The following is a 139253-nucleotide window of genomic DNA, read 5'->3' on the forward strand; positions in this document are numbered from 1 at the left end:
TTTGTTTCCCAGGTATTCCTCATCAATTTGTGTTTAGCTCATGCTATAGTATTCTAATTACAGTGTTGTACAACACCTGAACTTAAATTCATAGAATCACAGAACTGTTTGGGTGGGAAGGGACCTTAAAGCCCATCCAGTGCCCCCCCCTGCCCCGGGCAGGGCCCCCTTCCCCCAGCCCAGGGGGCTCCCAGCCCCGTCCAACCTGGCCTTGAACCCTTCCAGGGAGGGGGCACCCACAGCTGCTCTGGGCACCCTGGGCCAGCGCCTCGCCCCCCGCCCAGGGAAGGATTTCTGCCTTATATCCAATCTAAATCTCCCCTCTTTCAGTTTAAAACCATCCCCCCTCGTCCCATCCCCACCCCCTGACCCAGAGTGTCCCCCCTCCTTTCCTGTCCCCCCCTTCAAGCCCTGGGAGGCCACTCGAAGGTCTCCCCGGAGCCTTCCCTTCCCCAGGCTGAACCCCCCCAGCTCTCTCAGCCTTTCTTCACAGCAGAGCTGCTCCAGCCCTCGGACCATTCCCGTGTCCCTCCTCTGGCCCCGCTCCAACAGGTCCGTGTCTGGCCCGTGCTGGGGACCCCCGAGCTGGCTGCAGGGCTCCGGGGGGGCTCCCCAGAGCGGAGCAGAGGGGGAGAATTCCCCCCCCTCGAGGGGCTGGCCACGCTGCTTGGGGTGCAGCCTAGGAGACACTTGGCTTTCTGGGCTGTGAGCACACGTTGCTGGCTCATACTCAGTTTCATGCACAAATACCTCCAAGTCCCTCTCTGCGGGGCTGCTCTCAATCCACTCATCACCCAGGCTGTGCTGATAGTGGAGTTTGCCCCGACCCATGGGCAGGACCTTGCACTTGGCTTTGCTGAACTTCATGAGATTTGCATGTTCCCACCTCTCCAGCCTGTCCAGGTCCCTCTGGATGGCATCCCTTCCCTCCAGTGTGTCACCACACCACACAGCTCGGTGTCATCAGTGAACTTGCCGAGGGTGCACTCGATTCACCTCTCTATGTCATTAATAAAAATATTGTACAATATCAGTCCCAGTATGGACTCTGGAGTGACACCACTCATTACTGACCTCCATTTTGTCACGGAGCTGTTGACTGCAACTCTTTGGATGCAGCTATCCAGCCAATTCCTTATCCACCTTATAGTTTATTCACCAAACCCACATCTCTCCAGTTACAAAGATGTCATGGAGGACTGTGTCAAAGGCCACACAGAAGTCAAGATAAATGATCCTTTGTCAGACATTAGACTTGTCAAGACATTTATGAAGTTACTTCTGTAAAATATCATCTTAGCCAAGTATGATTGATTGTGCACAAAAACTCATTAATACTTTGGCTGTCATTCTTTAATCTATGCTCTCCCCTTGCATCTACTTTTATCCACTTTGGGTTTTTAAACTATCAAGAACACAAGGAAACTTCCAATGCAGTCTTTATACTTCTAAATCTGGCCAACAGAACAGGAGGAAATAGCAGAAAATGGAAGCTAGACAGACCAACTAAGTGATGGGAGAGGTGTTTTGGTTTTCTTTATCAGGAATAATAAAACCCTGGAACAATTAAAACCAGTTAATTTTCTCCTGCATCACAAACAAAAGCAGCAAAGCTATGCTGAATAGCAAAACTGAGGCAACTGTGAGCTACCAGTAGGCTGTGGCTGTTTGAGAGGTCAGTGGGATCACAGGAGGCATGGGATGATGCATTTCCAGCACAGATAAGAAAGGACAAAATGCCACTATACAATATATTCAACAGGTCTAATAAACTACTTGCAAGAAAAGGAAATTCAAGCTAACAAATGCAAAGAAGGGCTGCTAGGGCAGATGACTGGGGAAAGAGCAAATTGGTCTCAAGAGACTTCAGCTATCAAAACACAAGTTGAAAATGACAGGCTTGCTATTAACTTTGAACAGGTATAGCAACAAGGAAGAAGAAAAGTTATTTAAGCTAACAGGCAATATTAGTACAAAAAGAAGTAAACATAAATTAATCATAAAGAAAGGTAAACTGCAAATACAAATGCCTAGCCTACAATAGAAGAAGGGTTCTTTTGAGTGTTTGAAACAAAATAGAAGAATTTAATTTTAAAAACATCTCAAAGGGTAGAAGCAACCCACAGCTGCAGGCTCAACTCAGAATTCCCTACTGGAGTTCCTCTGAGATCATTGTTCCTTTATTTGAACTTCTAAACTAAAACATTTTTTTTCTTCAGATCTGTACTGTGTACCAGTTATGCACAACAAGTAATATAGTAGCCCCTTACATACTTAAAATATTTAAAAGAACTAACATGAGCTAATTCTGTTCCTACTCATTAGCTAGACAGAAAGATTGCTAAAATAAATGCATGTAAGCTTTGTAAATATTACTAAAGCTTTGAGTCCTGAAAAAAAAAAAAAAAAAAACAAACAAAGCAAACAAACAAAACACTTTCCTTTCAGGCAAGGCATGTGTTCCATATCACTGTCCATAGTACAAGGGCTAGATGTTTATTTCATAAATGCACTTTAGGTGCTACCAATCACCACTAAACGAACTCTCAACCCAGCTGTGATGCCTGCAGCCTGACTTGCTACTCATATTTTGGCACATTAAGGAAGGATCCCTAAGGGTAACTGACCCATCAATAAAACTGTGAGGTCCAAACTACGGTCTCAGAACAAACACGATGTGAACACTCCAAAAAGGCCCAGCTTGTTCGATTCTGGGCTCTGACTCATGTTTGGGCTTCAACATGCAGGCCCTCAGTAGGAAGGCTCCTTCCCAGCAGCACCAAGCTACCCTCCTTGTTGTTAATACAGCAGCACTCAAGGGTGCTGCTGAAATACCTTATGAAGAGACTCCCTTCTCCATTCCAGCCATTTATGGCCCATCTCTGAAGAAAACTGCTAATCCAGCCCTTAAAGGGTGCAGTGGGATCTTGACCTGAGTGTTTCTGAAGTGACCACAGTGTAAGGAAGGAGCACAAGCAGCAACCCCTCTTCAGGCTCTGGCCCCGCTCTTCGAGGCAGATGAGGCCAGACCCACGCCAGGGCCGGCTGACGAGGCGTCAGCCCCTTTAACACACACACAGATGCACACTAGCTTTCTTTGCGCTTTTATCCAAACTACAAGTACATCACAGAGATCTGTGCCCACCCTGGAGCGTTCTTTACACATGGCTAAAAAAAAAACCAGACAGGCAGAGGGGCAGGGGCGAAGTCTTTCAAGTAGAGTTCATGCTGACAGGTCACTGTTATCAAATCTCTCCTGGTCATAAACCTCTGCTACCACCTTTCTTCCTGCAAACCAGCGCCCATTCAGAGCCTGAATGGCTTTGTGAGTCTCTGAGGCCATGGAGAACTCCACAAAGATCTTGACAATGATCTCAGCATCCTCCTCTTCTCCTTGCTTCTCCTGGTAGATGATGACCCTGTTTACAGCTCCAAATTTGCCACATTCTTCTGTCACTTCTCCCTCTAGGTCATCATCAATGTCCTTTGGATCCACCATGTTGCGAAGCACCATCACAGTGGACTGCAGAGAGAATGGACAAGTGAATTAACACACCTAAGAGACATTGAGATTAAATTTGCAAAGCCACATCAGACTATGCAGCATGCCTCAGCACCATCAGATATTCCAGTGCTATGCTATTACAAGCATATTCCATGAAATCAATAATGTCCCAGGTTCTCAGTGATAAATTAGTAAATTTTCTTCCCATGCATCCAAAGCATGAACAATTCTCTTTCACTGCCAGCTACACTGTGGCTGGCCTCAGCCAGGAAAGCTCTGTGCCATCTCCTGGGCTTTTCTTAGACACATCTTTGAGGCACAAGTGACCTAGAGACCTCTATAATTTTTCTTGTGCTGTTGCTATCCAGTTATTTTTTTGCTTTGTTACCTTCAGCACCACCGTGTACATTTTTTTCAAACTCTTCCTCATTCCTAAATAAAGTAGAAGGACAAACCAGGTCTTTTATGCCTCTGACAACTAATGGTTGACCAGGTACTTTCATTACAGGGGTAACAACATACGAGTCGGTCAGAGCACCTGCAACATACCCCTCTCATGTATCCCCCCATCAAGCCCTTTTGTGACAGAGCACCTCAAGAGAATAGCTGAGGTTGGAAGGGACCACTGGAGGTCACCCAGTTTGAACTCCCCTGCTCAAGCAAGACCTCCTAGAGTTGCCCAGGACCATGTCCAGCTGACGTCGGAATATCTCCAAGGACAGAGACTCCACAACATCTCTGGACATCCTCTGGTTTTGTGCATTACACCCAGCTCTACCACATCCCTTCCTCCCAGCTCTGACCTTGCCCAACATCATAGGCTAGTAGACACAGCATTTCAGGCTCAGTAGAATTTTAAAATACTCGTTCCAGTTCTTACTTATGTGTCTGTAAAACTGCCTTTAAGGGTCTACTAAAAGAACAGCAAAAATGGAAGAGTGCTTCTAGGCTGAAAATGCTAAGCAGCTTTGACAAAGGTGTAGTATAAGACTCTTTTTTGACACTGCTAAACTTTTTTCAAGCAAGTATGCCAAATTAATTGGATTCTTTGGGAAAGGTACCTGTGACCAAGGAAAACTGGCCACTACGTCAAAGATGTATTTAAAATTTCCTAAGCTCAAAGATGTATTTAAAATTATATATGTATGCTTTGAAAGTACACTCACTAGCTGACTCATTCGTGTCCTCCCTTATGAAATGCATGTCAGCCTTATCCCTATTTAGCAAACAGAAGAAACATTATCGATTCAGTGTTAAAGCTCAGAAAATCTGCGTGTCAAACAGGAAACTCAATCATGCACAGGAACAAACCTCTGGTCGTGCCCAAATAAGCAGCCTGATAAGATTATCAATACAGCCCCTTCCAAGGCATACCCCCCCACGCCAAATCTATGAATCTGTTGTTCTGTTTAATGTTCTATCATTCATTCTTGTCCTCTTTCTCATTGTAACTTCCATGAAATTTTGTTTTATAAACAGCTCAGAGTTTCATCCTACAATAAAAGGTTGTGGGAAAAAGGTGGACTCAGTAGTTTGAAAGAGATTGCCCCTGACCATGTGCCAGTCTCACTTCTTTAATTATAAGCCAAAAGGCCATCATGGTTTGCTTAAATGATGCTCAGTAAATACACAGTTTGATCAGAGACACCTCACAGCCAAGCCTCTTCTGGCCTAGTGACTGGTCTGAACCCTCAGAGAAACTCTAAGAACATCCTAAAAGCAGAGTAAGAACTATCACCAGCAGCACACAAGCAGGTAGCCTTTGTAGTCCCACATAAGCTCTGTGGGATACCTACCATGTGTGCTGCAGGAAGTCTGTACCACATACAAAACTGCATCTGCTCACAACTGGAACCAGCTCAGGGCAGTCACACTGCACTCACCTCCTGTTTACGAAGCAATTTCTGCATCACCATATGACGGGCACTGCTGCCAGATATGCTCATGTGTTCCTGTTCACTCAGCATCTCTGGTCTCTCTGACTCCTGGAATACCTCCTCTTCCTCCTTCTCCTTTTTGACCTCCATCAGGCCCAATGCTGGGGGACTAGCCAGGATAGGATTCACAACTCCCACTTGTGGAATAGTGACAGGAATGGGAGGTCGGGCAGGGGTTACACCTGTAGGATTACAAACTCTGTAGCATAAAGAACTGATGTTCTGCAACATCTGGGTACACAGCAGCTAGTGATAAAGAGGATCGCAGAATAGTTTTATTTGCTAGATGGTTTTATTTGCTCTGCACCACAACAACGAGGGAGACATAAGCAGCAACTTAGTCAGCATACAGGACATCAGCACTCAATACATGCACCATATACTTGCCCAGAAGGGAGATAAAATGCAGGATTTTGCATGGAGTAACAATTATCCAGATTTTCACTCAGAGCGCCATGCATTCCTGCTGTGAAGTTCATGTCCCTGTCGTATCTATTATATACCAAAATAAATACCTGCTATGCTGCACAAATAAGAAAATAAAAGTTCTTGACAAAGCAGGGCAGGGAGGATTTCAGCTTCAAATTCTCCTTAGTTATGGCCCCAGCTATAGAGAACCGTGCTTTGTAATAGGCAGACAAGTGACAAAACGAAGAGTACACATACCTGTAATGACCCCAGGTGCTTGTGCTGCCATGACAGCCTGCGGCAATGCCCCTAACGGCTGGGCCAGAGTCAGTGCTGGAGACACCAGTCCGGGGGTTGCCAAAGTGCCGAGAACTGCAGCTCCTGCCACTGCTTCCTGCAAGACAAAAAAAACAACAAAAAACCTCAAAGTGTCAGTTCTGCATCGAGAAGTCATACTATGGGTGCATTCAGCTGAGGCTCATCTTTTTTCACACCTAAGAAATACAGATACACAGATTCTGAGAATGATAGCTCTCCAGCGCTAGTGTAAAAGGAAAAGAAGTATGCCACCCAGCCCACCAAGGAAATGTAGAAACTCCACAACACCAAGTCTTGGAAGAAAAACTTCTCTTGCAACTCAAATTTCACCCATCCTCTCAAGCTGCTAGGTAAGTTACTGAATGCAAGACACCAAGGGATTCAGTACATGGTTTGAAAGATGCAAGCAAATCCAGAGCAAGAGGAATCTCTACTTGTTCCCATCTTCTACACAGAAAGCTTTTTACTGATGCCAAGGAATGTGATCCATTTAAAAACACTGATGGTAGCTGCCATCCCACTCCCTCTGATGACATCACTGGGGCTTTGAGGCCATGTGACAAACCAGATAAGGGAACTCTTACGGCTTTATTTTTTCCTAAGTGATCTGACGGAAGGTTAATCCTGCATGGATGAACAAGGAGCTCCTGAACAAGCTCAGACATGAAAAGGAAGCCTACAGAGGGTGAAATCAAGGACAGATAGCCTGGAAGGAATACAGAGAAACTGTCTGGGCAGCCAGGGATCAGGTTGGGAAGGCCAAAGCCATGATAGAATTAAATCTGGCCAGGGACATCAAGGGCAACAAGAAAAACTTCTACAGGTACATCAGTGATAGAAGGAGCACTAGGGAAAAGGTGGGCTCTCTCTGGAAGGAAACAGGGGACCTGGTTTCCCAGGAAATGCAGAAGGCTGAGGTACTCAGTGACTTTTTTTGCCTCAGTCTTCACTGGCAGGGGCTTCAGCCACACGGCCCAAGACACAGAAGGCAAAGGCAGGGACTGGGAGAATAAAGAAACACAACCACCGTAGGAGAACAAGTTCAGGTCCATCTCAGGAAGCTGAAGGTGCACAAGGCCACGGGATCTAATGATGCCTCCATGGACCCTGAGGAAACTGGCAGATGAAGTGGTTAAAGCCACCATCCATCATATCTGAGACGTCATGGTAGTCCAGTGAAGTTCCTGCTGACTGGAAGACGGGAAACATAACCCCCATGTTTAAAAAGGGAAAAAAGGAAGTCCCAAGGAACTACAGGCCAGTCACTCTCACCTCTGTGCTAGGGCACATGGAAAATAGGGAGGTGACTGGTGACAGCCAACATGGATTCACTAAGGGCAAATCCTGCCTGATGAACTTGGAGGCCTTCTACAATGGGGTTACAGTGCTGGTGGATAAGGGAAGAGCAACTGACATCATCTATATGAACTTGTGCAAAGCATTTGACACTGTCTCACGTGATATCCTTGTCTCTAAATTGGAAAGACAGGGATTTGGTGGATGGACCACTTGATGGATAAGGAACTGGCTGGATGGTCACACTCCAAAAGCTGCGGTCAACAGCTCAATGTCCCAGTCGAGAGCACTGACGAGTGGTGTTCCTCAGGGATCGGTGCTGGGACCGGTGCTGTTTAACATCTTTGTTGGTGACACGGACAGTCGGATTGAGTGCAACCTCAGAAAATTCACCAATGACAGCGAACTGTGTGGTGCGGTGACACGTTGGAGGGAAGAGATGCCATCCAGAGGGACCTGGACAGGTGGACCTATGTGACCCTCATGGAGTTCAACAAGACCAAGTGCAAGGTCCTGCCCATGGGTTGGAGCAATCCCAAGAACAAATACCGGCTGGGTGATGAGTGGATTGAGAGCAGCCCCGCAGAGAGGGACTTGGGGGTATTCGTGGATGAAAAACTGAGTATGAGCCAGCAACGTGTGCTCACAGCCCAGAAAGCCAAGTGTCTCCTAGGCTGCACCCCAAGCAGCATGGCCAGCCCCTCAAGGGGGGGGAATTCTCCCTCTGCTCCGCTCTGGGGAGCCCCCCGGAGCCCTGCAGCCAGCTCGGGGGTCCCCAGCACAGGACAGACACGGACCTGTTGGAGCGGGGCCAGAGGAGGGACACGGAAATGGTCCGAGGGCTGGAGCAGCTCTGCTGTGAAGAAAGGCTGAGAGAGCTGGGGGGGTTCAGCCTGGGGAAGAGAAGGCTCCGGGGAGCCCTTCGAGCGGCCTCCCGGGGCTTAAAGGGGGGACAGGGGAGGTGGGGGGGGACTCTGGGTCAGGGGGTGGGGATGGGACGAGGGGGGACGGTTTTAAACTGAAAGAGGGGAGATTTAGATTGGATATAAGGCAGAAATCCTTCCCTGTGCGGGGCGGGAGGCGCTGGCCCAGGGTGCCCAGAGCAGCTGTGGGTGCCCCCTCCCTGGAAGGGTTCAAGGCCAGGTTGGACGGGGCTGGAAGCCCCCTGGGCTGGGGGAAGGGGGCCCTGCCCGGGGCAGGGGGGGGCACTGGATGGGCTTTAAGGTGCCTTCCATCTTAAGACAGTCTTAGATTCTATGATAATCCTTGTCTAATTCAAGGAGCACTGTAGTCAGAAACAGTACTGCAAGCACAAAGGACAAGGCAAGGGAATGCACAATTTGAAATTTGCCTTCATGATCACAGCAACTGCAAACGATTATCACATTAGTACATTTCTCAGTAAGACAGTAATATACCTAGCTTTTGCCACCATCATTTTTACTGGTAAGGCCCTACTGAACTTTACTGCTTTCAACGACTGAGAACTTTCTTCAAACTTTCAGCCTTGACAGTTGAAACATTTTATAACCACTTCCTTTTGCCCGTGTTTTCTGCCCCTCTTCTCCCATCCTGTTATCTATTTGACTCCGTATAGACTATACGTGAGGAAAAATCTGATGCATCATTCAGCATTTTTCTAGAGTTATACCAAGCCAAACTTTTCTAATTTCTTCCTGCATATCAGGTTTTCCAATTCTCCCTGTAATTGCAGTACTTGTCTATACCTTCTATAATCCAAATAAACATCACGACTCTAGATGACCAGAATTCAAACAGCATTCGAGATGAACAAATGAACAAACAACATTTGAGATGAACGAACCGAAGTGATAAATCACTTCCAGAAAATTACTGAAAATAATGTGCCTAAAATATACTCTGGGATCCCAATTTTTTTTTGTTTTGTTTTGTTCCTTTCTAGGCTATTACACTCATGATTTAATTACCCAGATCCTTCTCTTCCTTGTTTTCATGGGGCTCCTATAAGCCCTGACACTGTGGAACAAAGAATTCTGTGGTTTTGTTCCTTAAATGCAGTAGCTTGTATGCTACTACTAAATGCTGCATATATTTCTTACTCCAATCTGATGCAATATTCCAATTCTCCTCTACATTAATAATGCATCTCATCTGTGTTGCCAACTAATTCCATTAGTACTCCTCTTCTAATGCCTAGGATAAGGTCACTAGTATTTTTATTGGAGATGAAGCAAGACCCGTCTGTAAGTAATTTTACCAGCAGAGTAAAGGGTCAGCAATTTCCAGTACAGCTCGCTCACATCTGCTCTTCTCACTTGCCTACACATCTCAAAATTCATTGTAATAGTGTTGGTCTTGTCTAACAGCTTCTTATAGGGGTCTCTACCAACTCCTGAATTGTTGGCAGGATATGCTTTTAAATTTTTTTTCCTAATGAAGTGTAAGAGTAGTCTTATCAAAAAAAGTTACGTTAATCTAGCATGGGTATTTCCCTAAACACCAAACATTCTACATATCTCTTTCTTTTGAAAATTTTGTCCTTCCATTAAAGCTTATTTTCAATCTTTCCCTACCACTGGGGTGAGAACAAAGTCTGAAGATACTTGCATTTAAGGTGGCACGGAAAACTGTATCACCTTTGCTATTCTTCAGCCGTACAGCAATAGCCCTGATGTGACAGACTTATTACCAAAATATGCCCCAAAACTATTAGGCGTACACCTGCACATGACAAACTCTGAGCTTTATGCCCACCCAGGATGCAGTAATCCCATGTGCATCATTAGCCAGTCTGCCTTATTCTTCTAATGAAGGGGAAAAATACTTACGTAAGCATTCAGTGCTGTAACAAGACCATCATAATTTTTGACTACACTGGTCATTAGCTGCCCCCATTTTTTACCTAAATGGTTAAAAAGACTTTTCCCAATAGCTTTAATTCCTTAACTTCTTTTGCAAGATGGACTTTTTTACTGTCTTTGTCAAGACATTACCTATCTTTGCCACTCTGTCTCTATAGCTTCATTTAACTGCAGAGACACTTCCTCCTTCCTTGGCTGGTATGCTAATTCTAGACTAAAGCTGCCGTTCTGATTGCAGGTCCAAAGTTATATCTCTGACTTAAGCTTCTCTCTCATGTCCATGATTTCTGTAGCTCTGCTGAGTTTACTGATTAGCTTGAGTTTAGAAAAATTGTGAAATTAAAGCCCTTACAGACCATGACTGCACATGTTCTTATTTAAAATAAGCTGTTGCATACAAGAACTATGCTAGGAGCATAAAGAGGAGATACTGCCTTCTGTAACTGTTCTCACTCTTTTCCCCAGTCACCTACAACTACCCACATGGCAAATCAGACAGGTTACCTAGATCTGTACCATGCCTAAGTAAAGGCAACAAGACTGGCCAAGTGTTTCCGAGGTCTTTCAGAACCTCTTTTCTATATATGAAATTTAAAAATTTTCCTCACAGTAATAAATCCTGCAGTATTTTGCAGAAAGAAACAGATTTATCCATGTCTGTAACAGATCTCTATCATTTCACTTAAGAGAAGAGTTAATAGTTCTCTCCCAAAGTGATTTTGATCCAAGTAATTCTTCTAGCCATGTCTCAACTTCCTTAGTTGACTGCAGAGGTTCCCAGACTTGTGGGCTTTTTACTGGGGACATGAGAACCACCTGAGACTTTCACATTAGCGTCAGCTCCTCCTACTTCTGACTCTACCTTGTGATTCAGAGAAGTATCTTTGAAAAAGGAGCTTTTTAAAAATTAACTCCAGTCAGCTGATTAACGACACGCACAGGCTGCACATCTCAACAATTTTTTTGCCTAAGAGAATCCAAAAACCTAACAGTGCTGGAACTTGTTTCTTTCATGGGCTATGATGACACAGATTCTGCTGCCCCAGGCAAGGACGATGGGCACAGACAGTGGAGGTTTGCTTTGAAAGGCAATCCTCCTCCATCAGTGCCTATTGGTCATAGCCAAGAGCTTCTGTTACTCCAAGCAAACTAAATTTGAGAACCCCTAGGCTCCTGCATCAGCATCCAATTCTGCTCCACCATTGCATTTTCTTGTTTCTGAACAGCCTAAAGCCATTACAGTCATCTTTCACCTTACTACACAGAGTCTTTTCAACAACAGAGAGCTTTGCCCATGCAACTCTTACTGCGCTCATCAGTTTGTCCCCCCTTTCATGTACTTTTGTGCATTCCTTTAGCCTCTACTATAATGATTTCCCTAATTATTGGTTTGCCTATCCAGATAAAAAATCCTCTCCAAACTTCCCCACCATTTCTTTAAACAGAGTTCTGATCAGCTGTACCAGACTCTATTCCAAAATGCTGGTGTATCAGATCCTCACAAGGGACAGGACCAAGCTTCTGCATGTGAGGTCCTGGGAACAGAGTATGCTCTAGGCCAAGGGCTTTCCTTCAAGCTAGTGAATACAGCTGGTGGAAACAGTCTGCATGCTTGTTTCTAGCAGGGTCACAACAATCATCCACTTGGTTGAGTCACACCAGCCCATGCCTTACCTGTGCTGTGATCTTTGCTGTAGCAGCTGCTGCAGCAACAGCGGCTGCTGGAGGTAGTCCTCCCGGCGTAGCAGGGGTCAGGAGAGGCATTGGGGGAGTCACAGCTTTACCAACTCGGAGATACTGACCCCCAAGGTCAAAGAGGTTCATAGATGAAACAGCATCTTGAGAAGACTGCGCTTTCTCATATTCTGCAGTGAGAAAGAAGAATATTTACAAATGATCCTTTTTACTCCTAAATTCAGCTGCTCTTTCATCACACAATTGGGTTTTGTATTTGCAAAAAATGACTTAGAAGACCTTCGGGGCTTAGCTCACTCATCTCACCCCTCTGATCACAAAAACACTGTTAAGAACAGTCAGCATAGCAAGATCTCTCAACCTACATAAAAATATCTGGCTATTAATTATATTTCTAAGTTCAGGCACAGATCTGTTCAAAATTGATTTCTATCCCATTGCTTACTGCAATTCTTCCACTAGAGTAAAAAAAAAAAAAAGGAACAACAACAACCAAAAAAAAAAAAAAAAAAAAAAGAGAGATGAGGATGCTCCCAACCACTCTCCCTATCCCACATCAAATACCAGGCAGCTGTTTTACCAATGAAACCATAGCCTTTGTGTTTTCCTGTTGTGGGATCCCTGGCTAGCGTGCAGGATTTAATCTTCCCAAAGGCCTCAAACACACTCTTGATGTCATCATCTGAAAGGTCCTGATGAACAGATGCCACATAGATGCGGTTGAACGCCCGTGCCTCTTCTGCTAGCTGGTCTATAATTGGTTGCGCCTGACCTATATTACTAGGTCTCCCAACCTGCAGAGAACGCAGCAAACAGTCCATTAAGCATTCTGAAGAGCAGTAGCATGACTCACAGTAGACGAGCACTCGGTCTCCTGACTGTCTTTTCAAACCAAGTAACGCCTCATAAGGCCATAATTAGCAAAGGGCAACAGTTGACTCAGCTCTTGGATACAACCTGCACTACAAGGGCTTCTAGAAGTACTGAGAGCTTGAACAGACTGCTCTCTCTTCCACCGTATTTCCCCCATTTATATTCCTTGACCTGTCAAAGACCAACTTCCAGGAATTTAAAACAATTTTGAAAGCAAAATACAATGCTTCCATAAGCCTTCTTTCAAAGGGTCATAAAATCTCCTTAGAAATCAGACACTGCAGATATGCAGAGTGTATCAGAGATATAAATGCAAGACATAAAATACTTTGCAGAAAATGCTAGTTTACCCCCCCCCCATTTCAACCCCCAAAGTTTCACATTTGCAAGATCCCCTTTTACAGCCTGTACAATCATTTGTTCCTTTCTGTTTGTGCTGAATGCCTTTTTGTATGGCAAGGGCAAACCTCTGTTTGTAGTCCCTCACACTATCAACAGGCACAACAGAAGTCTGATGCTACTTATCTACCATCCACACAGGTAGAATATAAGGAGGAGGCATTAAAATATCAAAAATCACCTTAGTTTTGTCCTCAAGAGACTTCCAGTCTACGTGTGGGCAGAAAAAACTGAGCTAGCTTACCAGAACATGTTCCTAGGTTTTATTAGAATTCTGGGGGTTTCTCCTCAGCCAGAAAGGGGCCCAGAGCCACTATGTACTCAATAGGTTGAATGTCAAGCTCTATCAGGAAATAGACTTTAGTTCATCTTCCACATTACAGTGCCGTGGGAAGCATTTCTAGGCATAAAACCATTATTCACAGTAAAGAAAAATAAATTTCAGAGCATGCCTGCTACTCACCTTTATATTTCTTCCTCCCAGCATGACAGAATTCATCTGCTCCAAGGCCAGCTGAGCAGCTTCAGGTACCTCATACTCCACAAAAGCAAAACCCTAGGACAGAAGGATATGTTTGTTGACTCGCAGCAGCTGTATCTCATCTCAAATCTAGCACCAAGCTAGCGCAGCCAAGACTTCCCACATACCAGATTCCTACTACTGTGGCCTGAGAAGACATTTCCTTAAGGAAGCTTTTTTTTAAAGCAGAAAATTGCACTCAGAAGTACTAACACAAGGTTACCTGCTTCCACAGCCTCTCATACTTAGATGCCTAATGGCAAAAGGCCACTGCAGCATACAGGACTGCTAGCTGTTTGGCATCTTTCATGCACAACACCCCCAACCACATCTGGTTCCCACTACAGAATCCTACAAAGCTAAGTGGAGCAGGCAGCTACAAACATTTATCTCAAAGTGCTAAAAGCAGCCTGCTCTCTACAAGGATAAAGGCTCCTTCCTCTCATGGATATATTCAGGAAGGCCATGGAGAGGAGAAAAAACACATCACTCAAGGGCTGTTAACCAACCTTGTGCTTCATTGTAACAGAGTCCCAGGACATATCAATGCTTTTTATAGGTCCAAATGGGGCAAAGGCCTGGCGAATGGTATCTTCTCCCAGCTCATAGTATATGGAGCCCACATAGACACGACACATGATGGCCAGGGCGCGCTGCCTCTGAGCTGCCATCTGTATTGGAAAGAAGAACTGGCTGGTTAGATCAGGGGGTGGTCATGGATGTCAGGAGCTCTTTCCCTTCCTCCTTCCCTCCCAGGAGCTATGACCCAACAGCAGGTAGCTCCTCACTGGGCTGCAGCACAGCCTGGCACACGTAGTAATAAAGTATTTTCCTGCTCAATGCACAGACTGCTGGAGCGGATAAGCAGTACGGCTCACTCCCAGGGGCAGTCAAATCTTTGATGGGGTCTGCCACCTCAGGAGCCTTAACTCCGACCCCACTGATAAGGTCTAACCCTCCCCAGCCTGATCACATCTCCAGCAACGCTTGCAGGAGGAGGAAATAACTTCATTCTAGGACAGTTTCCCCTTCCAGGCAGCAAAGGTCTCGATTCTAGACACTATTAGCAATCCCTCCCATTCCCTCCCGCAAGGGACAGCAAGAGATCCAATACTGGGCACCACCTAGTCACTCCCTCCCCCACCCCATCCTCCCAGGCAGCAAAGGATCTGGAATTGGGTACCTCCTCCCCACTCCCTCAAGCATCACACACCACCTCCTCCCCCCCACCCCACCCCAGGCAGTACGAGATCCAGTACTAGGCACCACTTCCACCGCACAGTTCAAAAGCAAAGCAAAAAAAAATCAAATGGTTAAACGAAACAACTTCATTAAGTGTGTGGTGCTAGTACTTATCACTGCCTGTTGTTACTGGCTCAGATAGTGGTGCAGCCCCCAAAGACTCCGCCCTTATCAGTTTCGGTGCAGAGAAGGTCTCTGTGCTATTTTCTCCTAAGTATGCCTGAAAACCTGTTTGCAAGACAAATCCAGAAATTTCTTACAGCAGGTATCCAAAAAAGCAGTATATCCTTCAATTATTTTTCACCCTTATTGTAATTCTAGATTTACTACTACTAAGGAATGTTATTCTAGGAAGATGCTGCCTACAAAAAAAATCACAGGTTTGGCCAGCATATCCTAGCAGCACGTCTTGGGACCAAGGCAGAAATTAGGTCTCTGTAGAGGCAGCTCCCTATGATCAGCAAGACTGAATTACAGTGCGTTGGAGATACGCACAGGGCTTCATTCCTGTTCTGCATGGAACAGATGGAACCAATGTAAAGCAGTTAGGGCTACAGACTGTTGCAGAGTAGGCAAATACAGCATTAAGCTTGATGCCTCTCTCCCTTCCCAGCACCACAGTGCTTGGCACCAAAGCAGGGAGCTCTGCACAACCACCTCTTCCCCACCACCACTGTTTCAGAGGGTCTTTAATCGAGGCCTTTACAAGAGGCCTACTTTCAGAATGCTGTAACAAGTGTGAGCACAATGAGCTCTGACATATCTGGGGATGCTGTAACTCAAATGGCAAAATGGAAGGGACAGCATTTTATCTGTGATAGTCACAGAAGCATGGACACAAACTCTACCCATGGAAATCTTTCTCCCTCATAGTACCTGCACATGATTGACATTGACCATAGGAGGAAACAAAATGTAAAGGTTCAACTCCTATTATTCAATACAGCAGGGATACTATAAACAGGAATGGTTCTCACCCCATACTGCTGCTCCTGAAGTGATATTAAGCTTGCCTCTTGACTGGGTTTAAATATTTCACACGGTTAGAAATAAGTTGTTTTTCAATTTACTCTGCAATGCTGTGACTAGGAGGACTATGGCACGTGTACACGCAGGACAGCTGATGTGTTGTCTCCCAGGTTCTCCAACACATTCCCAGCTTTGGTGCAGGAAAGCCAGTGATCAGTAGCCCCTCAGCCTGTGCAGTGTGTCCATTTACGGGTTCAGAGCCATCACCATTCTAACCCCAAGTGTCTGAATGAAGTGCCTCACCCACGGTGCCACAGACTGTGATAAAAATTTAGTGTTTTACTAGGAGCGCTTCTTGACAAGACACCGCAGCCTTGTACCAGGCAGAGGGGTTTTTCACCTTCTGAAGTGCCTATATATACAAAGAGGACATTCTCTTCTTTTCAGTTATCAATGCAACAGGTGCAAGAAAAATGGCATTTGTCCTCTCCCACAGCAGCAACCTTTACAGGACAAAATCCACATCTTACCCTGCTGCAGAGATCCTAACAAAATAGGTGGGGTGGAGTTAGGAGGACTCTGGTACATCAGCAACATATTAGAAATCTGGACCTACAAAAGGTAGAACTGAGGTGGACCATGATGACTACATGCTTATGTGGATCACTAACAGGAATCGGTAGCATCAGGTTAGGGGAATGATGCAATGTACACCTGTGAACTAAGCACATGACAGCGTCCAGAAATTCAGGACTAGAAATCTCATGGTTTTCACCAGCTACACTAAGTAGATTTTACTGGCCACTGGCCCTCTTTCTACACCTATAAAATGGAGTTTAAAGTATCTGCAACCTTCACAAAGGCAGCAGCTAATAGCTGTATATGTAACATCGCTGTTAAGTGCTTATGAAGGTTATTTTAAGGACAAGCCAAAACATCATCTTGGAGTGCTCCTTTAAACAAAGGAAGTGATGCAATAATATCACCACTAGCTTCGATTTTAATACAACGCCAGGAAATTGTTCTCATCTTGCTGACGTGACATGGAAATCTTGAGCTGTAATACTTGTAGACAGGAAGCTTTAATCTCAGGCACTAAGATACTGCAACAGGAAGTTCAAGCTGCACTTCCTTCATGTAGGAACTGATGAATCTTGTCAACAGGAAAAAGTGTTGGTCAGAGGTCTGTTTGCATTTTCTACATTCCTGATGGGCTTTGGGATAAAGCATTTGTTGACGTCAAGGGTACCCTAACTCCACTGAACTGTACCACAGCTGAATGATTCAGTGCAGACTCCTGCTTCCAGGTTCTGTCCCATCGGCAGTAGTCTCTGACTAGCGAGGAATGTCTTAGGAAAAGGATTCACAATAACGACTATGCCCTTGAAGCTAATAAGAAATTAAACATTTCCTGTTACATTATCAGTGCACGCTTTCTGTTTGTTGCCCAGCTGTGAATAAAGAGCCAAAAATTTTTTTTTTAAGTAAAACTGATGGAGTTATTCTATCAAGTAAGCTTCTACATGAACTGGTAGAAGTTTCTGGGTCATGAGGGCTCAGAAACCAGCTATGTCAAATTCACATCAATATGTATGTTTCTATTCCATTCCAAACTTACATAGCCCCGTAAAATTTATTCTGGCTCCCCTGCTGACACACTACCTACTGTGGCAGTGTCAAAAGGAGGGAAAACAGGAGACTTCAGTTTTAGTGCATCTTCCATTTTGAAGTACAAGCTTCTGGTTGCATTTTACACCAAGCAGAAATATTATATGCCAGCAAGACGGAAAAATATTTACAAATGAATTTACAAATGAACCTTTGCATGCACAGTGGAGCTTATAGGACACTTTCTACAGTGGCCATTGTCCAACATGTCCAAGAAAAAGGAAGGGATGGATAATCCCAGGTAATCAAGTTCTTTGTGGCATCTGATTTGAAATTCCAGCGCTAAAGGATGTTCTCTGAATAGTCCTGCAGTTTTGTTACTTCCATCCTGCTTTTACTTTACTTGAAACATGCCATATTCACCTAGTCTGGAAACATGCACAGTAAAGAGCAGTCTTACATCTGGGCTACAACATGTTCTGCAAACCTATAGCGCCCCAGTCCTCCGCAGCACCTTAGCTGCCAGGTCTCCGGTGCTGTGAGTTTGTTTCATAAGAAATTGTCCATTTGTGAGTTACCTTGGCAGTTAGTTTTAGGTCAGGACCTCAGAACTGTAGCATCCCTAGAAATGCAGCTCCCACAATTTCACAGGTGTGTTCAGAACTGTTCGAAATCTAAAGCTTTCTTTGCCAACTGACTCCAGGACCCCGACTGCCAGTGTCTCAGCAGACTGCACCCAGTCTAAGGTCTTCCTCTGGGGAGTTTACACTTTGCCTCTGCTTGCTGTGCTTGTCCATAACAGGTGGGTATGTGGGAGGGTTGTGCTGGGTTGAATTAAGAGCATTGTATTACCACTACATACTTCCCCACTCTAGGCCCTGACTAAGACAAAGTGCCCAAGAAGAAGTGAATATGTCTATTGACCGATTGTAAAGGTGAGAGAGGATCTCCAAAGCCCATTGTCACTGCTGCCATCTGAAAGACAGTAAAGACAGAGTTCAGTCTGTTGGAGCTGAGCATACTACGGCTGTTTGTAAAAACTCAAGCAGAGCGGCGGCACAGGGAACCTGCGAGAGAGGCCTCTCCTTCCTTGCCCCTCACTGCCTGGTCCCAAGGACTGTCCAGCGCTGGGACCTGCAGATTCCAGTCCCACCAGGTCAGGGTGGAGTTGTGCTGCTGCCACTGCCTCAGGAAGCAGGGTCTTCTCCCAGGGGGGACTCAAGGCAATAGTAACCTCTGCAACCACTGTCGTTGATTCACCCCCAGCATTTAAAAAGGAGCCCCTCAACTATATCAGACACTCAGAAACATGCACAGCCCTGAAAGGCCAGAGCTGCCTAATGTGGCAAGCACATCCACAGTGACTCTTCATTAAAAAAATCCAACATCCTGAAGCCATTATTTTGGGCTTCCTAACTTTGGGTAGAGGGCAGTGAGATGCATTCAAGAAACCTCTGAAGGGAGATTTAAATACCAGTTAAGGGTTCTCTCCCAGTATGTTGGCATTCCAGCATTAACAGGAATAGCCAACAGAACTTCTCTGAAATTGAGAGCACGGGGGTGAAGGGGAGGGAAATGGGGTAGCAGTGTCAAGAACACACGAGAGACAGGTACCCTCCCCTGAAGCAGAAGAGATGGTGAAAGGATACTGTTCCCAGTAACCCTAGACACCACCTTAAATGTAAGTCAAAAGTGAAACCCACAGCAAATTCTTTGGCTTCTGTCATTTCGAGAAGCATCTGACCAGCCAACAGGAGAGAAACTCTTAAAAATTTACTTTGAATGAGTGAAATTTGGGGGCAATTTGTGCAGGTGAGTAAAGGGGGTTTCCTTCAGCAAGCTGAAGACAGTGTGTTTCAAATTCACTGTGGATACACAAACGCATGTACCTGGCTCAAGGCAGGCCTCAGGGCTGTGCTCTGGTTCTAAGTGCAAAAGAACTCCACCTTGTTGGGGGAGAGTAGGACACAGAAGGAGCATCTCAAGAGGGTCTCTCACCTGAAGGTTGGTGAGCTGCTGTTGCTGGTGGGCGATGGTTTGCTTCACCAGCACACTCTTGATACTCTGCTCCATCGCATACTTCTTTGCCTAGAAAGAAATACAGTCTCTGTAGTCATAGGACAATACCACAGAGCAGGGAATGATGTTTGATTTTACACCACAGTTCCCCAGAACCACACCATTGGCTGCCAGTGGAACTTTTCGGTGCTCCAGCCCTAAGCACTAAGGCACTGTACATTAGCCAGCGGCCAACAGCTTACTAACATCTTGGTTTGCATCTCGGAGTTGTGAGCCCTGAAATACAGCATAACGCTTGAGCAGAGGATTGGATGGATCTGCAGCAGGCGCAATGTTAGGAAAGCAGCATGCACTAGTCACTTAGCATTGTCCCTCTTCCGCCCTCTGCCCCTTAGACCCCACCATAGCACCTTACCTGCTGGGATGAGGGCAGGACAGATAGCCTCCTTCAAGTCCTTTCCACTCAGAGAACATCTGGACAAAGAGTTTCTACAAAAGGGAAGGGCCTCCAAATCCCCTTGTCCAGTCTCTTGTCTAGGCACTCCCCCTCTCTTACCACATTTGGCCTAGTCTGGTTTGGAGGACCCACTGCTTTTGCTCACTAAAATGCTCCAGCAATCCTTCTCTGGTTCCTAGCCTGCAGACACGAGACTGATTTGTCTTTTTTGTTCAGTCTTCTACAAGTTTGGCAAAGCCTGAGTTTTATACCCAGTGGTGTTGACATGGAGTTTCTTTGTCAAGAGAAACCTAATACCCACATATGTGCCTATTCCCAGGGAACGGTACAAACACATTCAGCCAACCCCTCAGGCACCTGCTTTCCATGGCTGTACGTGTTTGGGAGGTGCCAGGGAACGGTAGGCTCTAAACCGTGGATTTGAGACGTGTGCTTCGAAAACCTGGAAACGGACAATGGGATTTACATCTGTCAGCTATGGAGAAGCCAGAGGAAACGAGGCCGTTTCACACTGTGAGCCAAACAACACACACACAAGCAGCTTCAACATTACGGGAACATTCACACGAAGCCTACCTAGAGCAATACTTTACTTGCCTCACCAGAGTACAGAAGACACCTAGCCCACAGCTCCCACATTCCCTGGTTTTGTTTTCTTTCCCCTCTTTTCCCAACTCTGCTCTCCTCTCAGTATGCCAGGCATCACTCACTCCCATCAGGAAAGTGGGCAAGAAGTCAGCAGTAACCTCCCCACCAGCTGTATAAAACAGGACCAACAACCAGAAATCAGAGCTGAACTGAAATTTTATCTAGATTAAAACAGGTTGGCTGAAAATACTTGCTATTGGGTCTCTTTACAACAACACAGGGAAAAGCATAAGGGAAAAATAGAGATGTTTTGTGATGCGTTCTTGTGTGGACAAATAAAAGACCAGCTGGAGCATATCAGAAACCTATTCCTTGTGGAGTACAGACTGCTCCTTGCAGTACCTCTGTGGCAGTTGCACACCATCTTAGAATTACAATGTGATCGTAAGATGTTAATGTTATTTACTTATGATTTTGGTTTTTTGTTTTGATTTTTTTTGTTTGTTTGTTTGTTTTAAAACACTTTCCCCACTCCAACAGCAAATTCCATATCATGCTCTCCAAAAAGCATCTATAAACTCTAAACCAACACAAATAATTCTTGGGCACAAATTTGAAAGTGTGAATCCACACACAGCATGGCCATTACCCCATATATATTCTTGGTAGGTGAGCTCTCTTTTATAACATCAGTGACAGATGCTCATTAAAAAAAAAAAAAACCAACAAAAAAAAAAAAAAAAACAAATCAAAACCAAACACCCAACAAACAAAAAAACCCCTAACAAACAAGAGTGCTAAAAAGCAAATTCACATCAAGTTTACTCACTTTCTGGAGAGCTTCCTGCTGTTCTGGTGTGAGGGGAGGAAGCCCCAGCTTAGCTGCTGTGCTTTGTCCATTTTCCATCTTAATGGACTCTGTACCCTGAGAAAATAGAAAATACTCATGAAAAACCTGTTCTCACAGAAGTGACCAATTTCTTCATTTCCAGAAATCCAAAGCACTTAATGTCAGAATGTCACAGTTGACTAAAAAGTTTTCCCCAAACAATCAGTAATTCATGAAAACCTGTTAATGTTCTAACCACTCCCTAAGGGAGAGCTATCCCATCAATTGTACAAACTGGTGAACATGTTGGATACTTAAAGAGTTCCCTAACCACCAGATTTTCAGTTAGAAGAAAATTAAATAGTCCCCAGTCTTCACTCACATCATCTCTCAACAGTTAAACTCTGTCAAAGGTACCCATCTATTTTTTCCTTCCATCTCTTCCTATACTGGTTTGTCGCCCTTGGCTTCTCAAGTTCTCTTTTTAAAATCTTCTCTGAAACTTTTCCAAGTCTCACATACTCTTCCAGGTACTGAGTAACAAAGAAGCACTATTCTCAGTATGAGAAGCATACTACCTGCCCGTGCAGATTCCCAAACCCAACATTAGAAGAGGTTTAGAAAGAAGCTTCTGGGCCACGGAGCTGACTTTTCATGACTTCTGATGCATGTGTAGCTAACAAACGTTAGCCCCTTTTGTGTTATTCTGCTGGCTTCTCTACCTCATGCTCATGTTTTACACTGAAGTCCACTCCTATGAAACAAATGGTCAGTTATTCCTACCATGTTAAGTAACAGTAGGTTTCTCTTAGGTATACCTATCAACCTGGTTTTGGTTAAAGTGCTTCAGTGGTTTATGTCTTTCTGGTAAGCATTCACCAACTTGTATAGAAAAAAAAAGAAACAGACCCATTCAGATGGCAAAACAAAACCAGCTCCCCCTGCACAGGTACAAAGTTGTCACTTGAAAAAGATAGAATATCAAAGTAATTGGCATTTTAGTAGAAGGAACAGTGAGTATTCCCACTAATTTGGTTCCCTTTCATTCAGAACAATCACTTGCTTGTGGCATCCCTGGTACTACTGGCTAACAACATTTCCTGTGGGCACAAACGTCTCTGAAAGACCACTGACCACCTCCTCTAGAAAAAAAATACTCTTACAGGCATATCAAGATCTTATGAATGTAATACCAAAATACAGAACAGCAATAAGCCTTTTTTTTTTTTTTTTGGCTAGATCTGAAGCCTTGGAAAGAAAAACAAGTCTTTTGGAAGCAAAAGATCCTGCATCATGGCTGCACACAAACTGCACATTTCATTGCATGCTCTTTAACCTACCACAAGTCAAAGGGGAACACACGCTGATAAAGAGACAAGCTGCTGCAACAAACTCTCAACAAGACGTAACAGAACTGTCAGATACACTCAGTAATAGCCCAGCTCCCGCACTGTGCCTACCACAATAATACTCAGTAGACAAGAGACCTCCAGAATCACAAGTTCCCCGACAGTCCAATTTTTCACTTATAGTATTTTCATATTTTTTCTATATATTGATACATAGAGTGTTCTGTTTGTGACGGGGAAGAAAAGCGCAAAATGGTTAAGATACTTTAACCCCATAAATTCTTACCACAGTAAGTGACAGATACCACCTAAGCATAAAGGAAGCTCAAGCACATTCACATCGTATTCTCAATTTAAGGTAATAGTTTAGATTTTTAAAATTACTATGGAAGTAACAGAAATTGCCAAGTTCAAGAAGTAAACAGCAGCAGTCAGGAAAAAAGCCACAGCTTCTCAGAAGGCACCTTGGCACAGGCCCAAGGTAACAATCCTCAAGTCCTCCCATTAAAAAGGAGTGGAACACAGCACAGGAGCCCCAGAACTCAAGGCCTCCTAAGTGTCTGCTTTATCTATAATAATTGCAAGTTCTAGCTGTAAGAACAGAAGCTTCAATGCAACATCCCTTCAGTACCAAGGCCATTCAGTACCGACCATGAAGGCTGCAATCCCCAGCTGTATCTGCTGGCCCATTTGCTCTTGTTGCCCATATACTGGATGCAGGACTGTGACTTGACAGAGTTGTACACCATAAACCTCCAAAGCTGACACCCCTCCAGGCTGTTACAGAGGGACTCTGCACCCACCTTTTCCCCGACTGACTGGGGGCGGTATTGATGCTACACGCTGCTTAGTTTCTTATTTTACTCACTAGGTATAAAGTGGGGTCACATGTCTTTTAAGCAGATAAACCTTAATTGGTAAATGCAGAAAAAAATCTATTTTACAACCTGTCACAGTGCACACATAATTAGTTTATCTTCCCCGCAATACACACATTACTTTATATGTTCTAACATATTAAATGCAACATTTGCCATCATGTTGCCCGGTCACTCTATCTTGAGATCCTCCGGCAATTTTCTTTTCATGAGATAAACTGTGTTCACCGTCCCAACAGAATCATGTCCATTTCTTGTGAGGATGCAGAGCACAACTAGTCTGATTGATTCACAGACTGCACCACGGGGGAACTCTTATTTTCCTACCAAACCAACGCAGCAGAGAAAGAAGCGAGTGTGACTACAGCACGATGGTCCCATTGTACCATCCATCTCACAACCTCACCACCTTCTCAGCTTAAAGCAGCAGGATGTGGACCTGCCTTTGTTGTTCGTGTAAGTTCTACCCGTATCATCCATCAAAAGCAGAACAAATTTGTTCTCTCAACTTAGAGTTCACTACCAAGCACCAAAAATACCAAAACGGACAAATATCCTAATCCGTTCAGTAGTAGATACATATTAGGCTAAACAGACTTGTGTCTGAATGCTACTGGTTTCAGTATAAAAATGACTATGGGAAAAACCCAACTTAATAGCAGAAAACAAGATTTTAAGCATTTCCTTCACCAACGGCAAAATTTCTCCCTGATTAGCCAACTTGTCTCTGTCTACTGGCAACTGGAACCTGGATGCTGCTTCCAACCAGGTTACAACACTTCCTTTGTTCTCTAGTCAGACTAGTAAGGGCAAGAAGTGGAGCTCACCTACCTAAAGAAAGCTACAGGATGAGTTCACTGATGTTCAGAAAGATATCTCCTAGTTTATTCTTACTCTATTTTACAACAACAATTGAGATTTCTGGTTTTGTGTATTCAGTCTCAAGTTCACCATAAGAGGTTTGTGAGCATTGTCTAGGATCAACGAGCATAGAGCAGATACAAAATAAACCTTCCTAACTGCAAAATATATTCTACGAGTACCTGAATACAGTGTTCTAGAGTTGCAGTTACTTCACTAGTCCCTTCAGATCAGTTTATAGCTACACTGAATAACACGCAAGAACCTAAGGGGAATAGAAGTGCAACAAAAGAAAACTGACACATGAATAAGAACAGAGATAGTTGGAACTGTTCTATGGCTGCAAGTTGGGAAACTCAGGTGCACACTACTGATCTAGAGATATTACTGCATAGTCCACACATAAATTGACAACAAGTATCAGCAAAGTGATACAGAATCATAGAATCATTTAGGTTGGAAAAGACCTTTAAGATCATGAAGTCCAACCCTTAACCCAGCACTGCCAAGTCCACCACTAAGCCATGTCCCTAAGCACCACATCTACACATATACCTTTAAAATACAGTCATAGTGATCTGTTCGGTACAGGAAGGCTACATCATCTCAAAGATTCATTTTGATTGTGGAACATTCAAAATAATACTGATATTAAAAAAATAATTATTGTTCTTAAACAACTGGCTAAAAAAATGTTTTTTCACCCAGCTCTCCTGGCTCCCCCTCTCATTTCTTTACATTTTACGTACATGCTATCATGCAGTCAAGTCCAGAGACTTCCTTAGCTTTCTGCAGACAATTTAAAAAGCCCACACCTTTTTCTATTGCTGTTTCCATTTCCTCTCAGCTTTTAAAAACTGAATTATTGCCATTTAAGAGCTATGAGACTGGATAGAAGAAAAACATAGTGGAAAGGCTATCAGATGTAACCATTCACAATAAAAATAACCCTATTCCATTGATTAAAATCTGTTATGATTCTTAAAAATATACTATTGCATATCTACATTTAATGTAATTTAGACATCTGAGCTCATTAAATGGCATAGCTTCCGAAAACTGATTGATAACATCCAATCTCCAGCATGGAGGGTAAAACCAAAACTAAGGATGATAAAATGATCTAGAAGTGACAAGGAGTATCCAAGCCAGTCCCAGGCACTACTGGTTCCAAGCTCTTTGCCAACACACATTCCTCTGGAAAGAAACCAGATACATGCCTTTGCTAATCAACAGTATATCTATAAAAGATTTATCATCATGTAACCAACTTTTTAACACAGAGTTTCTTCAAGGAAGACTACCATTCTCTGTTACTCCAGTCTATTTGAAAAGCTACAGGTTGTGCAAAAGAATCCCAATCTCTATAACCATTTACACAGAACGAAGACTATGGCTTCTCTCTTTCTGGCCATTACCAAGAAAAGACCATAATTAATTTGAGTCTGCTAGGCAGTAATGTAACAGTACCTGTTGAAAAGCAGTTGGTGCTTTATACTAAGGTTGGCCACCTTGAAAACAGCCTTATTCAAACACACTGTAACAGTTAGGAGGGAACAAGAAAAATGGGAGAGAAGTTGACAACAGAAGCAGGAGAATAGGAGCTTCTTTTAAAAGAGAAATAAATAGAAACTGTATACCTGTTGCTATGAACATTGCTTCTGAGCGTTGCTTGGCCCTTTAAGGTGGTTTGAACTCCAAGAGTTCAGGCACATTCGTTGGAAATTTATTACATGGCTGAGAATTTCTCTGAAGTATAAACACACACAAGAGAAAGAAAAACACAGAATCTCGTTTATTTTAGGAACCATAACAAGCAAACAACACGAAGATTAAATAAGACAGAGGTGGAAAAAGGACTGATGTGGTACCTGGCCAGTATACTCAGTTTAATCCTTCCTCTACCACCTACATCAGTGCTTGAGAACTTGTATTCATCTGAATATTTTTATATTACAACACCCCACACCAGTAGTGAAGCTGGAAGAAGCATCACTCAAGTGCCTGGTCAAAGGCAATGTTTTTACTTGCACAATAAATGATTTTTTCAGAAAACATCCGTCTTTGCACATATAAATAGATTTAATTATTTTGCCCCTATTTACTACCTAAATCTGTGTGGATTCAGCTGTAAATTCTGTAACTTCGCAACCCTTTTATCATGTGCATGATGACCTTTTAATATTCCTGAATTTCTTTAGCAACTATTTTCCACCCCCTAGAGAATACCTTTTTTCTTTTCCAAAATAGGAACAGCCGTGCTAGTGACTTATTTCTTCTGTTACTGCTAGCATGTGCAACTAATGTACTGACAAAATCTAGAGCATGGGGTATGTTCAAGTTTTTTTTTCACCATCCTACCAGATGTGTTCTATTGAGAATGGGCAGGGGTTAAAACATTTCAAAACGTGTCATTTTTCTAGCATCTCATGACCAAACTGTTTACATGTCTGCATATTTGACCAGTAACATCTCTTCTATCTAAATGAACAAGGAGATTCTATGACAAATTTCACTACTGTTGTCCAGTAACATACTTTTTCCAGAGCACCAAATTCTATGCAAATCCAACATCTGAAAGCATGAAAAGTCTTACATACATGCACACAGGTGATCTATGTAGCCTTGAAGCAATTCCTTGTGATACATTCTCACTGCATTTGATAGAACTCCTCCCCATTGGATCAGCACTAAAAACCAAAAGAATCTTTTAGCTGCTGCCTTTATATGCAGCACACTGCAGTATCTGCCATGGAACCCAGAAGTCACCTACATCTCAATTTTCAACTCTCAAAAAAGGATAACTGCTGTTCCTGGCAAGCTACAACGTAGTGCTAAAATAAATCAATATGCACATGATCCTCCTTCTCTTGATTACAAACAGAAAAGTAATACACAAGGAAACACTCCTTACTCCCAAAAGGGATCATCACTTTCCCTGACCATCATCTCACCTTGCCCCAAAATGACTTTTGCCAATGTGAAGCATGACTGAAACTCTTGAGATTCCCAATGCAGCTTATGTCATAGGTAAAAAAAAAAGTTTACTGTCAATAAAAAGCTAATGAAATCCAAGGAGGATAAATACTACACCCTGCACCTGGGAAGGACTAACCCCCTGCAGTGGTCCAGGCCAAGGAGTAGCCTGGGGAGAAGGAACGAGGGGTCCCAGCAGTCAGCAGGCTAAACATGAGCAACCTCCCCTGCTGCCAGAGTGCACTAACAGCAGCACCCCAGGCTGCACCAACAGGAACAGAGACCGTAGTTAGAGCAGTGGTCCCCCCTCCACTTGGCACTCCTGAAACCATATCTAATACTGCATCCCTTCTGGACTTCCCAACACAAAATACTAATCAACTGGAGCAAGCCCAGCAAAGGGCCACCAAGATCGTGGAGAGGCTGGGGGAACCGGATTGTTCAGATAATGCTCAGGATTGTCACAGTACCTGTGATGCTGTATGCAAAAAGCCTGCTAAGCAGTACCCAGTAACCATTCCCACAATTAATCCTTTTAGGATGAGAACCTTGTATGTGGTGCTAAGGTAAGGCCTCGCAAAAAGCTGGTTCAGAGCCCCCCAGGAGGTAAGGGTGAGGAGGAAGCCTGAACATGCAAAGCAAGAAGCAACTTGGGCAGACTGACGGCAGACTGCTCCTTCATCCCACTTACCCTGCGAGTGAAAGCTCCAGCCGTCTGTAATGCCAAGATGGGCTGGCAAGCACTTCACACGTACACAATTTCCCCCCAAAATTACTCCTCTGTTTACAAATTAACCATCCTGATAAGGAATATTCACAGCAATTTCACCTTAGCCTCGTTAAAATACAAACACATTCAGTAGACATTGCTTTTCCTAAGTGAGTTAAAAGAGAATCCTTCAGTTACATCAGTGCTCCAGAATTGCACAAAACAGTTAAGTGAACTTTATTCTGGTTGATAAAACTTGCTGTCTAGATCAAATTGTTTAGGTCAAATGCAGAGACAATCCATGACATTTATTGTGTAAGAACACTTTCCTATGCAGTGGCTGTAATAATCATTACAGGACATCAGTTCACGTATTTTAAAAATAATAAATCATTGGCCATATTCTAAGCTTCCCTCAGCAACTAAATTAAATGTTTGCTAGATTTGTCCTAGAAGTACAATACCATTTTAACTGATTCCCACAGTTACTGATGAGAATCAGATAAAATATTTATTTGTTGGGAAGACCGTTTGCTCCAGATGTAGCATATGGAAATCCTCTCCTTAACTACATCCCTCACAGGGACACAGGAGGGTACTTCCCTTGCTCTATGAATTAACCCACATGCTCCCACCGACAACTGGGCAGTCCCGAGTAGCTGGCTGTAAATTAAAAACAAAAACATAACCCATGAAATTAAACTAATCAAATAAAAAGACCCCTTGGAATTACTGAATTTCTGTGTGTCACCAAAAGGTAAGCTTTGTCATCATGATAACAGTTTAAGTGCTACTTAAGTACTGTGCTGGGAAAAAGAAGGTTGCAGAGAATGCCAGTCCAGGTTCTTGGCCTGGCACCCTCCCCAAATACACACGATAGATGATTACTCAGATGCTGGAGGGAGGAGATACCAACAGGAAGCAGCACAGCCCATAGATTTTTCATGAGGTAGCTGGAGGTCCAGGAGGGAGCCAGTATCATGAAATCCCTCAGCAACTTTTTTCTCTTCCTCCTATCCTTCTTTTAAGTAAACCAAACCACTGAACGCTACATCAGATGTGCCTGAGGTTGCCCACGTTTTAAAGAATACCTGGGAGGGGGACAGGGGGTATTGGGCATTGCACACCTTCGTCTTAAATACACACATACTGCTTAGGCTGACTGGCCGGGCACATGTACAGACCACACGAAGAGAGGAAAAAAACTGTTACAGCTCTGACATCAGAAGGAAGAGAGCCTGCCATATGGGAAATCTGCCTGTACTGCAAGCTGAGGAGCATGGCCCATGACAACAGTGTGGGGCAACAGATTCAAAAGAAAGTGTCGAAAAAAATATGCAGGTGAAAGAACAGACATAGCCAGTAGAGCTAACCCAGGAGAGCAATGCAGTGTGCCACAACAGTAATATTCTGAGTAACAAAACACGGTAGTACAGACCTGTCATTGTAACCAATAGCATTTGGCACCAAGTAAAATTATAGTTGCAAAATTACTTCAGTATAAAATTTAATTCTACCTAAAATTCAAATGAAAAATAGGGACATTTTTTCTCAGCAGCAGGACTAGAAGAACAGGCTAGGTAAAGAAGTGATGATTCCCATCTTATACGAATCAAACTGCATGGCTTTCATATCAGATGGGTTCAATAAATGTTTACTGATGGGCGCAATGTCAGGTAGATTTATGACATCTGATAAGCATACACCACACTTGAAAAGCATCAAACAGTTTGGAACTTTGAGTTAAAGTAGTAAGACCCAACTCAGTCTTCTAAGATGCACTTCTTTTGACAAACAAAAGCAAGCCCTCTGCTTTCTATTTTACTTATTTTTCCCATTTAACTGTTTCTGGTACAACAGCGGAGCCTGTACTGCAAATCTGCTTTCAGAAAGCTAGCTGAGAACAAAATCTATCAAATTCCAGAACTGAGCTCCTCTTAATTGATGTTACTTTGTTCTTAATTCTGAAGCTCTTCTAGCCAGCCTTCATGATTTAAATTATCCCAGAACAAAGTAAATGTTGCAGCTGTTCTGGTTAAGACTGCAGACACACTGGACTTTCTTTAGACCAATTTCCTGGTCACATCATGGAACAGTCAATTTCTTTCCATCATGGAACAGAGATTTAAAACAGATAGAGGCACTCATGTCGGACTTGAAAAGAAAGAATGCAGGGATCATGCAAAAGGTGCTTATGCAGACATTTGAATTCGGTCTTCATTTTAAGGACCATTAACACCAAGACCATGAGTCAGTTTTTCATGCACAGCAAGGTATAACACATAGTGGCAAAAATGCTGATGAATTAACACATGATATTGGATGGTCAGATTCACCTTATTTGCAGCAAGATGAGAATTAAACTCACTTAAAGAACACACAGTTTATGAAAGATCCTACTTAAAGAAAGTGTTTTAACTCATGTGAAGCTGGCAAGAATAAATGCTCTATTTAAGATATTTAACAGTCCTGAAGTTTAAAATAAGTATCTTCCAGTCATACTACAAAAGCCCATACTGAACAAAAGCATGCAATACTCAGTCCAGCTGGAATTCTTGTTCCTGGAAGGCTGTTTCTTACACTGTGTCACCTATACTGGGAGCAAGTAAGGAAAGAAGTAAAAAAAAAAAAAAAACTTCCTTCCAGCTCAAGGCTTATATTCTAACACAATCTTTTGTCTAATTAATCCTTTTAATTTTCTTCACTCCTAGTATCTACTGCCTCTTGTCAAAACATGATAGGAGCAACTGATATATCTCTGTTGGTACACCAGCTATTCTGAATTCTGTAGTCACACACTGCTGAATAACATCAACATATTCAAAACATGCATCTTACTCCACCTCACATATCTGTCACAGTACCTGCACGCTTCCTTCAGTCATAGGACTGCTGCTGACAATTTCTGGTGCCCACCTACAGGCCATCACGACCTCCTTGCTTCTGCCAATAGAGCCACCCAGCTCTGAAATTAAATTTTAAGTTCCTGATGCTTGTATTACTCTTGCTCCTAGCTCCAAGAATAATCACAGGTTCATCAAGACTTGCTTGGACTCCATGCAACGCTTCATCTGTAACAGGCTTATAAGCCTCTGAATCTGAATGTGCATTTTAACCTGATAGTGTAAGCTAACAGGTTTAAGCTTGAATGCCTGGTGTTTGAAGTCAATTAAACAAAAATAACCAAAATCCTTAAACTTACTCTACTCTTCTCAACTCAGTACTTGATCCAAAGCCAGATTTGTAGAAAAGTAACAAAATAGTCACTGTTACAGTGTTGATTAAATTTGTTTACAATAGCTAACATACACAGATAAACAGAAACTCTAAAGCAAGGTCTTTATTTTTCTCTTTATGTTCTAAGGTCCTGACAATTTACTGTAAAGCCACTTGCAACTCTGACAGTCTTCTCTTTGACTGGCCACTGCATCATTTCACTTCCATGCAGAAAAACAATACAGTGGCTAACTGTTACTAAGTTAGATAATTGTTTTGAAATATACATACTGTAATTTAAAAATATGCATATACTTAACCATACCAACATGGCTTCACTAAGGGAAAATCATGCCTGACAAATCTGATGGCCTTCTACAATGGGGTTACAGTGCTGGTGGATAAAGGAAGACCTAACGATGTCATCTACCTGGACTTGTGCAAAGCATCTGACAATGTCCTTGTCTCTACACTGGAGAGGCATGGATTAGACAGATGGACCACTTGGTGGGTAAGGAATTGGCTGGATGGTCACACTCAAAGAGTTGTGGTCAACAGCTCGATGTCCCAGTGGAGAGCAGTGACAAGTGGTGTTTCTCAGGGGTCAGTGGTGGGCCTGGACCTGTTTAACATCTTTGTTGGAGACACGGACAGTGGGATCGAGTGCAACCTCAGCAAGTTCACCGATGACACTGTAAGAAACTATGAACTAAGGGTATTGTTTATTGAAATTTATGTTAAGCTCAATGTAAAGGTTAGGCGGCAAAAGACAGAAAAAACTGCTTATGCAAATAGCTGCCAGACACCGCTTGTGTGAGACAAGATAACCTGTGAGACAAGATGACCGCGTGAGACAAGATGAACGCAATTGCTTACACAAACCAGATACTTGTGCAAGCAGAAGGGGTACTGATCAAAGACAACCACGAATGTAAAAATGTATAAAAAGGAACTGTTTGAACTGATCAGTACGGCAGTTGGCGGAGCGCAGACTCCCCTGCCGTCCAGCGCTGTCTTTGCTCATATTCTACTTGCTATAATTAATAAAATTATAATTGGATTATGATCCATTGTGGTCTCAATTTATAACAACACCAAGCTGTGTGGTGCAGTGATACGCTGGAGGGAAGGGATGCCATCCAGAGGGACCCGGACAGGCTTCAGAGGTGGGCCCATGCAAATCTCATGAAGTTCAACAAGGCCAACTGCAAGGTCCTGCCCATGGGTCGGGGCAATCCCAAGCACAAATCCAGGCTGGGCGAGGAGTGAATAGAGATCAGCCCTGCGGAGAAGGGCTTGGAGGTGTTGGCTGATGAGAAGCTCAACACAACCCAGCAACATGCGCTCACAGCCCAGAACCCACCCGTGCCCTGGGCTGTACCCAGAGCAGGGGGGGGCAGCAGGGTGAGGGAGGGGATTCTCCCCCTCTGCTCTGCTCTGGGGAGACCCCCCTGCAGTGCTGGGGCCAGCTCGGGGGCCCCCAACAGCAGAAGGACCCGGAGCTGCTCGAGCAGGGCCAGAGGAGGCCACAGAGATGCTGGGGGGGCTGGAGCAGCTCCCCTGGGGGGCCGGGCTGAGAGAGTTGGGGGGGTTCAGCCTGGGGAAGAGAAGGCTTCGGGCAGTCTTCCAGTGCTTAAAGGGAGCTACAGGAAAGATGGTGAGGGATTTTTTACAAGGGCATGTAGTGATAGAACAAAGGGTAACATCTTTAGACTGAAAGACGGTAGATTTACATGTAAAGGAGAAATTCTTTACTATGAGGGTAGTGAGACACTGGCCCAGGGTGCCCAGAGAAGCTGTGGCTACCCATTCCCTGGAAGAGTTCAAGGTCAGGTTGGACGGGGCTTGGAGCAACCTGGTCTAGTGAAAGGTTTCCCAGCCCATGGCAGGTGCATTGGAACTAGATGATCTCTAAGGTCCCTTCCAATCCAAACCATTCTATGATTCTATACAGTGACAGCAAACTGTCTGAAGCAGCATGCTGTGAATTAAAGGACAGACACTACCTTAGCTCTGACAAAAAACAAAATCTGATATTCTCATATATCATAAGCAATGCAATATTTATTCCTTTGGTTTCAATCACCTTCGAAATTACATTTAGCCTTACATGCTCAAGATCTGAACATCTTTCATTCCCAGCATTAATCTGGCAAACGTCCCAACCTAATGAAGTCTTGATTAAGCAAAGATGAGATGGGAAACAAAGTGAGTTATTCGTCTTTGCTCTCACTATGGGCACCAATATTTGTGAATATAAAAAAGGAATACCATGAAAGACAACTCCTTCAGGGTTCAAAGGCAGGCCCTTAAAGAAAAACAAAGCAGCTTTAGACCTATTCATGAGAGGAATCCAGTACTTCCTATAAAAACAATGATGGGGGGGAAAAAAAAAAAGAAAAGCAGACAACACAAAAACATTAAGATTCTGCTGTCACACCAATGGTCTATACAACATAGTACTCCATTTGCTCCCTCCAAATATCCTCAGATGCTCACGAGCCTGGTCAACCCCCTTGAAGTTCCCCAGTATGTACAATTATATTACAGGCCACCTTCCCTGACGGCTTGACATTCAAAAGGTTTCGTATTTCAATTTACACAATTCCGTAGCTAGCCAAAAATAAAAGGACTGGTCCAAGAAAGACTGAATAGCGCCTTAGGGAAGTAGTTTAATTTCTTCTATTTAAGGCTAACTCAAAGAAAACAAACAAGCCTCTGAAAATAGTGGCATTCTGCTTTCTTTTAACATTAGCAGGTCATTCAGGAAAGGTCTAAAGAATGTTCCCGAAAGCACAAAGAACTCTTATAAAAATCAATACTGTTGGGATCCTTTCATGAAGGCATAAAGGAAGCCAACGGGAAGTTTAAAAATAACCACCACCCACTGGGCACCTAACCCGTTTTGTCAGGAAACGTGACCAGCAGTGCCCATTTTAACCTCAGGCTACAAGGCTTTGGAAGAAAAACGTCTCTTCTAACCACCTTTTTAAAAAATCTCTACCACCTGGCTACAGCTTTTAAAACAAGTGAATTTTTGACACCAGCAAACAAGCCCAAACAAAGTAACGTGCGTGCATCCTACTGCAGTGAAACCCACTTCCTAAGCACCAGAGCTGGTGCGGAGCACACGCCAGACACCGACAGCACCCGGAGAGCACACGAGCAGTGACGGCTGAGGAGCCCCGCGCCGCTCCTTCGTCCCGCTCCCGGCCTGGAGCCAGCGCCGGCCACTCTCCCGGGCGGGCTCCGGCCGACTCGGAGAACCCCGCCGGCGGCGCGGAGGGGGAACGGGGCGGCTTCCCGGCACGGCGGGGGGGGTGGGGGGGAGAAGCCCCACCCGGTGCAGCCCCTACTACCCGGGATCGGGCCGGCACAGGCCCCGCGGGCGACAGCGGGGCCGGCAGCCACCCCCGCCACGGCCCCAGCAGAACCCCGGCCCGCCTCAGCGGGGCCGCGGCCGGGCCCAGCGGGGCCGAACGCTCACGACGCCCCGCGGCCGAGGCGAGGCGAGGCGCCGCCGCGCAGCCCCCACCCCCCCTCCGGCCCGGCCGACGCTGCGCTGCGCTGCGCGGAGCGGGTCGGCCCGAGCCCGCCTGCCCCGGCTTGCCCGCGGGAGGGCGGCGGCCGCCCCGCTCACCAGCGAGATGGTCGTCGTGGCCGCCATCTTGTCCACCCCGTTGGCAGTCGGCGCGGGGCTCTCGCGAGAGCTCGGTGGCGCGAGCGGAGCGACAAACTCTCGCGAGCGCTGCGGAGGCGGGGAGAGAGTCTCGCGATAAGGTGTGGGAGTCACGTGGCTGGGGCGGGGCGGGGCGGTCAGGGTGGCCGTGGCCTGCGCTCGGCTGGAATCTGATACGGGGAACAAACGGCTTTGCAGTTTCTGAACAATCCTGTTTGCCTTGAATGTTATTTTGATGCTTTGAATGTTCTTTTGAAACTTGCTTATTAGAGACGTGCCCAAGCTTATCAGGGACTGGTATTCGTCAAGGGCTGCGTGTTAGACACAGGGGGAGGTCACAAGAATAACGGTGTCAGCTTGACCGTAAAACTGGCTAAAAGGCTGCTGAGATCACCAAGTACGAGTAGAGCATGCGCGAATGCCTAAAGTTCATCTAAAGGGCGGAAAACAGACGCCTGAAAAGTAGCCCACCAGAGACAGATCTGAGTCTGCGCAAACTAGCCCCGCCTTGCTTATGCATATGTATGTTTGTAATGCGTGGTTTCATGAATATGCATACCTGCACTGCATAAACTTTTGACAAAAGCGTGCTGTTGGCATGCAAGCCGGGAGGAGCGATCCCCCTCGCACCCAGCGCTGCAGTAAACATGCCTGCTTTAGAACTCTTTGTGAGGGGTAAAGATTGTTTCCGCGCTTCAATTCAGCTGGGCTCGGCTCTTCGGCTGGATTCGGCTCGGCCCGGCTCTTCGGCTGGATTCGGCTCGGCTCGGCTCTTCGGCTGGATTCGGCTCGGCTCGGCTCTTCGGCTGGATTCGGCTCGGCTCGGCTCTTCGGCTGGATTCGGCTCGGCTCGGCTCTTCGGCTGGATTCGGCTCGGCCCGGCCCGGCCCGTGAGCGCCGTGGGGGCTCCTGGCTGCCCCGGTGCTCGCCCCGGTCGGCAGCAGGAGCGGGGAACGGGGGCCCGGCGCCCGCAGAGCTGCTGCCGCGGCCGGAGTCCTCTCGGGGGGGGTCCGAGAGCTGCTGCCAGCTGCGGGACCGACCCGCCCTGCGGGCCAGGGCCGTGCTTGTAACGAGCTGGAGGCGCAAAAAGCCCGGCTGGGCCTCGGTCGTTACCGGGGGCAGCCGCAGCTGCTGCACGTGCGAGCTGGGAGCAGGTCCAGGAGCCCCCGGCCGAGAACGGGATCGGCGCGGCGCCCTGGTGCCTGCTGTCCCACCCGGTCCCGCTCCTTCTCAAGTGGGTCCGAGCTCTTGCACCCAAATGCAAAGGCAAGGTCAGGCACAGGGGGTGGGGGAGCAGCTCTGAAACAGGGCCCCAGAAAGACACCCCTTCCCAAGGCGGTCCTTTCACAAGAAAATCCTGTTACGGAGGGACAGAGATGTGCTGCTACTCCTTGCACTTCATTAAACTGGCATGGGAATGTTGCAGCCTCCCGGCCCCACTACAGAAGACATGCAAGACTATGTAAACTTCTTGTAGATTTTCCTGCTTCTGAAGGCCTATTTTATGAGAGATTTAGAAAGTTCGGGCCAATAAGGCTTATGAAAAGCAGTTAAAAGATGCCAACCTCTAATTACTGGTATGATGAGAAAGTCTTGCATTGCAAAGGTTCTTTTCATCAAGGAGATAAGGGTACAATGTCTGAATTGGGACATAAAACATTGTCCCTTATTTCTAGTCTAAATGTAAGCAGGAGCAGTTAACCACTGGAAAACATTCTTATTGAGACATAGTGGATTCCTACATTATGCAATCTTTAAAGTAAAGACTAGACACTGCTAAAAGGTGGGCATGCCACAACCGTAATATATGCGCAGGAATCACAGCCCTAATTAGCCGATCAGACTTGACTGTCGGTGTCTGAGGACACATCCCCTCTGCTGTATGACAGGACTCCAGAGAGCCGTGTCTGACTCGCGGTGCGAGGGCAGGATTTCCATTCCTGTGCTGGTGCCAGATAAGCGTCCGGCTGGACACCACGCTGACTGCGAGCCAGCAATGCGCCCTCGCGGCACGGGCGGTCAACAGCACCCTGGGCTGCCCCGGGGAAACCTTGCCAGCTGCCTGCGGGGACGGATCCTTCCTCTGCTCAGCACTGCTGAGGCCACATTGGAGTGCTGGATCCAGTGCTGGGATCCCCAGGACAAGCCAGACCTGGGCTTGCTGGGGTGAGTCCAGTGAAGGGCCACCAAGATGCTGAAGGGCTGTTCAGCCTGGAGAAGAGAAGGCTCTGGGGGGATCTCATCAACACGTACGAATATCTGGTGAGAGGGCAAGGAAGATAGAACTAGGCTCTCCTCAGTGGTGCCCAGTGCCAAGAGGCAATAGGCACAAACTGAAAAATTGTAAGTTCCATTCAAATGTAGGAAAACACCTTTTTTTTTTTTTTTTTTCTCTGTGAGAGCAGTTGAACACAGGAACAGGTTGTACCCAGAGAGATTCCATCTGCGGAGTTACTCAAACCCAACTGGACATGGTTCTGGGCAACACGCTTTAGCCAACGCTGCTTGAGCACAGGGGTTGGACTAAATGATTGCAGAGGACGGAAGGGACCTCTTGAAATCTCAAGTGGTCCCATCCAACAACCGTTCTGATTCTGTGAGAGCAGCCTGTCATGTATTGGAGACACCCTGCAGTAGCTGGTTAATTAACTCATCATTGCAGAACGCAGCGCAGCCAGTAGCAGGGAAACCCATTGGTCAAACTGAGATGTGACAATGCAAAGTCAAACAACGAATTTAGTCGGGTGAAACATGTTAAAGAAGAGGTAACTAGCTCCTTAGGGAAATTAAGAAGTTGGTATATGAAGGAATTTCTCAGTCTGTAGAGACAAGTGCAAACTTGTTCTGGGGAAAGTGATTTTTGAATCAAGCAGCTGTATGATGTTTCTCCACTGAATTCCTTCTCTACCCGATTTGCATGACTTTGTGGATAAGTCTGTTGAACTCAGGGAAGCTATTTCACATCTTCTTTAGTTTAACCGTAAGAGAGGCTAAGAAATTATCGAGCGGTTTGCGGAGTGGAGTGCTCTGATGAGGTAAGCTACTTTCAGTGGCTTTATTGATTTGTCAGTTTGTAAAGTTGGCACAGCATAGCACAATTGGGAAATACAGCACAAGTTGGCAGCTCAGCATAGCATCCTAGCACGGCAAACCCAGCCCAGCGCGATACAATTGGTGCAACACCACAAAGCATGGGCAGCGTAATGCGGGCAGTACCACACGGAGGACCCGGCCCAGCGTAGAGCACCAGCACAGCGCAGCATGATACAGCCGGTTCCACACAGCACAACGTGACCAGCATGGAGCAGCACTGCATGGCTTTTGCGACACAAATAATTCCTATTTGCACTTTTCACCAACTGAACCTGACATGCGCAGCAGCTAAGATGATTGCCCCTTTCTCCAGGCTAATGACTGAAGTTCCAAACACCACAGGAGAAACAGGGAAGGAAGAGACATCAGGGTTTTTCCCCTTAAGATGCCGTGAGATTTTGGAAGGCCATAAGACAAACTGGGGAACAATAAGGGTTCTGTTCAGCACCAGTGAGGTTTCTGCTGATCCACGTTTGGATCCAGCTGGTGGGTTTGGATTTCTGGAATTTCTTCTCATGCCACATCAAGTCCAGCTCACAAAGTCCTCTCTTCAGCTTACACCAAGGTGTTCAGTTCTAATTACAAGGCATCACAGTGGTTCATCTGTGCTGGGGAAACCTTAACAAAACAGGAGAATCTGGGTATAAAGAATGGAATGTGGCAGATCGGAAATTGCACCAGAGCTTTCCAACCCTGCTCCTCTCCTCCCTTCTGCAAGTATTACCAGCTGGCAAAGAGGGAAAAAGACAGCTTTGGGACCTGCAGTGAAAGCTTATCATTCCCAGATGGAGATTTTCAGTTTGGGGGATTGCTGCAGCAGCTTTGCATCTTCACAAACACCATTGGAAAAGGGCTGCAGGGGGTGCTACCCCACCCCCCTACACCTCACAACTCCCTTTGGCTTGCTGCTTCAGGAGTGGGGACTGAACGGGTACTCCTGCTTGGTCCCAGTTTCTCATGATGCACATGTAATTTCTCGTGTTTGCTGATTACTCCTCCACTCGCTGTTGCCTCTTCACAGCACAGCTCGGACATACACCTCTCCTGGACTGCAAAGGTTCAGTCAGCAGCGAGTGGCCCGGGCAGTCCTGCTGGAGGAAGTTCGGTCAGGAGCCCCACAGTTTCTTCCAGTCTGGTATGCTTCCCGTCCCCCGTGGTACAGAGGAACCGCTCTGTCCCAGACTGCAGTGAGGTGACTCACAAGGGAGGAGACCGGTATTTGTGGAAGGCATTTTCCAGGAAGTTAGCCAGCTTTTCACAGTCGTCCTAAAATAAAAGAAAAAACATGCCAGCAGATCAATTTGGCTTGGCTGCCTTGGACATCTCCTTCTTACATGATTCCACCCCGAGCCACCGATTTCACATCTGAGTTTTGATATGGGAAGAGAACAACTCGCAAGCACATCCAGAACATACTACTAATAACCATCATATTTACTGAATAACTCCAAATGACCATTCGAGAATGGAGCCTTTTTGTGTCAGGTGCAATATAAAGGCAAAAGAGCAGAGTTCTTTGCAGCTTCCAATCTGAACAGGTCCAGCTTCTTTTGTTTGTTTTATTTCAACTTAATTAACTGGCCACTGGATCTAAAGTTATTTTCTATCACCATCTGTTTTGTAATATCAGCACTGCTAACAACAATGAAAATTAGTGTCACTTTTTGCTTGTCTGGCACCTATTTCACGCAGAAGTCTCTCTTCTGACACATTCAGGAGTAGGTGGTTTCTAACATAATTAGAATGTTTATTCCTTAAGAAATTACTGAAGTACACAGTGATATGTAAAGGATGCAAAACACCCCCACCTTGTCTCATAGAGTGGTTTTGGAATTGACAGAAACAAACTCAAAATTCTCATTCAAATGAAAAATGCAGACTCAGTTGTTTTCTTGCTACCTAGGCACCCCTTTGCCACTACTGCTGCTAAATTACTACTTTTGTTTTAAGAAAAACCTTGGATTTCAAAGACAAAATTTGTAAGGCATAGGTAGTATCTTTTGTTAGACCAACCACTACAGTTAGAAAACCAGACGGGCATTTGGGTACACAAGTCCTTCAGGTCAGAAACAAGCAGCATACTTCCAAGCTAAAGACAGTTTAACAAGGTATAAATCAGTTATACCATCTGAGAGAAAAGGCAGTTGGTACCTGTGGAGTAGGAAAGGTGTTAGGGAGGGGAAGACATGGTAAAAGGAGATTATCTCCTAGGAGGAAGACAGAGAAAGGTAATTTACAGTCTATGGAACACGGATGTGTGTGAGGTATATTCTACAGTCCTAGCTTGCCCCAAATGCCATGTATGTTCCAGAGCACAGGAGAAAGCACAGCAGTGTGTCAGTGCCGAGCTGCACAGTCACCATGCTCAGATGAAGAAAGAAAGGAAGTCTAGATGTACTTTTATCCAGGTGTACTCACATAAATTTTTAATTCAGTGAAGCTGACCCCTTCCTTGTCTAATGTCAGCATCGAGAATGAGGAATTCTCCAAAACTTTGCCTACAGCCCCAGAATTCCTAACTTGTACAAAATAAAAATAAATACATTTTTAATTCTCTCCATGCTGCCTTTCCTTGAGGCTATGCTGCTGAGTAGTCTGAATGACTGAGCTGCTCTGAATTCTTTCTTGGGACTCTCTGCAAACACCTGAGGGAGAGCCTAGAAGTTCGGTGTTGGGGTAGGCCATCTCTTCTGGCAGGCAGAAATCTGCCAAGTGAGTTAAAAGCAGCTGTCCAGGCAGCACTGGGACAATTCCTCTGGGCGACCACCTCAACTTCCTTCCCTTCACGCTCCTCTGGTTCTCACACTCAGAATCACTGGAAGGTTGAGGTAGTTAACCCTGCCATCACAATACAACTGTCCCCTCAAAATAGCAACTTGGATTTAGGCATGAGCAAAGTGTGGAGGAAAAAAAAAAAAAAAAAAAAGAAACCACAACAAAAAGAAGTGTCACTCACTGCAAGGGGTTGGCCCCTGCGACTGCTGTCTGGCTGCTCAAGGGGGAATGGAGGAGCTCTTACTCCTCTGGGGCACAAAATGTCACACAGACTTGGGGACTGCAGTAGCACGGTGCATGCACAACTGAGATGAGAAGGAGCAGCTTACCTCGTGGATGAATCCATAATGCACCAGCTCTGTGGCCAAGTCCTTGGAGTTATCAGCTGCAGAGACAAGAAGCGATGAGAACGTGAAAGTTCACGCATCTCTTAGTTCCTCCTCTACCAGTAAAGTGCCCCTGTCCCAACCATAGCACACCTGCATTATACTTCATTATGTTTTAGGGGCACGTGCTGTATACTTTCGCTTGGCTAAGTAACTGCTAACTAATCCTGGGGCAAACAGAGCACAGAGGTGGGCAGTGAACTGGAGCTGAACAAGGTACTGGGCAGGAATGAGCTCCAGTCCCAAATCACACAAAGCACAATAGTCTTGGCAATGTGTCAGTTGGAGATTTTTTTTTCCCTGTTTTGGCTGGGCATGAAAAGCAGGCAGATCACTACCTGTAGGCAGAAAAACACAAGGAGCTGGTGGAGCAGCAACTCCCAAGTGTTCATTTCCAAGCTTTATGCTTTAGTTTTGGCTGTATGGCAGTCAAGGGACTCCAGCTGCGTGGCCTCCAGAAGGCTCCTGCATGTTTTAGGAGGGACCCTGCTGTGCTGGACCTACTCTGAGAAGCACCCTTCCTCAGAGCCACGGGGCTCCCTCAGAGGAGAGTCCACCTTCTCCTTTGGAAGGCATTGCAGAGACTGCACCAGAGCTGGGAATGAGGGAAGAATTCACTACTGTTACCCCAAGAATGGCACGCCACATGTCCCAGGGTAAAATGCAGGGTCTCGATGGCCACTCACTGGACTCCCAACATGCACTTTAGAGTGCCATTTAATACCACATGCCAGGGGCTATAAGATCAGGATCTTAGTGGACAAGAGCTGGTACACAGATATTAGGGTTTAGTCTGCTCTCCCAGTACAAGAAGGAGAGAAAAGCTGGCTGTAAACATAGTCTGTGTCTAACACTATCTGAGCCTAAACCTGACCAGGGCCACCAGGCAATACTTCTGCATTCATGCACAAGGATTTGCTTGCAAGTAAACCTACTGGGCAGCAAGTCGTAGCTCAACTGTCGATGCAATTTGTCCTCCAGAATCAGCAGAAGAGTAAGCTGCAAAAAGAAGAGAGTGCTTTTTACAAACACCAGTTTCTCTGTGTGAGAGAAGGGTGCTGACTCTCCCATCAGCACTAGAAACTGCCGGCAGTGGTGAGCAGGGAGGATGTTAGTAAATGCCAAGATGCTGGATGTCTTTAGCAAGATAGTTCGAGTGTCTTAGAGGAATGTTCTCTCAACAGTTACAGCTCACCTGCAACTGCTAAACTAGGAAGAAGTATTGTTAGAAGGTGTCTAAATAAAGATATCAAGGTCTTCCTGGCCTGCAGCCAGTGGGGGCTGGTGGCTTCATTCTTCTTCAGGCTTCTTTATTATAAAGGGGGAAGAGTAAGTTATATGGGAACTGCAGCAAACTAGCTGAGACCAGACCTTTTCCTGGTCAGATGCCAGAGATGGGTACAGGCAGCAGGTCTTGCCCCAGTGCCTCATGTAGAATAGGAGCTGAATACTTACATGCCACTGGGTCTTGTCTTCGTTCAGCTCCATGTTACATTGCATTTGTACCACCTAGAAGAGGCCAAAATCAACATCAGCTTGGACACAGCCCCTCTGGCTCCCCCAGGCCTGCTTTACTTCTGCTCTCCAGGCGTGACTTTCAAATTCCTACTTAAACCCTTTAATTCCAGCTGCCGGCCTGGCCTTCCACTTCTTCCCACATTTCTAGGAATTGTCCAGGTGGGGCAGCTGAGGGTTAATTTAGTGCAATATCCAGCTATGAACCATGGCTATCATCAGCTGATCGAGAGGTGGGTAGGGGAGCCCTGTGCAAGGTGCAGTTCTGGGAAAACTTTACAACTGGGATGAATTCTTCTGCTCCATTTGCCAGGGGTAGGCTTCTCCCTAAAGCTCTTGGTTACATTTTAATATTGCACTTGTTCACATGTCCTTACGGGATGACCAATCCTTAAATCAGACAAAAGAGCAGAACTGAAATCTTGAATATTATTAAAATGACAAATGGATTTTCTTTTGGAAACCCTGCATTTCATCACAGAATATTGAAATGTGTTAGATAAACATGGCATTTTATTAATATGTCATCTTCAAGTTCCTATGAAGGAACTGGGTCATCTCCAAGCTGGGTCAACTTCAAGCTTCAGTATGTCAGCTTCAAGTTCCCATGAAAATGGTTCACACCAGGAGTCACGTTGTCTGGGCAAAGGAAAGCTAGAGGGAGCATGCAATCAGTCAGCCCACAAGACGGGAAACCAAGCGAGGAATCAACATCGCTGTTCCACGCAGAGTTTAACAGGATTTCATTTATATTCCTTGATGTCAAGCTTATGCTCAGAGGTAAGTTATGTGCTTGTTCCTTCCTCTGACCCTGTACCCCGCTACTATAGCTCCTCCTTGTGACAAACACCCCTGGGCACTTAGCTCTCTGAGTCAGGAAACTTGCTGTCCTCTGACCTTTATCATCTCCAGACCATCCATTTCTCCAAGAAGAGCCAACAGTGTGACTGTGCCCAAGGTGGGAGCCCTTTCCTTCCACCAAGTGACACCAGTGCACTGTCTGGCTACATGCTCCTTTATCTACTCAATTGCACTCAACTGTGCAGCACCTTGCAGACATCATCAAAGAGAAGGCTGATGACACTTGAGTGCATCATAGCCACCTGCTCCCCACCTCTCTCTGCCTGATGCCTGTGATCAAAGAATCATTTAGGTGGGAAGGGATATTGGGAGGTCTCTAGTCCAAGCCCCTGCTCAAAACAAGACAAACAGTGAATTCAGAGCAGACTGTTTAGAGTTCTGCCCCACTGGGTTTTGAAAACCTCCAAGGAGATCCCACCACCTGGCCCACTGTTTAACCATCCTCACCATGGAAAAAAAAATTCCTCGGATCCATCCAGCATCTATATTCCAGTGCCTCCCAGAATAGACAAAGAATCTGCATTGTAGCTACACTCACTTGCAGTTTTGTCCATCTGCAAATTTTCCTGAAATCTGTAGAAACTCAGTGCTTCTGAGATTACTAGCCCTTTGTCAAATTGGGCAAAAACTAGTTGAACACACTGGTCAGACAGACAATGCACTTGCCAAACTTTCCTTGGAGCACTAGGTGAAAAAGCAGCATATAACAAATGCAAAGAGGTGAAAAGACATTAACTGTGTAAGTTTACATTTATATTTCTCTAACATATCTGATTGATCACCACAGCACTCTCACTAAAAATAAGCACTGATCAGTATTAATAAAGCATAAGTTAAGTGCACTGAAAGTTGCTTCTGAGACAGATATGAAGAAACCACTGCTGATGTACTTTTTGAAGGGCGGCATTTCACATGATCTTGCAGGAATAAGAATTGGGTTTAGCCCTACATAGTATTTTTAACATTAATTCAATGCAAGTATAAAATTGCATTCATATTATCCATGGCAACACAAAGACACTGCCATAGGTGATTAGTGATGAATGACTAGAAGCATCATTACAGGGAAATACTCTCACAGAGAAATAACAGGTACCAAAGGGGTTTTTAAGAGAGGTGCACACAGACCGATGAGTCCCTCTGACTGCTCTCAACGGTGGCCAGCAGTTCAGGGGACAGAAGGCACTGTAAGAAGTGCTGTGCCTGAGCTGTGCCCTGACGATGGTGGCCAACAACCTTGTCTCCCCATGTGCATGTCAGCAAAGGACAAATGCCAACTCCTGCCCCTGGGAAGGAATAATTCCTGGCAAGGACACAGGCTGGGATGGCTCTGCTGGAAAGACTCTGGGGTCACGGTGGGCAGCAGGCAGGACATGAGCTGCAACGTGCCCTGGCAGCAAGGAAAGCCAACAGTGTCCTGGGGCACAGCCCAGATATTGAGGGAAATAATTATTCCCCTCTACTCAGCACTTGTTAAACTACATCCAGTAGTTTAGATCCAACTGCATCTAATCTTGTGCCCCCAAAACAAGACAGACATTGATAAACTGGAGCAAGTTCAGTGGAGGGCCATCAAAATGATCCTGGGCTGGAGCGCTGCCCTCTGAGAAGAGGCTGAGGGAACAGGGCTTGTTCAGCCTGGCGAAGAGAAGGCTTTGTGGGGACGTAGCGGCAGGCTGCCCATACCCGTGAGGGGGTTACGCTGCAGTGTGGAACTGCTCTGTTCAGCGAGTTACACCATGGTTTTGGAAGGCTTCACTTCTGCTCAAACACCCTCGCATTGTGTCGGTCCTTCCCTGCCCTCCCTGCCCGACACCCCTTCCACTCCTCTCCAGGGTCCATAAACCCACTTGCAGTGACCTTCCTGCCCACGAATTCAGTGTTGGGGCATGCAGCCTCGCCTGCGGAGTGCCAGGCACAACAGGGCCTGAGCTCAGCTGGCATCTCAGCATGCCACTGCAGTGTCAGTATCAAACGATGATCAAACCTGCACCCCAGCACCAAGGCACTGAACACGCCGTGCCCAAGCTCCCAGTGGACGTGTGAGGAGGGAAGGCAGAGCCAAAGAACTGGAAGCAATGGGGCTGCTCCAGAAGTCACAGGTGAAATGGACCTCACCAGCTCCAGCCAAAGGGACTGTTGCAGTCCTGGGGCAGCCAATGCAACGAGGAGAACAGCTCTCAGGTGGGCATGGCTAAAGGGAGAGGCATTCCTGCAGCAGGGCGTCGGGAATGGAGACTGTCCGTCTACTCCCAGTGGAGTGGACCTTACCTTTCTGGTCTCCACATCAAAGGGCTCTGGGGTGGGAGTCTTGGCTTTCTGAGGGTCCTCCTGGGGCTGTGAGAGTGCACGTGGGAGGGCGTGGGGTCTGGAAACAGCGAAGTTCATCAAGGGATAAATCCCATTCCTGGAACAGACACAGAGGGAGGACTAATAGCTGAGTCCTGTCCTCCTACATCCCTGGCAAAGGTCAGCTGTGGAAGGCCATGGCCCAGACCAGGGATCTGCACCTGCAGAGTGGCAGTGCCGGCAGGCAGGCAGCACGGAGAGGAGGTGTCAGGCCACAGAGCTCCCCTTGCCCTGTCACTGCAGCCCAGGTCTGCTCGCCCCCGGGGGAAGCGCAGAGGGGTTCACACCCAGCCAAGTACTGCTGCGTGAACGGGACGCTCTACATGTGCTGCAGCACAGTCCCCTGACCTTGGCTCCATGCTGCCGAGGGAGCTGAGGGCAGAGCGGCACTGGGGACCAGAGCTGGGTAGACACATTACAGGTCAGCCAGCACCACCTTCAACCCACCTGACGTCTTCTAAGAATTTGTCGAGTTCAAGGAAGGAAACCTCTGAGTACCTGGGAGAGAGAGAAGCAGGACAGAAAGATTACTGGGTGAGGCAGGGGAGAAGGGCGGTGTGAAGGACTATTATGGCATGACACCAGGATCACCAGGCTGGATGCAGGTCCTGGGCTCATGGCTGTGGCTGCTCTGAAATCTCCCCTGCTCATCCTCACCTCCACTGTGCGCCAGGCCGACCCTCTCTCCGGATCTCTGCCATCACCATGTTCAGGTCCAGTTCTTTTATCTTCTCTTCCACCACATTCTCTGGCATCAGATCTAGGGCAAAGGCAGAAAGAGATGTGCACAGAGGGCTGTCAGCTGGGAGGTCTGCTAACGTGGACTGCAGCACAGACCTCAGGAAAGGTCTGCGAGTAGTGACCTCCCCAGGCTCTTCCACATCCCCAGCTCTGCTGAGGCAGTCATACAAGCTCAAATGGGGTAGGGTGGTCTCATGGTTACTCACACTGGTTGTTGATGAAGCAGTGTGCTGCCAGCAGCTTGAGGGAATGGACCTCAAAGAGCACCCGGTGGAAGAGCAGGTTATTAGCTGTTGGTCGCTTGTCGGGGTTGAGGGTCAAGCACGACAGGATGAACTCCTGGCAGTCAAAGCACAGGCATAAACCGGAGGCAGAGCAGGACATTCCCCTGCCTCATCCCCACTGCTGCCAGCCCCGGCTCCCTCTCACACTTGCACTTCCCAGGAAGCGGATTTGCACGGCTGTTTTTGCCAGCGTGCAGCCCCAGGGCCGGGGAAGGCAGCGTACAGAGCACCCACGCCGAGGGGGGCAGCCGTGCTCCGGGCGGGCAGCATGATGCTGGGCACCCCCCAAGAGCCCAGCCACGGGACCTCTGCTCCCTGCGTGCTCTCGCCCAGGGAGCAGGCTGCAGTGCAAGCCCAGCAAAAGGCTCAAAGGAGAACAGGCAGGGGTGTAGCCCGGCAGCCAGCCAGGAGCAGCTGGGAGCAGCAGCCCTCCCGGAAAGCCGGTGGTAGGACTGGAGAAAGGGCAGACTGAGCCAGCAGGAGGGATTCCTGACAGCAGCAGGATAGGAGGGACGCATCTGCCTGTTTCTGCTCATTGATGGCAGAAAAGCAAAATCCTCTGCCTCTTTTGCACGCTCCAGTCTGGGGCCTGTCCTCCTGAACTGCTCTGTGCAGTTTCTCTACAGGTATCTGGCTAGGGCTATTCAGAACAGACGTAAAGACCAAAAAATGATCAGAAGAAGGATGCCAGGGTGGGCACCCACACAACCTAACTGCTCCAAACCAACTGCCCCACAGACCATCAGGGGTGAATGGTGACACCGTTTGCTCCTGGTGCTGAAGGCTCAACAGAAGAAACTGTCTCTGGGACACCATGCAAACAAGGGGACTATTACATCAAAGAGGGTGGGATTTACTGTGGGATGCCTGAGGGAATTCTGAGATCAAACGAGAACTTGGAGAGTGTACAAACTTAATAAGTGATGTTTTGGAGACTGGCCAAAGGAAGAGGAAGGGAGGGGTTGTGGTGGATCAGGGAGGAAAATGGAGAGGGATAAAATGTGCCAGCTGCCTGTAAGCACTCTGATGGTCAGTACATTCGTCCAGCTGAGCCCTGTGTCTGATCACCTCAGTCTATCCTGTATTCTTATTAAACTTGATTCCTAAGTATTTATAGTTTAAACTTATTCTCTATTCCCAGTGAGCGCATGTGGTCATCTGGAAAACGTCAAGCTGGATTAGCTGATAAGTGAGACAAAAGCTTGGGGAAGGGGCGTAAATACCAGACAGACCATGGGTCTGATCGATAACAGGGTGACTCGTGGGATGGGGCCAGACACCAGAGACCTGAGAAAGGGATTGCCCTGAGCATCGATACTGAGAAGCAGGATCTGGCTGTTCATGCTGTCTGTGCCCATGAACACGGCATTGCCCTGTCTGTGCTGAGCTATTCGCAGTCGGCCACATCTGTACAGAGTGTGTGTGTGCACGTGCATTGGGAATTCTCACAGCCTAACTGCTGGTAGGACTGGCAAACAGGGGTGAGGACCAGCCTCTCGTCTCAACCAGCCCAGGAGGGAGGGAATCCCTGTGTCCTTCAGCCCTCCAGATTTGGCTGCCCTTAGGTTTGCAGCAGGTCTTTGTCTCTGCTCCCCTTTCCCATCACTGGTGTAACCTGGGGCATGCAGCAGTGCCAGGCTGCCTGACATTCTGGATACCAACCGAGAGGAAGGATGCTCACGGGGAGATCTACACCCCGGGAGGGATGCCTGACCCACAAAGGGGTCCCCGAAGCTCAGCCAGCTGTACTCACCCGCATGTTGGGATCATCCAGAGAATGTCGTGCCCGCACAATCGCCTCCTCCGAGACCCGCGTGTCCCCGTTAGTCTGGATCTCCAGCACTGCCATCTGGGGAAGAAGGAGTGCAGCCGTGTCCACACGTGGCCAAGCCTTGGGGCAGTCCTTCAAAGGGGCTTCCCAATGGGACATCCTCTGGCAGGGTGGCAGCTGTGGAGCTCCTCACCAGGATGCCCAGCCCAGCCAGGCTCCAGATCTCCTGGGCTTCCCAGTGCTCCCTGGCCACTGTGTCCCTGCCCTCGGGGCCCATTTCTCAACTACCTCAGCGCTCCAGGCTGCTCACAGGTTCCGGGCAGGGCAGACATGGGAGGCTGCTCCCCAGGCACCGTGCAGACCGGGGGACAAGGCAGGCAGCACCAACAGCCCCACAGTCTGCCTGGGCAAGCTGTGCTGGGCGGTGCACATCCTCCTGGAGCAGCACGCTCTATCCCTGCCCCCTCCCTTCCCAGGGCTGTCACAGCCTGAGGAAGAAGAGGAGGCACCAGCAGCGATGGCTGAGAGGCACCAGCCGAGCACAGAAGGTGAGCTAAGCCTGTTGCTGCACCCAGGGCAGCAGAAAATGTTCTTCTGGCCCCAGCAGTGATGTCTCCATCGCTGCAAGGGATCCCCAGCTCACAGTGAGATTTGGAAAAGGGAGAGGAGTCTCCTTGGGAAGCTCCCCAGACCACCACGATCCCCAGCAGGCTCAGCAAGAACAATCCTGCCCTGTAACCAGGGGTCACTGCAGGTTCCCAGGCACCGCAGCCGTCCTGTTCCATACCTCCAGCGCACACATCCCGAAGGAGAAGATGTCCACAGCAGTCCCGTCAGCCTTTTCTGCAAAGCCAAGCCAGAACTACATCAGGCGAGAGGTACAGGCCACCACCCGCTCTCTCTGGGAACAGCCTCCTGCACCCTACAGATGCCTCTCCCCACAGCCCCCTGCCCACGCCTGACCTCCCTCTGCCCACGTCCCTGCTCATGGCTGCTTCCCCCACCCCAGCACACCCTTTCTCACAGTTCCCTGCACAAACCTTTCCCATTTATTCCCCTCAAATTTGCCAAAAATATTCAAGGCGGGGATCACATCATGAATTTTTGCATGGCACGAAGATTCCTTACTCCTTTTTCCCTCATTGTTTACATGCTTTTGAGTGTTCCTGAGCCATAAGTTGACCTTTTCAGAGCCAACCATGGTCATGCTGAGATCTTGTTCCTAACCAGTAATTGCTAATGCACAGTCCATTCCCACGTAGGCGCAGCTGTTTTTCCCACATGCATAGCTCTGCACTAATCAACACTAAATTTTACCTACAATGTTATCACATAGTCATTCACTATCACATGATCTTCTGTGAATCATGGCCAACAGCTTTAGTTGTGAATACGCTGAATAATTCTGTGTTGCTGCAAACATACTGCACCCACGCCTCACACGGGATCCCCCTCCACATCCCTCTGGGCACCCCCCAGCAGATAGACCCTGCACTCACGGCCGTATTCCGGGGGGAAGAAATGCAAGTTGCGTAGCTCTTCCCTCTCAATCCTGATGGGGCTTCGCAGGTCATCCGGGAGGGCTGCATTGGGGAAGGAGAAACATCCTGCCTCACAGCTCTCCTAAGCTGTTTCCCCAGGACCGCGAGCTCAGACGGGTGCTCCGAGGTAGCAGGGATTTCTGTGTGTGCTCCTGCCCATGCAGACCACCCGTGGGGTGCTCCCTCCCCCGGGAGACCCCTCTGCTCCCACGATATCAACAGCAAATCCCTGAGGGACAAAGGTCCCCCCTGCCTGCAGAGCCCAGGACTGCTCCCCCATGCCACAGTGCCTGGGGTCTTCAGGGGAGGACGTCCAAGCCAGGGTTGGGACCGATGTGCTGGCAGAGGGACACTCACCGTTAGAAAACACCCTGTGCCAGACTGCCGGTCAGCGCCGATCCGGAACCGGGCGAGTAAGAAGTCATGGAACAGAGGACACAAACAGAAGAGAAGGTAACTCCAAGCCTTGCACAGATGATGCCCTGAGGGACCCTGCCGGAACCCCCTCAGCACACCACCCCCCACGACCCTGCCACGTCTCTCGGTGGGCAGCTTCCTCCTGCTGACCCTACTCATCAGCACTTGGAGCCGCAGGCCTTCAGCCTCCTACCTGACCCAATCTTTATGAGCCCGTTGTGCTGGATGAAGATGGTGTCGCTGGTGAGGTTGCCATGGATGATGGGAGGCTCACAGGAGTGCAGGAAGCTGGGGAAGCACAAAGCTGCCCTGAGCACATGGCCCAGCGAGGAGCGGGACGGCCGACAGTGCCAGCGACGGCAAGCTTACCTGAGAGCAGACAGGATCTGGGTGCACCAGCGCTTCCAGGCCTAGAGCAGAGACCAGAGCTCTCCGTCAGACGAGACACCCACCAGAGCCCAACAGCCGGATCAAGTCATTCCTAGCTATTACCCAGTGACCGGGGAAATCCGCCCTCCACTAGCCCTGCAGACCTACTCAAAGATGAGCCACACGCTGCCGCAGCCGCAGCACTCTCCTTTCCAACCCCTGTCCAAAGAACACTATCAAAGCTGAGAACTCATCCTTACCAGCAGACGGAGCTCTGCTGAGCCCCCAAACCCTGGCGGAAGCATGGACGGGAACATCACAGAGGGGGCAAAGCTAGCTATGGTTGTGGGGTCCACGTGTATGGTTTTCTCTGTACACACCAACAGTGAGTCTCAGCTCTAGGAGTGCCTAACTGCACTGGTGTGCTACTCAGCTCAAACTTCATGGCAGGGCTTGCAAGGTCAAGCACAAGGCCCCCAGAATGGTCACCCAGCTCCTCAGTCACAGCCAGCTGGGACGTGCCTGCAAAACCGTTAGTCAGACCCACACTGAGTGGGTTTGCAGCTGAAACCGGTCCCTTCAACACAAGCAGGGACCTCGCCACAAGCCTGCTGTCCCTCGTTGGGGGCGGTGGGGACGCAGGCCTTCCGAAGCACGATGCAGCCCCAGGAGCAGTCGGCATCACGCAGCTGAACCTCACTGCAGCAGCTTCCAGCAGGTTCTCTACGCTCAGGGTCAGATCCTGACAGCAGGATCCGTTTCTGGGCTGCTCTGGAGAAGTTCTGCTCTTGCTCCAGCCCTCACCATCTCCCTACAGTGGGGAGTCCCTGGGTAACTTAGGGAGCAACAATACACGCTTGCTCTGCCTTGTAAGAGACCAGAGACCCTCTCTGTGCCAGCAGACACGGAGCTCCCCACCCCGCTGGGACACCCTGTGCGTGCTCCCAGGGAACCTACCCTGGCATTCATGGCCTTGTGGTTTTTCTTGGTTTTCTTCAGGAATTGTTTCAGGCTCCCAGAGGACACGTATTCTGTGATGAAGATGACCTGACAGGGAAGAGAGGCATCAGCTTCCCAGCCTCCCTGCACATCCAAGCGCCATGCACAGCCAGCAGCATGTAGCCTGTACCAGACCCACACATGGCTGAGAGTGGGCTGCTGGCAGCAGCATCCCGGAGAAGGAAGGAGAGTCCTGGGGAGCAGGGTGAGGAGCCGAGCTGGGACCCCCACCTGGCTCCCACTGACATCCCTCCCCCAGCCTGGAGGCCCCTGGACACTTTGCCTCCCTGAGACCTCCCTACCCGTGCCTTCAAGTCTTTCACATCCAGCCAGTATTTGTGAAGCTTTACAATGTTGGGATGATCCACAAGCACCAGCTGCTCAAACATGGTCTTGATCTTCTCCTGCAGGCAGAGAGAGGACCGGTGAGGTGGCAGGTCCTGGGATGTGGCAGGACACCTCTGAGAGCAAGGCAACCTGGGGCTGGGGAGGAGCCTGTGCCCCCAGTCACAGGGAAAGCTGGTTTTGGGGTACAGAGCACACATGGAGCTGTCTTTGAGGGAGAAACCAAAGGAAAGCACAGTGCCACGAGGACGGGAGCACAGCACGGCGGGCTGTGATTAGCTCTGCCAACCGAGGGGTGCCCACGGACAGCAGGGACCGGCGCTGCCGCCCGGGGAGGTGCAGCGGGTGGTCCCAGGGGAGGTGGGCACAGTCCCCGCTGGGGAGGGATGGCTCACCTCATGTGCTTTAAAGGCCTTCTTGTCAGTGAAGAGCAGCTCGTTCCACACCACCTCCACACCCTCCTCTGTGTCCATGGCCAGGAAGGTGCTCTGGATGCCCGGCATGTTCCCCTGGTTCACCTGCAAGGCACGGGAAGGTGTGAGACAGCCCGGCTGCAGCCCTGCCCACAGCTCCCAGCCCCACTGGAGGAAAGTCCCGCATGGACACGGGCGGTCTCTGCTACTGGTCCTGCGGAGGACTCCAGTCCACAGAGGCTCTGGCCAGTAAACGGTGAGTGGAGCAAACCCCCAGCCTGCTGCCTGTTCTGCCCGGCCCTCGGGACCTGCCTGCTCGCCAGCTCCATTTCTCCAGGACACGAGGGCACAGGAGAGACCCAGCAATTCGGAGCAGCTCCCATGCCAGCCCCTCTTGACTCTTCTAGCCCAGCAAGAAGCTGGCAGTGACAGACAGCTGCCAGCCCCACTCCTGCACGCAGACAGGGACCCCCACGTGGACCCCACTTCCCAGCAGCCATGGGGGAGCAACCCACACCCATGGCTGATCACAGAATGGTTTGGGTTGGAAGGGACCTTAAAGCCCACCCAGTCCCCCCCTGCCCTGGGCAGGGCCCCCTTCCCCCAGCCCAGGGGGCTCCCAGCCCCGTCCAACCTGGCCTTGAACCCTTCCAGGGAGGGGGCACCCACAGCTGCTCTGGGCACCCTGGGCCAGCTCCTCACCCCCACACAGGGAAGGATTTCTGCCTTACATCTCACCTAAATCTGCCCTCTGTCAGCTTAAACCTGTCCCTCCTCGTCCTACCCCCACCCCCTGATCCAGAGTCCCTCCCCCCCTCTCCCGCCCCCCCTTTAAGCCCTGGGAGGCCGCTCAAAGGGCTCCCCGGAGCCTTCTCTTCTCCAGGCTGAACCCCCCCAACTCTCTCAGCCCGGCCCCCCAGGGGAGCTGCTCCAGCCCCCCCAGCATCTCCGTGACCTCCTCTGGCCCTGCTTGAGCAGCTCCGTGTCCTTCTGCTGTTGGGGGCCCCCGAGCTGGCCCCAGCACTGCAGGGGGGTCTCCCCAGAGCGGAGCAGAGGGGGAGAATCCCCCCCCGGCCCTGCTGCCCCCCCTGCTCTGGCTGCAGCCCAGGGCACGGGTGGGTTCTGGGCTGTGAGTCCACATTGGTGGCTCACAGTCAGTTTTCCATCCTGTACTACTCCCAAGCCCTTCTCCGCAGGGCTGCTTTCAATCCACTCCTCGCCCAGCCTGGATTTGTGCTTGGGATTGCCCCGACCCATGGGCAGGACCTTGCACTTGGCCTTGTTGAACTTCATGAGATTTGCACAGGCCCACCTCTGAAGCCTGTCCAGGTCCCTCTGGATGGCATCCCTTCCCTCCAGCGTGTCACTGCACCACACAGCTCGGTATCATCAGTGAACTTGCTGAGGTTGCACTCGATCCCACTGTCCATGTCACCAACAAAGATGTTAAACAGGTCCGGGCCCACCACTGACCCCTGAGAAACACCACTTGTCACTGCTCTCCACTTGGATATCGAGCCATTGACCATGGCTGATGGTCACACTCACATTGGACAGGTCAAATTAGAAAGCCCAGATAAACCAAAGCCATAACATCACCTCTTTTAACATGCTGAGGAGACTGGGGGCAACCTCCGATGCCCTGAGGTATGTCTGAGGAGTTCCCATCCCCAGAGGTCACAGAGCTGCATCCCTGGACCCCGTGGAGAGCATCTCTGCAGAGACCCCATCCAGCACGGAGCCAGCCATGGCAGCCCCGTCCCTGTGCTGGGTCTATGCCGATCCTGCCTTGAGGGCAGCACCAGAACACTGGGTCCCAGCTCCAGCCTGGGGAAAACCTGCTCGAAAGACACCCGGTTCTGACAGGGGCTCACTGGCAGAGACACCCCAGGACCAGGGGGTGCTGCCCCCTGTGAGCAGCGCCTGCTGCACCCCAAACCGCACAGAGCTGCCGGCAGCCAGATGAAAAGGGGGATTGTTCTGCTGCTGCCAGGGGCTGGCATGCCGCGTCCTGGCGCCGGGGCTGGGACCGCTGCAGCACGGGGCAGCTGTGGGTGCAGGCGCAGCACCCCCAGCTCGTAGCCCCGTTCCTGCTGCGGACACACAAAGCACCTCTGTTACTTGTCCTCTCCGCTCACAGGCTCCACGTGCTTCGTGCAAAACCCAGCGCAGACAGCGAGCGATGCGGCCAGCTGGCCTCGCTGACCACAGCCTTCCCATTAGGTCCTAGCAGCCTCCCAGGGCTCCCAGTGCAAACGCTTCCAGCACAGGAGCGCCCAGGAAGGGCACTGCTGTGGGAGCTGGTGCTGGGGGGCACTGGGGAGACGGCTCAGCCCTCACCTGGATGCCCCCACTGCAGCTGCCACACCAGCCGCTGTGAACCCCCAACAAGGGTCCTTCTGGAGAGGCTGATGCTGCTGGTGGAAGGTGAGGGTGGGCTGCGACAGGAGGGGCTGCCTGGCCATGGGGCATCGAACAGCCTCGGCAGGAGCTCCCGGGAGCTGGCGCGGGGCCGAGGCAGGTCTGTGGAGGCTGTGCTGGGCTGCAAGCGCCCGTGCAGCATGAGGGTCTGCTGGTCGCTCTGTGAAGCTGCTCTTCCGCCTCTCCCCAAAAATGCCACTGGAAAACCAGCCTATGGACGTGAGAAAAATCCTGTCCTGAAACCTGTGAGTGGCCGAGAACAAGGAGTCAAACGGAGAGCACGGTCCTGAACAGCCCTTTGGTGGCCATGAGGACATGCAGGACAAAAGAGCTCTGCGCAGAGGTTACTGGTGACCAGCCCAAAGGCACAGCCGGGTCTGAAAACCTCAGGTGCCACCTCCTCATCTGCCTCGCCGCAGGGCCACCGACGTTCCTGCATGCAGATACTGAGCCTACAGCAGAACCCAACCTGCAGGGCCACGCACCCCGTGCCTCCCGTCCCCAGGCCTGGGTGAACCGAGTGCCTGCCAGCCCCGTCCCGTCCCCGGGCAGGCCATGCTGCCTCCCAGTAGCTCAGAGCTCAGTGTAAGAACAGCCGGGATGAACCGGACAGGCGCTTGTCTGAGAGCGACCCACAGCAGAAGTCCAGGGTCGTCCCTCCGCCGCGGCCTCCCAGCTTTTAACAACCAGCTCTCTGAGCCCAGAGTGGTACCCTGGTGCTCAAGGCTCTGGAGAGGGGATCTGCTGGTATCAGGGAGGCTCTGACACACAGTGAGGAGCATCAGACAAGCTGATGGGAGGAAACGTTCTCTGTTCCGTGCAGGCGTGAACGTGCTCAGACTTGTGCTGAACGACAATAAAACTGATACGGAACAGCTGTCCTGCACACCAAGCTCCGAGACCGCATAAATAAATAAACGCTGCATTATAATCACAGAGGTGACTGGGGACAAAGGGAACTGGCCACAGGTCACCTTGACTGTCTCACGCCATGCCTTTCATGGGTCCTCAGCAGCTCCACATGATGCTAATGGTGGGCATCACGTGGAACAGGCAAAACTCCAGCACCGGACTGGGCAAACTCCCTGCTCAGGCTGCTTCCAGAAAGCCCTTGGCAGGAGCTGAGGCCAGCCTGGAGAGATCACTGGGGACAACTAAGCGAAGGTTTACAGAAGATCGGATTGCATCTTACAATAAATCGCTCCCTTTTGAGCTTTTCACGTCAACAAGGACTGAAACAGTTCACAGAAAAAGGCTTAGTGATATAGTTCTGGGGCCTTGGGAGGGCAGCTGTTAAACAAGGAAGGCATGGGGCTGGAGCAATGGACAGGCATTTCTGTGCCACTGGCATTTAGACCCAATTTGGAGAAGAAAACAAGGACAAGGTGGGTTGTTACCTTTCCTGGGTCACTCTAGGAGACTAGGGAAAAGGCATGGCCACGGTCTTGGAGGAGAGGGCACTCTGCCAGTCCTCTGCTTCCTCCCAGCCACCTGCACTCGCATCCCCAGGACAAGCACATGCTGTCCCCATCTCTCGGCAGGGACATCCCGCTGCCCTCCCGTGCCCCCCCGAGCACCCCTCCATGCCATCTGGACCAGGACACCCCAGCCACCCATGGGGCACTGAGGACAGAGCAGTCCCAGCCAGTGGCCCCGCTCCCAGGACCTCGGCACAGGAGCGGGACTGGGGCAGACAGGTTCTGGGAGAGGGGAGCAGTCCAGCCCCCAGCACAGCCATGGGGACCAGCCACCGGACCCGGGCATTCTCCCATGCCTGAGCAGCCACCCCACATCCTCAGTCCCCAGCACAGACGTGCTCCTCCCGCACCCGCTCCCCGCTCTGCCCTCCTGCCTGTCAGAGGCAGGAGAAGCACCCAGCAGAGCTCCAACCCAAGGGGCAGCCCCTCTACGAGGGAGCCCAGTTCCTGCCTGCAGGTACTTTACACAAATAAGTTCCAAAGTTTGGCATGAGTTTACTGCTCTGTCTCCAAGGCAGCCGAGCAGGCAAAGCCTCAGCCCTTGGCCCTGATCAATGCCGAGCAGTGGCAGGGTCATGTTACCAGCCCTGGCTCTCCGGGACCATTAGCACCACTGAAAAGCACACACAGATCCTGCCTGGAAACCCGGGTTTGGGTCGGGCGCCTTACTGTGCAGAGGAAGGATAATCTGGAGGTCGCTCAGAGATGATGCAAAGGCACTGATAAAGCTCCCTCTGCCTGGTTTGTCAGGGGCTGCTGGGGAAATGCAGGCACAGGCTGTGCCATCGGCCAGCCGGGGAGAGCGCCAGGAGGGAGGGCGGCTGCCCGGGCACCACGGGAGGGCCAGAGCAAAGGGGCAGGCAGGCCGGGAAGGGGGTGCCAGGCACGAGGCTGCAGGACAACGACCCTCACCCCCCGTTCCTGCAGGCTCCCTCTGCCCCCACGCAGGGCTGTCAGTGCTGGGGCGGGGGCAAGATGCAAAGCAGCAGCGGGGAAGGGGAGGGAAACAGCGTGTTTCCTTCTCACACCCCGAGCCCAGGCACCACCACCACATAAGCATCCCAAAAAACACTGTACCCACAGAAACAGAGAGGGGCTGTTAAAGGGGCCACCAGGAGACACCCGGCCAGGCTGGGGGATACAGCAGCAGGCTGACCCACAGCCTCCGTGCTGCCCGAGGCTGGAAGAAAGAGAACCAAACCTCTCCAGGGATTTCCTGGACTGCTGCTGAGCCAGAGACCAGGGAAAAGATGAAGTTTTGGGAATCAAAGGCCCGTGAACGGGCACAAGAGCGAGGCAGCTGCCAGCACTCTGTACGCTTGCCCTGTCCGTCCCGGAGCCGAGATGAGTTCGCACCCTGAGCTGCCGCCCAGCTCCCGCCTGCCCGGGGCACGCTGCGGCACACAGCCTGTGCAGGATGGAGCCTTCGCCACCCACCGCAGGCTGGCAACAGCCCAGCGAGCGCCTGTGGCCCCACCACCTGCCTGTGGGCTGCAGAATCATCCCTGGTGCAGCAGCCAGCGCCCTGGGTGCTGCCGACAGCCCTGGGGAAAGAAGGCCAGGGAGGTAAGAAATGCCACTATCTGGAGGACACAGGGCAAAGCCAAAGAGACACCCAAAGGGAGAGCCAAGTGTCTTAGTTTGGGCTGAAATAGAGTTAATATTCCCTTTCAGGGACTAGATGAGTGCCGTGTTTTGGGTTTAGCTTTGGGTTTGGTATGGGAAGAATGCTGACAGCACACTGATGCTTTCAGCTGCTACCGAGACTTCAAGGACTCTCCGACTCCCCATGTCCTGCCCGTGCGCAAGGGCACAGGGAGCAGGGAGGGAGCACGGCCACAGCACCTGACCCAAACTGGCCAGTGAAATATTCCATATCATGGCACGTCATGCTCACTATAGAGAGGAGGGGTGGTCGGGAAGGAGCTCTCTCGCTTCTGGGACTGCGATTGTGGGATCTTGGTATCTCGGGGTCGCTGGCCGGGAACGGGCTGGGGATTGGTTAGGGGGTGGGGAGCAGTTACGCTGTACATTGCCTGTTTATATATTTCTTTTTTTTCCCCTCATCATCGTCATTGTTCTCGCTTTATTGCCATTATTAAACTGTTCCTATCTCAGCCTGCGAGTCTCCCTTCACCCCTCTAATCCCCTCCCCCGTTCCCAGGTGGGGAGGGGGACGGGAGGGTGATGGGCTGCGGGGGTTGGCTGCCGATCAGGCCCAAACCACAACACCAAGCAAGAAGGAGGAGCAGTGACACGGATTATGGGGCCCCAGGGTGTCCAGGCTCACTGGGACCAGCCGTGCCATGCTGGCGGGAGCACCAGCACCCACCTGGTTGTACGGAGACAGCAGACACATGTTGATGCTACAGGTCACACCCCCCGTGTGCTGCTGTTGGGGGGCAGTGCCGGTACTGCTCTGGCACAGAGAAGAAGCCCCTGGTTGCTGGTAACGAGAGGAGGGCTAGCCGGACACGAAGATGGTGATGCTCACTGCGTGCACAGCTTACCTGACTCCTCGTGACACCACGACATTACCCCTTTTGGCGCTGGGAACTGGCAGGATTTGCTGGGGCCACAAGGCTGAGCAGGGGACACAGCGTGCCTGGGAGAGCACTTTTGCAGAGTAAATCCCAACCTGGCCCTCCGCTCCCATATCTCATAAGCCTGGGCGACAGTAAAGGCTGTGTCTGGGCGTCTCAAGGGACTTCTGTTCAGGTTACAGTTAGCAAGGAGGTGCTGCTAAGGCATGGGGACACACCTTAGGCAGCAGAGACTGTCCCTCAGAGCCAAGTGTGCAAGCAGCACAGACGAAGGACTGTGCCTGTGCAGGGACACCCTTTCCAGCCTGCTGCCTGAAGCTGGACTCCCCTCGCCTCCTCCAAAGCACATGTTCCCCAGCCCTAACAGAGGCTGCACTCCCCTCTCCATCACCCCATGCTATGCAACATGCAGGGCAGGGGTCACTGTTGCAACACGGAAATATTTTTTTTAAGCATATAAAAGGAAAAGAAATGAGCTAAGAGGGCTGAGGCCCCACTCTGTTACCTGTGCTGCTTCCTTCAGCTTACCAAGGGACAGAAACAACAAACAGCAGCGGCAGGCAGAGCCTGCCCGATCACTGCTGTGCCGAGCAGAATCTGGAGCAGGTCCCACAGGAGCAGCAGCCACGGGCAGCGGGTGCCGGGGGGCAGGGGGGTGTCATGTCTGGTCCTGCTGTGCATGTGGGACTCTCTGGGTGAAGAGCCCATACACCGCACTCCCCCGAGCTGGGAGACTCAGCGGCATGGCTCCAAGCTCCCCGCTTCCAGGGCCCCGTTTCAAGCACCAGACCTGCCACTAGCATCCCCTCTGTCCCCAGGGAGGAGGCCGGGACCAGGCTCAGGAGCAATTAATTACAGAGCAATCTGCTCCTGAGCCTGGCTGGGCTGCTGGCTAGATTTCACCTCGTGGCAGGCACGCCACAGGCAGTGACAGAAGAGCTAGCTGGGTGGCATCCACCCATACTGCTATCCACAGTCCAGAGCAGAACAGATCGAGCCTACCATGTCCTGTGGCTCTGCAGGAGCAGGATGAGGGATCTGCGGTGCCAGATAAACCTGTTCTCTCTGTGTGATCGTGTTACACAATTAGCAGGTGAAAAGAACACATGAGACGGAAAATATTTTGATTCCAGTGGAGCATTTGATCCTACCTCTCACAAAAACATATTCTCAGCACTAATTCAGAGCAGCATGGATACAGAGCTAATGCACTACCAGCTGGAGAGGCCAAGCTGAGCAGGGATGGCGGCACGCCGCTTACAGAGCTGGGGGGCAACAGCACGGGTCAGGGCGAGCTCCGCTGAGGTTTAACAGCAGCGCAACCGTGGAGCGAAGTGAGGCAGGTACAGGTGAAAGGCACTTGTCTTGGACAACGCTTGAGGAGCGGTGAACCTCAGAGAGGAGAGAAGGAGCAGAGCTGTGGGCAGAAAGCAGAAGCGGCATCCAGCCGTACAACTAGGAAAAATAATGAGGGGAGGCGGAGGGAGGGAAGCAGATTTGCGGCCAACACAGCAGGATGTGCAGCGGCAGAGCTCTCCCATCCCAGGGCACGAGGGGCACTTTCCACAAACTCTCCCTATCCATCCATCCCCAGGAGATGCCCTGCCTGTCAGCCCCAGTGGGGAGGTCGCTGTTTAATACCCGTAGGCAGGGAGAGGAAGCCTCTCCCAGTGAGATGTGGAGCAGGTCTCCTCAGAAACAGAGCCACCAGCCAGCCTGGCCCCTCTGCCTGTGGGAGGGTGGGCTGGGACTCCTTCTCCTCCCTCCACGGTTGCCTTTCCCTCTTGCCCAGCAGCTGCTGGAGCAAACACTGTGATCCCTGTTCTCCTTCCACTGTGGATCAAAAGGGACAGAAGAGTACTTTTCCACTGCCCAGATATGAGTCAGGAGGGATCCTGCACGCTCAAGGCAATACAGGCGTTGTTATTTCCTGGGCAGAAGATGAACCATTGCACACACGCCTGGCCTGCAGCCTGGGGTGCTCAGGAAGGGGCCGGGCAGGACGCCGGGGAGCTGTTTGCTTTACCCCCAGGGCACTGCACGCCCCTGGGAAGGAGACACGAGCCTGTGGTCAGCCGAAGCCAAGCTCTGGCTCTGCTCCCTGGCTGAACTGCACCTTGGAAATTCACTGGGAGTGTCGCTGAAACCCAGGCACATGCTGCCCCGTGGCACCAGCCCAGCAGGTTTGCAGTGGGTGTTAGAGAACCATGGAGTCATAGAAAAATCACGTTGGAAGGGGCCTCAAGGCTCAGCTGGTCCAACCTTGCTTGGCAAAAGCCCGGTCTAGACCAGCTGGCCCAGCACCCTGTCCAGCTGACTCCTAGAAGTGTCCGGTGTTGGGGAACCCACCGCTGCCCTGGGGAGATTATTCCAGTGGCTGGTTGGTCTCGTGGTGAAAAATCTTCTTCTTCTGTCCAGTCAGAATCTCCCCAGGAGTAACGTGTACCCGTTACCCCTCAGCTTTTCCGTGTGACCCCTCGTAAAAAGGGAATCTCCACCTTCTCTGTAGCCACCCTTTCAGTACCAGAACACGGAGATAAGGTCTCCCCTCAGCCTGCTCTTCTCAAGGCTGAGCAAACCCAATCCTCTCAGCCTTTCCTCACGTGCCCAGTCCCCTGACCGCCTTTGTGGCCCTTCTCCGGGCCCTCCCCAGCCCGGCCGCAGCTTTTTTGTAGAGCAGAGACCAAACCTCAACACAGTGTTCCAGGTGTGACCTGGCAAGCACCGAGCAGAGCAGGGTAATGACTCCTTTAGCTCTGCAGAACGCAGTAGGAAAGGGAAAGGGTCCCCGCCACCAGCCTGCGCCCGGGCAGCGGGCAGGCAGAGCCCGGGCGGGCCGGGGTGGGAACGGGAGGTGCCCAAGGACAGGCTGGGCGTGCAGCACTCCATCCCAGCGCTCGCCAGCCTGACCTGGGGACAAACGCCAGGGACGGGCTTTGCAGCGTTCATCCAGAAAGCAACGGACTGTATTGGCTGGTCATCCGAGGCCGGCTGGAAAAGGCCAAACAGCAACCCTTTGTGAGTCAGGCCCGAGACCAGTGGCCAGAATTATCCCAGTTAGCAGGAATTTGGTGGGATTTACCCTGCGCTGGGAAGGGGATTTGCCCTCCTGCTGCGTTGGCACAGAGCGAGCCCAAGCTGCGCAGCTGAGCTGTCAGCAGCGCAGTTTCAGTGAAAGCTAACAAGACCACCTTGCTGACCAGTATCGGATTGCTACGGGAATGCTAAAACACTGCCTTTCACGTGTTTACTGTCAAATGCTAACTTGTCAAATGGAAGAGCCAACCAATGAGCATTTGATCATCCTTTAATCCATTTTGTAACATGACCGTGGGACACCTCCCTTGTCCCAGAAGTAAAATATAAAAGCCTCTGGGACCGTGCGTGTTCTCTGGTTACATCTGAGGAAAAGGAGAAAGGAGAGACAAGGGACACAAAAGGTGTGTGAGCCTGCAAGACTCATATGCAGTGTCTGGCCACTGTAAACAAAAACTTGCACGAGAAAAAACAATGAAAAAGCAAAAAAAAAAAAAAAATCTTGGTAAAAACAGGAAAAGGAACAAAACACGGAGAATGCCGGTAATTGTAATACTTCTCTTTCATGACTAGTTTGGAGGGAGCACAGAAGGAGCAGCTGGGAACTGCTGAGCTGCATGCATTTGGGACGCAGTGGAGAAGCTAGAGCAGCCAGGTAGTGCCTTGGGAGCACACCCAGTAGCCCAGGAGCAACGAGCTGCAAACAGAAAGGCATCCTTGTGGAGAATATGATGGGAAATAAAAGAGCATGTTGCCACATGAAAAAGGACGAGTTTCTGCACTAACCTTTAGCACTCGGCTGACGTCACCTCCCTCCCCAGCAGTGAGAACAAGGCAGAGGATTGTTATGACCGGGTAAGATCATGAAGGATTAAAGGATCCTTGAAATGGAGAAAGCAGCACAGGGAAAGTGGACCTGAAGCAAAAGGCAAAACAGCCCCCACACATCACCCACACAAATTGGAAGGGTAATGAGGAGGACACTAAATCTAGCCTGCAAAGTCCTGCTTGTTGCCAGACCCACAGAATACACGCCAAGATGAGGACTTCACTGTCTGCTTCCAGCAAAGTTTATCTATCCCTGAGTTATACCACCTTAGCTCAAACAACTTCAGCGTGCTTTCACAAATATCTTCAATTAAAACCACCTGGCGTGCCCCACCTCCTATTTGGAGCACTGAGCAAAGCCTTATGACATTAACCTGTCTGATCAGCTGAGGTCAGCAGGTTCACAAGTAAACTCATCCTGGAAAGGTAAACAACAGGAAACAAAAGCCGTAAAACCAGTAAGGGGTAGAAAAAAATAGATGGTGTGAAAAGAAAGAGCTAAGTCCTTCAGCTGATCCCCTCTGCTCTGGAAAAGCACTGCACAACAAAACACACTTCAAGTCCCAGTCTCCTGGGAGGGCTGGCAACAAAGCAGCTTTTAAAAATAACTCTGGTGGCAAATATTAAATATTTGGATGCCTTCCAAATAATCTATCACAGAACTGATTATCCTCACTGCAAACTGCAAACATAATTAATACCTAAAAAAGGGAACCCCCTTGCACCTCTGTGTATTCAAATGCTTAGATAATTTTTTCCATATTTCATTTTCATTTTCTAACCTGTGGCAACCTATAGTGATACTTCAAAATCTCCCCCTCTTCCAGAATTTGTAATATCACATTATTTTCTTTAAATTCTGCTTCAGCATTTCTTCTATTTCTATTATCGTTTCCTTCCTTTCTTCCTTTTCTTTCTTTCTTTCTTTCTTCCTTTCTTTCATCCTGATGGTTTTAGAAGTTAAAGCTCATAGTTCAAGGGCTCTGTATCACCACACATTCAGTCATTAACCCTTTTACTAAACAAAGTGACCAAAAGGAGAGCAGTGGACTATTTCAATTGAAAATACGACTGGTCCTGTTGCAGCCATCTGCAGCTGTGCCGGAGCTGCCAGCACTGTGAAGCAGAGCGCTGGGTCGGAGGCAATGACGGAGTTATGAGAAGCAACTCTAAAATTTGGTCCCGTGGAGCACAGCTCATCTTTGCCACAGCAAGCACGCACTCTCATCCGAAGGGAAAGGGCCCTGAGGAACAGCAAAGGCATCCCAGAGCACGCTCGGCCCAGGACATTCCTGCCAGGAGCACAACGGGCACGACCGACAGGCAGGGACGCCCAGAGATGGATGGGAGAGATGCGGGAGCAGTTGTTGAAATCATGGCCTGAACCCAGTCTGTGTTACACATCAACGTGGTGGTACCGGGCTCATGAACAGCAGGGTCAACAACTACCTACTGGTCCTAACAGTCCCCTTTCCAAACGGATAAAGGTTTTGCAAAAGCAAAGCAGCATGGATAAAAGCAGTTTGTTCCATGTAACAAGGTGCTAGGGTTATTTCAGGAAACTGTACTCAGACGAGGAAAATTGCAAAACTTTTAACATATGCAGTACACCGCGTTTCTCCTTCCTTGCTACTCTTACTCCACAGGGTGGACGGAAAAAGAAAATGAAGTCATCAACCAATGCTGAAAAAACCCATATCTTCCTAAATGGAAAAGTCTACAACAGCAGCATTCCTTTGCTGCGCTTTCACACTAATAGCAGGGAGAGAAATAAAAGAGGCAGAACACGGGTTGTGCTGACACCAAACATGAAGTCACCGAAGGATTCACATGACTCTTTCTCCACATATGTTGCAGAAATGCTGTAAGTGCTTTTATTTCCTGAAGTGTTTGTGGAAATCTGTGACTTCATATCCATCATGAATATACGCATCATAAACAGGCAAAGGAAGCTGTGAAGGGAAATGTTTTCTTCTTTGGTGGGAATGGCCAGACCCAGCACGGCATTAAGATCTGGCACCAGGGCCACAGCACATTTTAGCTGTTGTGTCTGTACCTGAAACATGGTGTAATGATGCACAGTGGGGTCATGAGCCGCTGCTCTGCATTCTCCCAGTGGAGTATGGCTACAACCGCCATGTATAAAACAAAGGCGTAATCCTTGTGTACATGTAATTAACACATACACATTAGCAATTTATCATAACCTGCCTCTCAGCCTGTACTACAGAGCATCATGGTTTAAGCATTAAAACACCGTATGGGGTGCTTGCCTCTGCCCACGTCAGCTCTCCAGGCTCCAGACACTGCTCCGCAGGGGCGGCAGGTCACAGGCAGCTCTCTCCCACCTCTCTGGAACCATCCTTGAAACACCAAGTCCTCAGACCCAGCACAGCGCCGTGGATCCCACACAGGACTCCACAGTTACAGCAAAAGCAAAGTGAGGAGAATAAATAATTATAATAAATCATCAGGATAGTGAGGGAAAATCCCTATTGGCAAAAACACTTGAAGTGCTTACAGCAAAGAGAATGTGTGTTAAACAGAGTGGCTGTTCACCGATGTTAGAAGATACTGTACCGACAGCTTATAGACAGCAAGCGGTGTTTTTTCTTCCCAGTATGCAGCTAAGCATCTGTGAATTTACAACAGGCTAGTCTCTTACACAAAACTTCCTTCACTTCGCAATTTAGGCAGTGCTACCACTTCCCTGTTTGAGTTCATGTGCACTCTGTCACGGCAGCTTCACAGACCCTGGACCCTGAAACCTGCACTTGCTGAACAGGCAGCTCTCCTTCGGGCCGTCACCTGAGGGCTCGCTTCCCCCGGGGGCAGGCAGCCCTTGGCACCCCAACACGGGCCAGTGGGCAGCGATGCCAGGGACGTGATAACCCCCCGCCGGGATGCGCGACCGTGTCACAAACCACCCGGACTCACGAGCCTTCCTGCCGCTGCCTGCTGTCCCGCAACGCTCAGGAAAGGCCAACCCACCCTCGCCACCGCTCCGGCAAGAAAAGCTCCCCGCAGATGGATGGCACGGCGCAGCCACCAACTACCAAAACGTCTGCGTGGAGATGTCACTGGCGGGGCGCGCTCCACGCTTGTTTCCACTCCTCCCACCCACTGCACGGGGGCAGAGCTCTGCAGGGGCCAGCTCCAGCCACTGCAACACCACTCCAGAGAGCTCTCTTGTCAAAATGTAATGCTAAAGTACACATCATTACATGTCACCATTACGGCAAAATAGAGGGAGATTGTTCAAATGTAAAATGACCTCCAAGTAGTCATTTCCTTGCCAAGGACAGCCAGGGGTTTCAGGCTGTTTTGGTGGGTCACAGTCTAACACACACCATCCAAGAACTCTGTGAAAAACCGTAATGCAACCACAGGTCAGATGCAATTAAATTACAGGGCCTTACCCAGTCCCTACACCCTGATGCTTGTTTCCAACACACAGTGGAAGTAATTTTAAGTCTGAAGATCTAATTACAGGAGCATGGGGGTATTCTCAGCTAAAAACCTAAGTGTCCACACATCTTTCCTCACCTCTTCAGCCATCCTGGTGAAGTGACCACCGGAGAGGTGGGGCCTGCCTGCCAGCTCTGCCTGTACCATCACCCAGCACCATCAGCCGTCTGTCTGTCCATGCCCTGCTTCTGCCCGAGCTCCAGCTGCTGGTGCAGGCATTGCAGGGCATGGACAGACAGACAGCTGATGACAGGCGCCAGCAAAGCCCGTCCCGAAAAAAGAGGAAGGAAACAACACAAGACAAAGATACAGCTGGCTCCGGCACCTCGGATGTGCCACGCGGGTGGGATCTGATACTGCAGGAGCACCAAGGGCAAGCAGGGGAAGGAGCCACGGGATGCTGAGCATGGCGGCAGGTCCTGGCACTCGCCACGCAGCAGGCACACCGCTGCACACACACTGTGGGACGGGGCTCAGGCACCAGCCATGCGGCACGAACACCCTGATGGAAGGCCCTGGTGTAGAGAAGATGTGTGGCAGAGGTGGTAAGGTGGTAGGAAGGGAGATGAAAGGGTGATGTGTGGGTGGGGAGGCACAGAAGGGCAGGTGCGGGTGGCACCGACATTAGCAGGTCATCAAGATCTCAGCAAAGCACAGCCTGGGAAAACAACCTAAACCATGGGCAGCCTGCAGCCAGACTAGAGCACTAGGGACTACCAACAGGTTGTTAACAGGTGATGGTGGGAAGGTAAAGAAAAGGATTGGCCTCAGCTGGGCCCTTTTACCCTTTGGGAGCTGAGGGTGCCTGTGACTCTCTCAGTGCTGTCCCACCCCTGCCTGGAGTCAGGATTCACCCACTGGCTTTCGTCCCTGTTCCTGGGTGCCCTGACAGAGGCAGAGAGACTCAGGCTCCACTTTCAGGGGAGATGGTCATTACACTGATACGGGGGACACACATCTGGAAGAGAGAGGGCAGGGGGCGATGATGGGAGTGCCGCGAAACCCTGGGGGACATGCTGCAGGAGGGCTGTGCCGAGCCCCCGGGCTGGGAAGAGAAGCTGAAATGGTCCAAATCCCTTCTCCGGAGAGGAGGAACCGGGCTGCCCAGCCCTGGAGGCAGCGGCGCCTCGATCCCGGAGGAGCTGCCCGGCCTGCCTCCGGTTCCCGGCTGCCACGCACAGCCCAAAGACCGAGCCCAGCCAGCACCGGGCTCCTTCCAACGGGGCCCAGGAGCCGGGGGAGAGCGGGCGGCCCAGGGCGGCCGGTCCCGCGGGCACCGGTGCCCTCCGCTGCGGGCTGCGAGCCCGGGGCTGCCCCGCGCCGGGGCTCGGCCAGCCCGGCTCCCCGCGCCGGGGCTCTGCCCCCCGCCGGGGCCCTGCCCCCGCGGCCGTCACCCTCACCCCGGGCACCTGCGGGCGCCCACCACGTCTCGGCGGCCCCGGCCGGCGGGACACGGTGTGGGGGGGCGAGGGGCAGCGCTCGGTGCCCCGCACAGCCTGGTGCCCCGCAGGGCCCGGCCGCGGCAGCAGCAGCAGCAACAGCATCCGTCCCGCAGCGCCCGGCGCCCACCTGCTCCCGGCGCTTCTGCCAGCGCCCGCAGGGACTCTCCTCCAGGATCTCGCTCTCCTCCTCGCTCTCCTCCTCCTTCTCCTGCGCCAGACGCGCGTCCGGCTCCGGCACCGCCATCCCCGAGCCGAGCCGAGCCGAGCCGCGCTGTGCCGAGCCGAGCCGAGCCGAGCCGAGCCGCGGGCTGACAGCGCCGCGCTGGGCCGGCCCGGGCTCAGCCCGCCCCGCTCCGGACGTGCGGCCGCGCACGGCCCGCCCCGCCGGGAGGAGGGACCCCCCCCGCACCCCCGCCCCGCCGGGAGGGTACCCCCCTGCACCCCCCGGCCCGCCCCGCCGGGAGGAGGGACCCCCCCCGTACCCCCGCCCCGCCGGGAGGAGGGACCCCCGCACCCCCGGCCCTTGGATGCGCCGCCGGGACCCCGCGCCCCACCCCGGGGCCGCCTCCGTTGCTCCGGGCCTCCCCCCGCGCCAGCGCCGCTGCCCCCCGCCCCCGCCGCCCCCTTCCCCGCACGTACCGGCCCCGCCGGGCCCCCCCGCCGGGCCCCCCGCCCCCCCTCAGTCCGCTCTCGGCGGGGCCTCCGTGTGCCCCCACTCCCCGCAGCAGCCCCTCCCTGTCCTCGGTGGGCTCTGAGCATCGCCCCCCTCCCTCGACAGCCGCTGTGCCGTGCGGGGTGCCGGGCGCTGCACCCCGGGCGCCAGCAGCTAGCTGGGCTCCCCTGCGCACCCAGAGACCGAGTCATCAGCTCCCAGCAAGACATCTTGCAGATGTTTTCATTCCTCTGGAAACTTTCTGGCTTGTTCGATGTTTTTCTTCGCTTCCTGGCCATCTCCGGTTTCTTTTAGCATGCCCACTATCTGTTCCACCCCACCTCTGTACAAGCACTGGTGCCTGCTTGCTGTTTTAGGAGACGTTCCCTCCCTCCAGGCCGTTACTCCTTTCAGCCGGGGTGGTTAACCGAGAGGACCTTGGTGAGGGTGGCTGTCAGGTGAGGAGGCACTGATGGTGCACGCTAGCTATCGTAGGTAAAATCCCATTCCCTGGAACACGGTATGAACAAACCGGAGGCCTTTCCTTGAGCGAGCCACCCCCAGTCCTGCCCGGCAGCCAGCCGGGCTGCCCTGATGGTGGCACGGGGCCGGCAGCCCCGCGGCACGGCTGTGGGCGCGAGCCGCCGCCGCCAGCTCCCCGTGGCATCGCCGCGTCTGAGCCCACCTGGGTAAATCCCAGCTGGAAGGCTGCTGCCTGCCCCGCTCCAGCCCTGCAAACCCTGTCACCATGTCCCGGGCCATGGCCACCCCCAGGCACCCCCCCACCACCCTGTTACGCCACCCTGCTGCCAGTCCCTCAGCCAGGTGCCGCAAGCTTCCGTGGTGACCTTGTCCTGTGCCTGCCAGGCAGGACTTGTAGGAAAGTAAACCACTCGTTCTTATCAAAGTGGAAGGCAAAAGTTCAGCTGGGAATGAGTACAAAGACAAGGAATAAGAAGGTTGGGACTAAACGGAAAATGCACAGCACACCCCAGGCGCCTTTCCTATCTGACTGTGCCTCCACAAGCCTTCTGCGAGAGCCTCCCATCCTCTGCGGACTCTGGTTCCCCGTTGCAGCTCTGCCAATTGTCTGCCAGTTTAACTGTACCTGATGGGGGGACAGTCTGTACTGGGAGTGATCTGCCAGTTTGAACAGACATCCTCTGCAAGTAAAAGCTCTGTTCAAACAAGGGAGATAGGCCAAATGTACACCCAAAGAGATTTTGACAAACAACTGGCCAAAAGGTAAAAGGCAGTGCTCAAAACCACAGAAGGCAACAACCTGAGCAGAAGACACGTAGAGTCCAAGGATGATGGGGTCTAAATGGGGTCACTAAAGAGACAGAACTATAGTAAAAAAGCAAAACTAATTCTCTGCTGTAGCATTTACTCTGTAGGAAGCCTTTCTTCACAGGACAGTCAGAGGAATTGTCTCAAAATGAGGTGACAGAAGAACAGATTATATAGCGAATCAATAACATGAATGGTGACAAATTGCCAGGCTGAGATATTTGCCCAAGAGGTTTGGAGGAATGCAAATGTTACATGGCCAGAGTGTGTTCTGTGGTACCTAAGGCAGGCACAGTACCAGGCACTGCTTTTCAACACGTTGATAAACAATCCAGAAAAGGGATGAACAATGAGTTGGCAGAGTTTGCTGATGACACCAAACTGTTCGGGACAGTCAGCTCTGAAGCTCCTGGCTGTGAAGGGCCGTAGCGACTCTTGTGACACAGCAAGGGGTATCAAAAGTGTGGACAAGCTTTCACATGAAACTAACTGCTCCGCGTGGAGAGCAGCAGCTGAGCTGGGGCTGTGCAGACTAAAAGCGCCATGAATGGCATGGAGAGAGCACGTAGGAATGGTTATTCACCATTTCACAGAAAACGGTAGTTGGGATGCCTGATGAAAAGCTAGGCAAGAGCTGTAAAACACATGAATGGGAGTAAATTTCTACTGAGTGCTTCTTGGGGTAAAAATGTTCACGGGTGACACATTGTGGAATTCATTGCCATAGGGTGTTCACAGTGGCCAAAGTAGAAAAGGATTTTAAAAGCCATTAGGCAAATTTGTGGGAGAAAAATTGATTGAGGGCTATTAAACACAGAGACGCAGATGTAGCCTCTGGCTCAAGAGGGTTCTAAGCTGCGGATTGTCAGAAGCTATGAGTCTGCAACAGATGAAATATTGCTCAGTCCCTGCTCTGGTTCCTGTGCTCTTCCTCTTGGGATCCACTATTAGCAACTTACAAAAATAGGATGCAGGGATATGCAGGGCTTAGATCTGACCTAGAGGCGTTGCTCTCACGCTATCTGATGCTCCACGCTTTCTGGGGAGGAAACACTTTTGGTCGTCACTTGTTCTTTGTGGACATCTGCTGTTTTCATTTCACACGTGCTGGGCATGTCTTGAACTGTGTCCCTGGACTGGCCACGCTCTGTGCCTCGGAAGCTCATACACAAATCTTTAAGGTCCTCTGAGGTATATAAACTGCATCCAGCAGCATGAATTAGCTAGGTCCTAGATCTCTCCGTTCAGAATCAGCCACTGAGTGCAGTGTGTTCTCAGCATGCGATACCCCTGACTTCCTTGGACACAGCAATGAGAGCAGGCAGAGGTGATGCAGGATCAGTGGATGATCCCACAGCAGTGATCGACCCCTCTATCATCACTGTACCCTTAACCCCAGCTGGACAGTGCCCCTATATCCCACTACCTCTTCCCTTACCCTCTCACCCTCAGTGCCTCATCCACATAGAATATTGGAATCATTGAGGTTGGAAAAGCCCTTCAAGATCATCAAGTCCAACTATTAACCCAGCACTGCCAAGTACACCACTGAACCATGTTTCTAAGTGCCACGTCTACATGTCTTTTAAATACCCCCATGGATGGTGACTCAACCCCTTCCCTGGGCAGCCCGTTCCAACGCTTGACAATGCTTTCAGTGAAGAAATTTTTCCTAATATCCAACCTAAACCTCACCTGGCACAACTTGAGGCTGTTTCCTCTTGTCCTATCTTCCTTCTATGACTTCCTTTGTCTTTACTGGATCATACATAGTAGAGCATATTCGTCTTGCCTGTTTGTTTTCAGGCATAAGTCATATGGTCTTTAATTTTCTGGCTGTCCTGACAGTCACACGACCAACAAGAGGGAGAACCCCGTTCCATCCTGGTGGCCTCCATGCTTTTGTACCGAACGTGACCTGCTGAAGCAGCTGCCTGCCCTGGGCTGTGCGCCAGCGTTCACGCCGTTAGCAGTGTTAGAGCTGTGAAGCCCGGCACTGCCCGGTGGGCAGGGTGGTGCAGTCACCCTGCATCGCCCTTGGCCCCTGCCCTGAGGCATCTGTCCTGGGGAGATTCAACGCGACCGGGTGCTGCACTTCCCAGGCGGCCGGTGCCCAGGAATCAGTGGGCTTGTGCCCACACTTTGGCTTTTTTTGCAGTGAGAACAGAGCTCTGCTGTCCCGCTCGGGCTCAGACAAGCAGCCTGCGGTAAAGCAGGGGCCCAGACCTGGGTTTCTGCTGCCGAACACTGCCCATGGGATGCTGTTGAAGTGTATGGCAGGGGCCCTCACCTCCACCAGACCAGGCAGGGTCCTTCACCAGCCCCTAAGGCGGTTTCCACTGGAGGTCCATGGCACGGCATGCTGCAGAGGCTTTTGTCACAGTCTGTGTCCAATCCATCTGCCAGGCCTCTCTCAGGTTGGTTCTCTGTTTTGCCTCACCTCAGCCTACCACCAGTTTGCAGTCAGGGACCCCCGGGGAAGGGCTGCATGCGTCCTGCGGCACGGTGCCACGGAGGGAGTGCTGCTGGCAGGACGGCTCATGTGGCTTGCTGCTGCCTTTAACCACCCTTTCCGTGAACTCCTCTTCGGTTGTCCTGAGCAAAGGAGAAATGGAGTGCCTCCACTTGGGCTGGGGCTCTCGGCTAAGGAGGTTAGGGATCTCAGGCTGTGAGATTAACAGGTGTAAAGGTACAGGCTTTGATTTCCATTCAGGATTCCTGCATGCAGGAGGTGAGGCAGGAAGGATTTGCTGCTCAGGGTGAGTTCTTGGTTTCCACTGTCTGAAAGGGTGAACAGACCAGTTCTGCTCAGCAGTCTATGGGCAAGGGGGCATTTGGAGATGTGGAACTGGGGCTCTCATCCAGTTTCACCAGGTGACCTGGGCACTGCTATCTCAAGGACTGTGGCTTGAACTGCGCTGCCATGCTTTTAGCCACGGTATGACTGGAAGAGTGCAGAGGATCTGAAGGCTGCTTTACAGCATGGCTGTCCTGAGGGGTTTGTCTCATAGGGATGTGCAGCTAGACAGGAGCTCCTTGTTTTATTTAATGTGGGTCCCAGGTATGCATCACTTTCAGTGTGCTCTGACTTTAAACTGCTGGAGTCTGAGGGGAATTTTTAACCCCTTTCGGGGTTAGTTTGCTTTTATTCCTTTCCAGAATGGTCTGCAGGATCTGGGTTTTGCAGGATAGCCCAGGTGACAGAATGCAGCTGCAGGGCACCCATGTCATGCTGCCCAGAAAGCCGGCCCCGGGGCCAGGGGCACGGTGGCAAGGCACTGGTGTTTATGGCACTGAGCTCTGGGCTGAACCTCCCTGTCTCCCTTCCTCCCCTCCCTGCTAGGAGGCCCCTCTTGGCTTGCTTTCTATTTTTATCCTCATTTGATGGAGAGAGCTGGGATGTGATGACGTCACATGTTTTTGCACAACTTGCACTTTGTTACAGTTTAAGGTTCAGCCTAGGTGCCAGACTGACTCTGTGAAGCTGACAAACATCTTCCCTGCTGCTTTGTCTTCTTTCAGCACGTTTGTCAGTGGTTTCTGCAGGGCAAACATGTGGCTAGCGCATAGCTTCTCAGGAATCTCCTTGTGTTTACTGAGTTCATACATCAGGCTCTAACCTCCCCTGTTCTGCAGCTCCCCACACACATCCTTCACAAATGCACGACCTACACAAGTGTAACCTGCTGGTGTCAGCATGTAATTCAGATGTGTGAATTCACAGGAGGGCAGGCCAGCAGGCATTTGATGCTGCAGGATCAGAGCTCTCCTGGGAATAACGCAGAGCAGTTTCCTGAAACTACTTCTTACAGCTATTACTGCTGAAAGCATCTCCACTGTCACCCCTGGGATGGTGCATACTTCTGCAAACATCTCGGGGCAAAGGCCAGGCCGGAGAGCTTGGACTTTTGTAATGCCTAAGCCCTGCGCATTTGAGCTTTGCCTGTGTTCCCGCTGGCAGCTCCCACACAGTCCGGGAAACACGTATCCCTGTCTTCCCTAAGTGGAAAGCAAGCCAGCGTGTGTAACAGTGCACCACATCACCCGAGGTGAGGCAGACCACAGGAACAGGGTGCAGCGTGTGGGTGTGTGCTGGGGTGAGGGCATCTGCTGTCCCTGGTCGCAGCTCAGCGCTAAAAATGGGATGGCTCGAACCAGCTTGGGAAGGCTGCGACGGGGCAGGGGGATGCAGGGCACAGCAGCCAGGCTGATGTGTGGGGCAAAGCAGAGGCAGAGGCTGCTTGCAGTGGGTGGGGGCAGTGATGGTGTGACCGTCTGCAGGAGTGAGAGCACGGCCAGGGGGCTGCGGGACGGGCTCTGGGTGATGGAGGAGCCGGACCCGGTGGCCGGAGGCAGAGGGGTGTTGCTGAGGGGGGAGGAAGGCATCTCCGTCTGACCAGGGGGATGGAGGGAGGGAGCACAGAGGGGCAGCGAGGGGTGAGGGGGACCAGGGTCAAGGGCAGGGATGGCAGAGGGAGGTGAGGCAAAGCACTGTCAGTAATTGCGCTGCAAGAGCCAGCTGTCAGAGCGGGTGAGGCGGCTGCTCTGACCGGTACACCCACCAGAGAAGGCTGATTTCATTTTGCTCCTTGCTTGCAGCTGATCATGCACAAAGGGCGCCTGGTTTGTGTCAGCTCTCGTTGCCTGCTCTCTCTTTCTTGGCAGGCTCCTGCAGGCAGCTGGAAGGGCTCGGTGCTGCTCTGCAGCACTGGCAGGGGACTTCATCAGAGTTTCCCGACTCCTCGCCTCTTTCCTGCTCTCGAGGCCGTGGTTTCCCTTGGTAAATCTCAGCTGGTTCCTTTAGGTCTCCTCCTGCTTTGCCTCTGTCTGCAGCCCTGCTGCTCCCCAGCACACCCCCTCGGAACCCCCCGAAGGAGCCCCTTGTCCCCAGCCGGAGCTGGCCAGCTCCAGGCTCGGCTCTGGGGGACGCTGGTGGAGGCAGGGGAGCCGGGCCAGGCAGCGTGAGGTGTGGTGGGGACGGCGGAGCGAAATGCCTCGGCTGCTGGGGCCCCGCAGCCGGTTTGAATCTCCCGCTGCGGCCCCGGCGGGGTGAGGAGGAAGGGTGCCTGGTGCTGCCGGGCTGGCTCCAGCCCAGAGGGCCTGGAGGGCAAAAACCCTGGCTGCTGTCAGAGCAGCAAGGGGTTAAGTGTGGCTTGGGCTATCGCATTCTAGCTGGGGAGTTCCCTGTTCCAACAGCCTTTAAACACTTTTTTGACTTTTTATTAAGAAAAAGAAGTAGAACCAGTTAAGTGGAAAATTAAGCAGAGCTTTCACCATAACAGTATCTTCTGTTCTTTTTTATCTTGGAGGTAAAAACTTTAATTAGGAGAAACTAACAGACTTTCAGCTGAGTGTAAAGATAGTATTAGCTGTCATCTTTGGGGTTTGGGAAAAAACCTTAGTGGAGACACCCTGCAGCTCTGTTGCTAAAGCCTGGTCTTTGTGCTGTTAAGACAAAACTAAGGCAATTGCACGTAAAAGCAGATTGCAACAGCCAAAAAAATAATGTCTGTGTCCTGCTGCAGCCTTGCTGCTGCACAGATACAAACACATCCCATGTCCTCTCTGCCACTAGGAGACTGGATTGTGCTGAAAGGGGAATTGTAAGTGAGAATATGAGCTCTTAAGAGCCAAATTAATTTAATATTTCTATCAATGACTTTGTCATAAAATATCAGGTGCAGATCAGAGAGCTCAGCTAACCGGTGAGGTAGTGAAATGGTAGACTGAGGGCTGGAACAGCATTCAGGGGCAACGGGTGACATTGAAGGCTGAACTAATAGTCATGGGAGGAAATTGAATGGTACAAAATGCAAAGTCATGCCCTGGAGTCACTGAACAAACATTTATGCCATAAATTAGGCCCCCGATTTGGAAGTAATTAAAGAGGAAAAGGCCCGCATGCGTTCAGCAACCTCAGGATGAATGTAGGCTGCCATGTAACGCAGCCACGACGATGTGGTGCATTCTTAACTCTGTTGGGACGTATTTCCAGGAGAGACAGACAGTGCCAGTGTTGTACAGAGCATTATTTACAGACCATGCACCAGCCATGCTAAAAAACATGAATTAATTGTAGGAAAGGTGCAGAGGAGAGCAACTGAGATGACTGAGGGAATGCAGAGAGGAGATGAGAGCAGCCCAGCTTGATAGCTTGTCAAAACAGACGTTGAGGGGAGATAAGATTGCCCAGGGTAGCTTTATCAGTGAAAAACACTGGAGCAGGAGATCTGCTTAAACTGATGGACGGGTTTTGCATAAGAGGAAATTGGTCTGAGCTGGCTGAAAGCTAGGAGGACGTCTCTAGCTGCTGGAGGAGACAAACTGGAACGAGCTCCCAGAGCAGGGGCATGGGGAGCCTGCCCATTTTGCAGAAGGAGTTCTATGGGAAGCTGCTGCCTAGCAGGCAGCAGGCATGCCAACCCAGGAGCACCCTGCCAGCCACGTTTGCTTTGTCGGGGTGGGCTGATGTGCTCCAGCTGGCCTAAGGGGCCTGGCTGGCTCCGTGTCCCACACTTGCGGGCTCTGGCATGGAGGTCTGCGGCCCCTGAGGGTGGGGAACACCATCGCTCAGCTGGGAAAGCTGCTGTTCTGTGGGCACTCTACCTGCTTCCCCGCTCCCAGCTGTGGCTTTGCCTGGCCTGTGGGCACAGCGATGGGTCTGCTGGTTTCCCATTCCTTTTCCAGCAGGTCAGGTCCTGGGGCGTTTGCTCTTAACCCCAGTCTGCTCCCATGAAACTTAGAAGTTACCCAGCGCATCCGCTGTGGTGCGGTGTTCCCACAGGGACTGGGCAGCAGGCACTCAGAGTGCCTGACCTTTTCTTCTCCCCTGTTGCCCCCATGACTCCAAAGAGTATTCAGATACTATTCAGATGCATTCAGTTATGCAACCAGCTTTTAACTATGCAAATGTATGCAGCTTTTCCTTTACACAATGTCCTGTTTTCTTTCAGCTTCTTTTTTGGAAATTCAGCACTTCCTGTGGGAGTGCAATCTGAGTCCCGGGGAGCCATCTGGAACCCTCCCAGCCTTGGATCCCCAGGCAGGCTGGAGCTGGCACCGACTCCTTTCAGAAGCCTCACCACCCCGGCTGCTGGAGTCCTCCTGCTCGCCGTCCTCTGCTTGCCTGTGCGACCCTGGCTCCTCAGTCCACCCCAGAGCCAGTGGTAGAAACTGGTGCCAGTTCCCTGCAAGAAGCACGAGCACAGAGAGGGGGCTGCATCTGCATGGCCTGTCCAAGTCTGTAACCTGGCACCAGCCGACAACAAGTGTGTAGGAAGCAGTGTGAGAACAGGGCAAGCGCACATTAGCACTTCTCTGGTATGTCCTCACAGGCCCCAGGGGTTTGTGACTCTGGAAGCTACTGAAACAGCCATTAATTTTGTTATTTAGTAGCTCGTGATGGATTTTCCTCCGTGGCTTACTCCAAATGCTTTCTGAATCCATAGACACTTCTAGTGCCCAGAACATCCTGCGGCAGGGAGTTCCTCAGCTCAGCCACCCCGAGCATGCAGAATTACTGCCTTCAACCTGAACCAGCCTCATGCTGGATTCTGCAATAAGCCTCAGTCCCTGAGCTGGAAAAGACAGTGAACACATCTCCCCACTGCCAACTATGATATCCACCTTGGTAGTGTCTCCATCTGTGGAGTCTACTCAGTCTTCCTCCTTCCTTCCTATGGGTCATCATTCTTAGGCTTCTCTGAGTCTTCACAAGATGGGACAATGAACACCACAGAGATGGGATTCTGTTCTCTGCTCCCTTCCTAGTAATTCCCAGCAATTCCATTTCCTCTGTGGAGCAGAGTGGACAAGTCTGGGAAGTCCCTGTGCTGCTGCATGTCCGTATTAGCCCTGTGTTAGTCTTTTTGTTAGTAAGCTTCCACTGATGGAGTGGCTGTGCTGCCGCTGGGACTGGATGTCTCATGGGAACCTCTGCCAGCACCTTCCTGTGCCTCCCCAGCTGGGATGGGTGCTTCTGCCACCGGCCACGGCTCTCCCGGTGCATGGCTCTGGAGCACTGTGCCCGTGGAACCCTCTCCAGGGGCACCCACAGCTGCGGTGGCCTGTGGGCCCTACCCAGGGCCCCCCACTTCGCCTCTCCCCATGGGTGACCCTCGCTGTGGCTTTTGCCACGAGCCTGCCCGCAGCTCTGGGGGAGGCTGCAGCCCTTGCAGCTCCCGGGGGTCTGAGCAGGCCCCCCCAAAACATGCCACCATGCCCTGGGGCAGCGCAACCTGGCAGTGGGGCTCCTCCCTGGGAAGTCTGTCCCTGGCTAAAGGACTGGTTCGCGCCCTCCCTGTCCCCCTCCAAGTGGAGGGCATGGCCGGCCCCACTGGTGGCTCTGTGCACACGTGTGTGCGTGACCGCGGCAGGCGGCTCCACGGCACAGGCATGCACAGCTCTGGGACCCCCGGCGCTCACGTGCAGTGAGCTCCCACAGCCCAGGAGACCCCCACGGCCCCAGCCTGCAGCAGCAGGGCCGAAGGACGGGACAGGGCTGAGCATCCCACGGGCCACCCCGAGCAGAGGCTGCCTGCCTGGCCCTCCGCAGCTCCCAGTTATGCTGCACTGGGGTTTCTGCCTGCTCCCATTCAGGGCAGGCTCCCACCCATCTGACTTGGGCGCTGGCTCCTCACGTCCCTGTTCTTTGTCAGTGCCCGTGTGTGTGGCAGAAAGCCGCAGCCACAAGCCTTCCTGGGCCCTCCCCACAACCCCTCCAGGAAAGCTCTGTTGGGCAAAAGAAATCTCAGCAAAGTCATAGTTGAAACAGCAACGAGTTTAACCAGGCGCCCGCCCCGTTCCTCACACAGGTTTGTCACCGCCTTTTCCCGCACATAGTTGAGTTACGTGGAGAGCGACCTCTCCCAAGTGCCCAGGCCATGCCTGCCCCAGGAGGCAGAGCTCACTTCTCAGCTGGAGTGGGTGGTGTTAATGGTCCTGGTGGTGTCTCTTCTTACGCTGTGGGCCTGTAATGACGGTGGTGGTGATGGTGATCTTGTTCACGGTCAGCCCTCCTGTGCCGTAACTGTCGAGATGTGCCTCTCGTTTGTACTCAGAGACTTGCTTGGTGGAGAGGAGCTCCCACACTGACACCCTCTGCTCCTGGAACTGGCCAAAAGTAATGTAGGAGCCCTCAGACTGGAGGAGATCCACTGTCTGCTGGGGAAGCATTTGGAGATGCCTTTCCTTGCCGTCTGTGGCAACGCTGCTGGTGGTGTTGACCAGTTCCTGAATGGTGAGTGTCCCTGCACGGTACAGCCCCAGGAGCTCCTGCCTTTTCTCCTCAGGGATGTACTCGGAGAAGAGCAGGTCCCACACAGAGACCTGCCTCCCCTGGAACTCGTCCACTGCCACCTCGACTGTGGTGGACTTCAGAGCCTCTTCCCAGGTCTTGTCCTCCTGCAAGTGGGTGTGCTGGGCTTCTGCGACGGTCGACTCTGCTCTTGGAGGACTCCCGTTTGCCATCTGCTCTGCTCTTGCTGCTTCTGCCTTGCTTACAATCGTGCTGACAACAGTTTTCACCTGCTCGAGGGTTAACTCTCCTGCCTGGTACAGCTCCAGCAGCTCCTCTCTGTTCTCCTCAGGGATGTACTTGGAGTGGAGCAGATCCCACACAGAGACCTGGTGGCCCTGAAACTCCCCGACCTCCATGTCGACGACTGTGGTTTTCAAGGCTGTTTCCCATGGCTCTTCTTTGGGCACATCATCATCCTTCTCTCCTGCTGCTGACACAGTGTCCTTGTCAGAAGCCTTGACTGCAAGTAGGAATTTTCTGCTTGTAGACTCTTTTTTCTTAATGAGAGTGGTGACAACAATTATTAACCGCTCCAAGGCCAATGTCCCTGCGCAGTATAGCCCCAGGAGCTCCTGCCTTTTCTCCTCAGGGATGTACTCGGAGAAGAGCAGGTCCCACACAGAGACCTGCCTCCCCTGGAACTCGTCCACTGCCACCTCGACTGTGGTGGACTTCAGAGCCTCTTCCCAGGTCTTGTCCTCCTGCAAGTGGGTGTGCTGGGCTTCTGCGACGGTCGACTCTGCTCTTGGAGGACTCCCGTTTGCCATCTGCTCTGCTCTTGCTGCTTCTGCCTTGCTTACAATCGTGCTGACAACAGTTTTCACCTGCTCAAGGGTTAACTCTCCTGCCTGGTACAGCTCCAGCAGCTCCTCTCTGTTCTCCTCAGGGATGTACTTGGAGTGGAGCAGATCCCACACAGAGACCTGGTGGCCCTGAAACTCCCCGACCTCCATGTCGACGACTGTGGTTTTCAAGGCTGCTTCCCATGGCTCTTCTTTGGGCACATCATCATCCTTCTCTCCTGCTGCTGACACAGTGTCCTTGTCAGAAGCCTTGACTGCAACTAGGAATTTTCTGCTTGTAGACTCTTTTTTCTTAATGAGAGTGGTGACAACAATTATTAACCGCTCCAAGGCCAATGTCCCTGCGCAGTATAGCCCCAGGAGCTCCTGCCTTTTCTCCTCAGGGATGTACTCGGAGAAGAGCAGGTCCCACACAGAGACCTGCCTCCCCTGGAACTCGTCCACTGCCACCTCGACTGTGGTGGACTTCAGAGCCTCTTCCCAGGTCTTGTCCTCCTGCAAGTGGGTGTGCTGGGCTTCTGCGACAGTCGACTCTGCTCTTGGAGGACTCCCGTTTGCCATCTGCTCTGCTCTTGCTGCTTCTGCCTTGCTTACAATCGTGCTGACAACAGTTTTCACCTGCTCCAGGGTTAACTCTCCTGCCTGGTACAGCTCCAGCAGCTCCTCTCTGTTCTCCTCAGGGATGTACTTGGAGTGGAGCAGATCCCACACAGAGACCTGGTGGCCCTGAAACTCCCCGACCTCCATGTCGACGACTGTGGTTTTCAAGGCTGTTTCCCATGGCTCTTCTTTGGGCACATCATCATCCTTCTCTCCTGCTGCTGACACAGTGTCCTTGTCAGAAGCCTTGACCGCAATTAGGAATTTTCTGCTTGTAGACTCTTTTTTCTTAATGAGAGTGGTGACAACAGTTATCATCTGCTCCAGAGTTAATACCCTTTCACGGTACAGCTCCAGGAGCTCCTGCCTTTTCTCCTCAGGGATGTAGTCGGAGAAGAGCAGGTCCCACACAGAGACCTGCCTCCCTTGAAGCTCACCAGCTGGGACTTCAATGGTGGTAGCCTTCAAGATGTTATCTAGTTGTGCATCTTGTGTTGAAAAATCATCTCCATTTCCATCTGCCCTTGTCACCGCCTTGTGTGGACTTCTGGCATTTGCCATGGGCATGGCATTTGCAGCTTCTGTTCTGTTTATGATGGTGGTGACCACAGTAGCCACCTGTTCTGTGGTCAGTATCCCTGCTCTGTAGAGCTCCAGCAGCTCCTGCCGCTTCCCTTGAGGGACGTATTTGGAAAAGAGCAGATCCAACAAGGAAATATTTTGGCCCTGGAGCTCACCAGTAGAGACATAGATGGTTGCAGACTTCAAGGACTTTCTCAACTGCTGCTCCTGGGAATGCGTATCCTGAACTGGTTGTGATGCTCCCACCCCATTGTTGGCTATTACCGTGGATGAGCTCAGATCTCCATTTCCCATTTCTGCGCTGGTGATGATGGCGGTGAGGATGGTGATCACCTCCGGGATGGTCACCATCCCCGCCTTGTATTTCTTCAGCAGCTCCTCTCTCCGGTGGTCGGGCACGTAGCGGGAGAAGAGGAGCTCCCAGAGGGTGACGCTCTGGCCCTGGAAGAGCCCCACGCTGAGGGTGGTGCGGGCGGCCTGCAGGGCTTTCCGGGCGTCCTCGGTGAGCTGGTAGAGCACGGAGCCCTTGTCCATCAGCTGGAGCATGAGCAGCCCCGTGTCCGGGTCGGGCACGCAGCGGCGCAGGAGCTGCAGGTAGGTGAGGTTCTCGTGCGTGTTGGGGTCGAAGCAACTTCTTATTTGATTCTCGGGGTTAGAAAGAAACTGGCACATCTCCTGGTCAAAGAAGCCACGCTGGCAGGCCACCTCCACGGGCAGGCGGTGGCTGTGCACGGGGTCGATGATGCCGCCGGTGGCGATCTGGGCTTCGAGCAGGCGGATAGCGTGCTCCTTGACGATGAACTCCTTCTTCATGGCCTGGAAGAGGGAGATCTTGTGTCCTGTGCAGGGTTCCGTGTACCCTGTCACAGCTCCCTCTGCTGACAGCAGCTTCTCATAAAAATCTCTGCCAATGAGTCCTGCAGTCAGTGCCTCTTTCACCGATAATTTCTCGTTCCTCACGGGGTCGGTGAGGAACCCTGAAGCAGCCTGTGCCTCCAGCAGCACCAGGGCCGTACCAGGTGTCAGGAGCCCCCTCATCATGGCATCATAGATACTCATCTTCTTATTCATGGCCTGGATGAAGACTCCAGCTATGAAGTTACTCCCACCCCCACCCATCTCTTTGTGTCCACCTGCAATCAGGTTACTTCCCGTGTTGCTTGACTTGTTGTTCTGAGAGGGTCCACTCATCCTCTGCGTTGACTCTGGGGAACAGTCCTGCTACCGTGGGGCACTGTGTTTGTCTGAGGAGAGAGAAAGAAATGACTTGGTAAGACGCAGGTTCCTGTGCAGCTTTCATGGTGTGTGAAGAAAGCTGTCTCCCTGGATGTGGCAGCAGGAGCCCAGAGAGAAGAGAGGACTGGGATCTGCGGCTTTGCTGCCGTTCTCCTCTCTCAGCAGCAATCTCGGGGCCAAGAGGGCCCCATGTCCAGCTCCCTCTCGAACAGCAGATGGGAGCTCTCTGGAAGCAGCTGTGACAGTTCGGCCGTTGTGTTTGCCTGCTCAGCATCCTCTGCACCTTCCAGCTGCAGTGGCGTGAAGCCACGTCTCTGCACATCTGCACATCTGTGCCTCTGCACATCTCTGTGCAGCTGGTCATCTTAGCGCAGGGGTACAGCACTGTCATGACCAGCAGGCCTGGTGCCTATGCCAAAGAGCTCCTGCACTCAGGGCAGGAGGACAGGCAGTGCTGTGAAGGGGAGCAGAGAAGGGAAGCAGAGCTGCCCCATGCCTCTGGCACCTGCAGGCAGGGAGGTCTGAGGGCCGTGTCACAGAGCGGCAGGCTTAGTGAGAGATGCACTCTGCAAAGAAGCATCACAGCAGCAGCAGCATGGGTAACGTGGTCCTGCTCTGGGCCCCCAGGGAGCTGCCTGCTCTCCCAGAGCCTGACACTGCCTCAAGCTGTGGCCCCTACCACCTTCCTCTTCTGTTCCTGGGTGACGCACCACTGCTCGCGTTGGGGCTGATGCCACAGGGTACCAGCAGAAAGCGTGGCCACTGCTCACCTCCTTATTCCCTCAGCACTGGCTCCTGTGCTGCCCTGGGGCTGGCAGATTTAGCTGGTGGACCTTTAACAAGCACAACAACAAGAAACAGCGGTGACTTACTGATATAACAGCCACCAGCGACTATCCAGCTGCAGAGAGGTGGGTGTGTGAGTGCTGCAAGTCATCTTCTGCTCTTGCCCACCACGCATTTGTGGTGGCCACGGGCAGGCTGTGAGCATGGTGGGACACCGCCAGCACCAAGCAGGGTGGCAGGCACAGCCTGGCTCACGGCTGTCCGTGGAGATCTCTCTATCTGCTGTGTGATCCCACACCACAGGGCACGGGAATGGTGTCAGTGACAAATGAGTGGCTGGTGAGATCCACGTGCAGCAGTGGGCCTGAGCTGGCTGAGACCTTCTCTCGGACTGTGCCTCTGCTGCAGTTGAGATGTGCCTGGGTCTCTGCTTGTTCTAAGGCCACTGGATTGGCAGAACCCCCAGTCCCCATCCCCTTACACACTTCTGTCCTCCAAAACTGGCATCTGCTGCCACAGGCATGTTGGCACTGGTCCTGGCCCGTGCCAGCTTCTGAGCTGTGCATGGGCACTGTCCGTGGGAGGGCTAGTTGGCTGGTGCCAGACACCATCCCAGGGTCCTTTCTAACCAGTTTCAGCAACTGGGGACGCAGGCAGAGTCAATGGGAGGGTTTATCTGGTGGAGTGCTCTCCAGATATTTAGAGAAAGTGCTCTAGCAGCAGGCTGGTGGAGAGGGCTGGTCTGGCCGAGCCCTCTGGCACACAGCCCTCCGGATGTCCGGGGTTGGGCTTGCCCTGGACCGCAATCGGTAGCCACCACAGGCTGTCTTCCACAGACATGTGTGGTCATGTCTGCGAGCCCAGGTCTGGTGTCAGCCTCTACAGCATCCTGTGGCAACAGGGCCTGTGATTTAATCACACTTTTCAGGGAAAGTATTTTCACTGGGAGCTTCTAGCTCCTGTGCTGCAGGAGGTCATGAATGGTCAGTCTTTGTTATTAGCTAATTGTTATGTAGGTAAAATCATATATATGTGTGTATAAAGATTAGACAGTAGTGGGGAATTAAGAGCAGGTACCTCAGGGAGCCTGCTGTAAGCGGCTGCTTGCAGTGCTCTCTGCCATTCAGGCATGTACTTTGCAATTAGTGTGGCCAGTCACAGTCAAGCCAGCAGGTACCCTCACCCCTTCCTCCACAGAAAAAGCAGCACCCTTAACCAAGACACCCGTTGTGCTGCCTGGAGCGTTTCACTCTCAAGCAGACAGCACAACAGCCGTGCAGAGTCAGGCAAAGGGTCTGTGTAGGCCAGAGTCTTGTTTCTGTCTTGAGCCATAAGTGGACAACAGGGGAAGGGTGAAGAATGGGTGTCCTGGTTTTGGAACCATCACAGTGGGGCAACGTGTGTAATATTTCACCAGTTTCTCTATCAACCTCTGACTATTTTCAGCTCATTGGATCCTGTGAGCGGGACACGTTTTGGATCTGTGCAGTAATCCTTGAGGGATGTCTTGCATGCTGTCACCTGGTCTGTTCTGGAAGCCTTGTAAACTTTCAGCATCTACAACATTGCATGGTGATGAGGCCACAGTCTTGTAAAAACGGCAAAAATGACACCCAAACCTTTCATTGGGAACGCCCATCTCCCATAAACTACAGTGACTGACATTAATGATACGTTTAACTCATTATCAGGGTCACAGCTTAATTCTCCAACTGTTTACCTAACTGGTCTAAAAGTCTCTGAGTCATTGCTTTTGATCCATTTAAATATTGGATTGATGCTGGTGTAGATGGATCACGATGGGGGAGAGGTTTCTCCCAGCAGTGACAGACCAGCCGCTGCTTCTTTGGGGACCCTGCCCATGGCTTCAGGCTCTTCTGCAGCCAGAGGCTCTGCTCTCCCTTGTGGCTCCAGCCCCAGAGAGCAGCTTCTCTGCCCTCCCCTGCCCGACTCCACTGATGCAGCCGAAACCTCCCAGGAGGCGATGGGCTGGTTGTGCTGCCTTCTCGGATGGCACTCGGTCCAGGACAAAGTGGAGTGCTGTGTCACGCCCTGGAGCAGGCGACATCTATGTAGGACATGGATGTCGTGTAAACACCCTAGACTGGAAAGACATTGCCCGGCTGCAAGCTATCATTAGCTGGTCTCTAATCAGACCTGATGCTGGGGCTTGGCTGCACACACAGCTCCCAGGGCAGGGGCTGGCTGTCCTTTCAAGCTGTCGCAGCAGCCCAGCCCAAAAGGTCCCGGTGGGAGCGGTTTTCCAGCCGGGGTGGGCAGGGGCAGCCCGGCAGTGCTGCGGTCCCCAGCCCTGCCTCTGCGCCCGGGAGCGGAACGGCCTCATCCCCCCTGCCCGGCGCTCGCCTCGCGGGCTCCTGCCGCCGGGCTCCCAGCCCAGACCCAGCGCGCAAGCCGGCAGCCTCCTGCCTCGGATGCCTGCAGGCTCAGGCAGGTCCCACAGCCCTGTTTGCTTCCCTCCCGTGTCCCAGTGACCCCATCTGCTCAGCTGAAGCGTTGAGGACACGAAGTCCATCGCATGGAGCAGCAGCTCCACCCGGCCCTGGTGCCACTCTGTCACTTTGTCCCTTCTTGGAAAGGACCGAGTCCTGTCTGGAGACCTCTGCTCACTCTGGGCCTCAGCAGCTGCCCTCTGATCCCTAGATTTTGGGTAGAGGCAAGGTCCCCGCGTTCCTTGGAGGCCCTTGGTATCTGCACGGAGGGTGCTGCCACGATCCCCTCCAGATGGGCTCTGTCCTACCTGCTGGACACGTATCCAGAGCGGCTGGCTCCCCGGCGGGCTCTGGTCCTCCTCCTCCTCCTCCCGCTGCCTCTCAGCCAGGATGAGCAGCCAAGGCAAGTGCCCAATTTAAATCCTTCCCTTCCCCGCCCCTGGGGATGACACGGTGGCCCTGCCCTGTGCTGAAATACAGGAGCAAAACTGAAATACAGACACCCAACCACCGCAGCACAGCTGCACGGCAGCCCCAGCCCGGGAGCCCAGGTGGGGTGGCAGGGACAGGGGCACAGTGACTGGCCCCAGTGCGGGACGGGGGGGGAATGTCTCTCACTGGAGCTTGGACAAGTGGTGGCTGCAGAGGATGCAGAGGCACGGTGAGGCTTCTGGACTCCCTGCCACCACCTTCTTCTGACGGGTGCCCTGCACGAGTGCTGGTGGGCTGCCCTGCCCGTGATCCCGGCTGCCGTGGAGGTCCCCACAGATCTGGGCTCGTTCCACCCGCCTTTGCTCTGCTGAGTCCCTTGGCTGGGGTGGGGACCTGCCCCTGCTCCCCCGCCGGGGCAGAGACCGAGCCTGTCCCTCGCTGTGGCCATGCCTGGGACCGTGCTGGTACCGGAGCTGTGGTGGCTGCTGGTGTCCTTGGCAGTGCGTGCAGCGGGTGCCCAGTGCCTCCGGCTGGAGCAGCCCCAGCATGGAAACCTCTCACATTCCCGGTGAGCAGGGAGGGACAGTCCTGTGGTGCAGCCGGCGCCTGCCTGGGAGCTCAGGGGTCACGGTCAAGTGCTTGCTGGCCAAGGGTCTGTGCCGGCTGGCCAGCTGGCAGGGACAGGCTCGTGGCTCTGGCCAGCTTTGGGCTGAAGCTCGGTCCCACGGGTGGGTCAGTTTCTGTGTCGGCGTAGGATGGGCCACATCGCATCAGACCGCGGCCACCGTTCTGGTGAACAGGCTGGCCTGACGCCCGCTTCCAGAACGAGGGCGGTTTCGGTTGGATTGTTCTGGTTCGCAGTCGTCTGTGCAGCTGTGTATGTGCTTGGGTGTCAGCCGTGCCTGGGGCCGAGGGCATCTGCGACTGCGTGTGTGCTGCCATCGCCCTGCACATGTGCCCGCGCCTCTGCCTCTGTGTGTGACTGCATGTGCTCTTGTGTGACTGCGTGTGGGTGACTCCACGCGAGTGTGCGCCACGTGCGACTGTGTGTGCAAGGGGGAGGCTGTATATAGGCTTGGGGGAGCCTGCAATGTGCAGCTGCACATACACGGGTGCGTGTGACTCTGTGTGTGTGCTGGTGTGGCTCTGGCCCTGCGTGGGTGTGCGTGGCTCGGTGCCGCTGTGCAGAGGAGGTGCTGCCTGCCCCTGCCCTTCCTCCCCTGGCTGTCCTGCTTTGGGTGCACATTCCTGCCTGCGTAGGTGCTTGCCAGACTGGATGATCAGCACACAGAGACATTTTCCCTCTGACTCACCAAGGCTGGTTTGGCTCTGGGGAACACACCTGGGCCGGAGGTCCCTCCATTCACAGGGGTGAAGGGTGACACAGGACCCATTTCTGTTGTCTTTGCTCCCTCCTCAGAAGCCCTTCCTTGCCTGACATCTATTTTCAGCCTGGGTTATGCTGCACTTCATAACTGCAACTTCACTAATTGCACTTCACTGTAGGTGCAGCTATTCCTGCTAGAGTACAGCAAAAAGCTTCATCCTGAGCTGCATCCCTGGCAGGAGCAGGGTGCGAGGGAGTGCAAAGGGTACCTGGCTGGGCAGGGACAATCCCATCTTTCTTGTCTCTCAGCAGCCTGCTCTGTGCAGCACAGACCCTGCGCGCAGGCCTGGCCAGATGAGCACCCGCAAGGCAGCGCCGAGCTGCTCTGCATTGCTCCCCCCACCTCCCCAGGCACGGCACTGCACTAACCAGGCCAAGCAGGACACTCCTCTGGGATGTACCAGGGACGCTGGACCACTATCTGGAGCTGGCCCAGCTCGCTTAGACACCTCTGAAGTACTGGTAGTTGGTGGCTTCCCTCGAAGGTGTTTAACTTTGCATTTGTCAAAACAGAGGCTGTGATTTATCTCCCCACAGTGGACGCCTCCCACTGAGCTGGAGTCCCAGTCCCGTTATAGCTGTGAAGAGCACATCAGGACGCTCACTGGAGACCAGAGCATGACTCCTCTGACCGCTTGCACACTTGCTGTGTCCATACAGCAACCACCAGCCACACGGACCTGCTCTCCTTTGGCTGCTCAGGGCAGCCGAGGTGGCCCAAGCTGCACACAAACATCACCCGCACTGAATCACCCTGAGCATCACCTCGTCCTGCACGTGCAGGTCTCTGAGCAGTCCCACCTCCCTCACGGGCACCAGATGGTTTAAAAGGAGTTGTATTACATGGAAATGCTGGTGCCTCACCTCCACCCTTCCATCTCACTCCCAGATTGTCCCCTCTTTAGAGAGAACAAGGTTCCCTCTTCCCCAGTGAGGACTATTTAATCCCACACTTCCCTCCCTACCTCCTAGCCTGTTTCTGGGATGTGACAAACCTTTTTCTTTTCAACCCTGAAGTAGCTTAGTTCTTTCATGATCTTCTCTAAGGCACTGTCAAAGGATTTTGGGAGATGGATTAAGTGAGCTGAGCGCTGCTGTATCCAATACTGTACCCAAAAGGCATTTCCCCAGGGGATTAGGAGGATGCTAGTGAGTCCTGTGCCTGAGGCCCCGTGCCTGCCAGCTCCTGGAGCCTCCGAGGGGGGCTGCACCCACTGCCATGGGACAAGCTGACCTTCCACAGTCCTGGGGCCCACCAGCTCTTCTGACACCCCCCGAGAAGGGCCGATGAAGAAGGAGGGTGCCCACAAGCACATCTCCAGGCAGGTGGACATTCCTGTGTCCCCTGGGTGACTCCCAGCACCTGCAAGCCTTCCCCAGAGACTGCAGTGAGCTCCTCAGCTTCGCAAATGCCAATCAGAGCTGAACCACTGGTCCTCCTGGATGGGGTTGCATGTGTGCTGCGTCCCGTCTCGCTTACTCACTGCTCTGGCCACCCGCTGCCAGACACACAGGGTGTGTAACAACTCCTGGGCCTCGTCTTTGTCTCTGTGGCTTGGGCCAAAATCCTCTCATCCCCACTCCCAAAGCTGCCACGCAGTGATGTGCTAAAGGCACAGGGACACTGGAATCTGCCCAGCAAGGCAGAGCTTAGCCAGAGTGTGTGACCGGGCTGCCTCCAGACCTGCCTCTGCCCCTCTCCGCCTGCTCCTGGGGCTCATCACGAGACCTGAGACTTAAAGGAAGGCTCCCGTCTCCCTGTCTGCTGCCCAGGAGCATCACCAGCGTCTTACCTGGTGTATGGGGTTTGCACAGCAAGGTTTTGGTAGCAGGGGGGATACAGGAGTGGTTTCTGTGAGAAGCAGCCAGAAGTTTCCCTCATGTCTGACAGTGCCAATGCCAACTGGCTGCCAGACAGACCCACCAATGGCCAAGGCTGAGCCCACCAGCGACTGTGGCAGCACCTCTGGGTAAGGTATTTAGAAGGGGAAAAAAATCCTGCACAGAAAAAGTCAGAAGGGAGGAGTGAGAATATGTGAAAGAAACGTCCCCAAAGACACCAAGGTTAGTGAAGAAGGAAGGGGAAGAGGTACTCTAGATGCTGGAGCAGATATCCACCTGCGGCTCATGGGGGTTAATGCTGGAGCAGATATCCACCTGCAGCTCGTGGGGGTTAATGCTGGAGCAGATAGATATCCACCTGCGGCTCGTGGGGGTTAATGCTGGAGCAGATATCCACCTGCGGCTCGTGGGGGTTAATGCTGGAGCAGATATCCACCTGCGGCTCGTGGGGGTTAATGCTGGAGCAGATATCCACCTGCGGCTCGTGGGGGTTAATGCTGGGGCAGATATCCACCTGTGGCTCGTGGGGGTTAATGGTGGGGCAGATATCCACCTGCGGCTCGTGGGGGTTAATGCTGGAGCAGATATCCACCTGCGGCTCGTGGGGGTTAATGCTGGGGCAGATATCCACCTGCGGCTCGTGGGGGTTAATGGTGGGGCAGATATCCACCTGCGGCTCGTGGGGGTTAATGCTGGAGCAGATATCCACCTGCGGCTCGTGGGGGTTAATGCTGGAGCAGATATCCACCTGTGGCTCGTGGGGGTTAATGGTGGGGCAGATATCCACCTGCGGCTCGTGGGGGTTAATGCTGGAGCAGATATCCACCTGTGGCTCGTGGGGGTTAATGCTGGGGCAGATATCCACCTGCGGCTCGTGGGGGTTAATGCTGGAGCAGATAGATATCCACCTGCGGCCCATGAAGGACCTCATGCTAGAGCAGGGGGATATGCCTGAAGGAATCTGTGACCTCATGGAGATCCTATGCTGGAGCAGGTTCCTGGCAGGACCTGTGTCCCCACAGAGAAAGGAGCCCACGCTGGAGCAGGTTTTCTGGCAGGACTTGTGACCCTGTGGAAGGGACCTACGCTGGGGCACTTCATGAAGAGCTGCAGCCCACGGGAAGGACGGGTGTGGGGGAAGTTTGTGGAGCACTATTTCCCATGGGAGAGATCCCACAGGGAGCAGGGGGAGAGTGTGAGGAGTTCTCCCCCTGAGGGGGAAGGAGTGGCAGAGACAATGGGTGATGAACTGGTCACAACCCCCAGCCCCTGACTCCTGCCCTGCTTTGGAGGCAGAGGGAGAGAAACTGGGAGCAAACCTGAACCTGGGAAAAGGGGAGGTGGGGGAAGGTGTTTTAAGATTTAGTTTTTATTCTCTCGTTATGCTACTCTGATTTGATTGGCAATACATTAAATTAATTTTCCCCGAGTTGAGGCTGGTTTTGCCCGTGATGACAATTGCTGGGTGATCGCTCCCTGTCCTTATCTCCACCCACAAGTCTTTTGTTGTATTTTTCTCTGCCCTGTCCAGCTGAGGAGGGGGGAGAGATAGAGCAGTATTGGTGGGCACCCGGCCCACCACACCCAGTGACAGAGATGTCATGGAGCCCGTTCCCCGTTCTCTTGGCACTGGAAGGAACCAGCCCAACTCCAACACTTGGCGTCAGGAGCTGCAGCCAAGTTCTTCTGACCACGAGGCCTCACGAGCAAGCAAGGGGGTTGTCCGTGACCATGCAGTCCTGACCGCGGAGCTGGAAGTGGCCTGCAAACTTGGAGCCAGGAACTGGGGAGGAAGACGGTATGTCTGCTGTCTGTCCCTCAGGGAAGCACTTCCTTAGGCCTGCTCCAGTCTGCGCCAAGTCCTGGAGACACCTTGCAGAGGAGGCCAGGCGGGTCACCTCCAGCCTTGCTGCTCCGGGTGCCTCGGATGCTGCGGACCGCCCGGGCGGCGCAGGTGCTGTGTGCTTGCTTCGGCTGCGCTGGTGGAACGCCTGCAGGCGCTTTGGGAACCCGTGTCCTTGCTGAGCAACGCTGGCTGGTTTACCCACGTCACTGTCTTTGGAAGAGCTGACTTGCCTCTGTAAGCTGACACCTGTGATTTGGATAGGATCAGAGTTTTCTGAATCGGGCAGCAGTTCCTAGTCTGATTTATGGGCCAAAATACAGGGACTTCACATTTCCCTTTCCTTGAAGTGCCGGGAGCTGGATAGTTGTGAGAACACAAATGAAACTGCTCTCAGGTTACCTCGAGGAAGAATGCTGACTTACCACTTGGCTTCAGGCCTGGGGAATTAATTGAGAGCGGTCGCCCTGGCTTCCCCTTTCCCAGACAGCTTGACCAGCAATACGGGCTCCGTGGGGCTTCACGGCGCTGCCCCTTGCCCCCCACAGACCCATCACCCGGCCAGAATTTCTGTGAGCTCTGGTAGGGGATGTCTGGAGATACCACCTCCTTATTTAGTGACTCAACAACTGGCTGGCAGCAGCTCCTTCAGCCAGAGCGGCGCTGCCTGCGAAACCCCGACTCGGCTGCTGCGGCGCCGCATCCCTGCGCGGTGGGCTGTGCGGCTCCTCCGGCCGCTGCATGCCGCGTGCTCAGCAGCAGGATGGGACAGGGTGGCACCACCCCCCGGGAGAGTCTGTGCCATGTCAGGCTCCGTATGTGTGGCACTGGGTTGCTGGGGCTGCCACCCCGCTGCAGCCGGCTGTATCTGTCTGGCCTCAAAGCTGTCGGGTATTAAGAGGGCAGACGGCCTTTACCTTAAAAAGAAGTAAATTAAAACCAGGCGAGCGTGCAGGTCTCTGGGAGCGTCCGAAACGCAAGTATGTGCTGCCTCCCCCTCTCTAAGTGCCCCTCACCACAGCGCTGCGGAGAGCAAAGCCGGGACGCGGAGCCGTGGGATGTCCCTGTCCCCAGTTACGTTCGGTGACTCACCAGCTGGTCCTGCAGCTTCCCGGGACGCCTGGCACGGGGGCGGCTGGGCTCCGGTATCGGCACCTGGTGGCTCGGCCTCCCTGCCGGAAGGTGTAGGTGTCCTTGGCCGAAGCAGCCAGGAACCACATCAAAGAGCTGGGAGATGGCTTTCTCAAGGATGCTTCAGCACTAGGGTGTTCGAGGAGTGCTGTTTTCCTTCAGTGTTTGATTTGGGAAAAGCTCCCCTGCCAGAGCTCGGGTGCTGACACGACTCCCTTCCAGCCGGTCCCGGGAGCATCGGTCCCCGCAGCCGAGCCCCTGGACGTACGGCCGCTGTCACCGAGCGGCTCGGGGGTCACTGGGGAGGGTGAAACAGCCTCACGCCTGGCGCGGAGAGGGCAGCCCCCCAGGGGACATCCCTGCACATGGCTGGGGACGGTATTAACCAGAGAAAACCGGCAGCACCCGGCACCCCTCTGCCCAGGGCAACCCACGGTGTGGAGCTCGCGCACTGGGATTCCCGGCGGCAGAGGCGTCCTGAGGTGTGGAGATGTGTGGGTGCTCCTGGCAGGCGTGGAGCTGACGCGGGACCCGCGGAGCCGTGTGAGCCAGCAGTGTTGGACCCGAGGGGGAACTTCACCTTGACTGCAGGTACCTCACGCTGCCATGCCTGCTCTGCCTGTTCTCGCTCGGCCCGAGCTGAGCAATGCAATGTGCTTTTGAAGGAAAGAATAGCAAAAATGTCCTCTTTCAAAAACCACAATGAACCAGCCAAGCCCAGTACCCAAGGGATGGGCGCAGGCAGGCAACTGTGGACAAACAGAAAAGACAAAAAACCTTTTTATTCTGGGTTGGAGATATGTGATTGCACAATGCTGATCTCTTTGGCAGGGAAACTCTCAAGCATCTTATTCCCTGACGGGTGATTCCTGGGAAATGGGGATTGTCAGGACTTTTGCTGGTGCTTCGGGCGATCTGTCCTGCGGCAGGGAGGAAGATAAGCCAGGGGCGTGGGTGCACCTTGGCTGCAACTGCTTCCTCCCACCCTTTCCAGGGAACTTGCTTATCCTTTGGCTTCTCCCCTTCCTGGATAAAAAGTTTTCCTCCACGGGTCCTGGGCACAGCAAGGGGAAGGATACTAGGTATGAACTGGCCCAGGTCCCCCCACCCGCCCCCCTGCCTTTCCCCGAGGGCACATCGGGAGATGTCACGGGCGCAGCGTGCTGCTCCTGTTCCGGCGGCGGCCGCGAGGCCCCTCGCCACGCCACAGCCCACGCAGAGCAGAGCCTCTGCTGTCGGGATGTCGGCAGAGCTGACCTCGGGGCCCCGCGGGGATGTGCGGAGCTGGATGTAGCTGGTGGGGGTCTGCCCTTGGGCCCATCTCCCCGCGGGCAGACAATGCTGCTCTGCTGCCCTTCTCTGAGAGTCAAGCATCTGTCCTCCCACCCTGCTCCTCGGACACCGATGATGGATGGTGGTCGCTGGCAGAACAGCCTGCTGAGAGCAGCAAGGGAGAAATCTTGCTCCAGAGATCATCGCTTGATAAATGGGCCCCCCCGTAACGTGACTGCTCTGGCTCGGGGCTGGCTGAGCCCATGCACGCTCCCTCCTGCTGAGCCCACCACCCCCCGTGTGACACGGAGGGATGCTCGGCCACCAAAACCTTCAGGAAGAGGACACCACGCACACAGCCACTGCTTCCAGGCCAGACACCGACACGGGCCCCCGGGGCTTTGCAGCCGCTGTGCCGATCGCAACAGCTCACGGTGCTCGGCCGAGCGCTCCTGAAATGTGCCCACCGGGGCTGCTGCAAAGCAAAATCAGACGTCCCTCTGCCAGGAGCTTGGAAATCCAGGAAGCTGCTCTGGGACAGGGCGATCCGACTGCACCCCTCCACCCAAAGGCACCCAGGGCTTCCCCAGCAGGTCCCATTTTGGCTGCGGGCAGGGAGGGAGGTGGGTCCTGACCCCTCTACGCTGGTCAGCAGGGCCTTCGGGTCTCATGTTGAGCTTGTTCAGCTTTGCCAGCAGCTGATCCTTGAATGTGCCACTGGGCAGTGTTGGGGCTGTTGGTTGGGTTGGGTATATTGAGGTTACAGAACCTTCTCAAGGGCTGCTTGATGGTTTTTGGCTTTGGTTGGTGAAGGCGCAAGAGCAGTGAGCTCCGGGGTGGGTGAGAGGGGGGTGAGCGCAGCCCCCTCCATTGGGTCAATCTGGGCAGCTTCCACGTAGGCTATGAGCCCTCCTCACAAGGGACAGGAGCTGCCCTTGTCCTGCAAGGTGGGTGTCCAGAGCCAGGGAGGTCCTGGAGTGGAGGCAGTCCCTATGCGTGGGGGGCTGTGACACCCGGGGTTCAGGTGGGAGACCAGGAGAGACCACGGTTCACCCTGAAATGGGGCTGGGGACAGCCTGGGGGGGGGCTTGGGAGGCACCTGAATGGTGGAGCAGGTAGGGTCCCTGGGTCTGCCCTGGGCAAGAGGAGGAGAGCTCCGGGAGGCACGAAGCTGTGCAGCAAATGTGCAGCTCTGGGCTGGGGCCACGAGCCCGGTGGTGGTGGCCGGTAGGTCAGTGTGTGGGAAATGCTGCTGGTGTACGAGGAGGTGCAGGCGGCAGGACTGGAGATCTGACCACGACTGAGAGGGCGGGCAAGAAGGCAGCTGAGAGCTTGGGGGGGACCAGGAAGGAGGGCGGGTGGCAGTGCACCACGGAGGGCAAGGTACCCAGGCTCCCAAGGCCCGCAGGGACAGGCACGAGTGGCTGCCGGTGGGTGGTTCAATCTCCTGGGGGCCACAGCTCAGCACCCTTCGGGTGCCGGGTGGGAGCTTCCCACCCAACTTCCATTGTGGTCCCAAATGAAGCATTTTGGGGCCCTCCAGCCTGAATTGGGATGGGGCAGGAATGTGGGTGTGATGCACATCTTTTCATCTTCGGTGTCTAATTGTCCACAATAAGCATTAATTACTGCCTGGGCATGTTCCTGATGGGGTGTCTTTTGCAAGGCACTGGTTCAGCATGGTGAGCAGGGCCATACTGGTCCCCAGGTGGAGGAGAAGATGGCCAGGTGAGGCTGTGGCGTGTCCTGGAGCGATAAGAGTGCTGCTGTGCTTGGGCTGGAAGGCATAGACCTTGCTGATGGGCAGGTGAGGTGTAGAGGCCGGAGCTGCTGGGGCTGCACAGTCCTTTCCACCCTCTTAAAACAAACAAACAAACAAACAAACAAACAAACAAACAAACAAACAAACAAACAACAGAAAAATCAGAATCGTAGAATAATTTAGGTTGGGAAGGACCTTCAGAGATTGTCTGGTCCAACTCAAAGAAGATCTGATCAGATAGCTCAGGGCTGTGTTCAGCCAGTGTTGATCACCTCCAAGGGGAGGGAAGGGACCCCTGGAGATCCACCCGCTCTGCTCAAAGCAGGGTCAGCCACAACCAGCCCAAGGTTGCTCAGGATCATGTCCGGTTGGGTTTTGAGTATTTCCAAGGGTAGAGATCTGCAACCTCTTTGAGTAATTTGTGCCAATGTCTGACCACCTTCGCAGTAAAAAAGTGTTTCCTGATATTCAGAGGGGATCTCCTGTCCTGACTTGCCTATTGTCCTGTCACTGGGCACCCTGACAAGAGCCTGGCTCCATCTTCTTTACTCCCTCCCTTCAGGTATGTTGATGAGATCCCCCCTGAGCCTTCTCTTCTCCAGGATGAACAGTCCCAGCTTTCTCAGCCTTTCCTCACAGGAGAGGAGCTCCTGTCCTTTCATCATCTTTGTGACTGGTTGCTGGACTGTCTCCAGTATGTTCATGTCGGTTGCACTGGGGAGCCCAGAACTGGACCCAGCACTCCAGGTGTGACCTCACCAGTGCTGGGTCGAGAGGAAGGATCACCTCCCTTGACCCGCTGGCAACACTTTGCCCGACGCAGCCCAGGAGGGCTGGTGGCCTTCTCTGCTGCAGGAGCACTTTGCCGGCTCATGTTTAGCTTCTTGTCTACCAGGATGGCCAAGTCTTCTGCAAAACAACTGCGTGAGGTTCCTTGCTGAAATTCAGCAAAGGGAAATGCAGAGCCCTTGCTTCCAGAGCTCTGCTAGCCACTGTTGATACCCTCCAGGTCACTCCTGGCAGTATCCTTGGCGCCCACATAAAGGAAAGCAAGAGTTGATAGTCTGAGAGCAGGAGAAATCTTGTCAGACGCTCTGCAGCATCCCGGATCCTGGCCCCAGGTGTCTGTGAAGACCCTGTAAATCTCCTCCTCATTTTCCCTGATGGTGCACAGCCTGCTCAGGTGCCGCAGGCTCTCAGCAGTCCTAGAGCTCAATGGCAGCAGCCACACTTGGGAGCTGTGGGCTGAGGACTCCGCTGTTCCAAGGGGATCAGCACCAGTCCGTGCAGCAGCGTGTCCTGCAATGCTTTGAGAAAATCACTGCTGGGTCTTCAAGAAGCCCTCAGCAGAGAGACTGGGCATGGTCACGACAACAGCTATGACCCTTGCTATGTCCTTGCCAGCTACGGCCTCCGGCAGACCCAGAGGCACCAGAAGCAGCTCCCAGCATGAGTGGGAACAGAGCCAGAACTGCTGTGCAAACAGAGCACCCCCACCAGCACCGGTCCCAGTAGCGTCCCCGCACCATCCTGCCAACTGTCCCACCAGCCACCGAGCATCTGCTTGGAGCCCCTGTTTGCAGAGCAGGAAGGTACCTGCTACAGGCTGTCTGGAGTGGCCATCGCCTCCAGCCTGGCCACCGGGGCCCAGAACTGCCCAGGACAGACCGCTACCACCCAGTATGGCCCTGCCCGCTGCTGGACCCCACCCAGGTTCTCTGCGCAGGCTGAGGGACGTGGCTGCTGCCCTCTCATCTGCAGGTTTGACCAGCACCAAAGCGGCACACGTATCCCCAGGACACACACGCACACGGAGGACACCGACACGGCCGGTCAGCCAGCCAGCCACAGACGAGGTGCTGCCATCAGCAGTGCCCGGACACAGGACCCACGTCACACACGAGCACGGGCAGCCACGTCCCCTCCTCCTCTGGGGCTGGCAGGGGCAGGAGGTCGCTCATGCCGGCACAGGCGTGGTGCTCTCTGTGTTCACAAGCACACGTGCACTCGCGGATCCCCCGAGTACCAGCACAGCCCCTGCCCAGATCCTCACGCGTGGGTCCCCTACTCACCCTCTGGTCCACCCTGAAGTCTGCGGGCGATCACCCCCACACACACCCACCAGGACTGGGGAAGACACTCACTGCCCAGCCGGCACCAGGCACCCGGGCTGTGACCCACAGTCCTGCTCCTGCCACCCGCGTGGAGCCCCTCGCTCACGCCAGTCCCCCTCAGTAGCTGCTTTTCAGGACACAGTCCGTGGGACCCTCTCCAGATCCAGTGAGCTGAGGCCCCTCCAGCTGCTGATGCTGAGACCCTCAGGGTTACATCCCTACCAGCTGCAAAGACCTGCTGTGCCTGCAGTTTCTTGATAGCTCATCAGTGAATACCCCTGACCAGGTTTGTTTCTGGTTATTGTCTTTGTGAACAGTCGTTGGTCAGGTTTTATGTCTCTGTGTTTGCCTCCTTCCCTTTCCTTATCATCTCAGCATCTCACTCCGCACATCCTGGCGGCCTGGTGCGACTGACCAGATTTGCTCCCATCAGCGCCTCCCGGATCATTTATTGATCAGGTCTGACCCTGCATGTTCTTGCTGATGGCTGCTTTGACCAGACACCCTCAGAGGAGCAGGCTCTCCTTCCACGCTGCCCTGCAGCACCAAAGCCCCACTGACCACCAAAGCTGGGTCACTGCTGAGATCCTGGTTGCAGCCCCACGACAGAGCCCGGTCTCCTCTCGGGGTATTATAAGGTGCCTTTGGATGGATACAGCTTGCGTGTGTTGTCCTGGCACAGGCACGTTCCCTCCTTAATCTTAACATTTGATCTCTTCTGACTGCTGCTGAGCACACATCAAATAGTCTGTTAGAATGCTTGCTGCTGACCAGTTACAGCTCAGAGCTGGGTGTGTGGACACTAGGACTGCTTCTCCCTGTGTGTGCCTTTTTACCTACCTTGAACATAATCTGCTATTTTTATTCCAGTCACTCTACAGTGCTTGGTCTTCCTGCAGTTTTTGCAGCTGGCACTTTTCTTTACTAAGCTGAATAATTTAATACCATCTGCTCCTTCACTGTTCATAGCATTTCCCAGACCATGTCTGCATGTGTTAAACAGCCCAGCTCCCAGCAAGGGTCCCTCTGGGCTCCAAAGGTGACCCTCACTGAGAAGAGGGCTCACTTTTTCTTGCCTTTTCTTTCCTTTGAGTGTTTGCAGCTTTTCCCTCCAAGACATCCCAGCAGCAACTGCCACAATTTAACTGTCTGTTGTGTGCAGAAATCTTTCCTGCTGTTTGGCCACAACCTATTTCTTAAGGAGAATAGCAAATATTAGCTCCCTGCTTGCCTTGCCCATGCCATTTATGTTTTTACGCCCCTTCTACACCCCCGTTCAGGATCTGCCCTTCCTCCTGACTGCAGAGGACACTATCTGCCTCTCTCAGTCTCCACACAGGGAGCCACTGCCCCTCACGCCTGCCTACTCGCCTTCCCCTCGCCCTGCTCCCTGGAGCTGGGATTTCAGTCCAGGGCTCTGTTGGTGTGTTTGTGACTCTGACCCAGCGCTAAGCTCCCACTCTGCCCCCAGCACACCCTCCTTTACCACTCCGGTGCATTTTGTACTTTGGCGTCACAGTGTCCTCCTGGTGAGCCTCCTCCCAAGAAGCCTGTGGTGTGCCACTGTTCCACTGAAGATAAGGCGTTCCAGTGCCTCAGCCCTATGTATTATATTGATCCTGGTTCTCTACGCTTTTTCTGCACTGTGTTTAAACGAGATTCTGCATTTTTAAACTGCTCTTCCCTTCTCCTTTTCTCCATGCTGGTTTTCACCATACTTGAATGGTGCAAGTTTGGCCTCTCCTTTGCATGGAGAGGCAAAACTTTTATGACAACATCTTTTCAGCTTCTCAACCCCATATTATGAATTCATGTCTCTGTGATACTATCTGACCTCCACATGGTTCTTGGACCAGTTCAGGGAATGCTGTCATGCAGGGCCTGGCTTTCATCTCCCTGCCTGAAGCCTACATTTTAATGCCAGAACCTCTTTCCTCCACCTTCCTCTGCAGGGGCCCATGGTCACTGTCTCCTCCCCAGCGCTTATGAGCCTTTCCAGAAACCTCTGCCCTGCAGGCGACTCACGATGTGACTCAGGGTCACAAGCCCCAAAGCTTCTTTCGCCTCAGCTCATTCTCTGGGTCCCTCATCAGGGAGGACGGTCACCACCACCATGTTCCTGCCAGGCTGCGTTGCCTGATCCGGGACAGGAGTTTCTCATGGCGATACTGCTAGCTCTTGGCTGTTTGAGTGTGTGGCTGTTCAACACGACTCCTGATGGCCCCTATGGCCATGGAGGCCCTTGTTCCCCTGCCCAAGAGAGAGCCAAGCTTTGGCGCTGGGCCTGTGATGTGAGAACCTACACCATCTTCCTTTCCTTAGTGTGTACTTTTCATCCTGTGCAGTCCTCCTCCCATTCCTGATCTCTATGCGAAAGTGGCTTTTTCTGCATCCAGTGCCACAAGGTGGTAACAGCCAGGCTTTGAGGAGCTGGCCATTGGCAGATGATGCTCTGTCCCAGGGCTAGAAGGCTGAAAACTTTATGAGGATTTCCCTCAGTTCCTTTTCTCGTGTATATCCTAGTGGGTATATAAAAAATAAGACACTAGCTTTCACTTAGGTTTAGTTAAAATGTCTTTTGGCTGGGTGTATAAGACCAAAGATCCTATCAAGAAATGGCCTTATAGTGGTTAGGTTTAATACAAACATGGGGCTGCTGTCAGGAAGAACTTATGACCAGAAAAGAGACACTGGAAAGGGGAAGGGAAACTGCAGCTGGAGGGAGGCAAGCATCCATCCCGTTCCACAGGGATTGCTGGGCCTCCGTGGCTTTGCCAGCAAGGCACGAGCTAATGAACAAGAAGGCTGAGAAATGGGACACTTGGAGATCAGGTGGAAAGCGTGGTGGAGGTTGAAAGATGTGGAACTAGAGATGGAATAAGAGGAGACAATCTGAGGACACGGGGTGTGGGAAGGAACATGGGAAAGACTGTGATGGAGCCAGGCAAGAGCTTGTCCAGTCGGTGCTTGGTCTCATGCAGCAGCCGGTATCAAGCCCTCCGTGGGAGATGAGGTAGAGAAATCAGAGCAAAACTGAGCCTGGGAAGAAGAGAGGGGTGGCTTAAGGTGTTTTTAAGATGTAGCAGTGCTTCTCACTGTGCTATTCTGTCTGTTAAGTGCTGTTGTTGTTAATATTTGAATTAAATTGATGTTCTTTTTTCCTCCCGTAACAAGTCTGTCTTTTGACCATGACCATAACGGATGAGTCCTCCCTCCCTGTCCTTATCTCAATTCCTGAGCCTTTTGCTTTATTTTCTCCTTCCCATTCCTGAGGAGAAAGGGGTGAGTGAATGGCTGCGTGGTGCTCAGTTGCCCTCTGGGCTCAAACCCCTACACCAGCCCAGAGCAGAGGGCTGTGTCTCCACTATACTGCAGCTTTGTCCAGTATCAGAGTCTACTCTAAGTATGTAATAGCAGTGCAAGCCCGGAGAGGCACGTCCCTGATCCCGTCTTCCATCTTCTAGTAACCTGTGGCTGAGAGACCTCCTGAGACAGAGATGTGGTTTTGCTTTTAGTAACTCTTGGTGGGCTTCTTTCTCATTAAATTGTCCCATCACTTTTTGAGTCCATGAAGATCTCCAGGCTACACAGCAGGTTATGGCAAGGAGTTCCACAGCTAACCTGCACTTGTTTCCAGCCATCAGCTGTACAAGCTGTGGCAAAAAAATCCATTTTTGTCCTGGCTTTGAGGAGGTAGAGATATCGGGAGCAGAGCTGAGCCCGGGAAGAAGGGAGGGGTGGGGGGAAGGTGTTCTCAAGATGTGGCAATGCTTCTCACTGTCCTACTCTGTTAAGGGTTGTTAGTGTCTGTAATAAATCTATGTTCTTTTTTTTTCTTCCCCTAATGAGTCTGCCTTTTGACGATGACCATAATGGGTGATCTGCCCCTCCTGGTCCTATCGCGAATCCTTAGCCTGGCTCATTCGTCCCTTCTCATTGCCAAGAGAGAAGGGATGTATGAGCGGCTGCGTGGTGCTCAATTGACCTCTGAGCTCAAACCACAACAATTTTCCAGGACATTACTGGGTTAATCAAGGCAAATAGCCTAAGGTAATGAATTTAAGGAAAGTAAGTTTTCTTCCATTAAGCAGTAGTAGAATTATTCAGCCCTGAACTCTACCACAGAATGGCTCTGGGGCTGCCTCCTCTCCAGGAGCGTGACACATGGACTGAGTCAGCTCAGGGCACAGGATGGCGAAAAGGGCTGAGAAATGCGCAGAGGCCCCAGCTAGAGGGAAGGGATGCTCCGCTGCTGGCTCCCCTCGAATGGATGAGTAGACTAGAAATATGGCACAACAACGTACACGACGGGGTCTTGGATCTTCTGTGGATCCCCCAGCACAACTCTCTATAGAGGCTCCCTGGAGAGCTGGAGAATTAGAGGGAGGTAAGCACAGCACATGAGTTAATTGAGTGTACACATCAGTGAGAGACCAAACCAATCTAAGCTGATGGTGTGTATAGTCCAGACACTCCCAGAAAAACTGGTCAGGTTGAGGCATTAAGAGCAAATGCAGATAAGGCATCCCGCTCTACAAATACCCTGAAATGTGCTAGGAAATATATGTTCTTCGTGCATAAAAACTTGGACTAGAAGGAGAATAAAAACTCCATTCTCACTGCAACTCATAAATGACAAAAGACATACTTCCATTTATATCGGGATGAAGAAACACAGGGCAACGTAATTTGACAAAATGACCTGAGATAACCAAAGGTTGATTACTGTGTTCCTGAAAGACTACAGAAGACAAAGTCTTAATATGCTATACCAGAGCCCAGGGGAGTCACATAAAGGCTATACCTGATGTGGGTAGGCTAATGACAAGGAAAGAGAAGAATAAGGAAATTGTCTGAATGGAAATAGAATTTTAAAAAATAGGATTTAGAAAAAAAAAAAAAGGAAAACACCAACAACAAAAAAAATATTCAGTAAAGTGAAGTTATTCACCAATGCAATAAAAAAATATGAAAGAGGCCTTACAATTGCTTACAACAGATATTAAGGAAAAAAAGACCAGTCTCCGGGTCGGGCACGCAGCGGCGCAGGAGCTGCAGGTAGGTGAGGTTCTCGTGCGTGTTGGGGTCGAAGAAGCCCTTGGTGTCGTCGGTGGGGTCGGAGAGGACCTGGTTCATGTCGTGGTCGAAGTAGCCGCGCCGGTAGGCCACCTCCACGGGCAGGCGGTGGCTGTGCACGGGGTCGATGATGCCGCCGGTGGCGATCTGGGCCTCGAGCAGGCGGACGCCGTGCTCCCTGACGATGAGCCCCTTCTTCATGGCCTGGAAGAGGGAGATCTGGTCGCCGGTGTAAGGGTCGGTGTAGCCCGTCACGGCCCTCTCGGCCGACAGCAGCTTCTCGTGCAGCTCGCTGCCCACCAGCCCGGAGGAGACGGCCTCGTCCACGGAGAGCTTCTGGTTGCTGAGCGGGTCGACGAGGAAGCCGGTGGCAGCCTGCGCCTCCAGCAGCACCAGAGCCGTGCCCTGCCTCAGGATGCCCTTGCGCACGGCCTGGTAGATGCTCATCTTCTCCACCTTGGCGGGGTCGGCCCTGGAGGGCACCAGCACGCCGGCGATGCAGCCCGTGCCGGCCAGGTAGCGCTTGACGGAGGCCATTTCCGTCACCTCCTCCACCGTCTTGGAGCCCTGGACGAGGTCGGCCAGCGTGTCCTTGTCGATGATGCCCGAGTCCACCAGGTCCGAGGCGGTCACCTGCCTCCTCAGGCCCGTGAATTTCACGCTGCTGCTCCGCTCCGCCGCCTCCGCGATGAGGATGCTGAGGAGCCTTGCCAGCTCGTCCAGCGCCAAGCTCCCGGCCCGCACCTGCCCCAGCAGCTCCTGCCTCTTGGCCTCGGAGACGTACTTGGAGAAGAGGAGCTCCCACAGGGAGACCTTCCTGCCCTCGAAGCCGCCCGCCGACACCTCGATGGTGTGGGTCTCCAGGGACCGCTCCCGCTCCCGCTCCCGCTCCCGCTCCCGCTCCCGCTGCAGCTCCCGCTCGTGCCGGGAGCCCGCGGCCTCGCCGTCCTCGGCCGGCGGCGGGGCCTCCCGCTGCGTCGGCTTGTCGGCCGGGGCAGCGCCGTGGCCCTGTCCCTCCGCGGCGGTGATGATGGCGGTGAGGAGGGCGATCATCTCCGAGATGGTGACCGTCCCCGCCTTGTAGTTCCGGAGGAGGTCCTGGCGCCGGTGGTCGGGCACGTAGCGGGAGAAGAGGAGCTCCCAGAGGGTGACGCTCTGGCCCTGGAAGAGCCCCACGCTGAGGGTGGTGCGGGCGGCCTGCAGGGCTTTCCGGGCGTCCTCGGTGAGCTGGTAGAGCACGGAGCCCTTGTCCATCAGCTGGAGCATGAGCAGCCCCGTGTCCGGGTCGGGCACGCAGCGGCGCAGGAGCTGCAGGTAGGTGAGGTTCTCGTGCGTGTTGGGGTCGAAGAAGCCCTTGGTGTCGTCGGTGGGGTCGGAGAGGACCTGGTTCATGTCGTGGTCGAAGTAGCCGCGCCGGTAGGCCACCTCCACGGGCAGGCGGTGGCTGTGCACGGGGTCGATGATGCCGCCGGTGGCGATCTGGGCCTCGAGCAGGCGGACGCCGTGCTCCCTGACGATGAGCCCCTTCTTCATGGCCTGGAAGAGGGAGATCTGGTCGCCGGTGTAAGGGTCGGTGTAGCCCGTCACGGCCCTCTCGGCCGACAGCAGCTTCTCGTGCAGCTCGCTGCCCACCAGCCCGGAGGAGACGGCCTCGTCCACGGAGAGCTTCTGGTTGCTGAGCGGGTCGACGAGGAAGCCGGTGGCAGCCTGCGCCTCCAGCAGCACCAGAGCCGTGCCCTGCCTCAGGATGCCCTTGCGCACGGCCTGGTAGATGCTCATCTTCTCCACCTTGGCGGGGTCGGCCCTGGAGGGCACCAGCACGCCGGCGATGCAGCCCGTGCCGGCCAGGTAGCGCTTGACGGAGGCCATTTCCGTCACCTCCTCCACCGTCTTGGAGCCCTGGACGAGGTCGGCCAGCGTGTCCTTGTCGATGATGCCCGAGTCCACCAGGTCCGAGGCGGTCACCTGCCTCCTCAGGCCCGTGAATTTCACGCTGCTGCTCCGCTCCGCCGCCTCCGCGATGAGGATGCTGAGGAGCCTTGCCAGCTCGTCCAGCGCCAAGCTCCCGGCCCGCACCTGCCCCAGCAGCTCCTGCCTCTTGGCCTCGGAGACGTACTTGGAGAAGAGGAGCTCCCACAGGGAGACCTTCCTGCCCTCGAAGCCGCCCGCCGACACCTCGATGGTGTGGGTCTCCAGGGACCGCTCCCGCTCCCGCTCCCGCTCCCGCTCCCGCTGCAGCTCCCGCTCGTGCCGGGAGCCCGCGGCCTCGCCGTCCTCGGCCGGCGGCGGGGCCTCCCGCTGCGTCGGCTTGTCGGCCGGGGCAGCGCCGTGGCCCTGTCCCTCCGCGGCGGTGATGATGGCGGTGAGGAGGGCGATCATCTCCGAGATGGTGACCGTCCCCGCCTTGTAGTTCCGGAGGAGGTCCTGGCGCCGGTGGTCGGGCACGTAGCGGGAGAAGAGGAGCTCCCAGAGGGTGACGCTCTGGCCCTGGAAGAGCCCCACGCTGAGGGTGGTGCGGGCGGCCTGCAGGGCTTTCCGGGCGTCCTCGGTGAGCTGGTAGAGCACGGAGCCCTTGTCCATCAGCTGGAGCATGAGCAGCCCCGTGTCCGGGTCGGGCACGCAGCGGCGCAGGAGCTGCAGGTAGGTGAGGTTCTCGTGCGTGTTGGGGTCGAAGAAGCCCTTGGTGTCGTCGGTGGGGTCGGAGAGGACCTGGTTCATGTCGTGGTCGAAGTAGCCGCGCCGGTAGGCCACCTCCACGGGCAGGCGGTGGCTGTGCACGGGGTCGATGATGCCGCCGGTGGCGATCTGGGCCTCGAGCAGGCGGACGCCGTGCTCCCTGACGATGAGCCCCTTCTTCATGGCCTGGAAGAGGGAGATCTGGTCGCCGGTGTAAGGGTCGGTGTAGCCCGTCACGGCCCTCTCGGCCGACAGCAGCTTCTCGTGCAGCTCGCTGCCCACCAGCCCGGAGGAGACGGCCTCGTCCACGGAGAGCTTCTGGTTGCTGAGCGGGTCGACGAGGAAGCCGGTGGCAGCCTGCGCCTCCAGCAGCACCAGAGCCGTGCCCTGCCTCAGGATGCCCTTGCGCACGGCCTGGTAGATGCTCATCTTCTCCACCTTGGCGGGGTCGGCCCTGGAGGGCACCAGCACGCCGGCGATGCAGCCCGTGCCGGCCAGGTAGCGCTTGACGGAGGCCATTTCCGTCACCTCCTCCACCGTCTTGGAGCCCTGGACGAGGTCGGCCAGCGTGTCCTTGTCGATGATGCCCGAGTCCACCAGGTCCGAGGCGGTCACCTGCCTCCTCAGGCCCGTGAATTTCACGCTGCTGCTCCGCTCCGCCGCCTCCGCGATGAGGATGCTGAGGAGCCTTGCCAGCTCGTCCAGCGCCAAGCTCCCGGCCCGCACCTGCCCCAGCAGCTCCTGCCTCTTGGCCTCGGAGACGTACTTGGAGAAGAGGAGCTCCCACAGGGAGACCTTCCTGCCCTCGAAGCCGCCCGCCGACACCTCGATGGTGTGGGTCTCCAGGGACCGCTCCCGCTCCCGCTCCCGCTCCCGCTGCAGCTCCCGCTCGTGCCGGGAGCCCGCGGCCTCGCCGTCCTCGGCCGGCGGCGGGGCCTCCCGCTGCGTCGGCTTGTCGGCCGGGGCAGCGCCGTGGCCCTGTCCCTCCGCGGCGGTGATGATGGCGGTGAGGAGGGCGATCATCTCCGAGATGGTGACCGTCCCCGCCTTGTAGTTCCGGAGGAGGTCCTGGCGCCGGTGGTCGGGCACGTAGCGGGAGAAGAGGAGCTCCCAGAGGGTGACGCTCTGGCCCTGGAAGAGCCCCACGCTGAGGGTGGTGCGGGCGGCCTGCAGGGCTTTCCGGGCGTCCTCGGTGAGCTGGTAGAGCACGGAGCCCTTGTCCATCAGCTGGAGCATGAGCAGCCCCGTGTCCGGGTCGGGCACGCAGCGGCGCAGGAGCTGCAGGTAGGTGAGGTTCTCGTGCGTGTTGGGGTCGAAGAAGCCCTTGGTGTCGTCGGTGGGGTCGGAGAGGACCTGGTTCATGTCGTGGTCGAAGTAGCCGCGCCGGTAGGCCACCTCCACGGGCAGGCGGTGGCTGTGCACGGGGTCGATGATGCCGCCGGTGGCGATCTGGGCCTCGAGCAGGCGGACGCCGTGCTCCCTGACGATGAGCCCCTTCTTCATGGCCTGGAAGAGGGAGATCTGGTCGCCGGTGTAAGGGTCGGTGTAGCCCGTCACGGCCCTCTCGGCCGACAGCAGCTTCTCGTGCAGCTCGCTGCCCACCAGCCCGGAGGAGACGGCCTCGTCCACGGAGAGCTTCTGGTTGCTGAGCGGGTCGACGAGGAAGCCGGTGGCAGCCTGCGCCTCCAGCAGCACCAGAGCCGTGCCCTGCCTCAGGATGCCCTTGCGCACGGCCTGGTAGATGCTCATCTTCTCCACCTTGGCGGGGTCGGCCCTGGAGGGCACCAGCACGCCGGCGATGCAGCCCGTGCCGGCCAGGTAGCGCTTGACGGAGGCCATTTCCGTCACCTCCTCCACCGTCTTGGAGCCCTGGACGAGGTCGGCCAGCGTGTCCTTGTCGATGATGCCCGAGTCCACCAGGTCCGAGGCGGTCACCTGCCTCCTCAGGCCCGTGAATTTCACGCTGCTGCTCCGCTCCGCCGCCTCCGCGATGAGGATGCTGAGGAGCCTTGCCAGCTCGTCCAGCGCCAAGCTCCCGGCCCGCACCTGCCCCAGCAGCTCCTGCCTCTTGGCCTCGGAGACGTACTTGGAGAAGAGGAGCTCCCACAGGGAGACCTTCCTGCCCTCGAAGCCGCCCGCCGACACCTCGATGGTGTGGGTCTCCAGGGACCGCTCCCGCTCCCGCTCCCGCTCCCGCTGCAGCTCCCGCTCGTGCCGGGAGCCCGCGGCCTCGCCGTCCTCGGCCGGCGGCGGGGCCTCCCGCTGCGTCGGCTTGTCGGCCGGGGCAGCGCCGTGGCCCTGTCCCTCCGCGGCGGTGATGATGGCGGTGAGGAGGGCGATCATCTCCGAGATGGTGACCGTCCCCGCCTTGTAGTTCCGGAGGAGGTCCTGGCGCCGGTGGTCGGGCACGTAGCGGGAGAAGAGGAGCTCCCAGAGGGTGACGCTCTGGCCCTGGAAGAGCCCCACGCTGAGGGTGGTGCGGGCGGCCTGCAGGGCTTTCCGGGCGTCCTCGGTGAGCTGGTAGAGCACGGAGCCCTTGTCCATCAGCTGGAGCATGAGCAGCCCCGTGTCCGGGTCGGGCACGCAGCGGCGCAGGAGCTGCAGGTAGGTGAGGTTCTCGTGCGTGTTGGGGTCGAAGAAGCCCTTGGTGTCGTCGGTGGGGTCGGAGAGGACCTGGTTCATGTCGTGGTCGAAGTAGCCGCGCCGGTAGGCCACCTCCACGGGCAGGCGGTGGCTGTGCACGGGGTCGATGATGCCGCCGGTGGCGATCTGGGCCTCGAGCAGGCGGACGCCGTGCTCCCTGACGATGAGCCCCTTCTTCATGGCCTGGAAGAGGGAGATCTGGTCGCCGGTGTAAGGGTCGGTGTAGCCCGTCACGGCCCTCTCGGCCGACAGCAGCTTCTCATGCAGCTCGCTGCCCACCAGCCCGGAGGAGACGGCCTCGTCCACGGAGAGCTTCTGGTTGCTGAGCGGGTCGACGAGGAAGCCGGTGGCAGCCTGCGCCTCCAGCAGCACCAGAGCCGTGCCCTGCCTCAGGATGCCCTTGCGCACGGCCTGGTAGATGCTCATCTTCTCCACCTTGGCGGGGTCGGCCCTGGAGGGCACCAGCACGCCGGCGATGCAGCCCGTGCCGGCCAGGTAGCGCTTGACGGAGGCCATTTCCGTCACCTCCTCCACCGTCTTGGAGCCCTGGACGAGGTCGGCCAGCGTGTCCTTGTCGATGATGCCCGAGTCCACCAGGTCCGAGGCGGTCACCTGCCTCCTCAGGCCCGTGAATTTCACGCTGCTGCTCCGCTCCGCCGCCTCCGCGATGAGGATGCTGAGGAGCCTTGCCAGCTCGTCCGGCGCCAAGCTCCCGGCCCGCACCTGCCCCAGCAGCTCCTGCCTCTTGGCCTCGGAGACGTACTTGGAGAAGAGGAGCTCCCACAGGGAGACCTTCCTGCCCTCGAAGCCGCCCGCCGACACCTCGATGGTGTGGGTCTCCAGGGACCGCTCCCGCTCCCGCTCCCGCTCCCGCTCCCGCTCCCGCTGCAGCTCCCGCTCGTGCCGGGAGCCCGCGGCCTCGCCGTCCTCGGCCGGCGGCGGGGCCTCCCGCTGCATCGGCTTGTCGGCCGGGGCAGCGCCGTGGCCCTGTCCCTCCGCGGCGGTGATGATGGCGGTGAGGAGGGCGATCATCTCCGAGATGGTGACCGTCCCCGCCTTGTAGTTCCGGAGGAGGTCCTGGCGCCGGTGGTCGGGCACGTAGCGGGAGAAGAGGAGCTCCCAGAGGGTGACGCTCTGGCCCTGGAAGAGCCCCACGCTGAGGGTGGTGCGGGCGGCCTGCAGGGCTTTCCGGGCGTCCTCGGTGAGCTGGTAGAGCACGGAGCCCTTGTCCATCAGCTGGAGCATGAGCAGCCCCGTGTCCGGGTCGGGCACGCAGCGGCGCAGGAGCTGCAGGTAGGTGAGGTTCTCGTGCGTGTTGGGGTCGAAGAAGCCCTTGGTGTCGTCGGTGGGGTCGGAGAGGACCTGGTTCATGTCGTGGTCGAAGTAGCCGCGCCGGTAGGCCACCTCCACGGGCAGGCGGTGGCTGTGCACGGGGTCGATGATGCCGCCGGTGGCGATCTGGGCCTCGAGCAGGCGGACGCCGTGCTCCCTGACGATGAGCCCCTTCTTCATGGCCTGGAAGAGGGAGATCTGGTCGCCGGTGTAAGGGTCGGTGTAGCCCGTCACGGCCCTCTCGGCCGACAGCAGCTTCTCGTGCAGCTCGCTGCCCACCAGCCCGGAGGAGACGGCCTCGTCCACGGAGAGCTTCTGGTTGCTGAGCGGGTCGACGAGGAAGCCGGTGGCAGCCTGCGCCTCCAGCAGCACCAGAGCCGTGCCCTGCCTCAGGATGCCCTTGCGCACGGCCTGGTAGATGCTCATCTTCTCCACCTTGGCGGGGTCGGCCCTGGAGGGCACCAGCACGCCGGCGATGCAGCCCGTGCCGGCCAGGTAGCGCTTGACGGAGGCCATTTCCGTCACCTCCTCCACCGTCTTGGAGCCCTGGACGAGGTCGGCCAGCGTGTCCTTGTCGATGATGCCCGAGTCCACCAGGTCCGAGGCGGTCACCTGCCTCCTCAGGCCCGTGAATTTCACGCTGCTGCTCCGCTCCGCCGCCTCCGCGATGAGGATGCTGAGGAGCCTTGCCAGCTCGTCCAGCGCCAAGCTCCCGGCCCGCACCTGCCCCAGCAGCTCCTGCCTCTTGGCCTCGGAGACGTACTTGGAGAAGAGGAGCTCCCACAGGGAGACCTTCCTGCCCTCGAAGCCGCCCGCCGACACCTCGATGGTGTGGGTCTCCAGGGACCGCTCCCGCTCCCGCTCCCGCTCCCGCTCCCGCTGCAGCTCCCGCTCGTGCCGGGAGCCCGCGGCCTCGCCGTCCTCGGCCGGCGGCGGGGCCTCCCGCTGCGTCGGCTTGTCGGCCGGGGCAGCGCCGTGGCCCTGTCCCTCCGCGGCGGTGATGATGGCGGTGAGGAGGGCGATCATCTCCGAGATGGTGACCGTCCCCGCCTTGTAGTTCCGGAGGAGGTCCTGGCGCCGGTGGTCGGGCACGTAGCGGGAGAAGAGGAGCTCCCAGAGGGTGACGCTCTGGCCCTGGAAGAGCCCCACGCTGAGGGTGGTGCGGGCGGCCTGCAGGGCTTTCCGGGCGTCCTCGGTGAGCTGGTAGAGCACGGAGCCCTTGTCCATCAGCTGGAGCATGAGCAGCCCCGTGTCCGGGTCGGGCACGCAGCGGCGCAGGAGCTGCAGGTAGGTGAGGTTCTCGTGCGTGTTGGGGTCGAAGAAGCCCTTGGTGTCGTCGGTGGGGTCGGAGAGGACCTGGTTCATGTCGTGGTCGAAGTAGCCGCGCCGGTAGGCCACCTCCACGGGCAGGCGGTGGCTGTGCACGGGGTCGATGATGCCGCCGGTGGCGATCTGGGCCTCGAGCAGGCGGACGCCGTGCTCCCTGACGATGAGCCCCTTCTTCATGGCCTGGAAGAGGGAGATCTGGTCGCCGGTGTAAGGGTCGGTGTAGCCCGTCACGGCCCTCTCGGCCGACAGCAGCTTCTCGTGCAGCTCGCTGCCCACCAGCCCGGAGGAGACGGCCTCGTCCACGGAGAGCTTCTGGTTGCTGAGCGGGTCGACGAGGAAGCCGGTGGCAGCCTGCGCCTCCAGCAGCACCAGAGCCGTGCCCTGCCTCAGGATGCCCTTGCGCACGGCCTGGTAGATGCTCATCTTCTCCACCTTGGCGGGGTCGGCCCTGGAGGGCACCAGCACGCCGGCGATGCAGCCCGTGCCGGCCAGGTAGCGCTTGACGGAGGCCATTTCCGTCACCTCCTCCACCGTCTTGGAGCCCTGGACGAGGTCGGCCAGCGTGTCCTTGTCGATGATGCCCGAGTCCACCAGGTCCGAGGCGGTCACCTGCCTCCTCAGGCCCGTGAATTTCACGCTGCTGCTCCGCTCCGCCGCCTCCGCGATGAGGATGCTGAGGAGCCTTGCCAGCTCGTCCAGCGCCAAGCTCCCGGCCCGCACCTGCCCCAGCAGCTCCTGCCTCTTGGCCTCGGAGACGTACTTGGAGAAGAGGAGCTCCCACAGGGAGACCTTCCTGCCCTCGAAGCCGCCCGCCGACACCTCGATGGTGTGGGTCTCCAGGGACCGCTCCCGCTCCCGCTCCCGCTCCCGCTCCCGCTCCCGCTGCAGCTCCCGCTCGTGCCGGGAGCCCGCGGCCTCGCCGTCCTCGGCCGGCGGCGGGGCCTCCCGCTGCGTCGGCTTGTCGGCCGGGGCAGCGCCGTGGCCCTGTCCCTCCGCGGCGGTGATGATGGCGGTGAGGAGGGCGATCATCTCCGAGATGGTGACCATCCCCGCCTTGTAGTTCCGGAGGAGGTCCTGGCGCCGGTGGTCGGGCACGTAGCGGGAGAAGAGGAGCTCCCAGAGGGTGACGCTCTGGCCCTGGAAGAGCCCCACGCTGAGGGTGGTGCGGGCGGCCTGCAGGGCTTTCCGGGCGTCCTCGGTGAGCTGGTAGAGCACGGAGCCCTTGTCCATCAGCTGGAGCATGAGCAGCCCCGTGTCCGGGTCGGGCACGCAGCGGCGCAGGAGCTGCAGGTAGGTGAGGTTCTCGTGCGTGTTGGGGTCGAAGAAGCCCTTGGTGTCGTCGGTGGGGTCGGAGAGGACCTGGTTCATGTCGTGGTCGAAGTAGCCGCGCCGGTAGGCCACCTCCACGGGCAGGCGGTGGCTGTGCACGGGGTCGATGATGCCGCCGGTGGCGATCTGGGCCTCGAGCAGGCGGACGCCGTGCTCCCTGACGATGAGCCCCTTCTTCATGGCCTGGAAGAGGGAGATCTGGTCGCCGGTGTAAGGGTCGGTGTAGCCCGTCACGGCCCTCTCGGCCGACAGCAGCTTCTCGTGCAGCTCGCTGCCCACCAGCCCGGAGGAGACGGCCTCGTCCACGGAGAGCTTCTGGTTGCTGAGCGGGTCGACGAGGAAGCCGGTGGCAGCCTGCGCCTCCAGCAGCACCAGAGCCGTGCCCTGCCTCAGGATGCCCTTGCGCACGGCCTGGTAGATGCTCATCTTCTCCACCTTGGCGGGGTCGGCCCTGGAGGGCACCAGCACGCCGGCGATGCAGCCCGTGCCGGCCAGGTAGCGCTTGACGGAGGCCATTTCCGTCACCTCCTCCACCGTCTTGGAGCCCTGGACGAGGTCGGCCAGCGTGTCCTTGTCGATGATGCCCGAGTCCACCAGGTCCGAGGCGGTCACCTGCCTCCTCAGGCCCGTGAATTTCACGCTGCTGCTCCGCTCCGCCGCCTCCGCGATGAGGATGCTGAGGAGCCTTGCCAGCTCGTCCAGCGCCAAGCTCCCGGCCCGCACCTGCCCCAGCAGCTCCTGCCTCTTGGCCTCGGAGACGTACTTGGAGAAGAGGAGCTCCCACAGGGAGACCTTCCTGCCCTCGAAGCCGCCCGCCGACACCTCGATGGTGTGGGTCTCCAGGGACCGCTCCCGCTCCCGCTCCCGCTCCCGCTGCAGCTCCCGCTCGTGCCGGGAGCCCGCGGCCTCGCCGTCCTCGGCCGGCGGCGGGGCCTCCCGCTGTGTCGGCTTGTCGGCCGGGGCAGCGCCGTGGCCCTGTCCCTCCGCGGCGGTGATGATGGCGGTGAGGAGGGCGATCATCTCCGAGATGGTGACCGTCCCCGCCTTGTAGTTCCGGAGGAGGTCCTGGCGCCGGTGGTCGGGCACGTAGCGGGAGAAGAGGAGCTCCCAGAGGGTGACGCTCTGGCCCTGGAAGAGCCCCACGCTGAGGGTGGTGCGGGCGGCCTGCAGGGCTTTCCGGGCGTCCTCGGTGAGCTGGTAGAGCACGGAGCCCTTGTCCATCAGCTGGAGCATGAGCAGCCCCGTGTCCGGGTCGGGCACGCAGCGGCGCAGGAGCTGCAGGTAGGTGAGGTTCTCGTGCGTGTTGGGGTCGAAGAAGCCCTTGGTGTCGTCGGTGGGGTCGGAGAGGACCTGGTTCATGTCGTGGTCGAAGTAGCCGCGCCGGTAGGCCACCTCCACGGGCAGGCGGTGGCTGTGCACGGGGTCGATGATGCCGCCGGTGGCGATCTGGGCCTCGAGCAGGCGGACGCCGTGCTCCCTGACGATGAGCCCCTTCTTCATGGCCTGGAAGAGGGAGATCTGGTCGCCGGTGTAAGGGTCGGTGTAGCCCGTCACGGCCCTCTCGGCCGACAGCAGCTTCTCGTGCAGCTCGCTGCCCACCAGCCCGGAGGAGACGGCCTCGTCCACGGAGAGCTTCTGGTTGCTGAGCGGGTCGACGAGGAAGCCGGTGGCAGCCTGCGCCTCCAGCAGCACCAGAGCCGTGCCCTGCCTCAGGATGCCCTTGCGCACGGCCTGGTAGATGCTCATCTTCTCCACCTTGGCGGGGTCGGCCCTGGAGGGCACCAGCACGCCGGCGATGCAGCCCGTGCCGGCCAGGTAGCGCTTGACGGAGGCCATTTCCGTCACCTCCTCCACCGTCTTGGAGCCCTGGACGAGGTCGGCCAGCGTGTCCTTGTCGATGATGCCCGAGTCCACCAGGTCCGAGGCGGTCACCTGCCTCCTCAGGCCCGTGAATTTCACGCTGCTGCTCCGCTCCGCCGCCTCCGCGATGAGGATGCTGAGGAGCCTTGCCAGCTCGTCCAGCGCCAAGCTCCCGGCCCGCACCTGCCCCAGCAGCTCCTGCCTCTTGGCCTCGGAGACGTACTTGGAGAAGAGGAGCTCCCACAGGGAGACCTTCCTGCCCTCGAAGCCGCCCGCCGACACCTCGATGGTGTGGGTCTCCAGGGACCGCTCCCGCTCCCGCTCCCGCTCCCGCTCCCGCTGCAGCTCCCGCTCGTGCCGGGAGCCCGCGGCCTCGCCGTCCTCGGCCGGCGGCGGGGCCTCCCGCTGCGTCGGCTTGTCGGCCGGGGCAGCGCCGTGGCCCTGTCCCTCCGCGGCGGTGATGATGGCGGTGAGGAGGGCGATCATCTCCGAGATGGTGACCGTCCCCGCCTTGTAGTTCCGGAGGAGGTCCTGGCGCCGGTGGTCGGGCACGTAGCGGGAGAAGAGGAGCTCCCAGAGGGTGACGCTCTGGCCCTGGAAGAGCCCCACGCTGAGGGTGGTGCGGGCGGCCTGCAGGGCTTTCCGGGCGTCCTCGGTGAGCTGGTAGAGCACGGAGCCCTTGTCCATCAGCTGGAGCATGAGCAGCCCCGTGTCCGGGTCGGGCACGCAGCGGCGCAGGAGCTGCAGGTAGGTGAGGTTCTCGTGCGTGTTGGGGTCGAAGAAGCCCTTGGTGTCGTCGGTGGGGTCGGAGAGGACCTGGTTCATGTCGTGGTCGAAGTAGCCGCGCCGGTAGGCCACCTCCACGGGCAGGCGGTGGCTGTGCACGGGGTCGATGATGCCGCCGGTGGCGATCTGGGCCTCGAGCAGGCGGACGCCGTGCTCCCTGACGATGAGCCCCTTCTTCATGGCCTGGAAGAGGGACATCTTTTGTCCTGTGTAGGGATGGGTGTAGCCTGTCACAGCTCTCTCTGCACAAGCAAGTTTTTTTTGTAGCTCGCTGCCCACCAGCCCGGAGGAGACGGCCTCGTCCACGGAGAGCTTCTTGTTGTTAATTGGGTCAATGATGAAGCCGGTGGCAGCCTGCGCCTCCAGCAGCACCAGAGCCGTGCCCTGCCTCAGGATGCCCTTCCACATGGCCTGGTAGATGCTCATCTTCTCCACCTTGGCGGGGTCGGCCCTGGAGGGCACCAGCACGCCGGCAATGCATCCCGTACCCTCAAGGTATCTTCTCACACTATCCATCTTTGCTATTTCTTGTGGTGTCTCTTTTCCTTCCTGGATTTTTTCTATAGTTTCTTCTGTAATTATCTGTGCACTGAGAAGTTCTGATGCCGTTATTTGTTGTCTGATTCCTTGGAACCAGACATCACTTCTGTCCTCTTCTTTTTCTTTTATGATATTTAATATTGTATCAATGATCCCTTGCAGAATGTGATGGGATTCCTCTTTATATTTTTTCACCAGTTCTTTTCTTTTCTCTTCTGTGATGTACTCGGAACAGAGAAGGTCCCACAGTGATAATACATGTCCTTTGTACTTTCCAACAGGCACTTGTACCTTCCTAGATAATAGTGCATTTTTTGTTTGCTGATCAATGTAGAAATAGTCATCTTCTTTTTCCATGACCTGTAGTAGGTACAATCCAGTATCGCTGTCTTTGTAACACCTCTGTAGTAGCTGACTGTAACTGATTTTCTCATGAGTGTTTGGATCTATAAAACCTTTGCTACCATGGTCTGGATCAGAAAGCAGGATAAACATATCATCGTTCAAGTAGCCGCGCCGGTAGGCCACCTCCTCGGGCAGGCGGTGGCTGTGCACGGGGTCAATAATGCCACCAGTGGCAAGCTGGGCCTCGAGCAGGTGGATGCTCTGCTCCTTCAATGTTATCTTCTGCCGTATGGCTTGGAAGAGGGATATTTTACTTCCTGTATGAGGATCTGTGTATCCCGTCACAGCTTTTTCTGCCGACAGGAGCTTCTCATGCAAGTTGCTCCCCACCAGCCCGGAAGAGATGGCCTCATCCACGGAGAGCTTCTTATTTTTCAGTGGGTCAATGAGAAAACCAGTGGCAGCCTGTGCCTCCAGCAAGCCCAGTGCACACTGCTCTGTGAGGAGGCCCTTCTTCAGGGCCTGGTAGATGCTCATCTTCTCTTTTCTTGATGGGATTAGAACCCCGGCAATGCATCCAGTGCCATCCAAGTACCTTTTGATGGTGTCCCTCTTTGTGAGGCTGTCAAGCGTGAGACTTCCATCTTGCAGCTGATCTAGAGTTTTCTTGTCAATTATTTCAGAATTCAACAATTCTGATATTGACACATCTCCCCGGAGTCCTTTGACCTTGAGGGCTTCTGCTCTTTGCTCTGTATCCTCAATTATTTTGAAGATGAGGGCTATAAGGTCTTCCAGTGTTAGGGTTTTGGATTTGTATTGCATGACCAGTTCTTTCCTTTTCTGCTCAGAGATGTAGTGAGAGCAGAGAATTTCCCAGATGGAAACTGTTTGGTCCTTAAACTTTCCAACTGTCACTTCAAGGGGCTTTGAGCGCAAGACCTGTTTTGTAAACTCATCAATGTAGAAGTACTTTCCTCCTTCCTGTACAACCTGTAGCATGTGCAGCCCAGTCTCTGAATCTTGGACACATCTCTCCAGGAGCTGCAGGTAGGTGAGGTTCTCGTGCGTGTTGGGGTCGAAGAAGCCCTTGGTGTCGTCGGTGGGGTCGGAGAGGACCTGGTTCATCTCCTCGTCGAAGTAGCCGCGCCGGTAGGCCACCTCCACGGGCAGGCGGTGGCTGTGCACGGGGTCGATGATGCCGCCGGTGGCGATCTGGGCCTCGAGCAGGCGGATGCCGTGGCTCTTCACGATCAGACCTTGGTTCATAGCTTCAAACAGGGACATTGGGGCTTTTGTGTAGGGGTCGGTGTAGCCCGTCACGGCTCTTTCTGCACAAAGTAGCTTTTCAAATATCTCCCCTCCAATTAGACCTGCAGTTAATGCTTCCTCCACTGAAAATTTCTTGTTTTTCTCTGGGTCAATGATGTAGCCGGTGGCAGCCTGAGCCTCCAGCAGCACCAGTGCTGTCCCTGGCCTCAGGATGCCCTTCCTCATGGCCTGGTAGATGTTCATCTTCTTATTGCTTGGCTGTATAAGGACCCCTGCTATGAAATTGCTGCCCTCCAGGTACCTGCGGACAGAGTCCATTTCAGTGACTTCTTTGACTGTTTTCTTCCCCTGGTTGAGCTCATCGAGGGTTTTTTTGTCTATCAGTTGAGACTGGAAGAGGTCGCTGGCAGATACTCTTTTCCGCAGGCCCTTGAATGCAAACTTCTTGCCTTGTGTCTCAGTCTCTTTGATGATTGTGATGACAGTTGTTGTGATTTCATGTAGCACTTCAGTATTCTCATCTTTGTACTTTTGCACTATCTCTCTTCTCTTGCTATCCGAGAGGTATTCAGAGTTGAGAAGGTCCCAGACTGACACTGTCTGTCCTTTGAACCTCCCTATGTTGACACAAACAGTCACAGATTTCAACGCCTCCATGGTTTGTTCATCCACACAGAACATTGCATTTTCTGACAGAGGAAAGAGCCAGAGACCTGACTCAGCCTCACGAATGCACCTGTCCTTCAGCTGCTGGTAGGTCACGTTCTCCTTTGTGTTTGGATCAAAAAAGATTTGGGTGCTGTCATTCAGCTGAGAGAGGGTTTGGTTCAGGTCCTCATCGTAGAAGCCATATCTGCATGCAGCCTGGAGTGGCAGGTGGTGGTGATGAATGGGATCAATGACCCCTCCTGTGGCCAGCTGGGCCTCTAGCAAGGGAACAGCATCTTCCAGGGAAATCAGCTCCTTTCTGAGCGCGTGGCATAGCGAGATGGAGCTCCCTGTGTAGGGGTCTGTGTAGCCAGTCACTGCCCTCTCAGCTAGAAGGAGTTTCTCCGTGAGCTCTTCGCCAACAACAGCTGCTTTCACGGCATCCCTCACGCTGAGTCTCTGGTTTGTTACTGGGTCGGTTATGTATCCTGTGGCTGCCTGAGCTTCTAGCAGCCTCAGAGCAGCCCCAGGGAGGAGGAGGTTGTTTTTCATGGCATCGTAAAAGCTCATCTTCTTTCTGGATGCCTCTATGAATACCCCAGCAATGCTGCCTGTGCCCTGCAAGTACCTCTTCACACTCTCCATTGCAGCCACTTCCTTGGGAGTTCTCATGCCCTGAGCCAGTTCTTCAAACGTCTTCTCGGTAATGATGCCAGCATCCAGCAGCCAGACCGCAGGGACACTGCCCCGCAAGCCTTCCAAGGTGATCTGGGTGCAGGCTTTCATTTCCATCTCACCAACTAGTCTGAGCACAAGAGCAACCAGCTGCTGCAGTGACATTTCTTCAGACCGGAACCTCTCCGTAAAGTCACTCCTCTGCTCTTCAGTGAAATACCCAGAGTGGGTTAGCTCCCAGAGGGAGATCCCTTTTTCCTTCACCACAGTTTCCTTGAAAATCCGTTGTATTTGTTCATCGGTGTAGGCAGGAGCAGCTGTCTGTGGCAGAGGCAGCAAGTGGAGGCCGGAGATCTCATCCTTCTGGCAGCGGTTGATGAGCTCAGCATAGGTCACAGTCTCTTTGCTGTCTGGGATGCAGAAGGCTCTGTTGCTGTCACTGGGCTTAGAAAGGGCCTTGCTTGTGTCCTCATCCAAGCACCCTCGCTTCTGGGCAGATTCTATGGGGATATAGTGGCCGCACGCTGGGTCAATGATGCCTCCAGTAGCCATCTGCACCTCCATCAGCTGCATGGCCTGTTTGCCTGCGATCAGGCCTTTCTTCATTGCCTGGAAGAGTGGTATCTTCTTGCCTGTGAAAGGATCTTTGTAGCCCGTCACAGCCCCTTCTGCACGCTGCAGCTTCTCGTGGACTTCTGGCCCAATGACTCCCTCCTTGATGGCATCGTCCACACAGAGCTTCTGGTTGTTCACTGGGTCAATGATGAAGCCAGTGGCAGCCTGAGCCTCTAGCAGTGGGAGGGCTACTCCCGGCACCATGATGTTTTGCTTCATGGCCTCATAAATGCTTATCCTCTGGTTTGATGGCTGGAGTACAATCCCCCCAATGCTGCCAGAGCCATAGAGGTACCTTCTGACAGAGTCCATGTGCAGGACTGCCTCTGGTGTGACGGCCCCCTCCAACACCTCCTCAAACAGGGCCTTGTCAATGACACCCGTTTCCATCAGGTGGTATGCGCTGACGCTGCCTCTCATGGCTGGGAACTTGATGGGGGCCCATTTTTTCATTTCCTCCCCTAACATGACTCGAATTTGCTCCAGGGTGAGCTTCCTCAGCTGGTAGTGGTTGAGTATCTCTCGGCGCCTCCCCTCACTGAAGTACTCAGAGTTCAGCAGGTCCCACACAGACACCTTCTCCCCCCGTAACCTCCCAAACCGGACCGGCATCCAGGAGCTCCTGAACACCCGTCTGGTGGCATCATCGATGAACTGGCGCTTCCTGCTGTTCAGAGGAAGGAGGCAGAGCCCAGTGGATGGCTCTGTGATGCACTTCTCCTTCAGCTGCAGGTAGGTGAGGTTCTCGTGGGTGTTGGGGTCGAAGAAGCCCTTGGTGTCGTCGGTGGGATCAGAAAGGATTAAGTTCATCTTCTTGTCGAAGTAGCCGCGCCGGTAGGCCACCTCCACGGGCAGGCGGTGGCTGTGCACGGGGTCGATGATGCCGCCGGTGGCGACCTGGGCCTCGAGCAGGCGGATAGCGTGCTCCTTCACGATGAGCTCCTTCTTCATGGCCTGGAAGAGGGAGATCTTGTTCCCCGAGTAAGGATCTCTGTAGCCGGTGACTGATTTCTCTGCAGCCAGGAGCTTGTTGTAAACATCCGGGCCAATGACGTTCGCTCTCAAAGCCTCATCCACAGAATACCTTTTGTTGGCAGCTGGGTCGATGATAAATCCAGTGGCAGCCTGTGCCTCCAGGAGGATCAGTGATGTTCCTGGCCTCAGAAGTCCTTTCCGCTTTGCCTGGTAGATGCTGATCTTTTCCTGGGAGTCGGGAAGCAGCAGCCCACCAATGCTACCTGTCCCTTGAAGGTACTTCTTGACAGTGTCCATGCTGACAACTTCTCTGGCTGACGTTTCTCCCTCCTTCAGTTTCTTAAACAAATCTTTGTTGATAATTTCAGAGCTCAGGAGCTGGTCAGCTGTCACCCGGTCCCTCAGTCCTTCAAAAGTGACGTTAGCAGTGGAAGCCACTTCCTCAATGGTAGCACGGACTGCCTGACCCAGTTCTTGCATAGAGAGCATTCCGGCAAGGTACTGCTGACTGAGAGCAGCTCTCTGCTCACTCTGGATGTAGTCTGAGAAGAGGAGCTTCCAGAGAGACACTGGCTTTCCCTTGAATTTTCCCAAAGCAATGGGTACCTCTGTGTTTTCCAGAGCTGTTTGGGTCCTATGGTCAAAGAAGAGGTGGGTCCCCTCGGAACCTCCTCTGCTGTCTCCACCAAGTGGCAGCAGCAGGAGCCCCGTGTTGGGATCAGTGACGCAGAGCTTGAGCAGGTCTGCGTAGGTCACCTTCTCCTTGGAGCTGGGGTTGAAGAACCCTTTCATGTCATCAGTAGGACTGGAGAGGAGCTGTCTTGTGGCCTCGTCCAGGTACCCCCACTTGCAGGCTGTCTCTGCGGGGACACGGAGGTGCCTGCCTGGAGCGATTATACCCCCTGTGGCCATCTGAGCCTCCAGAAGGCAAATGCCATGATCCTTGGGGATGAAGCCCTTCCTGATGGCCTGGAACAGAGAGAGCATTTCTCCAGTGTAGGGGTCCCTGTACCCAGTGATGGTCCTCTCAGCTGAAGACAGTTTCTCATGAAGCTCCGGGCCGACGAGGCCGACCCTGACAGCCTCATCCACTGAGTAGCTTTTGTTCTTTAGGGGGTCTGTCAGGCTGCAGGTGGAGGCCTGTACTTGCAGGAGCAACAGAGCAGCACCGGGCACGAGGAGATGCTCTCTCAGTGCCTGGTAAAGGCTTCTCCGCTCACTGGAAGGCAGGACAACACCAGCCACGCTTCTTGTCCCATGCAGGAACTGCTGAACGGAGTCGTTCTCTGCTACCTCCTGGGCAGAAACTCTTCCCTCCTCAAGACCTCTGAACACGTCAGGGCTGATGATGCCAGAGTCCAGCAGATCCCTGCTGCTCACTCTCCCTCCCAGCCCTGGGAACGTGATTTGCAGGGGCAAGAGGAGGCAGCCTGAGGCCGGATCGACAGCACACCTCTTCATAAGCTCCATATAAGTGACCTTCTCCATAGTACTGGGGTTGAGGAACCCTTTGCTGTCCTCATTGCTGGCGTCGGAGAGGAGCTGGCTCATCTCTTCGTCTAAATATCCCCTCTCACAGGCAACATCTGCTGGGAGCCGGCAGCCAGTGGCTGGGTCAATGATGCCTCCAGTTGCCATCTGGGCCTCCAGCAGCCGGGTACCTTGCTCCCTCCCGATCAGGTCCTTCTGGATCGCCTGGTAGAGGGGGATTTTCTCTTCTGTGTAGGGGTCCACAAATCCAGTAGCGGCTTTCTCTGCAGTCAGCAGCCTCTCCTTCAGCTCCAGCCCCACCAGCCCCAGCTGCAAAGCTTCTGCCACAGAGAGATGCCTGTTCTTCACCGGGTCCGTGATGAAGCCCGTGGCTGCCTGGGCCTCGAGAAGACAGAGCGCTGAATCCAAACTCAGGAGGTGCTCTCTGGTGGCATCATAAAAGCTCATTATCTTCTTTGCAGCCCCTACATACACTCCAGCAATGCTGCCAGCTGCCTCCGAGGGCTCGCTAGAAGCACGCATCACCGTCACATCCCTGTCAGCTGCTTTTTTCTGTTTGCAAGGCAACACGTCCTGGCACAAGTGGTTTGTTCCTGGGATGTCATCCTGGTGAGAGATGGGGGCAGCATGGCCATTCACTGCTGGCTTGCTCTCCATCCTCCCACTGAACTCCTTTCACAGCTGTCAAGACTCTCTGGACAGAGGGGAGAGAATGGGAAAACTCACCGAGAAGTCAACTTTTCTATGGTTTGCATGCTAAATACAGGGGAAATGAGAAAAAGAAACGCCTCACAGGCAGGAGGAAGGAATAGCCAGAGGCTGGGCATGCTCAGGGCAGCTCCGCTTCCTGAGCTAGACTTGCTGGGTGTACTCGGACAGCTCAGCGTGAGAGAGAGCCTGGAGCAGAAGCACTGGTGGGACCTGTGGAGAAGCCCTGGTGGGACATGTGGAGCACTGAGCTGAGGCAGGCCTGGCCCCTGGGAGGAGTAAAGCCCCGCCATGAGCTGTCACATGCATTTGGCCACGGGTTTGTGCAGGGCTCGTCTCTGCACAAAAGCCTTGCGCAGTGTTTCAAAGGCCTGGAAGGCAGCAGGGCTTGGGGCAAAGCACCGGCCAAAAGCAACAAACCCCAAGGAGCCCCAGCACCTGCTTGGGCGGCTGCTGGCACCAGCACAGGGACGAGCAAATCCCCAGTCAGCACGGACAGGCTGCTCCCCTCTGCCAGGGGCAGACTCCCCGCAGCAGCACCGGTCAGCAGCGGTGCTGGGGCTGGAGCTACTGGGCACCCAGAAGCAGCCCTGGGGGCTCTTTGCCCGGTGCCCACTGCTGCACTGAGATGGGGTGTCTGCCCTCCCTGCACTGCTCAGAAAGCTTGGGAAGGGGGCCAACAGAAGGAGAAGTGGGTGGGTGCAGCAAGCCATGGACCTGCATTCCTGTACCCAGGTTTGAAAAGCTCCTGGACTCTCTGGGATCCGCCGCAGTACAGCCACTACACAGTCAAATTATGGTGCTGGAGGGAGGACGAGGCCGTTGCGTGCGGGGCCGTGCACACAGGAGGGTGACTGCGGGCTGTGCAGGCACCTGGGAGCTGTCACCAGCCACCGCCTCCGGGCTATGGCTGCGGCACACGCCGCTGCAGAGGAGCCTCCTCGCTGCCCACGGCCTCGCACCACGCATCCGAGCCCAGCACCCTCCAGTCCGGGCTGGCAGAGGGAGGCTGCGGCGCTGGGGCAGGTCTGAGGAGAGAGGGGTCTGGCTTTGCTACGTCGGGGCAGCAGGGATGGCTCCTTATTCCCTCATGAGTCCCATCCCCTAACGCAGAGCCCCTGGTGCGGTGGGGTGTGCCAGGGCCCCGGCACTGAGCACGAAGCGCTGCAGCCAGCCGAGGAGACCCGCTGGCCTGAGCTGCTGCAGCCGAGCCAGCCGGGTCGCGGTGCTGCCCGCCGACGTGGCTGGACCCGGCTGCAAGGACACGGCCAGCGCCGGGCTACCCCGTGGTGCACACTGCTGCATGGGGAGGGGTGCTGGCACAGCAGCCGCGGGGCGAGCCGCTGCCACACCGACCCTCCTGCAGTGGTCGCGCTGAGTGGGGACTCGCAGACCCACATCCTTCCCTGTGCCACCAGCGTAAACACACTGGGGAGAGCAGAGCAGTGTGCTGGTGCCGGCAGGCTGGCTCTGTGCACCCAGCTCCGTCCCTGGGTGCCCACCCCAGCTCATCCCGCACCCCCCGGGCCAGGCCAGCACCTTTTCCTCACACGGGCTCCTCCGTCCCAGCTGTGCTCCAGGCTCGCGGCCCGTCCCGAGGGAAAGGTCCCAACAGGCGCCAGCTCCGTCCGCCCCATGATGTCAGTGCGAGCGCGGCCACGCCGGCTCGGATCTGCCCAGGCAATGCTGTTTGTGTTTGCAGGTTCAGGATTGCACCCGGCTTTGGTGCCAAGAGGTGGGGACGGCGGGCGGGACGGCCACGGGGTGCTGCGCCCGCTGAGCCACACCAGGGTAAAGGGAGGAGGAGAGCAGAGTCGGGACTCTGGGGGGGTCTCTGCCTGCTGTGGGGGGTCGAGGGGCCCATCTCGCTGGCTGAGAGCCGGGGGGGTCTCTCTATCCTGGGCTGTGGGCAGTGGGCTGAGAGCAAGGGGATCCCCTGCCTTGCCGGGCTGTCGCTCTGTCCCGCCGGCTCATGCTGGGTGCACGCACCCGCACAGGATGGTGCTGGGCAGCCCCACGCCTGGTGCCACGCACACACCTGGGCTGGCAGCACCTCAGCACCGGCTCTGGCTCTGCCCACCCGGGGCCGTGCCACCTGGCCGGGCTGGGAAAGCTGCTCCTTTCCCAGCAGAAAGAGGCTGGGTTTGGTGGCGCGGGCTGTGCCGCGTTTGAGGGGAGCTGGGCTCCTGTTGTGGGCACAGGGTGGGCAGCGCCGGTGCGGCTGCGGCATCCGGAGACCCCCAGGGAGATCCCTGCATGTCCCGTCCCCAGCCGGCCACCGGCACTGGAGCACAGAGGGGAATTTGGGCACTGCCACCCGCAACACTGCAGCAGTTTGAAAGCTCAATTCCTATCGGGGCTGGGGGGCCAGCGGCAGGACCCTCCTGGGGCTGAGGTGCCCGAGGAGACAGCGGGCGTGTGGGCAGAGGAAGGAATCTTCTCCCTTTAATCGGAAGGCGTCAGCCCCGTGGAAACTTTCAGTAACCGACTCTTGCCTACAAAGCCCGGGAGATTCCTGGCGGAGGTTCAGGCGTTCAGCCCTCCCCGGGGCCCCGGTCTCTCCCCGATGCGGGCAGCTCTCCCTGGCAGCGTCAGGAAACGTGCTGGCGTGGGCCGTGGCGCCGGATGGTGCCGCGCACGTGCGCCCACGACCCCCCGCGCACCCACCTTTGCACCCACGCCGTGCCCGCGCACACCTCCCTGCCCGCATGAGTCACCATGGGAGGCTCTTCTTCCTACACCCAGCGCACGGGAGAACGTTGTGCGGCTACGGCCGCCCCCGCGTCCCACGGGACGACCCCCCCGCGCCTCTGCACCCGCAGGGTGCACCAACAGGCCGGCGCCAGCTGAGGAGGGAGAGGCTGCTGGGGGGGCCACAGGGAGGGACTGGGAGAAGGGACAGGTTTTACTGGTAGAGCCGAGCACAGGCATGGTTTCAGGGAGAGGAGGTGTCTGCTGGGGAAGGGGCAGCAGAGCCGTGGGAGGGGGCTGGGGGTGGGAGCCTGGTGGGGCTGGGGGAAGACCGTGGGGTGGTCTCTGGTGGGACAGGCTGAGGCTGGGGGTGTTTCAGGGAGAGGGAGAGCTGTAGGGATGTTGGCAGTGGCGGTGATGGGAGGGTGATAAGGACAGGGAGGGTAGCTGGGGCACTTTGGGGGTCCCTGCTCTGCGCGGGGCGGGGGGACAGCCTGGCACGCCTTCCCGGGCAGTGCTCCTGCCCGGCTGCCACGGTGCGGGGGGACGCAGGGCCTGGGTCCCCCCGATCGCTGGTGGCTGCCAGGCTCCTGCCCGGTGAGGTGGGGTGGGGTGGCCCCTGCCCACGGGGGACAATCCCACAGCACCCTGTGCCCACCTCGCTGGGTACCGTGGCACGGTGCTGCCAGCGCCACAGCGCATCCTTCCTCGCCTGCGCCCGTCGGAGCCCCGAGGCAGCCCGGGCTTTTCCCCGGGAGCCGTCCCGCCAGGGCACCCACCGCCTCCTGTCCCACTCCCGGGAGGGCCGTGCTGGGCTCCGGGACCACCATCCTCCCGCTGTGCTCGCCGGCGGTGCCCCCCGCACCGCACGGTGTGGCCGTTGCCCCACGCCGCTATCCTACCCCGGCGCCTGGCTGCCGCCCAGCCGCACCGGCGGGCGCGGGCGATGCCACGTTCCTCGCATACCCGCGACCTGCACAAGCCTCTCCGGCCGCTGCAGCCCCCCGGCACAGCCCCCCGAGCCCCTCCGCCGGAGCTCTCCGACCTACCTGCCCGCGGTGGTCGCAGGACAGGCTCTCCTGGCAGGTGCCCACGGTCCCGCTGCTTCCTGCCTGGGACCAGAGCACGTTTAAAACCTTGCCCTTCCCCGCCCCTGGGGATGACACACCGGCCCAGCCCTGCCAGAAACACGCGGGCCAGCCCTCCCCACGGCTCCCTCCGGGTGCCTGGGTCCCCCTTTTGCAGGGGGGGCAGAGGGGGGGTCTGCCTGCCCTCGGCCCCATCACAGCCCTCCCAGCACCATGTCCTTGTGGGCGCAGGAGCGGGGCCGAGGGGTTTGCTGGCCCCAAAGTGGCTGCAGTGGGGGCAAGTGGCCCCATCCTGGCCGGTGGCCATTTGCTCGGGCGGAGAAAGAGGAGAGGGAGAGATCCCTGTGGGGCCGGTGTGCCTGCACCGTTCTCGTCCCCAGCAGCCTCTCGTCCTTCTCCCCACTGCCCCATAACCACCCCCTGTGCCAGCAGCCCTGGCAATGCCCCTGCACTGTGTCGTGGCAGCAGCTCCCACCCCCCCACGGCAGCCCCCCCAGCCTGCTGCGTGGCCGGTCCCCATCAAATCGCCTTCACCACCCCACCGACTTGTCCGCATCTCGGCCTGCAGCTGCAGGGCTGACAGACCCCGAACTTCCAGCTGTGAGCCTGACCCCAGCACCCAGGGTAGAGAAGGGGGACTCTTCCCTGCTCCCCGCCCCCCCCCCCCAACCTTGCCCACTTCCCCGGACGTGCAGGTGGAGCCTGAATTGCCCTAAACATGCCCAAAACACCCCGTTGCCACCTGAGTCATCCAAACACCCCTGCCTCTCTCGCCAGCCCCACACCCAGCTCCCCACTCCACCCCGAGCACCCCACCTCCTCGCTCCTCTGCCACGGTGGGCCCCGAAAGAGCAGCGGGCACCGCACATGGGGAAGGAGACTCTTGGGGCGGCGGGTGCTGCGGGGGTCACGCTGCAGCCCCCCCGCCTGGTGCCAGCCCCGCAGGGCAGGGTGCTGAGGGAGGGATGCGCACCGCTTGGGCAAGATGTTGATGGTGTGTGGGAGTGTGTTGTCTGGAGAGCTGCCGGTATCCAGGCACGGGGCTGGCCGGGCGAGCCTGCGGCGTGGCACAGCGTGGTCCGGTGGGCACGCAGCCCTGGCACCGGTGCACCCCAAAATGTGGGGGGGGGGGGCATTCCCACGGGAAATGGCACAGCTGAGCACCCAGGCAGGGCTCCCCGCTCTGTGCCTGCTGCTTGGCCACGGGAGGACGGGGGGGGACCCTCGGGAGGGTGTCAACCCAGCGCGGCGGGGCTGAGAGAGGGGCTGGTGCAGACGATGCCCCGGCTGTGCGGGGTGATGCCCAAACCAGTGCCAGCGAGAGGGGCAGGGGCTGCGCCATCCCTGGTCGTGTGGCACGTGGGGAGGAGGTTGCACCCCACCCCAGAAACCAGCGTGGGTTTCCGATGGCTGCGTGAGCGTTGCCCACGCTTGTGGCAGAGGTGTCGCTCCCAGGAGGTGCGGAGGAGCCTTAATCCAAAAGCAAACGGGGCAGTGCTGGCCACGGCCGCAGAGGACTCAGCACCAGCACACCGGAGCAGGGTCTGGGCTGGGGGTGCCCTTCTGCAGCCCCCCCGGGCCCTGCCAGCCCGTGCTGGGAGCAGGGATGGACCTGGGGCCGGGCACAGTGACCTGGCACGGGTGGCCAACAAGGCATCGTGTCCCTGCCTTGCTGCAGGGACAGGCAGGAGGGGGACCTTGGGCTCCTGCCCCAGGCAGCGCAGCTGCTCACGCAGGAACCGGTACTGTGCTGAGCTGTGCTGGGCCGTGCTGGGCTGTGCTGGGCCATGCTGGGCCGTGCTGGGCTGTGCTGGGCCGTGCTGGGCTGTGCTGGGCTGTGCTGGGCCGTGCTGGGCTGTGCTGGGCCATGCTGGGCCATGCCGGGCTGTGCTGGGCCATGCTGAGCTATGCTGGGCTATGCTGGGCCATGCTGGGCCATGCCGGGCTGTGCTGGGCCATGCTGAGCTATGCTGGGCTGTGCTGGGCTGTGCTGGGCTGTGCTGGGCCATGCTGAGCTGTGCTGGGCTGTGCTGGGCTGTGCTGGGCTGTGCTGGGCCATGCTGGGCTATGCTGGGCCATGCTGGGCCATGCTGGGCCGTGCTGGGCTATGCTGGGCCATGCTGGGCCATGCTGGGCCATGCTGGGCCATGCTGGGCTGTGCTGGGCTGTGCTGGGCCATGCTGGGCTATGCTGGGCCATGCTGGGCCATGCTGGGCCGTGCTGGGCTATGCTGGGCCATGCTGGGCCGTGCTGGGCCATGCTGGGCCATGCTGGGCTATGCTGGGCTATGCTGGGCTGTGCTGGGCCATGCTGGGCTATGCTGGGCCATGCTGGGCCGTGCTGGGCTGTGCTGGGCCGTGCTGGGCTGTGCTGCATTGTTGTATGCTACGCCTGCCGACGCTGTTTTGGTTTTGCTTTCCTGGGCACGCCGCCCAAAGGCAGAGGAAAGGGTCTGGTTACGGTAATTAGCAGTAATCTGTGGTTGCGATTCGTGCATAATGCATTCGAACGAGCCGAGCGCGGCTTCACCAAAGCACCTCAGCTATGCAGGAAGCCGAGGAGGAGCCCGGCCCGGGCACCTCTCCCCTGCCCGTGGGCGGGTGGAGGAGGCTGCTGGCTGCCCGGAGCCACGGTGACCCCACGGCTGCCACGGCCGCCGAGCCGTTTGCCGTGGGGAAGGGGGCAGCCCCACGGCGCAGCCATCGCGGCGGCTGCTTGGGGGTTGCCGGGGTCGCTGCCACCGTGGGAAACCCCACGCGAGTGGGTGGCCGCCCGGCATCACCAGGCTGTGCGTCCTCCCCTGCGCCATGTCCGTCTGTCCCGCGTGCCAGCAGCAAAGGCCACAGCCCCACGGCTGCGGGGGCTCGGGGGGGGCACCAGCGGGGCGGCAGCAGCATCACAAAGAGGACGGGGCGGCTTGGGAACGCGTTGTCGCTGCTCCCCGACCCAACGGGCTGGGCCGAAGCGAGCCGGGGCTCGGGGAGCCGAGCTCAGCCCCAGGAGATGCCAGCAGGAAATGCTCTCGCCCAGGCGAACGCAGGCGTGCAAGCGTGCATCTGCCGTGCAAGCGTGCATCCGCCGTGCAAGCGTGCATCTGCCGTGCAAGTGTACATCTGCCACGCAAGCGTGCATCTGCCGTGCAAGTGTGCATCTGCCGTGCAAGCGTGCATCCGCCGTGCAAGTGTGCATCTGCCGTGCAAGTGTGCATCTGCCGTGCAAGCGTGCATCCGCCATGCAAGTGTGCATCTGCCGTGCAAGTGTGCATCTGCCGTGCAAGCGTGCATCCGCCGTGCAAGTGTGCATCTGCCGTGCAAGTGTACATCTGCCGTGCAAGCGTGCATCTGCCGTGCAAACGTGCATCTGCCGTGCAAGCGTGCATCCGCCGTGCAAGCGTGCATCCGCCGTGCAAGTGTGCATCTCCTGTGCAAGTGTGCATCTGCTGTGCAAGTGTGCATCCGCCGTGCAAGTGTGCATCCGCCGTGCAAGCGTGCATCTGCCGTGCAAGCATGCATCCGCCGTGCAAGCGTGCATCTGCCGTGCAAGCGTGCATCCGCCGTGCAAGCGTGCATCCGCCGTGCAAGCGTGCATCTGCCACGCAAGCATGCCTCTGCCACGCAAGTGTGCATCTGCTGTGCAGGTGTACATCTGCCACGCAAGCGTGCATCTGCCACGCAAGCGTGCATCCGCCGTGCAAGTGTGCATCTGCCGTGCAAGCATGCATCTGCCACGCAAGCGTGCATCTGCTGTGCAAGCGTGCATTCGCCATGCAAGTGTGCATCTGCCACGCAAGTGTGCATCTGCCACGCAAGTGTGCATCTGCCATGCAAGCATGCCTCTGCCACGCAAGCGTGCATCTGCTGTGCAGGTGTACATCTGCCACGCAAGCGTGCATCTGCCACGCAAGCGTGCATCTGCCGTGCAAGCGTGCATCTGCCGTGCAAGTGTGCATCTGCCGTGCAAGCGTGCATCTGCCGTGCAAGTGTGCATCTGCCGTGCAAGCGTGCATCCGCCGTGCAAGTGTGCATCTGCCGTGCAAGCGTGCATCTGCCGTGCAAGTGTGCATCCGCCATGCAAGCGTGCATCCGCCATGCAAGCGTGCATCTGCCGTGCAAGTGTGCATCTGCCGTGCAAGTGTACATCCGCCATGCAAGCGTGCATCCACCGTGCAAGCGTGCATCCACCGTGCAAGCGTGCATCCGCCATGCAAGCGTGCATCCACCGTGCAAGCGTGCATCCGCCATGCAAGCGTGCATCCGCCGTGCAAGCGTGCATCTGCCGTGCAAGCGTACATCTGCCGTGCAAGCGTGCATCCGCCATGCAAGCGTGCATCTGCCGTGCAAGCGTGCATCCGCCGTGCAAGTGTGCATCTGCCGTGCAAGTGTACATCTGCCGTGCAAGCGTACATCTGCCGTGCAAGCGTGCATCCGCCATGCAAGCGTGCATCTGCCGTGCAAGTGTACATCTGCCGTGCAAGCGTGCATCTGCCGTGCAAGTGTACATCCGCCGTGCAAGTGTGCATCTGCCGTGCAAGCGTGCATCTGCTGTGCAAGCGTGCATTCGCCATGCAAGTGTGCATCTGCCATGCAAGTGTGCATCTGCCGTGCAAGCATGCCTCTGCCGTGCAAGCATACCTCTGCGATGCAAGCGTGCATCTGCCACACGTGTGCATCTGCTGTGCAAGCGGCACTCGCGCGTGTGCTCCTGCACGCGCTGGCCCCAGCCCATCCGCAGGGCAGGCGTGCCAGCCCCAGCCGGCCAGCATGGAACCCTGCAGCCCCGCCAGCCGCGACCTCCGGCCCCGCGGGCGCCCCAGCCCTGGGCCGGGGGGGCTTTGCACAGGGCGAGCCGGGGGGGCCCGGAGGGCTCTGGGCTCTCGCCCCTTGCCCGGCAGCCCCGTACCCCGGGCACCGCGCAAGGGCTCCGCGGGGGGTGTGGGTGCAAACTGGGGGCAGGAGAGCCCCGCGCGTGCAGGTGGGAGCCAGAGCAGCCGGGGGACACGGTGCTGGGAGCGGGGCAGGGGGAGCTGGGGCTGTACCCCAGGGCTGGGGGGTGGGACCCTCGGGGTTCACAGCCTGCTCCGCCCCGGGAGGGGGGCCGGGAGGGACACACATCGGAGAGCCGGCCAGCCCGGCCGTGGTGGTGGCCACTGGGGACCGAGCTGCTCACGCCCCGGCGGCTGCTCGCGCAGCAAAGCACCCTGCTTGCGGGGGGCTCCCCCGCCAGCCCCGGCTGCGAGCCGTGGGGGCTCTCCCGCAGCGCCCCACCTCTCTGCCCCACGTCTCCCCGGGGATGGTGCCGTCTCACTTGGGCGCCGCGTCCCCAGCCACCTGCTCTGCGGCTCCGTCCATCGCGTCACCCCCAGCCCCGGCTCCAGCCCCGGGGGACGCCGCGTCGCCGGGGCCCGTGTGGCTGCGCAAACGTTTTGGGTGCACCCCGGCCACCCCGCGCCGGAGCCGGTGCCCGGGGCGCTGGCTGCGGCTGCCGCAGGCCGGTGCTGCCGGTGGTGCCGGCCGTGTGGCCCCAGCTGCGAGGTGCGGATGACATCTCCACAGGCGGAGGAATGTGCAACGCAACTCGTGCCGGCGGCCCCAGCCCGCGCCGGCAGCGCTGTGCCAGCACCGGGGACGTGGTGGGGGATGCTCTGCTCCGTGGGGAGCCGTGGGGCCGGGGCCCTGCTCTCGGGGGGCTGCAGCGACGTGCCCTGACCCACGTGTGGGGTGTTTGCGGGGCTCCTCGGTGCGCGGACGGGGGGGACGTGCCCCGGCCCGGGGCTCGCTGGTGCGTTTCCAGACCTGGCCCCCCTTGGCTGCTGTCCCACGCAGGAGCGTTTGTTCAGAGTGAAAAAAAAAAAAGGGTGTGGAGACAGTTTTGGGGGAGGACAGTGCGGAAACGGGACTGAAATCCATGAAGGCAGGGGCGGGCCAACAGGACCGGGACAAGGGAGGAGGCACCAGAGCCCGGGGGGGGCTGCGTCCCCACCTCCGGAGTCGGGGGGACGCAGCCCGTGTCTCCAGCCGCCCCGTCCCACCAGCGTGCCCCATCCCGACCGTCCCAACGCGGGAGGTGCTCTGCCGCAGGGGACCGGGCTGGCCGGGGAGCGCGGGGACACTCCGGGTGCCCTGCGGGCTGGGGGGGAGGCAGAAGGGCAGCCAGCACAGGGGGACGGGGGCCCGGCAGCTCCCAGTGCTGCCCGCCGCGGGAGCGGGCTCGCGGCCCCGGGGCGCAGCACCCATCCCAGCAATTCTTTCCGCAGGAAGGAGGGAACGCGGCGCGGTGCCCGCTGGCATCGGCTGCAACGCCCCGGGCTCGCCGGCGCCGGGCGTCGCGGCTGGGTGGCACCCAGCTGCCGGCGCACCCGGCCCTGCCCGGCCACCGCGTGCCCCCGCTTTGGCGATGCTGCTTCGCAGCCCCTCACCCCAACGGACAGACGGACAGACTGCAGCAAGCCCCGGGTGCTCATAGAAAAAAAGAAACCTACTCTTTATTGTGGCTGGCGGGGCCGTGCCCGGCCAGGGTTACATTCAGCTCTACTGCTGTCCGGTTAGCGGGGTGACGTGAGCATGCGTCGGCAGGGCAGGGGTCCCACCACCCATGGGTGCTGCGGGTGGGACGGGGGCACAGGCGTGAGGGACCCCCCCCGCCCGTGGCAGCCCCAGCCCTGCCGGGGTCTGGGGGAGGGGAGTGGGGGGCAGCTGGAGCCGGGGCCCCTTTCGCACACACCGAAGGCCCAAGGGGTGAGGGTTAGCACCAGAAACGGGGCTCTGCATCCCGCGAGGGGCCCCGCTGCCCGGGTACTGAGCCCGGCCACCTCCCACCGGCACGAGGGGGGGTGGAGGGGTGGGGGGGGGACCCCCAGCAGCACTGCCAAATGCCCCGGGGGCGCCGGCAGCCCCCCCCAGGAGCCTGGGGGAGAAGGGCTGCCCCAGCCCTGGCTGACCCCACGGCTGCGGGATGCTCCCGGCAGCCTGCAGCCACCCCGAGCACTGGGAGCGGGGCAGGGGGGCTCGGCCCCCCACGCACTGCTGGGGGGAGCGGTGGGGTGGGGGGGCCGTGCCAGGCAGAGCCAGGGGGCACGGTTTGGTGTGTGTCAGGGGGTGCTTGCATATACGCCGGGGCCGGGCCCAGCGGGGTGGGTGACGGACAGACAGCTCAGCCCTCGCAGGCGGGCGCCCGCTCGGGGTGGGGGAGTTGGGGGGGGGGGGGGGGGGGGGCCGCAGCGCCGGGCCAGAGACCCGTGGGGCGCAGGGCCACGGCTTCGCCATCCTCCAGCCGTGGGGAGGAGAGTCCTGAGTGGGGCCGGCCGAGGGTGCTGGGCGCAGGGCGGGTGGCTGGGGGGGCTCAGCGGCAGGGGCTGCAGCGTTCCGGGGGGGACCCTTCAGGCGGCTCTGCAAGGGTGTGGAGGGGCTGGAGCTTCTCCTGCACCGGGGGGGCAGCCCCACTGCCCTGCCCCACACCGCCCCACTGAGCCCAGCTCCCCTGTGCTTCCCCAGCCCCGCTGGACCCCCCCAGCCCCCCCAGCCCCACGGGGTGCGGGCCGCAGCAGCACGGCTCTTACCTGGGGGTGCCACGGCCAGGCTCTCCTCGGCCGCGGTGAACTGCAGCTCGGCTCCGTCGGGCAGCAAGGAGCCGCGGGAGCGGGGGCACCGGTCACCGGAGCGCGTCCTCCGCAGCACCGACTGGCGGGGGAGAGGGTCAGCACCCGCGGCGGTGGGGCTGGGGGTGTGTCGGGACTCCTGGGGGGGCTCCCCAGCCTTTACCTTCCTGGCCAGGGGACTGCTGGGGGCCGAGGCGCTGCTGTAGAGGCTGAGGCTGGAGTTGGAGCGGCTGGGGGACAGCACTTTGGAGGAGGGGGCTGACTGGTTCCCCGCACATTTGGCCGCGGTGGCCCCGAAGGCGTCTGGGGACAGGTACTTCTCGTTGATCTTCAGGTTGGTCCTTCCCTTCACTGGGGAGGACAGGGGCGGTGAGTGGGGCTGGCGCTGGGGGTCCCACGGCCAGGGCACAGGGACGCCCACCACACCACGGCCAGGGCTCCCCTGGCCTCGGGCTCCCACCGCGGGTCCTCTCGGCCACGGAGCCGTGGGTGCCCCGTGCCCCGCGCCCAAGGTGGGACGCCCGCGCCCACCTCTGCAGGGGTCGTTCTTCACCAGGAACTCGTCCAGCGCGATCCAGCCCCCGCCGACCCGCACCATCAGGGTGCTGCGCAGGATCCGCACCATCCGCAGCTGCTGGGACTCCCCAAACTGGGGAGGGGAGGCGGGGAGAGACGTCAGGGCAAGGTGAGGGGGTTCGGCAGGGCTGGGAGCCACCAGCACCCAGACCTGCCCATCACCGGGCCCTCAGGTCCCCCGCAGCCCCTCCGGCCCCGCCAGCACTGTCCTCCCCGCTGTGCCACAGCACACAGCGCCCGGTGCCGGCGATCCCACGGGACACGGGGACGTCCCCTGTCCCTGCCGCTGCACAGGGTCCGGGGCAGGGAGCCACAGGACCTCTGCGTGGGTGCAGGAGCCAGCCCAGGGCCGGGGGGCCACGGCAGCAGAGCGGGAGCGGGCGGCGCGGGTCAGCACTTACCCGGTACCTGTTGGCGCTGATCTGCTCCACCTGGAAGCGCTTGGCACAGTTGCACTGGGCCACTTGCCTGTTCACCTGGGGACGGCACGCTCGGCTCAGACCCACGGCGGGACCCCCAGCCCCAGCTGCTGCCGCAGCCCCCCCGCCTCGCCGTACCTCGTCCTGGATCTGGTCGGCGTCGGCGGTGCGGCGCAGGGGGTCGCGGTTGGGGTGCAGGGCGCTGACGAACTCGTAGTAGTCGATGAAGCCGTCGCCGTTCATGTCGAAGATGCTGGCCACGGCGTTCATCTCCAAGACGTTGGTGGGGAACTCTGGGGATGGGAAGGGGGGGGACCCTCAGCCCGCCCTGCCCTGCGCACCCCTGCGCCAAGGCCAGCCAGTGCCGGCGCCGAGGGGGGTCCCGGCTGGCAGACCCTGTCCCACCTCTCCCCAACGTGCCCCTTCCCAGGCTCTCAGGGCGCGGGGGGAGCCCTGAGGGGTGCCCCCGCCCCAGCCCCTCCCTGGGGGCACTCACTGGAGGAGAGGACGCTCTCGATGAACTCCCGCTGGCTGATGCGCCCGTCCTGGTCCCTGTCGATGCCTCGGAAAACGTCCAGGACCCGGGACTTCATCTGGCTGATCCACTGCATGTAACGCTTCCTCCAGACCCCGAAGTCGAAGTGAGCGAACTCCTCCAGCTCGGAGAGGCACAGACGGGGATTAACGCGCCGCAGGAAAGCCCCCCACGAGCCCCCCCACTGTCACACCTGCCTGGGTGACCGCGCTTTGCCCCACGCAGGACCTGCACTCAGGCTCAGCCCGGCTGCCGTGAAGCCAGCTCGCCCCCCGCCCCCACCCCGCTGAGCCTGGCAAAGGGGGTCTCTGCCTGGGAACCCCGGCTCCGGGTTGCAAGGGGGGGGCCCGCTGGCTCCGGCAGCCGCCCCTGCCCGCAGAGATGCGTGGGGATGGGGGTCTGGGAAGGCTCCTGGGCGCTGCCTGCTCCATCCCGCTGACCCCGGGGACCGTCCCCACGCGCATCCCACCCAGGGCCAGGGGGTCCCGCCGGCGAAAGGCCGACCCCGGGGCCGCCCCCACCTCTCGCAGGCGCTGCAGGGCCGTCTCCAGCCGGTACTGCCGGTCCAGGGCCAGAAGCCAGAGCTGCTGCCAGCGGTGCAGGAGCTGGGCCATGAGCGGGGTCTGGGGCTCCAGCCCCCCGAGCGGCACCGCCGGCGTGCCCTGCGCCTTCCCCGTGCCGCGGTGCCCTGCAGCCGGCGGAGAGGGGCACTGAGGGCACCGCCGGGGGTCCCGGGGGGCGGCGCGGGGTGGGGGGCGGCGGGGGCCCTTACGTGTGGCCAGCCGGCGGGCGGGCGGCGGGCCCAGCTCGGCGCCCAGCTTCCGCTTGCAGCTCTTGGTGACCTTCTCCACGTCGGGCTGCTTGCGGTTCAGCTCCTCCATGAACACCTACCGCGGAGCGCCGGGGCTGAGTGTGTGGCCCCCGCGCACGGCCGGCAGCGTGGCCACCCCCCAGGCCAGCCCTGCTGCCCCCCCCTCCACTTCCCCGGGACCCTCCTGCTTCCTCAGTGCTGGCTGCAGACCCGGAGGGCTCGGGCTGCGGCTGCTGCTGTGCGCGAACGGTGCTGCTGCGTCGCCGCTGCGCGCACGAGCTGCACCCTCGGCATGGGGCACCCCGAATCCCTGGGCTGGGAGGGCTGATGCTGGGGGGGGGGGCAGCGTGCGGCCCCCGGCGACGGGAGGAGCGGGGTGCAGAGTCCCTTACTGTGTGCTGGGCATTGAGCTCCTCCAGCTGCTCGGCCTCCTCCGGCAGCGGCTCCTGGTCCCGCAAGCCCAGAGCCTCCTCGGCGGCCGTGATCCAGTCGATGAGCTGGGCCGTCTCCTCCCGCTCGGCCGCGAGGCTGGCCGCCTGCGCCTGCAGCCGCTCGCCCTGCTGCTGGGCCCAGCTCAGCACCTGCGGGCACGGCCCGGGGAGCTGGGCACGGCGGCGGGGGGCTCGCTGCGGACCCCCGGGTCTGCGGCCCCACGGGGAACCGCAGGGCCGGTGCTTCGGCGGGGGGGCGAGGATCTGTGCGGGGAGCCACAGCCCACCGCTGCCGTGGGGCGGGTGCGGACCCCCAGCCGGCAGGACGGGGCAGGGAGGGGGGGGGCTCCACGGCCCACCCGTGGCCGTGGGGCAGGACCCAGGCACTGCCGGTCCTCATGGGCCGCAGCCAAACGTGCCGGCAGCTGGGTCTGCCGTGCCGCATCCTCGCTATCTGGGGCAGGCAGATCTGATAGCGAGGATCTCCGCTCCCCACGGGCTTGGTGCGGGCGAGGGATCGGCCGAACCCGTCAGACCCGTTCAGGCTCTCGCCGGCAAACCCACAGCGCCAGGGAGGCTCCGAGCCGCTGCGGGAGCGGGGTCCAGCATGGGGATCCCGGGGACACTGCTCCCCAGGGACTCGCCGCCTGGCATCTGCCGTGGCACGGGAAAGAGCCACCACCACTGCGGGGGCCCAGGGTGGGAGCAAGGGGATGGTTGGGGTGACGTGTCCCGGCCGATCACGGCGGGGCCGGGTCTGCGCAGGAGCTGAGCAAGACCAAAACTGCCCGTGTCAGCCGAGGCCGAGCACCCCCAGGTCCCCGCAGGGCGCTGGTCAGCAAAGCGGCACCAGCGGTGGGAACGGCGTGGGGCCACGCTCGTCCCGGGTGTGAGTGTGGGTCTGCCCCCCACCCGGGGGGGGTGGAGAAGGGGTGCCCAGCTCACCTCCTGGAAGCGGCTCTTGGCAACGGTGACCCAGGACTTGACGGTGATGACGGAGTCCGGGTGGCAAGTGGAGAGGATCTCCTCCCCCAGCGAGGTGATGCACTCCAGCTCCAGCTGCTGGCACTGCAGGGACTTCATCAGCTCCTGGGGGAGGGCACAGACCCTGGAACCGCCGCGTCTCAGCCCCCCGCACCCCCAGCACCGCAGGGGCCAGGCTCCACCCAGCCGGGGGGGGGAAGACACTGGGTGGCATGAGCACGGCCACCTTTGCATGGGGTGCTTGGGACCCTAAATCTCCACACCGCAGGGTGCCTGGGGCCCCAAACCCTGTGTCTTGGTGTGACGGGACCCAACATCCCACGTCTCGGTGTGGCGCGCCCCACGCCCTGGCAGGGGCCGGCTGACCCCAGGAGCGGGACGTCCCGGGGCGAGGACGGAGGGAGGTGGGGGCTGGCGGGGGCTGGCGGGGGCTGGCACCAACCTGCAGCTGGTTCTGGCACTCCTGCACGGCCAGCTCCTCCTCGGGGAAGACGCCGTACTTGAGGGTTTTCTCCGACTCGGAGAGGCGACCCAGGAAGGAATGCACCAGGGAGTGAAACTCCTCTGCCTGCCGCGGACAGCCGGGGACCTGCTCAGCACCCACCTTGCGGCCACAGCCCCAGGTCCCGGCCCCCCAGCCCCCCTGGGCAGACCCTGAGCCCTGCGGCCACCTCTCCTGCCCGGGGCCAGCCCAGCACCTGGCGCAGGCACCTCGCTGTGGGGCTCCAGGCCCCTGAGAGCTGCTGCCAGCCCAGCCCAGCTCAAACCCCACGGCAGGACAGAGGATGCTTTTCACCCCAGCCTGGCTCCCAGGACCTGACCCCCCCCCATCAGTACCTCCACATCAAGCAGGGCACCCTAAAACACACAGCCGTCCCGCCCCGAGCACCCTGCGCGTGGGCAAACCTACGACAGGCACCCACAGCACCCAGCCTGGCTCCTGGCCACGGCACCTTGCGACACAGCCCCACACAGAGCCCCACAGCCCCACGCAGCACCCTGCAGTGTGGCCACCCACCTCCCAGGCACCCCACGCAGCACCCCACAATGCGGCCACCCACCACCCGGGCACCCCACAATGTGGCCACCCACCCCACGCAGCACCCCACAATGCGGCCACCCACCACCCGGGCACCCCACACGCCCACAGCCGCCTGCAGAACTTTCCCACGAGGCCGCACCGGCTGCAGACCTCGACCTTTTGGCCGGGGGGGCCCTGGGGTGGCCGCTGCCCCCCCGGGCTCTCACCTGCCGGAGCGCAGCCTCCAGCCGGGCCTGCTTGGAGACAGAGAGCTTGCAGACCAGGTCCCAGCGGGTGCTCAGCTCCTCCATCTGCTTCTGCAGCCACTGGGAATCGACGCTGCTGCTGCCGCGGGTCAGGTCCCGCACCGAGCGCTTCAGCATCTTGATGCAGCTGGCTCGCTTGCCCAGCTCCTTCTGGAAGACCTGGGCAGGAGGGGGTAGAAGATGCCGGGGGGGGGTCCCAGCACCCTGCCTGGCCCCTGCTACTGTGCAGGGCTCCCATGCAGTGGGGTACCCGGGGCACCCCAGCACTGCCCCACGGACTGGGAGCGCAGGCTGCCATCCTGCCCCGGGATGGGGGTGGGCAGGGCTGGTGCGGAGCCCGGTGCAGAGCCCGGGGCTCCCCGCCTGGCTGGGGACATCCACCTTGTGCTTGTCCATGAGGTCACTGACCAGGTCCCGGTCCCCTCCGACAGGCACGTCCTCGCTGAGCTGCGGCTCAGCCCGGTACAGCCAGTCCATGAGGGCCTGCAGCGCGTCCGTGAACTTGCCCGAGAAGAGCAGGTTCTCCTCCAGCTTGTGCTGCCTGCAAGGAAGGGCGCGGGCAATGCCAGCGGTGCCCAGGACCCGGGGAACGGCCACCCCGCGGGCCAGAGCGCAGCAGAGCTGGGGCAGGGAGGTCCCAAGAAAGGGAGCGGGATGCCCAGGGGGGATGGGCAATGCCATGCCCCCCACATGGCAGGCAGAGCATAGGCACCCTGTCCTCATCCCCGTCCTCATCCCCATCCCATCCCATCCCCATCCCATCCCCATCCCATCCCCATCCCCATCCCATCCCCATCCCCATCCCATC

The 139253-nt window shown here is 55.5% G+C and overlaps 5 protein-coding genes across 8 annotated transcripts in view; all 5 read right to left on the reverse strand.

The window, feature by feature from the left end:
* Positions 1–3088: 3088 nt before the first annotated feature.
* On the reverse strand, positions 3089–35233 carry PUF60 (poly(U) binding splicing factor 60). 2 transcript variants are annotated; one of them, XM_042785836.1, is made up of 11 exons: positions 35136–35233; positions 21507–21602; positions 19612–19701; positions 18538–18588; positions 14304–14465; positions 13738–13830; positions 12583–12796; positions 11982–12172; positions 6109–6244; positions 5389–5624; positions 3089–3523 (listed from the first exon to the last, which is right to left on the reverse strand). In XM_042785836.1, the coding sequence occupies exons 1-11, from the start codon at positions 35160–35162 to the stop codon at positions 3224–3226; spliced, it is 1596 nt and encodes a 531-aa protein (XP_042641770.1). In that variant the 5' UTR covers positions 35163–35233; the 3' UTR covers positions 3089–3223. The 2 variants fall into 2 exon arrangements, with proteins under 2 accessions (XP_042641770.1, XP_042641771.1); XM_042785837.1 differs by lacking the exon at positions 18538–18588.
* Positions 35234–38215: 2982 nt separating this feature from the next.
* Positions 38216–68619, reverse strand: NRBP2 (nuclear receptor binding protein 2). Of its 3 annotated transcripts, none has more exons than XM_042785917.1 (18): positions 68377–68618; positions 53016–53138; positions 52584–52679; positions 52234–52323; positions 51277–51317; positions 51101–51195; positions 50848–50871; positions 50449–50532; positions 49737–49792; positions 48932–49027; positions 47101–47233; positions 46811–46913; positions 46601–46651; positions 46076–46211; positions 42884–42937; positions 42364–42427; positions 41372–41427; positions 38216–39533 (listed from the first exon to the last, which is right to left on the reverse strand). In XM_042785917.1, exons 1-18 carry the CDS (start codon positions 68491–68493, stop codon positions 39465–39467), a joined length of 1488 nt encoding a protein of 495 aa, XP_042641851.1. In that variant the 5' UTR covers positions 68494–68618; the 3' UTR covers positions 38216–39464. The 3 variants fall into 3 exon arrangements, with proteins under 3 accessions (XP_042641851.1, XP_042641850.1, XP_042641853.1); XM_042785916.1 differs by having other exon boundaries at positions 52578–52679; positions 68377–68617; XM_042785919.1 differs by lacking the exons at positions 42364–42427; positions 42884–42937 and having other exon boundaries at positions 52578–52679; positions 68377–68619.
* A 10503-nt stretch (positions 68620–79122) lies between these two features.
* Positions 79123–86330, reverse strand: LOC122152707 (epiplakin-like). The gene is made up of 2 exons (XM_042786286.1): positions 86255–86330; positions 79123–82718 (listed from the first exon to the last, which is right to left on the reverse strand). The coding sequence occupies exon 2, from the start codon at positions 82663–82665 to the stop codon at positions 79123–79125; it is 3543 nt and encodes a 1180-aa protein (XP_042642220.1). The 5' UTR covers positions 82666–82718; positions 86255–86330.
* Positions 86331–102671: 16341 nt separating this feature from the next.
* EPPK1 (epiplakin 1) lies at positions 102672–125815 on the reverse strand. Its single transcript, XM_042785927.1, has 2 exons — positions 125770–125815; positions 102672–122015 (listed from the first exon to the last, which is right to left on the reverse strand). The coding sequence occupies exon 2, from the start codon at positions 121976–121978 to the stop codon at positions 102710–102712; it is 19269 nt and encodes a 6422-aa protein (XP_042641861.1). The 5' UTR covers positions 121979–122015; positions 125770–125815; the 3' UTR covers positions 102672–102709.
* A 6446-nt stretch (positions 125816–132261) lies between these two features.
* PLEC (plectin) overlaps positions 132262–139253 on the reverse strand; it is a gene marked incomplete at its 5' end in the record, with an annotated part of 49634 nt that continues 42642 nt past the window's right edge. Inside the window, 14 exon segments of the mRNA XM_042786287.1 lie at positions 132262–132406; positions 133364–133484; positions 133566–133753; positions 133934–134051; positions 134380–134454; positions 134536–134690; positions 134894–135056; positions 135454–135620; positions 135705–135819; positions 136136–136324; positions 137120–137263; positions 137601–137726; positions 138407–138604; positions 138827–138986. Of these exon segments, the coding sequence (XP_042642221.1) occupies positions 132336–132406; positions 133364–133484; positions 133566–133753; positions 133934–134051; positions 134380–134454; positions 134536–134690; positions 134894–135056; positions 135454–135620; positions 135705–135819; positions 136136–136324; positions 137120–137263; positions 137601–137726; positions 138407–138604; positions 138827–138986 (1990 nt within the window).

The sequence above is a fragment of the Tyto alba genome, unplaced genomic scaffold, assembly GCF_018691265.1.
Source record: "Tyto alba isolate M040663 unplaced genomic scaffold, T.alba_DEE_v4.0 Super-Scaffold_9, whole genome shotgun sequence".
Lineage (NCBI taxonomy): Eukaryota > Metazoa > Chordata > Aves > Strigiformes > Tytonidae > Tyto > Tyto alba.

What these genes read in the sequence shown, in the direction of transcription:
- PUF60 (XM_042785836.1), bottom strand. Translation starts at nt 35,162, where the DNA reads ATGGCGGCCACGACGACCATCTCGCTG. An exon ending in CAAAGGCTATGGTTTCATTG is followed by an intron (nt 12,173 to 12,582) that starts GTAAAACAGCTG and finishes TTCTCACTGCAG; the next exon opens with AATATGAGAAAGCGCAGTCT. An exon ending in AATTGCTTCGTAAACAGGAG is followed by an intron (nt 3,524 to 5,388) that starts GTGAGTGCAGTG and finishes TTCTCTCTGCAG; the next exon opens with TCCACTGTGATGGTGCTTCG.
- NRBP2 (XM_042785916.1), bottom strand. Translation starts at nt 68,493, where the DNA reads ATGGCGGTGCCGGAGCCGGACGCGCGTCTGGCGCAGGAGAAGGAGGAG. An exon ending in AGGCCTTTAAAGCACATGAG is followed by an intron (nt 52,680 to 53,015) that starts GTGAGCCATCCC and finishes CTCTGCCTGCAG; the next exon opens with GAGAAGATCAAGACCATGTT. An exon ending in TGGATGATCCCAACATGCGG is followed by an intron (nt 47,234 to 48,931) that starts GTGAGTACAGCT and finishes TTTGACTGCCAG; the next exon opens with GAGTTCATCCTGTCGTGCTT.
- LOC122152707 (XM_042786286.1), bottom strand. Translation starts at nt 82,665, where the DNA reads ATGAGTGGACCCTCTCAGAACAACAAGTCAAGCAACACGGGAAGTAAC.
- EPPK1 (XM_042785927.1), bottom strand. Translation starts at nt 121,978, where the DNA reads ATGGAGAGCAAGCCAGCAGTGAATGGCCATGCTGCCCCCATCTCTCAC.